The sequence below is a fragment of the Schistocerca serialis genome, chromosome 5 (genome assembly GCF_023864345.2).
Source record: "Schistocerca serialis cubense isolate TAMUIC-IGC-003099 chromosome 5, iqSchSeri2.2, whole genome shotgun sequence".
Lineage (NCBI taxonomy): Eukaryota > Metazoa > Arthropoda > Insecta > Orthoptera > Acrididae > Schistocerca > Schistocerca serialis.
In genome coordinates this window covers 78,961,404-79,105,582 of record NC_064642.1, presented here as the reverse complement: position 1 = coordinate 79,105,582, position 144,179 = coordinate 78,961,404, and the positions used below count along the sequence as shown (strand labels likewise).

General features: G+C 43.2%; 1 protein-coding gene across 1 annotated transcript; it reads left to right on the top strand.

The window, feature by feature from the left end:
* The first annotated feature begins 45,060 nt into the window (after positions 1 to 45,060).
* LOC126481755 (peptidoglycan recognition protein 1-like) lies at positions 45,061 to 142,328 on the top strand. The gene is made up of 3 exons (XM_050105709.1): positions 45,061 to 45,163; positions 118,879 to 119,058; positions 141,751 to 142,328. Exons 1-3 carry the CDS (start codon positions 45,061 to 45,063, stop codon positions 142,326 to 142,328), a joined length of 861 nt encoding a protein of 286 aa, XP_049961666.1.
* Positions 142,329 to 144,179: the final 1,851 nt, after the last annotated feature.

Below are 144,179 nucleotides of genomic sequence, written 5' to 3'. Positions count from 1 at the left end.
ATTAACCCAGACCAAGGGTCGACTTGTAAAAGGCACGTGTGCTTCGAGGCAAAGCAGTGCTTATGAGAAATGAGACACGTAGCGTGATGAACTTCGCTAGCTTTGGTAATGTTTGTTATGGACCGGTTGCGTAAATCCAGTAAACTGTCGGTAATTCCATTCATGCGAAAAATAGTAGACGCGCGTTACCCTATTTTTTTTTTAACAGTGAACGATTGCTGAGTACATGAAGCGAAGACGGAGACCTATTGTTATCCAGTCTGCCCTCAAATATAAAAAAAAATAAATTTGGCAAGCACAAAGGAAAGCACAAAAAAAAAAGATTCAGCGTTAAATGCATACTCGTTAAGTAGTAGATATGCTGCGTGGCAGTAGAAAATGATCTTGGGTGCACTAAAAAATAAACGCAACGAGTGTTGCGAAACCTGTAGTTTTCATAATGAGGAGATGAGCCCTTAAAAGAAAGTTTGAAAGAATATTTTTGGTTCACTAGTGAAATAAACCTTGAGATATAAAGAGTCCATTCATAAAGCAGTTGTTCACTGGACTTAACAAAAGGAGTGACCATTAATTGTAAATATTAGCTCGTAAGTGATCTTTTGTAAATAGTAGAATATAAGTCTTTCTGTACCAATGGAGGAAACCTGCAAAATTGGTTGTTTTGTAAATGAACTCTATCGGCGAAGGAACTAAGCACGAATGCTGTGTGAAGATGCACACTAAAGTGCGACGTGCATAATAAAAATAACTGTTCACTGTATATTAGTGGTAGTGTTGTACTGCAAGTGTAAAAAGAAGTCAAGGCTACGACAACAGGTGCAACGCAAAGTTCAGTGTTGTTCTAAGTGCAGCGACAGCTAAAACATTCGTCATCATTTACCTGTGAGCCTCATGGGAGACAGTTGACAGAGAAGTATGGAGGCAGCTTCAGTGTCCGGCTCCTCCGATAGAAAACGCGTGCGATGTGTTTGTATCGATGCACTCGTGTGATACGAAGTTTACAAAAGAAAAAAAAAAAAAGAAAAAAAAAAAAAAGGAGCAATCGACGACCAGCAGCTCTGTTACAGCCTGAGCGCGAACGGATACTGAGTATTGGAGCTCACGCAACACTGTGCAGCCGCTGTGAGTGGCTGACGTGTGGGTGACGAAACAATCCAAACTTTAAACTGCTAACCGCCATGACTTCCATCGTACATACTGGAGGAAAGACAGTTGTACACTTGTGCGACTACATCTTTATACGTAAATTAAGCAATTTTCTTGAGTTGAAGTTAAGATGAGTAAGAAGTAGATTGTTAGATTACTCAGACCTTAAAGCCATTAATACCGGCACTCCTGAACACTGCTAAAATTAATTATAATCCTGTCTCTTGATGGACAAAGAAAATGGACCCTAAACTCCAGACCAGTCCCGATCCTTAACAAATGTATCCAATAGGTTGTAAGTTATACTAATAATTTTCCACTTCTTCTGTTTCATATTGTAAATAAAAACCCGGAAAGCCACTTGAATTCCTGGCACCACAGTGGAAAGGACAGATGTACTGCATGATGAACGCCGTAGACAGCTAACACAGAAAGTGAAAGCATCACGAAGTATAGTGCTACGTTATTAAACTGTAATTGAACCACAATGAGTCAACGGATGCTCGAACATTGTCCACTCTAGTTTAGTGAAAATAAGCACTCACTGTACTCATGTATTAGTTGTTAAGCTCAACAGAAAGTAATTTCTGAATTCTATCCCCTGAAGAGCGAAATGAACGTTCACTTATTGTTATAAGCAAATATGAACCAAACTTAAAAATGCACATAAATGTTAATCTTGGTATTATGGAAGAAAGTGACTGATGAACAAAGAATGAAAAACTTCATTTTGAAAAATGAAAAATGTCTGATATATGTTTATAAATGTAATTTCAATTTATGTACACAGTACGCCAGTAACATCATGTAAATGTCACACCAAAAATCACGAATATCTCATGAGGACATGAGGATCGAGGTAATCCTTCGGCATTCCCTCTCTCCTCATGGGAGGCAATGTGATATTCACTATTTTTGACTTCATTAAAACAGCAAATACGAGTAGTTAATACTTTCAGCCAGAAGGCAAATAATTGTTTGTAAATAATGATTAATGTATAATGAGGAGTCGCATGGCGACTGTGGAATTTTCTAAGTAATGTAATTCGTCGTCTTTGAGCGGCAAACAGAAAAATACGGATAGATATGCAATCCTTCACTATTTTGTTCGCTGGAGAACAAATGAAGCCTTGAGCGCTAAAAAGACTTGTACTGTTTTTCACAAGTAAGACGGACGCAGATTTGTGGCAGTCTGATCTAATTTTTTTTTTCTAAATGTATAAAAACGTGTTATGTCTAAGTTTGAGTGAAGTGTAAAGAACTGTTATAACTTACCGTGACGACGCACGAGCGACTCAAAGAAGACAATGGCCATATAAAAGAGTGCTCAGTGGACATGATACGGACATAAAAATCTACCGTCATTGTAGTACTAAGCTTAAGGTACGATATATGTTTTAGTTTATAATAAATATTTGTTCTGGGAATACTGAATCATTTAGCAGTGCTCATTCCTATCATCTCCTCAGTATTATTTTCATGTTAATTATGCATTTTGCTAAGATTACAGACACGGAGATCAGCAGTCCAATGTGTGTGTTAGATTGATAAAAAGAAAACTGTTTTATCGTCTTCTTGCATCAGCTTTAATATTGAATTTCCCTTTTGTGTGATGTTACAGTTGTTTTTGCGCCCTTAAGAACTTTCTGGTCCCTTAGGAAATTGTTTTGTCATAACAATAACTTCACAACCGAGTATGATCGTATCTACGATCATGAAGTAATTAGAAAGACGATAATGCGATTTCTTAATCCATGGCACGCTAGTTGTGACTGCCTCAAGCCACGCGAAACTGCAAGTAAAAAACTAATCACATCTCATATTGCAATATTTTATGACAATGGTCAATTCATGATTCTTAGGCCAATTGTGATTGATAAAACAGTAAGCTAAATCTCAATTTCCAACTTTCCATTGAATAACAACATCACTTCTATTTTGTAACATCACAACATGTATGTAAACACTTCACACATGTTTTTGTACTTGGTGTGGTCAAAGATGCATTTATTCATAGTGCTAAAGATATAATTATTAAACAATTGACATATGCAGGAAATAACCTTAGAATAGGTCTTTAAAATTACTGAAATAGCTGTGGCTAGCGTAGATTCTGGATCTTTGATTTTGTGGAGGTATATCTCCGGTTGTTCTAACAGATTTTGGGTCTTTCCTTTGGCTTTATTATGTAGTACTACTAAACTGTTTTCTAGATTGTTGATGACATGTTTCGTTCCCAACATATGTTGTGCAATGACTGATTTTTCGAAGTGGTTGAGCCTGAAAGCATTAACGTGTTTTGAAGTTTCTGCTTGTTTTCCCTACATAGTAGGCAGGACAACTGGGGCATGATACTTTGTACACTCCAATGTTGTTGTATATTTGTGTATTTGATTTTTTGCTATGGACAAGTAAGTTTCCTAACTTATTATTAGTTGAGAATGAAACTGTTACATTTGTTTTTTTTGAAAAGGTTAGCCATTTATTCTGAAATGGGGTCCAGGTATGGGATACTGGCGAATATTTTCTCTTCTTTCTCTGTGTGGCCATTCGTTGTCTTCCTTTTGTGTATTTGTCTGTCTAAAATGTCAATTGTTTTGGCTGTGTAGCCATTGCTTATGGCTATGCTCTTTATTGTATCTACCTCATTCTTAAGGGTGTTTTCTTATAAATCAAGAGAGTGTGCTCTGTGTAGCATGGACCTAAATATAGCATGTTTCTGTGTGGTGGGATGGTATGTTGAGTTGTCCAATGTTATGTTTGTGTATGTGCGTTTTCTGTGTATGCTGGACTTATGTTTTTGTTGATGGTTGGTGATTTTAAAACATGAGTTACGAAATTCATAACCTAACATCAGACCTTTTCATGACAGGAATATGCATTTCGCCATAGTCAATAGAAAAAAAGAAAGAATGAATGAAAAAAAGGTATTTAGTAAGACAAATTACACCTCATGATGGACCCACAGGGTCCGGTATGCATCGTGTACTTAAAAAAACATGAAAAGTTGTGACTGGAGACTTTTTTTTAAATTCATACCTCCAATATTTGAAAAGGTGGACTGCAACTTCTGTGTGTGGTGGTGTTTGCGCCTGTGTTCTGCGGCAGACAAAATTTGTATAGCGGAGGCACAGAACACGGTGGATATAGTCTCATTTGTGGGATAAAGACGTCAAGGTTGGTAGCCCGCATCACAAATCTACGCGATAAAAACGCACACCTGCTATTTTATAACTGTTCGAAGGAAGGCAGTGCGAAAGGAAGTTAGGAAACTGCACCAATGGGGAATTACAGCATTGTTAACAGTACTCGTCATCTGCAGATGGGGCAGACTGTGGCACTAAAAGCATCTGTTTATTTGCACAACCAGTGCGTTGCTACGTGTTTATTACATTATGTTCTCATCGCATCCAGTATCAATGAGAGGGTCGTAGCTGCGTGAGTATGTTGGAATCATCAACTCAGCTGTTTCAACAACTGTTCCGTGCAATTTCGCTGAACTGATGGAAAAAATTGTATGATAAAGTACCACACCTATTTCAAATTTACATACTACGCGAATGACGAATTTACCAAATATATAGCTACCGAATTTTGCTAGAGCTAAGAACATTAGAAAGTATTATTTGAATTCTTCCCTCTTAAGCATACGACAGAGTATGGAGGATCTGAACCTGATACACTGCGGTTTATTGGTAAACCATCATCAGTGACGCTTCCGTAACGATTTACTACGGGTTGCTGATGACTTTGTAATTCTGTCAGATACAACAAAGAACTTGGAAGATTAGCTGAATGAAGTGGATAGCGTGTTGGAAAAGATTTTAGCCATCAAAGCTAAGACTAGAGCAATGTAGTGTAGCGGCATTAAAGCAGGTGCTGCTGAAAGAATTACGAGGACAATGCTGCTGAATATTTTATTCTGTTCACAGTATAAGTTGAGGTATTACTTGTCATGCATATTACTCAGTCGACTTTCCCACTTCGCTGTTGCAAGTCGGAACCCGCTGCCGCTAGAGAACTACGAATCGTAGCGTGTAACGTGGCGTTGTGTAAAGTGACTATGTCGCTGTGTGAGAGATCTTCAGGAAACTGAAAGCTCGAATTCGAAGAGTTCGTCCGCATATGCAGCACCCTCTCCTTCTCATGGCAATGGCAGACACAGTCCATCGATCGCTCCATCCTCGACTTTCATCTGTTTCCAAAAATTAAAGAACACCTACGACGACATCACTTCGAAGCGGTGCAAGTAGAGGTGAGAGTGTGTGGCTCAGTCAACAAGTCAAACATTGAACAGTGTCGGTGTCAGCAAACTCTTCTCTTGTTAGGAGAAATGTGTTCGTCGCCTGGGTGACTATGTAGAGAAATAAATATGTAGATATGGAGAATAATGATGGAACATGTTAATTAAGTTTTTTCTCTTTCAAAAACTTTCAGAGTTTTCACATAAAAGAATTCGGAGGCACTATCTTTCAGCACGCACTTGTGTATTAGGAAATCAGACACTAATAGGAGAGGACGTGTTTTATCATTTGGGCAGCAAAATAACAGACTGGCAGTAGAAAAAATGGTTAACTTGGAATATAAGTTTAAGTTCTAAGAAGTCTATTTATACAGAAATAAAATGTAGACGACAAACATCACAACAAGGAGAGAATAGAAGCTTTTGCAATGGACGCTAGAGAGGAAGCTGCTTATTAGGTGAGTAGAAAGGATGAGTAATATTCTGCATCTAACTGGGGAGAACAGAAATTTATGGCACAGTTTGATTAAAATAAGGGCTCGATTGATGTGATGCCTTGTGAGTAACGAAATAATAATTAAGCTGACGCATGAAACTTCCTGGCAGATTAAAACTGTGTGATCGAACTTGGGATCTTTGATTTTCGCGGACAAATGCTCTGCCGACTGAGCTACCCAAGCACGACTGATAACCTCTCAGCGCAGCTTGATTTCTGCCAGTACTGACGGAGTATTAAGACGGGCCCTGAGTCATGCTTGGGTAGCTCAGTCAGCAGAGTACTTGCCCGCGAAAAGCAAAGATCCCGAGTTCGAGTCTCGGTCCAGCACACAGTTTTAATCTGCCAGGAAGTTCCATATCAGCGCACAATCAGAGTGAGAATATCATTCTGGGAACTTGACGTATAATGAACATATTCAGCCACCAAATAATTGTTGAAATACATGGTGAAACCTTCAGCGGATTTTGACCATTATCAAGCTTAGCTGGCATAAACGACAGGAATGTTAAACCTTAATTTGAAGAAAAGTAATTTGCTCTTTTAAGCCCACCATAGTAGGTAGTAACACAACAGTCTACTGAGCAATTGGGAACTTGGAAAGGTTTTTAGGCTATAGATTACATCCATCAGCAGTCTTCTTGAGAAAGCAACGGAGTAAAACATCAGAATTCATCTAGCCTTTATAGATTATCGAACAGTTTTTGACTTCATGGAGATTTGGGCAATCATCAAATGGTTCAAATGGCTCTGAGCACTATGGGACTTAACTACTGTGGTCATCAGTCCCCTAGAACTTATAACTACTTAAACCTAACTAACCTAAGGGCATCACACACATCCATGCCCGAGGCAGGATTCGAACCTGCGACCGTAGCAGTCGCGCGGTTCCGGACTGCACGCCTAGAACCGCTAGACCACCGCGGCCGGCGGGGCAATCATCAACGCCCTTGAAAGTTACATGGTAAAATCAAGGTATATAAAGCTCCTGAATAATCTACGAAGAGGTAACACAGTTAGAATGGTTGAAAACTTTGTCACCAGTAAAATACTTATCTACAAACGAGTTCGCCAAGGTGACACCATCTCTCCAAAAGTGGTCACCCATGAATTGGAAGATGTATTTAGATCACTAGACTCGAATGACAGAAGTACAAAAGTCAATGACTCATATCTGAATCATTTGCGGTTTGCCGACGATTTGTGCTTGTGAAGGAACATGATCTAAAATCTAAGACTTTCTTCTGCAAATATTGTTTGGAAACGAACATCAATGTCACAAAAATACTAAGCCCAGACAACACACCAGAAACCAGTCTGTAAAAGCTGTTGATTAATACATCTACCTTCCCCCACAAAATTAAACTGAGGTAAAACAATGAAAATGCTGAAATTCCTTGCAGAATAGGAATGAGCTGGTCAGCATTCCAGAAACTAAGATTTATATTGACCAACAAGGATGTTCCAAATAACCTGAAGGCTAAGGTCTATAACACGTCAATATTACCAGTTACAACTAGGGCCTGAAAACGGTGGCTCTGACTAAGGTAATTGCTCGTAAACTAGAGTGACCACAACGACCCATGGAGCGACGTGTGCCTGTCGCGTCAAGCTCAGGGACAAGATTCGATCAGAGGACATTGGAAGGAAAACAAAAGTAACACACGTCCTAGAGAGAATAGCAAGCCTGAAATGTAGCAGACACGTAATTCGACAATATCACAGCAGGTGGACAGTTAGAACTGATCACTCGAGGTCATGGTACCACAAGAGAGACATTGAAAGATCCCAAAAGAGATGGCTTGATGAGGTGAAGCTGGTGGCTGGATCTCGATGGTATCAGGTGGCTCAAAATGGAAGACAATGGAAGCATAGGGACGAGTCCAAAACTTATCAGTGGACTGAGATAGGCTGAAGAAGAAGAAACTTTAAAAACACAGCATTTGTCTTTCCCGAAAAGCAACAATAATTTTGCATAAGTAGTGGTGTGGGAAACTGTGAAGAGGAAAGGAAGTGACAACATTCGAAGCTGTGCGCATTCAAGGAAGTAGCCAACGGAATGCAGTGTGATTCAGGAATAAGTAACATATCAACAGCTTTACCTTACAAAAGTACCAGAACTAAAGGAAAGGTTTTAATACCATAAAGTATAGTGATCAGTTTTGGCTACGCGTAGCATTCTTTAGTCGTGTAATTACAAAAGTTGTATATGGTACCCGAAAATTTTCAGCAGGTTAGATACTCCACCAAAGACGTGAATACTACCTTGGCGGACCATGCATTATGATAACAGCATGTCTGACGATGACTGCACCAACACGATACAGTGGAAGGTACGTTGTAATATTGTTACCTAACGGGTAAACACATTCTTAATTTGATCACTGTTGTCTCGAACCGACATTGCCAGTGTTCACCAATGAAGCAACTCAACACCGAAAGGGAAAAACAATACTGTGAACAGCAGTCCACCACAGCATGAATCACATTACACCAACAATGACCTGAATCGTTATGGCCTAGGGCAAAATGGTACAGTTCATCAGCTGAAGCACGCTCACAGTCAAAACTTGTTAGTTACAGCTAGTGTGTCAGCAAATGATCGTATTACTAGGTTAAAGCAGTGCGACCATTTATGTGACAAATCAACCGTTATTGTTGAGCACAGTGTGTCACAGGATTACGCTGAAATTTCAATAAAAGAAACTATTTATTTTCGCCTGACTTGTGAACCTTTTCTTCTTTCTCTTGTTGCTTTGTTAAAATTAGCTTCTTCTGCCAAAACACAATAGCATTTGTAGAAAACAAGATAACGCAGTTGTAACTGCTATGCATTCCTGAAACACTCTATTACTAAACAAACAACTGAGGACAAGTCAGGTAAATACTTTCTGAAAAGCTCATGCTTGCTAATTTCTTCACTTATGTTGTTGCAAACCCATACTAATTCTCATTTCATAAGCTATGGATTGCCGTTAAAATAATTACATTATTTCACTGCAGAAGTCTGTAGTTACTAACATATCATGCTAGGTAAGAAATATTCGCTTGTGTAATACCTGGCAACTACTCTCTACTTTACATACTGTCGTTTTCCAAAAAATCATTTCCATATCTCGAACTGATTATGAGATGTGAGGCGCGCTATAAGCATTTCCCGTTCATTATTTCATTTGCATGCACGAGAATGGAGACAGATATATATCTTGCGTCAGAAATTCAGTATATTAGCTACGTTCTGTACATAGCAATGTATCACCTAACATGGACTAAATGTAAACTCATAGTGACCTCAATTTTTCATTGCAAATTAATCGAATTTCGAACAATAGCTTAGTTAATGTCGAAATATCACAATAACAATGACCATTAACGAACAGATAAAGGGTATGCCATGAAACTGACGAATGAGGATACGAGATGCAAGAGAATCAAACATCTTTACTTAACAGATTTTTTGAAATTATTTCAGAAAGATCTCATAGAAACCAGTGTGCGTGTCCCTCTGATCCCACACTGCAGCGAGTCGACCAGTGGTCACACCAAAGCGGGCAGAGACTGTCTCTTTCATAATACACCAAGCACATAGCTTAACAGGCGACATACTTTTGAACAGAGAGGTAAACTTGACCAGTGCTAAGAGCCCAAGTTGCATAAGTTCTACTCTCAGTACAGCGTAGTGTGCAACACTAGCTATTAAGGCGTAATGAAAAAGGTGGCCATAACCCAATTACACCCTTCGCACGGAGTTTCGAGATTCACGACTGTCTGCAGTCCCTTCCACCCCCCCCCCCCTCCCCAAATGAGTACGAACCGAGCGGGTTGCATGCTTTGCAAATTCAAGGGATATCACAGAAGTCTGAGGTAGCAAGAGGTCCCACAGCCACATGCCTCAGCTCTGTTGGAATGCAGGCCGACAGACGCAGACCTGTTGGCCATGGTCAACAAACACTTATTGTTCACGCAAACTAAGCTGACACTTGGCACGGCAGATAATGCAAGTGACTGTAAAGGCGTTATCTCTTATCTCATATTTTGGTTTGCTCCTATCAACCACCGCGCTGAGTGTCGACTTAAAAAATGGTTCAAATGGCTCTGAGCACTATGGGACTTAACTTCTGAGGTCATCAGTCCCCTAGAACTTAGAACTACTTAAACGTAACTTACCTAAGGACATCACACACATCCATACCCGAGGCAGGATTCGAACCTGCGACCGTAGCGGTCACGCGGTTCCAGACTGAAGGGCCACAGTGTCGACTTAGTTTGCGCAAATAGTAGTTGCTTCCGAACATAAGTCAGTTCCCCGTTATCTGCATGCAACTAGCATACTTCCTGTCCAGTTTGTTTCTTTGTAGTATTATACGATAACAATAAAATGGTAATAATCCAAGCTGTCTGACACAAGAGTAAAGCGAGACATCTAAATTACTCTAATGGTACTTGGTGTCCAGAGCTACACCACAGAAGAAAAGGGCTACAAAGGGTAATAATGAAATACATAATGGATGTGGCCTCTTTTAAACAGTGATTATCACTAACTTCACTTCCACGAAATCCAAAAACTCTATGTCAGAACTAAAAGCTCAACACCATACTAAGCAAAACACACTCCAAATGCGATAAAATTCGTCGAATAGTTACACATTTCATCCTGACAACTGATTCCTTTCTTTCATACGTCTTCATCGCTCCCATAGATATTTGCTTTTAGATAAAATTATGTGATTTGGATTTTTATTCTCCCTTTGAATTTTTCTTTAATTTGGTTTCATGAGATATTTTGTGGCATTATTAATGGCTGCCTTCCTCGTTACTCTCCAGAATTTCTCCTTTTTCTTTCCTCTTTGTGTTCTTTGGATTCTTGTACGTTTCTGTATGGTTCCATTCTACAACAATCTTTTCGAAACAAAACACAAACAAAGAAGGAAAAACTGGCAACAAACTTAAGTTATGGCAGCTTAAGGTACACTACATAATTCTACTAGTGACCGCCAAAGAATACTCAAAATCTGGTGACGAGCTTAGTTATATGTAATGTTATTCTCCCATTCCTTCCTTGACTAATACCTTCCACCCTTCTGCCATTCCGTCTCTATTCCTGTATCATATAGTCCTACTGATTCATTTGCATACTCTTGGATAGCCTTGTACTGTTCTAGGACTGTACTTCGGTCCACATGTCACGGTTTTCTCCTCTACTGACATCTCTCTCCAGAATGGTGGTTCTCGTGATTATCTAATCCATAAAAACAAAAATTGAATATCCTCACTAATCTAGTTTAGGCTTCAGGCAACTTACATAATATGCTTTGCTCGCAGTGGCTGATCACCACACATTCTCATTTTGGTTGACTATTATCTTGCCTGTAATTCCTTCCAACTCAACGTAATGCAAAGTACTTCCTTAATAATTCCCGCACTTCACCCTCCTTTGAGCCTTCAATAAAAACAATAAAAAAGTCTTCATCTTCTACACAGGGTCCACACATACTCTCGACATCGTCCATTAAACCCTTTACATAGGTCCCAAACGTTCGCTTGGCGTGCACAACAAATACTTCATCACTCTCTCTAACATCACTCAACTTCTCTACTTCACTATTAACATCACAGCTAAAGTCCATTATGCAAATGAAGATTTGTCTCTTGTCCCTGATTGATGAACTTTGCCTTTTATTTAATTCATCTTTCCATTACACAGTCTTGTCGCCTCCTGCACTGAATATTCATCTGGCACGATTCTTCCATCACAACTCGTCTTTACCACATCCTCATTGTGACACCTACGACACCACCTGTAATCTGACAGCTGTCAACAGGAGCATCTAACTTCCTGACAACATTCTTATTCTCTGTTGGTGGACAACAGAAACCAAGACAATCCAATACACTTACAATCCTTAGCCAATATCCCATATGCCGTCCAAGGAACTTACATCTTTTCCTCTAATAAAACCGAGAAATCTTCCTTGAATAGCAAACTCTGGTTAGAACTATGTTTCTCAGATCTGCGATTTAATTTGACTACAGTGACCCCGTTTTTTTTCTGAAATGTCCTATTTTAGGCTTATTGCCTCCTTTTCCACGCTTTTATGCCACGGGCAATTTAACGTTGTAGATGTGATGCATTCTACAAGATTTACAAAGTGTATTCGACTCCACCAATACTTTATTTGCATGCACAATCCTTCGTATGCAAAGTGGACAACAATACAATGTGAAAAAAATTGTGGCACAACGCCTTTCGTTTGCTGAGCAATCTGGGCAACTTGATTGACACCTTTTGACCCACCTCATAACATCTTCCTCATTCAGTCTTAAGCTCCTCTAATTCAATAGATAGTTTCAAGCAGTCTGGTGATAGCTGTGCATGGACACCTGTTCCTCAAACCATATAGCTATCGGGATGTCTTTCTGTGAAATCTCCGCACTCTGAGTCCAGAACTGCCTGATTATCTTGTAAAAATCCGTTCCTGAGATCACTGAGATAACTAATTTAGCACAACTAAAAAATTCCACTCCATTTTATTTCCGTGGTATCTTAGCTCAAGTCGAACTTGCTAGTGCACCTCTGTGATCTTCCCTGCTGGAGCTCCTTCAACTTTCGTTTCTTGTAGGCTTAGTGTCAGTCAACTATTGTTTCCCATGAATGTTTTAAATGTAGAATCTGAAGTTACTGACAGCTGACTTTCGATACGTAAAATAGCCTCCAGTTCAACATCTCAATAATGACAAGGTGAAAATTTTGTGTGTTTGAATACTACTTTTCTTGTAGGAAGCTTCTCTTAAGTCTTCATACTCTCTAATGTTTATGTCACTTAAATCATGGGTCAGCTATGGGTTCCTCTGTTATTCTCCTCATACTAGCACCTTGTCATTGGCCTGATAATGGGCCAGCAACTGTGGACTGATATTAAACTATCCCCACATGCCGTTGAGGTTCCATAGGAGTATTCGCCCGCTGCCTCAACCTAGGATCGCCATTGATTTGGTAAGTGTTCAGGCCTCCTCTCTTCAGATGGTAGGGTCAGAAATGTTCATTACCAATCGTTTACAGCGCACATGATGAAGTCGCTGTGGTCCTGAAACATTAAACCCAGGTTCACACTCCGTGTTCCAGCTTTAGTCTCCCCTCTGTACAAGTTCCATTTAAGGTTTTCGATATTTCCGCCTCAATGCTCTGTAGTGAACATCACCTGCTATCTGGTTCCTGCAATTTCTTTGCTATCATGTTCTGCCTCCATATTTCCCAACCGATTATTTCCTTATCATGGTTTTTCTATTTTCATCTGACTCCTAGTGTTGCATTTGATAGGGGTTAACGACGAATGAACAAGAATTCCTTCGCAGCTTTCCTAGTTTAACACACATGTTAAATACCGTCATTCCCCAAATACAATACGTATTTTAAGAAACTCTTGAAACAACTGCAAACCAGAACAACGCCAATCAGAACACCTATGGACCAGACACACAATTATCAAACAATGTACGAAAGCTGAAAAGAAAAGCATATCACTTAAATTAAAATGAGCTAGTTACTTAAATTGTTTCTCTCCCCTTTACAGAGTTGTTTAGAGATATAATCAAAACTTTCCACATCGTTTTGAACAGTACATAACACAGGCCAAAGAAACCTTTTTTACTTTTATAGCTGATCTTCATAGATTTTTATGAGCTGAATCCAAATCTAGCCTTTTTTTTATCACCCATAGTTTTCGAGCAATATGTTTTTTACTATATAGTATAAAAGTCCTTTGCAATACAGTAAACGGGGAAATTAATGAAACACTTTGTTACAACATAATGATTTGTATTTACAAAAAGCTACTTAAAACAATGATATGTGTTAAGAGAGGTTTCACTTGCCAGCTGGAATTGGTTTGTATTTTCTTTATCTTTTTTCATTGACTCTTCTTGTGTAGTTTTTTCTACGACGAGTCGCTTTCTGAACTTCTCGATGAGGTGATCAATAGTAGTCCCCGTCATGTTGGTGTTCCAGCGGCCATGGTAGCGTTTTTTCATCACTTTAATGTCCTGGTGATAACGCTCTCCTTGCTCCTCACTAACACCTCCCATATTGTCCAGGAAGTAATCAAGGTGACTGTTCAAAAAATGAACTTTCAGGATCATTAAACATCCTGAAGTTTTAAACTTCTTTTAACATTGTAGCTATAATAGAAACATATTCTGGGTATTTTTCATGTCCTAAGAACGTTGTAACGACTTGATTGAATGATACCCATGCTTCTTTCTCATTTAAGGCGACTGTGAATTCAAAGTTAACATCAAACATCATTTTTCTAATGTCAGGTTCCAACAAAGACGCCTTCTTTTAGTTTAGCTTCTGAAAGGTGTGGAAACTTTTGGCAAAGACAGTTAAAACATCGTCCATCTTTAGGAAAAGCCTTTACAAACTGTTTCATTGGGCCTAACTTTATATGTAGAGGTGGTAGGAGTAATTTTTTTGATCTAAAACGTTTTTGCGTAGAATGTTCTTCTCACCAGATTTTAAAGACTCCCTTACAGGCCAGTTCTTTCTGCACCAATGTTGATACCCAGCCCTACTGTCCCATTTACACAACACAACTTGAAAATTTGGTAAAGCCACCTCGCTGACCAAGGAGCATGCATGTTTCTTTTAGATCGACACATATCATCCAACCTTGAGCAGAACAGCCTATTTTATTTAGAACTATTTCTAGATTTTCATAGCTTTCTTTCACATGTACAGAATGTCCAACAGGTATAGATGCATACATGTTACCATTGTGTAATAAAACAGCTATGATACTAGTTTTTGATGGATGAATTAACAGCCTCCAACGTTCCTTTTTGTATTCAATACCAAACTCATTCATCGGACTGGGAATGTCTGAGCAATACCCTAAATCACCTTCTTGTTGAAAAAACTTGGAAAATAGCTACTCTCTCTTTCTGTACATGTATATGCTGGTCCCAACATCCAATAAGTTCTTTTCTTCTAGCTCGCTCTGAGTAAACAATTTGGGCTCTAGACTTTCTGTATTGCAATGGAATTCATCATCATCTGGTTCATCTAAATCACATTGTACATCAGAAAATATTTCTGTTGGAATAGAATTTAAATCATCTGGTGGTTCAGGAATCGGCAAATCTACACCATGCCCTACTGGCTGGGTGGTTGAGGGAAGGTTGTGGTAGCTTATTACCTTCTTGTTTTACGAATTATGACCAGTAATATCAACACTGCAAAAGTAGCAATCATTGGAATGATTTCTTGGCTCCCTTCTTATCATATGAACTGAAAATCTAAAGTCTTTTTTCTCCTTTTTGGACCATTTTCTCAGATCTTCACCACAACACACATAACATACCTCATGCGGCGCCCAAGATTTATCTTGATCACCAAGTTTAGATCTAAAGTATGATAGATTAACCTTTTTCACAAAATCTGTAATGTTTCTTTGGTGTTTTTTAAACACAAATTCACCACAAATATAACAAAAACTGTCAGCAGAGTTTTACAACTACGATTAGACATTGCACTGAGCACATGTACAGGAAACGGGAAAGTGAGATTAGGTTGACAGTAAACAAAACAGCACCTCCTAATACAAAAATAGAATCAACTTTTTTTGCCAACAAATATTTTTCAGCACTGTTACCAACGTCATCTACATTCGTTACTCCTCATTTTTAAATTACTTTAACCATATAAACGCTGTTAAATTCTTTAAAAATTCGCTTAATTTAATAAATTTAACTGTAAAATGTGAAGAAATGGTGGGTGATACAAATTTTTAAGCATGCTATTTGGATTTCCCACCCTAAAAATATAAAAGGTATTTTGATCAAAAAAGTTTTTCATCGTTGACCTCTGTAATTAATCTTCCCTCTACTTTTCAGGATTCATTTTTTTAACAATTCTTTGGATACGAAGATTCTCATTACAACTCATGTGAATTGGTAATGGAATCCCTACAACCAAAATCTACCTTGAAGCAATCATCAGACACTGATCATGGAAAAGAAACAAAAAATCGAATGATAAGCGATTTGATATGCAAGCAGACCGCATATACAGGCAGTTGAGTCTATCAGGAATTATCATCCTGGCTCAGCCTCCACAACCAAAGAGCGGCGGAATGGAACTGTCCTCTACAGTAGAACAAGAAACCACTATTGGAAGAAATGGGAACTCTGCCTTTCAGTAATCTTCAGGTGAGGTCCTCAGCTGTCCACTTGCTGTTATACTCAGTGTGTGGTCTCCAGACCTGTTTCTTTAAGCAAAATAAATAGCCACTCGGGCGTCTGCAAATTTTCGAACTTTCCCTTTTCTATGGGAACATTGTGTGAAGCCCAAAAAAATTTCCAAAATTACAGAGAAACGGGTCACGTTTCCCATTTCCTTATGCATACTGGCGAATACATCTTTAACTTAACGATGCTAGCTAGGGAAAGGACTCCCAGGTCTTTGACTGAGAAGCACTTAGGCCTTAGGCGACGGGCTACAAAAATTGTGCGGATTGCCTTTCTGAGGTCCGAAGGAAGGCTACCAAAAGTTGGGAGGGAGAGTCGTTTTCTGATTCTAACTTCTACTTGGTGATGCTACTCTGGACTCCATACTCGTACATGTTTTTTCTTGACTTCAGTCCTCTGCAAAGTCTTTAAAGTTTCACTTTGAACTTAAGAACACCTGTGGCGAGCAATCAGGAGGATGATGAGATCCACAATTCGCAGTGACATCACATCGGCTCAGCCCAGTAACAGTAGCGGACGCAGTTCGGCTCACCCCGACTCGTCGGCAAACACCTCAATGGCAGTCACGGTAAGATCGTATTTGCAGTGCATACTCCCGGCTTCAGAAATCGCGATATATTGAAGGAAGAAGAGTTCATTTCTCATTTCTATTTCCTTTAGTCTGCCTAACTTGATTTATGTACTTCATGCACTGATACGCAAATTTTTCTGCACTCTGATTCTTGCTACTAAGTGGATTCTTTTCGTAACCACTAGTGTTTTGTTTCATAATCAAGTTAACTCACTGGAACTCACCCGACCAGTGACGTTTGCTTCTGATGCTTGCTTTATTCATTGATCTGTTATGTGTTTCTGTTCGAATTCATACCTTTTTTGTGTAATTACATGATTTTGCAACCACAGTTGTGAATCTAATTTGCACCCATCATGTATCTAGGCACCATAACTATCGTTAAGTGTCCAGCATCATGCTGACGGCGACCCTAACTACCATTCCTTTTCTTATCATTATTCTCTTTTAATTAGCGTGGAATGTCAGATCCCTTAATCGGGCAGGTAGGTTAGAAAATTAAAAAAGGGAAACGGATAGTTTAAAGTTAGATATAGTGGGAATTACTGAAGTTCGGTGGCAGGAGGAACAAGACTTTTGGTCAGGTGACTACAGGGTTATAAATACAAAATGAAATAGCGTTAATGCAGGAGTATGTTTAATAATGAATAAAAAAATAGCTACTACAAACAGCATAGTGAGCGCATTATTGTGGCCAATATAGACACGAAGCCCACGCCTACTACAGTAGTACAAGTTTATATGCCAACTAGCTCTGCAGATGATGAAGAAGTTAAAGAAATGTATGATGAGATAAAAGAAATTATTCAGGTAGTGAAGGGAGATGAAAATTTAATAGTCATGGGTGACTGGAATTCGACAGTAGGTAAAGAAACAGAAGGAAACGTAGTAGTTGAATATGGATTGGGGCTAAAAAATGAAAGAGGAAGCCGCCTGGTAGAATTTTGCGTAGAGCATAACTTAATCATAGCTAACACTTGGTTCAAGAATTATGAAAGAAGGCTATATACGTGGAAGAACCCTGGAGATACTAAAAGGTTTCAGATAGATTATATAATGGTAAGACAGAGATTTAGGAACCAGATTTTAAATTGTAAGACATTTCCAGGGGCAGATGTGGACTCTGACTACAATCTGTTGGTTATGAACTGTAGATTAAAACTAAAGAAACTGCAAAAAGGTGGGAATTTAAGGAGATGGGACCTTGATAAACTGACTAAACCAGAGGTTGTACAGAGTTTCAGGGACAACATAAGGAAACAATTGACAGGAATGGGGGAAAGAAATACAGTAGAAGAAGAATGGGTAGCTTTGAGGAATGAAATAGTGAAGGTAGCAGAGGATCAAGTAGGTAAAAAGACGAGGGCTAGTAGAAATCCTTGGGTAACAGAAGAAATATTGAGTTTAATTGATGAAAGGAGAAAATATAAAAATGCAGTAAGTGAAGCAGGCAAAAAGGAATACAAACGTCTCAAAAATGAGATCGACAGGAAGTGCAAAATGGCTAAGCAGGGATGGCTAGAGGACAAATGTAAGAATGTAGAGGCCTATCTCACTAGGGGCAAGATACATACTGCCTACAGGAAAATTAAAGAGACCTTTGGAGATAAGAGGACGACTTGTATGAATATCAAGAGCTCAGATGGAAACCCAGTTCTAAGCAAAGAAGGGAAAGCAGAAAGATGGAAGGAGTAAATAGAGAGTCTATACAGGGGCGATGTTCTTGAGGACAATATTATGGAAATGGAAGAGAAGGTAGATGAAGATGAAATGGGAGATGTGATACTGCATGAAGAGTTTGATAGAGCACTGAGAGACCTAAGTCGAAACAAGGCCCCAGGAGTAGACAACATTCCATTAGAACTACTGACAGCTTTCGGAGAGCCAGTCCTGACAAAACTCTACCATCTGGTGAGCAAGATGTATGAGACAGGCGAAAGTCTCTCAGACTTCAAGAAGAATATAATAACTCCAATCCCAAGGAAAACAGGTGTTGACAGATGTGACAATTACCGAACTATCAGTTTAATAAGTCACAGTTGCAAAATACTAACGCGAATTCTTTACACACGAATGGAAAAACTGGTAGAAGCTGACCTCGGGGAAGATCAGTTTGGATTCCGTAGAAATGTTGGAACACGTGAGGCAATACTGACCTTACGACATATCTTAGAAGAAAGACTAAGGAAAGGAAAACCTACGTTTCTAGCATTTGTAGACTTAGAGAAAGCTTTTGACAATGTCGACTGGAATACTCTCTTTCAAATTCTGAAGGTGGCAGGGGTTAAATACAGGGAGCGAAAGGTTATTTACAATTTGTACAGGAACCAGATGGCAGTTATAAGAGTCGAGGGACATGAAAGGGAAGCAGTGGTTGGGAAGGGAGTGAGACAGGGTTGTAGCCACTCCCCGATGCTATTCAATCTGTATATTGAGCAAGCAGCAAAGGAAACAAAAGGAAAGTTCGGAGTAGGTATTATGGCAGATCCCACTGGGAAGGGGTGACAAAAAGAGTCTGGTAATTAATCTGCATTTCATGAAAGTCAATAAAGCACTTGGCTCTGTATCGGACAAGATGACTGATTTGCTCTACTGTGGGGTGAAAGAAATCACATGCAGGAAGCCTAAGAGCCTGAATCACGTGTGAGCCATTGAGAATCAAGCTGAGTTTCTGTCCCATTACTCTCATCACACATTCACGTTGTCAGTGTAAAGTTACCGTAATTCTTCATCACGACCGGAGAATCCAACACCAAAGCCATAATCTCAGAGTGAAGGTAGCTTCCCATCTCCATGTCTCTTGTCTATAAGTACCCATGTGAAGAGACAAAGTAGAAGTTAGTGTCTCACAATGGCGTTGCTCCAATCTCCCCACGGAGAAGCCATTATTAGAGGGAAGTTATGAACTCTCCAGTCATTGGTGCTCCATTTGAATACGAGATGTTGCATTACTCGAAGAAGAGAAATGGATAGAAGATAAAAATATCTAACTGTAGCATGATCAAGGAGTGAGTAACAGTAATAAAAGGAATGAAATGATGGGCTGCCTCTAACCCGATGGGTTTCAAGCTGTGGTTGCTCCTTCGAATTTCCACTTCACAGTAGTCACTTCGGCAACAATCGACTTACACAGCTTTACAAGGGTCTGAATGTCCCTGACGGAATTGTTAGTCAGGTGACATCCAATGACTAGCCCACTTTTGAGGTCACTGACCTCTCCAACGTCAGTGCTTCTCTACTAATAACACAATACGGCCAAACGCTTTTATAAAGGCGGGCTCGCCTCTCCTGATATTTAGTGGTTAGTTACACGTTGCTTAAGGGTATCCGGATCGTTTTGATCAGATAATTTACACTCATGTTTAGAAAAAAAAAAAAAAAACAGAAAACCTTGAAAGACTAGAGATAGGACGTTCATATCCACAAGACACGTACATCAGTGTGTTGTGCAGAAATGATTAGCATTTCAGTCACCTCGGTTCAGCATGTGTCCTGTCACCTAGTAGCCACAAGTTCCACCATGGCCCGTGGTAACTTGTTCGATCCGTGATGGCATCTACACATATAAGGCGCGATTGGGATCATTTGGTATAGCCATCCATGCTGCGTTCACCTGGTTGCAACGTTCATCTATGGTGGTTGGCATTGGGTCACAGCACTGTATCCGTCGTTTCGCTATATCCCAAACATTTTCGATTGGCGACAGGTCTGGTGATCTGGCGGGCCAGAGAAAATGGGTGACGTACTTTGACACCAAGAAGGCACTTGTTTGTGCGGCAACATGCGATCATGGATTGTCGTCCTGAAAAATGACGTCTGGGGTGTTGTGCAGAAAGGGTACGGCTATCGCGACACAGGATGTCACTCACGTTGGTCACAATACCCTGGACACGCACCAACTGTGATTTATGGTTGTACCCAATAACGCCTCGCACCATAACCCCTCGACTTGGCAATATGCGTCTTGTGCGAATGCGGTCACTGTGATGCCGGTATCTGCCTGTGGCGAACCAAAGTGCGGCCATCATCTTCAAACAAACAGAACCTGGAGTCGCCCGAAAAAACTATCTGATGCCATTCCTGCCCCAATGATGTCGTTGGGTACACCAGTAGCATCTAGCACATTTATGCACATTCGCTAAAGGTAGGTGGAGGAGTGGAGAACGCACACGTAACCCACGCCTAATAAACGATGATGGACTGTCAACTCTAATAGTGCACGATGTGTTGTACTCTTCCAGTGTTGCGTCAGATCCGAGGAGGACGCAGATCTGTCCTGCAATGCTATTCGGATGAGGGGTTGATCTTCTCGGAAGATGATCTGGGTGGTGTGACCTGACTCATCTCGTCGTGTTCTACGGCTTTCCGTGAACAATTCTGCGCACTCCCGTTGCACTGCCGAAGCACACGAGCAGAAAATTCCTGGATTGATGCATCACATTCTCTCATGCCAATAGTGGTCCTTCTTTCAAACTCATCGATGTGACGGTACTGTTTGCGCATACGTCTGCGAGGTATCCTGCACGTCTACTCAAGTAACACTGTTCCATTACTTTCAGTTTCTAGCGACAACGAGAGCCGCGGGCACATTTTACCGGCAGGTGGTATTTCGCGGCGATATCAATAATGGCCTTGAACTCCGCGGGCCGACATGGCTCAAGTGCTAATCGTTTCTGCGAAACATACTAATATACAGGGTGATCAAAAAGTCAGTATAAATTTGAAAACTTCATAAACCACGGAATAATGTAGATAGAGAGGTAAAAATTGACACACATGCTTGGAATGACATGGGGTTTTATTAGAACAAAAAAAAACACATCATATTGCTAGATCTCTTGGGCGCGTCATTTGGTGATGATCGTGTGCTCAGCCGCCACTTTCGTCATGCTTCGCCTTCCAGGTCCCCAGACCTCAGACCGTGCGATTATTGGCTTTGGGGTTACCTGAAGTCGCAAGTGTATCGTGATCGACCGACATCTCTAGGGATGCTGAAAGACAACATCCGACGCCAGTGCCTCACCATAACTCCGGACATGCTTTACAGTGCTGTTCACAGCATTATTCCTCAACTACAGCTATTGTTGAAGAATGATGGTGGACATATTGAGCATTTCCTTTAAAGAACATCATCTTTGCTTTGTCTTACTTCGTTATGCTAATTGTTGCTATTCTGATCAGATGAAGCGCCATCTGTCGGACATTTTGTGAACGTTTTCATTTCTTTGGTTCTAATAAAACCCCATGTCATTCCAAGCATGTGTGTCAATTTGTACCTCTCTATCTACATTACTACGTGATTTATTCGGTTTTCAAATTTATACTGACTATTTGATCACCCAGTACTTGTCCTGTGAATATGAACGTCCTATCTCTAGTCGTTCAAGGTGTCCTGTTTTTTCTGAACATGATTGTATTTGGAATGTGCTCGTTTTACATATGAGTTACTTTCTTTTATTTTCGAAATACCTGTCGTCTATGAATCTCAGAAATGTAACAATAGTTCCGAAATTACTGTTTTGCGTGGAGAAGGGATCACAATTTTTCTAATCCTGTCATTAACCTTTCAGTAAGAAAAACAGTCTCGGTTGGAAATGACAACAGAAGTTTTATTTAAGCGTTTCACTTGTTTGAAGCATCTTCAGAATTCGTTTGGGCACTGCAGGTAAGGTATTAGTCATAAATAGCTAAAAGTTTGCTATGCGCCTTCGACGGAACCACGGAAAAGTCCTACTGAAGTCTCACACTGAGAAGCCTCTGCTGTCATTTGCAACTTAGCCTGCTTTCCTTTATTGAACAATCTATTACTAAGTTTACTCCACTATAGGTATGGAGTGGGGGGATTTATACTTTCATTTGCGTGACCGCTACGGTCGCAGGTTAGTATCCTGCCTCGGGCATGGATGTGTGTGATGTCCGTAGGTTAGTTAGGTTTAAGTAGTTCTAAGTTCTAGGGGACTGATGACCTCAGATGTTAAGTCCCATAGTGCTCAGAGCCAATTGATCCATTTTTTTATACTTTCATTATCTGTGCGTCGTTTGATTTTTTGTGCCTATAGATAATTCGCTCTGTATATTATACGGATATTTTCGTTCTGTCATTGCAACTACAAAAAACGCGTGTTGTTTTTCCCAGACGCATTTCGCTTTATTGAGGCAAAGCATCATCAGTGGTTTCTAATTTACATTTTGGTTTGCTTTAAGATTGAACCACTGATGATGCTTTACCTCAATAAAGCGAAACGCACCTGATGAAAAAAAACACACATTTTTTCTAGTTGCAACGACAGAACGAAAATACTCGCAAGAATTGTAAAGCAATTACGGACAATATGGAAACACAAATGAAGTATTATAAGGATACTTTGAATGCATTTATAGTTGTAAAGAAATTATTTCTTTTCGTTCACTACTGAAATAGTTCGTGTATTTTATGACTAAAGTTCTTCTCTTAGACGAAGCAGTTCCATGAAATCCATATTATGTGATCATTTTAGACAAGAATTAGTTTATGTTTTTTCAACTTAGTGACTTAGAACTACAGAGAAGTAACAATAGCTCCTCTAAATAACTGTTTGCGTGAAAAATGAAACCTAACTTTTCAATTTCTATCAGTTTCTGTCAGTACATATCAAAACGTCGCCATGCATATAAATCGTACTCCCGTAGCAATCTGAGAGAACGCATCTAAAATTGAAATTGAATGAGTTGGATCATAGGTTTAAATGCCCCAGCTATTGACGAAATGCAACTGAGGAACTTTCTTTTTTTGTCCTTAAAAATTATAAATAAATACCTTTGAATTACAGAGCATCCGCCTAGTTTAAATTGGCCGTATGATACCACCATCGAGGCAATTCTGACGCTGCAGTTGGTAATGGAAGCAAGACTGAGAAAAATCAAGACACGTTCATAGGATTTGTTGACCTGGAAAAAAAGTTCGACAATGCAAAACAGTGCAACATGGTCCAGGTCTTGAGAAGAATAGGGGTAACTAACAGGGAAAGGCTGATAATATACAATACGTGCAAGAACCAAGAGGGAGCAACAAGAGTGGATGACTAAAAATGGATGACATTGCTATCTTCAGTGAAAGTGCAGAAGAAATACCGGATCTGTTGAATGGAATGAGCAGCCCAATAAGCACGGAATATGGACTGAGAGTAAATAGAAGAAAGAAGAAAGTATTGAAAAGTAACAGAACTGAGAACAGCGAGAAACTTAACATCATAACTGGTGATCACGAAGTACATCATGTTAAGGAATTCTGCTACCTAGGCAGCTCAATAATCAATGACGGATGGAACAAAGAGGCTATAAAAGCAGTCTAGCACTGGGAAAAAAAGGATATTCCTGGCCAAGAGAAATCTATTTGTATCAAACATACGTCTTAATTTAAGAAATAAATTTCTGATAATGTACATTTGGAGCACAGCATTGTATGATAGTGAAACATGGACTGGGGGAAAGCTGGAAGAGAACAGAAGCATTTGAGATATGCTGCTACAAAAGAGTGTTGAAAATTGGGTGGACTGACAAGGTAAGTAATGAAGAAGTAGTCCAAAGAATTGAGGAAGAAAGGTATATATGGGAAACACTAAATATAAGAAGGGATGGGATGGCAGGACGTAAGTTAAGAGATCATGGAATAACTTCCATAGCACTAGAGGGAGGCATAGAGAGTAGAAACTGTAGAGGAAGACAGATATTGGGATACATTCAGCAAATAATTTAGAACATAGGTTGCAAGTGCTACTCTAGGATGAAAAGGCTGGCACAGGAACAGAAATCGTGATGAACCGCGTCAAACCAGTCATAATACTGATCATCATCATCATCATCATCATCATTTAAGACTGACTATGCCTTTCAGCGTTCAGTCTGGAGCATAGCCACCCTTATAAAATTCCTCCATGAACCCCTATTCAGTGCTATCATTGTTGCCTCTTCTGATGTTAAACGTATTACTTCAAAATCATTCTTAACCGAATCCAGGTACCTCATCCTTGGTCTGCCGCGACTCCTCCTACCCTCTACTGCTGAACCCATGAGTCTCTTGGGTAACCTTGCTTCTCCCATGCGTGTAACATGACCCCACCATCTAAGCCTGTTCGCCATGACTGCTACATCTATAGAGTTCATTCCCAGTTTTTCTTTGATTTCCTCATTGTGGACACCCTCCTGCCATTGTTCCCATCTACTAGTACCTGCAGTCATCCTAGCTACTTTCATATCCGTAACCTCAAACTTGTTGATAAGGTAACCTGAATCCACCCAGCTTTCGCTCCCATACAACAAAGTTGGTCGAAAGATTGAACAGTGCACAGATAGCTTAGTCTTGCTACTGACTTCCTTCTTGCAGAAGAGAGTAGATCGTAGCTGAGCGCTCACTGCATTAGCTTTGCTACACCTCGCTTCCAGTTCTTTCAGTATGTTGCCATCCTGTGAGAATATGCATCCTAAGTACTTGAAACCGTCCACGTGTTCTAACTTTGTTCCTCCTATTTGGCACTCAATCCGTTTATATTTCTTTCCCACTGACATTACTTTCGTTTTGGAGATGCTAATCTTCATACCATAGTCCTTACATTTACGATCTAGCTCTGAAATATTACTTTGCAAACTTTCAATCGAATCTGCCATCACAACTAAGTCATCCGCATATGCAAGACTGCTTATTTTGTGTTCACATATCTTGATCTCACCCAGCCAGTCTATTGTTTTCAACATATGATCCATAAATAATATGAACAACAGTGGAGACAGGTTGCAGCCTTGTCTTACCCCGGAAACTACTCTGAACCATGAACTCAATTTACCGTCAACTCTAACTGCTGCCTGACTACCCATGTAAAGACCTTTAATTGCTTGCAAAAGTTTGCCCCCTATTCCATAATCTCGTAGAACAGACAATAACGTCCGCCTAGGAACCCGGTCATATGCCTTTTCTAGATCTATAAAGCATAGATACAATTCCCTGTTCCACTCATAACACTTCTCCATTATTTGCCGTAAGCTAAAGGTCTGGTCCTGACAACCTCTAAGATGCCTTAACCCACACTGATTTTCATCCAATTGGTCCTCAACTAATACTCGCACTTTCCTTTCAACAATACCTGAGAAGATTTTACCCACAACACTGATTAAAGAGATACCTCTGTAGTTGTTACAATCTTTTCTGTTTCCATGTTTAAAGATTGGTGTGATTACTGCTTTTGTCCAGTCTGATGGAACCTGTCCCGACTCCCAGGCCATTTCAATTATCCTGTGTAGCCATTTAAGACCTGACATTCCACTGTATTTGATGAGTTCCGACTTAATTTCATCCACTCCAGCTGCTTTATTGCACTGCAATTTATTGACCATTTTCTCCACTTCCTCAAATGTGATCCTATTTCCATCATCATTCCTATCCCATTCTACCTCGAAATCTGAAACATTGCTGATCGTATTTTCACCTACATTGAGCAACTCTTCAAAATATTCCCTCCATCTGCCCAAGGCATCCACAGGATTCACCAGCAGTTTTCCTGACCTGTCCAAAATACTTGTCATTTCCTTCTTACCTCCCTTTCGAAGACTGCTAATTACACTCCAGAATGGTTTTCCAGCAGCTTGACCCATAGTCTCCAACCTGTTTCCAAAGTTTTCCCAAGATTTCTTCTTGGATGCTGCTATTATCTGTTTGGCTTTGTTTCTTTCTTCAACATAACTTTCTCTGTCTACCTGAGTTCTAGTATGTAGCCGTTTTTGATACGCCTTCTTTTTCCTTTTACAGGCTGCCTTGACTGTGTCATTCCACCAAGCTGTTTGCTTCCTCCTACTTTTACACACTACTGTTCCAAGACATTCTTTAGCCACTTCTAGTACTGTGTCCCTGTACCTTGTCCATTCCTTTTCCAATGACTGTAATTGACTACATTCAACTAACTGGTGCCTTTCTGAGATCGCTGTTATGTACTAGTGCCTGATTTCCTTATCCTGAAGTTTCTCCACTCTTATCCCCCTGACCTTCTCCACTTTCGGCCTCACAATCCCAATTTCACTGCATATTAAATAATGATCAGTGTCATCAAAGAATCCCCTGAATACACGTGTATCCCTCACAGCCTTCCTGAATTCCTGATCTGTTATTATATAGTCAATGACAGATCTGATTCCCCTGCCTTCCCAAGTATACAGGTGAATGTTTTTATGTTTAAAAAAGGAGTTTGTGATTACTAAGCCCATACTGACACATAAATCCAAGAGTTGTTTCCCGTTGCTGTTGGCCTCCATATCCACTCCAAATTTACCCATAACCTTCTGTTCGATTTCCAATCCTGGCATTAAAATCACCCATGAGCAGAACACTGTCCTTGTCCTTTACTCTAACAACTACATCACTGAGCGCCTCACAAAAACTATCCATCTTATCTTGATCTGTCCCTTCACAATGCGAATATACTGACACAATCCTAATTTTCTTGCTAGACACTGTCAAATCTATCCACATCAGTCGTTCGTTTACATACCTTACTGCAACTACGCTGGGTTCCATTTCTTTCCCGATGTAAAGCCCTACACCCCATTGTGCTATTCCTGCTTTGACTTTTAACAGGTAGACCTTGTATTCTCCCACTTCCTCTTCTTTCTCACCCCTTACCCGAATGTCACTAACAGCTAAAACGTCCAGCCCCATCTTACTTGCAGCCTCTGCCAGCTCTACCTTACTGATGATTCAAAAAAAAAAAAAAAAAAAAAAAAAAAAAAAAAAAAAAAAAAAAAAAAAAAAAAAGAAAAAAAAAATTGGCGCCATAGCGTGAAAAATTTGCAGTTATGATAAGAAGACAATCTCATTTTCATACACACCTGCTCAAAAGCTATGCAGCTATTATTTGTTTGGAGTTTCTCATTTTCAACTTACGTTTTTGGGCTGTTAGTTTTCTGACTGGTTTGATTTGGCCCGTCAAGACTTCGTCCCCTGTGCCAGCCTTATAATCTCGGAGAAGAAATTACACTCAACGTCCTCAGTTATTGCATGAACCAATCTCTGTCTTCTCCTGAAATTGTTAAAATCTTCTGTTCCCTCTAGTACCATGGAGGTTATTTCATGATACCTTCACAAATGTTCTACCATCCTGTCCCCTCTGTCAGTGCTGTCACATTATTCTTTCTTTGCCAATTGTACGGAAAACCTCTTCATTTCAAATCTTGTTACTATTATTATTATTATAATTTCCATCATCATTCTGCAGTTTATCTAGAGATTCTCTTCTATTCTGGTTTTACCACAGTCGATGTGCAATTTCCTAGATTAAGGCTAATGTTGATACTAGTAGACTTATTACAGCCAGGAACTTATTTGCCTGTGCTAGTCTGTTTTTTATGTCCCCCTTGCGTAGAATGCCATGTGTTGCAGCCACCGAAGCAGAATCCATTCACTTCATCTACTTCGTGTTGTATTTGAGGAGAGTTCAATTAGTAATGCTACACATTTCCTTTCTGAAAGCAGGTTGGTTCAAATGGCTCTGAGCACTATGCGACATAACTTATGAGGTCATCAGTCGCCTAGAACGTAGAACTAATTAAACCTAACGAACCTATGGATGTCACACACATCCATGCCCGAGGCAGGATTCGAACCTGCGACAGTAGCGGTCGCTCGGTTCCAGACTGTAGCGCCTAGAACCGCACGGCCACTCCGGCCGGCACGATTCCAATACACCATATTACTCCCTCCTCTTTTTGGTACAAAACCCTACTTTCCAACATAATCGTTCAATGTGACGGCCTCACGGCACCTTACTTGGGAGGGCGTGTGTGCCCCTATGGTACCACCCTCCTGGTCGACTTCGGAGTCAACGTCTTGGCTGCGCGGAGTTGCCGCGTGGGCTATGGGGCCATGTCACGGATTGCGCGGCCCCTCCCGCCGGAGGTTCGAGTCCCCCCTCGGGCATGGGTGTGTGTGTTGTTCTTAGCATTGGTTAGTTTAAGTAGTGTCTAAGCCTAGGGACTGATGACCTCAGCAGTTTGGTCCCTTAGGTATTCACACACATTTGAACATTTTCAACGTCCTCCTGCATCAATAACCTCCTCATCATCCGCGTATTGCTTTCCGCAGAGGGCATCATTTATTGAACCAAACAGATGGAATCAGGAAGGTGCGATATCCCGGCTGTAGGTTGGATGAAGAAGAGCAGTTCGATGAATTTTGTGAGCTCATTTCGCGTTGCATACACTTGTGTAAGGTCTTGCGTTGTCATGCAGAACAAGAAGTTCATTTGCACGATGAAGTCGTTTCTTCAGTTTTCTGATGCTTCGTGCTGGCGGCCGGGACGCGGGACATCAGACAGGTTTGCGCGATATTTTTCGCGACGATAACTGATCCCTCCCCCCCCCCCCCCTTCCCAACGACTCACCGTACTTTTGTTGACTGTCAGGCCTCTGTAGGCGTTCTGCAAGCGCCAACGAATATCTACGATGCTCTGGTTTTCCGCTACAACAACTCAGTGGTAGCTCTCTGCTTGGAACGCACCTCTGTTATAGACGCCATTGTGAAAGCTACGTTGAGGTCTGCCACCTATCGGAACTTGATGAAACTATGGGTGCTGAAGCGGAAATATTCCACTATGTTCACAACAAATTTAGCATTTTTCAACCAAAATTGGCCGAGAGAAAAAAATGATTTGTTGCATTAATTATTTTGAGCGCTCTTCGTACATTAAAATTTCTCACTATGTCAAAGATCAAATCATGCTTTATATCTCTATTAGTGTTTAGAAACTGCTGCTGTAATTTCGTTTTTCTTTTCTTTTTTTTTAAATTATCGAGACACTGAAAGTCTCCTCACTGTTGGTTTAGTCTTCCGCCCTTTTTCATGTGAGGACGCATTTCTTCTTTCCTTATAATTCTAGTATAAATAATGATGATATTTAAGTGGACTTACACTATTGTTTCGCAGGAATTTGGTTAAAATAGCCTTAGTAATAATGTATTTGGTTACTTTATCTTACATCTGCTTAACTACGTTGGGAAGCGATTGGTTTGGTCTCGTGCCGATTTCGTGGCATCAGCGCGCCATCATATGCATATTTACGTTTTCTACCAGTCGAACCTTGCAATCTAATATCATCATTACGAAGTCAGATTACTGTGTTTGTGTTATGCAAATCATTTCTGCGCATCATACCCCATACTATCACGGGCCGACGTCACCAAGCCTTTCTGTTCCCCAATAACGTCCCTGCTCTAAAAGAAACCGAAAAAATGTAGCTAAAGGAGCCGAGTTTGGCCAAGTAGTAGAAGTTATAGTACTATTTAGTGGTGTAGTTCTAATTGTTCATGTTCTTTAATGTTCTCCTGCTGTGGTCACTGTGATGTATTTCACTTTGTAGGGAAGCAGCCTACTCAAGCCTTATAAAATTCTCATCAGTCTTTCCATTGTGTGCCAGCCTAGTCCGCTGTAACTAGCTCTGACGTCATAAATGTAGCGCAATACTTTAAAAATCAAGTAAATAACCTGAAACGTTTCTAGCATGTCAGGAGTAATATTAAATCAATATGTGCTGAATGTCAGTTCAATAACTTTAACCATTTTCGAAATTTGGACGTTTTTCTGTAAAAATCATTGGCGCAACAGAAAAGAGCTAGAAGTTTAAAAATTTATATTTGGATTCCTTTTTCAAAATAATTTAGTAGAAACAACATTTTGGATCTCACAAATTAAAATTTTATTTGAAATTCATAACTTTCTGGTTTTTGTCTTAAAACTTAAGGAAGCAAGATAGATTAAGTAGGCGAATAAATAAGGATAGGATGTTTAAATTTAAGTGGAAGGGAGATCCGCTATAATCATAAAGATGTGAGAAGTTTCAACAGAACAACTATAAAACTATAGCGATAGCGTATCTCCAAAGGGCAAGTTCAGAGCTCGTCTACTGCGTGTAGTGTAATTAAATTAATTCTCTCGCCCAAAATATTTGACTTAGCCACGTCAGGCTTTTATTATGATTACTTACCTGTGTGCTCATTGCACATTTAAATTGTGAGCTTCATCGGCCATCAGCAAAGGAAGCGATGATTTATTCAATAACTTGAAGTGGTGCATTACTAACCTAGCGGCTAGTCGGGAGAACGGAATTGATCAGGCGTTCCCTTAGCCGTCCGCACCGCGGCTTTATATACACTCCTGGAAATTGAAATAAGAACACCGTGAATTCATTGTCCCAGGAAGGGGAAACTTTATTGACACATTCCTGGGGACAGATACATCACATGATTACACTGACAGAACCACAGGCACATAGACACAGGCAACAGAGCATGCACAATGTCGGCACTAGTACAGTGTATATCCACCTTTCGCAGCAATGCAGGCTGCTATTCTCCCATGGAGACGATCGTAGAGATGCTGGATGTAGTCCTGTGGAACGGCTTGCCATGCCATTTCCACTTGCGCCTCAGTTGGACCAGCGTTCGTGCTGGACGTGCAGACCGCGTGAGACGACGCTTCATCCAGTCCCAAACATGCTCAATGGGGGACAGATCCGGAGATCTTGCTGCCCAGGGTAGTTGACTTACACCTTCTAGAGCACGTTGGGTGGCACGGGATACATGCGGACGTGCATTGTCCTGTTGGAACAGCAAGTTCCCTTGCCGGTCTAGGAATGGTAGAACGATGGGTTCGATGACGGTTTGGATGTACCGTGCACTATTCAGTGTCCCCTCGACGATCACCAGTGGTGTACGGCCAGTGTAGGAGATCGCTCCCCACACCATGATGCCGGGTGTTGGCCCTGTGTGCCTCGGTCGTATGCAGTCCTGATTGTGGCGCTCACCTGCACGGCGCCAAACACGCATACGACCATCATTGGCACCAAGGCAGAAGCGACTCTCATCGCTGAAGACGACACGTCTCCATTCGTCCCTCCATTCACGCCTGTCGCGACACCACTGGAGGCGGGCTGCACGATGTTGGGGCGTGAGCGGAAGACGGCCTAACGGTGTGCGGGACCGTAGCCCAGCTTCATGGAGACGGTTGCGAATGGTCCTCGCCGATACCCCAGGAGCAACAGTGTCCCTAATTTGCTGGGAAGTGGCGGTGCGGTCCCCTACGGCACTGCGTAGGATCCTACGGTCTTGGCGTGCATCCGTGCGTCGCTGCGGTCCGGTCCCAGGTCGACGGGCACGTGCACCTTCTGCCGACCACTGGCGACAACATCGATGTACTGTGGAGACCTCACGCCCCACGAGTTGAGCAATTCGGCGGTACGTCCACCCGGCTTCCCGCATGCCCACTATACGCCCTCGCTCAAAGTCCGTCAACTGCACATACGGTTCACGTCCACGCTGTCGCGGCATGCTACCAGTGTTACAGACTGCGATGGAGCTCCGTATGTCACGGCAAACTGGCTGACAGTGACGGCGGCGGTGCACAAATGCTGCGCAGCTAGCGCCATTCGACGGCCAACACCGCGGTTCCTGGTGTGTCCGCTGTGCCGTGCGTGTGATCTTTGCTTGTACAGCCCTCTCGCAGTGTCCGGAGCAAGTATGGTGGGTCTGACACACCGGTGTCAATGTGTTCTTTTTTCCATTTCCAGGAGTGTATAAGAACGCTGCGCGAGGAATTAAGGCCCCAGTTCTTTCCAGACGCTGATGTGCGCACCATCTGTGCCGGGAGTCGCGTCGCGTCGGTATCATTGCTATAAACAGCCTCGGATGCCGTATTAAGTTACTCGGGATACGCGTAATCATGAAATCGTTTTCGAGTGAAGTGTTAATTCTGGGATGACTTTAATGATCTATCTTCAGTTTGCGTATGTCGTATTTTCACGCGGGACAGATATTCTACCATTATATAGCGTGGCGTTTGATGAACATTATCATCAAATTATAGCGAGCATTTACTTAAACACTTAATTTGGACAGTTATAGTTGCATCAGCGCATTAGACTCTGAACTGCTCTGGTAGTTGGATTGTGTGGATTCCTTTTTTTTTTATCTGTGACTTTCAGAATATAGCTAACGTTTATACAGGATCGTTTTCGATTATGAATCCCAGACAATCTCCTAATTCCTCAGAGCTATAAGCTGTAGCTATAAGTGCATTTCTCAGATTAAGAGGGCACTTTGAATTCTAATTACAGGCTTCACGTTTTGCTAATCACTTTCTTGTTGCCAATATTGTAGTTAGAGAGCCAGTGTTGAGAATGGCAAAACAACATTAAATAAATAATAGGAAAAACTTTTCATATAAACAATTTATTCCACCCACCGCCCCACATATGGTGCATCGGCCGGGAAATGCATCTTTTCTACATTCTACATTTATATAAACAAATTAATCCACCAGCCGCCCCACAACTTCCGAACAATTAGCTTTCAGAAGACTTAAGTTCAATCATTTTATTACACATTCACTTTCCTCATTGGATATTTTACAGAAATCACCAATTTTTATGTAATTTCTGAACTCCTCATTATTTTTGTCTTCCTTCGGTTTACCCTCAATCGATAGTCTGTACTCATTCCATTCAGGAGGTACTGTTGCCAGTCACCTGGCGGACCGGAAATTCTGATGGGGAACTAATTCGGAATTTTTTGTTGATAGAGGGATCACTATGGTACTCTTTTCATTACAGGCCATTAGTAGAGAGGCGGAAGCTCTTCACACCAGAGGTCTTCGAACGTCACTCACTACGGTTTTTATTCAAAATCTAGTATTTTGGTTACCACTGAAATACCACAGCGAGCATCAACACATAGCTCATAACTGGTGGTAGAGCGTTGCACAAGGTTACAATATGAGCAGCCAGGAATGCTGATGAGCCAGAGAGATTTCACTTCCTCCGACACTGCCGCCTAGTTGTTTTCTCGTCACGGTGCAACGTAAATAGGAATTTACGAGGAAATACCACTGCAGGAGATGTATGACGTCACTTAATACGTCACGGCTTCATTCCCATTCGTCTTGGCGAGCTTACGTTCGTGCTTGTTCCTTGGCCTCGGCACCTGTGTAATGAAAAGTTTGTAACTGAAAGTGGTCCAAGTTTTAATATTTTTGCAACATAAAATTTTCAGTTATCGCTCTTAACAAATCTTCATTGTATTTTATCATACTCTCTCCATTTAGAAGTAGTTTTGTTTGATTCAGCATATCCTATCATGATCCTGTTGTTGTTTGCTTGAAGCACTCATCTTCTCCTTAATGGCAGCCTCATTCCGTTCAACGCGCTCTTACATTTTCATCTTTCTACCTGCATCGTTTATTTCTATTTGCAATGTTTCGTTGAATAAGTGACCCTTACCTCAATGTCTAAGACACAGAACTTTATGTTTAATTTCATGTGGTATAACTCCCCATTCTCAAACAAATTCTCATACTTTGTATTTATGTCTCATTGTCGGTTGTGCCAACTTCCTTCCTTAATTTTTTCTCTGCATCTTACGGGTCTATGATCACTAGAAACGCGAAAAGGGCTCTAGTTCATTTGATACTTGCAAAGTCAACTTTATATTTCCTTTCTTCTGGATGTATGTGACAAGAACAAACATTTTTTCCTCGGCAAATTCTACTAACATATGACCACCGTCTAATATTACGTCCAAAAAGTTCTTTAATGATAGTTCTACAATTGCTTTATGTTTCTCCTTTATCATATGTCCTGGGATTCCTTCATACCTGTAACACTATTTTTAACTTCCTCTCTCTTCCGTTCCTTGTGAAAAAATTCTGATTAAATTGTATTTTGTCTTAAGTTTTACCGTTGCATTTCAGATAACCCTATTGTCCCCAATTGATCTTATTCAGTTCTACTAACCTGCCACGAAATTTTGCAGTTAAGTGATTTACTATTACAAATTAGTATTGCCAGGCTTCCGGACGCCAGCCTTAGTGCTGAAATTTACAATCAGTTCTTAGAATGACTTCAATCTGTAGCCTTGAGTGTGATCTTACTCTGTAATCATTTTCAGTAATTTTGTTCAAATGTTAATTTCTTATTATAACAAAACGTTATGTTTCTATTCTTGTTCTGAAAACTTTTAATTGTTACATCCTCAACATTCGGCTAGCACATTTTTAAGGGAACGCTGATTAGTGTCAACGTGTCAATTGGCGACGTTAATTTTTTGCCTTCGTTAGTTCATTGTCAGTTATCAGTTAACTTGCAATTGTTGGGACGCTTGGATTGTGCAAGAATATAGTCCGATGAAAATTAGTTGACAGTTGACGCTAAACGTGTTGAAACTGGTTTCCTCCAATCAGAGGGCTCAGCGTAATGCCCGAATCATTCGCCGTTGACAAAATGCTACTGCAATTGGTCAATTAATTCCGTCTCCGACTTTCTTACTACATGTGTTTGGATCCCGAATCCCTTGTCTGGCCCTTTTATTTCGTGTTTCATCACACACACACACACACACACACACACACACACACACACACACACACAAAACGACGCTAACAAAACACACACGATTCATGTACAGCACTGTCCAAACTGGGTCCTCCCGCACAAGGTGTTCATCGGAGTTGAGGGTATCATCCGGAGTGCCCCAGGGAAGTGTGGTAGGTCCGCTGTTGTCTTCTATCTACATAAATGATCTTTTGGATAGGGTGGATAGCAATGTGCGGCTGTTTGCTGATGATGCTGTTGTGTACGGGAAGGTGTCGTAATTGAGTGACTGTAGGAGGATACAAGATGACTCGGACAGGATTTGTGATTGGTGTAAAGAATGGCAGCTAACTCTAAATGTAGATAAATGTAAATTAATGCAGATGAATAGGAAAAAGAATCCTGTAATGTTTGAATACTCCATTAGTAGTGTAGCGCTTGACACAGTCACGTCGATTAAATATTTGGGCGTAACATTGCAGAGCTATATGAAGTGGGACAAGGATGTAATGACAGTTGTGGAGAAGGCGGATAATCGTCTTCGGTTCATTGGTAGAATTTTGGGAAGTTGTTGTTCATCTGTAAAGGAGACCGCTTATAAAACACTAATACAACCTATTGTTGAGTACTGCTCGAGCGTTTGGGGTCCCTGTCAGGTCGGATTGAGGGAGGACATAGAAGCAATTCAGGGGCGGGCTGCTGGACTTGTTACTGGTAGGTTTGATCATCACGCGAGTGTTACGGAAATGCTTCAGGAACTCGGGTGGGAGTCTCTAGAAGAAAGGAGGCGCTCTTTTCGTGAATCGCTACTGAGGAAATTTAGAGAACCAGCATTTGAGGCTGACTGCAGCACAACTTTACGGCCTACAACTAACATTTCGCGGAAAGACCACAAAGATAAGATAAGAGAGATAGGGCTCGTACGGAGGCGTATAGGCAGTCATTTTTCCCTCGTTCTGTTTGGGAGTGGAACAGGGAGAGAAGATGCTAGTTGTGGTACGAGGTACCCTCCGCCATGCACCGCATGGTGGATTGCGGAGTATGTATGTAGATGTAGATGTAGATGTAGCATAACATATACGATTGTTGTAGTTGCAGAGATCAGTTTACTTTAGATAAGGTTCGCACAACATTGCGTAAATCCGGATTTTTGAAGGCTGCTATTAACCTTTGCAATTGCTCAACAGTCATACATGTAACAACCTGTTGCAGTGTAGTAGCGTAGCGCCGTGGTTAGCGTATAAGCCTGTCACGTAAAGGTCGTATGTTCCGATCCCGTCAAATGCAACTAAATTTTGAAATTCTAAATTTAATCAACATATTTTGATCATTGTTTTTATTCGCTTAATTTTTTTTAATGTATTTATTTATTTCTAATACTTTATTGTGTCATTTTCATTATCGCATTGACTTTTTTGTTTGCTCTTTTTTTCTTATCATTCTTTTTGCGTTTGCAATCCGCATGCGTCCCCTTTAATCTGCAACTGAGTGCCAATCAAGGCTGCTCGTCCGTCGGTGAAGCGGCAACTCGTGTACACTTCCTGGTACGGGTTCCAACAAGGAAGGTATTTCACAGTGGCTAAAATCTAAAAATACCGCTTTTGAAGACAGTATGTTGAAGAAAGAACTACTAGAAATCGTTAAAGAAAACAGAATGGCACACAACGAATAATGACTAAAAACGCAGCGACAACTGTTCGTATTCCTCCGTACGACTGTCGATTAAACGCCATCGAGTTAGTTTGGACCAGAGTAAAAGGCTATGTTGTAGCAAAAAGCGGTACACAAAGTGTCGGATTTCAAGAACTATTAGAACAAGCAGTAAGAACAGTGACTGCAGCAGTGGAATAAAGGTGTCGAAAAAGTTGAAACACAAATGTGGGAATCAGACTGCATTATACAGCGGAGAGAAGAGCGTTTTGTTATAAAACTGAATGAAAATAGACTGAGTTCGACAGAATGAAATTAGTTTTATCGTTCTTTTAACATTGTTGTAACTGGTATTTTTATTAAAATCGCTTGAGTTTGAATCAGCTGTTCCGCGTAGCGGTTTTTTACGCTTTCTTCCATTACATTGTAGCCAAAGTTCACTATAATGGGATTCTCACGAAGGCGACGCCCGCTTCCCTCTGACGTCACCGCGGTGGCCAACTGCACAGCGCACACCTAGTATTTTCGACAACCCCGGTTTCGCTGGAACGGGTGGTGGTCAGTCAAGTGAAACTGTTTGTGTTTCGTCCCAGCTCACGGTGAATACATTATAGGTTTTACAATATTTTTAAACCTGTCCTCACCATCAAAAAATTCCAAGGAGCTAAAAATATTTCGCGAGATTGCTGAGCATTACCATAGAGGAATATTGTGATTTACTGTTGTGCGATAATTGTCTTTGCAGTGGAGCGTCTTCGACCTGAAATATCACTGTCTGGAGTAGAACTGTCTTCAGTGTTGAGTGCCGCCTCAAACTGATCTCCGATGATGAGCGAAGAAGTATCTTCAGACGCCCCAGTCAACGGTGGAATACCAACAACAACGAGTGATTGTCTGGGGTGCCATTTCTTTCCAGAGGAGGACCCCTTTGGTTGTCATACGTGGCATCCTTACAGCACAGCTGTACGTCGAAGATATTCTACACCCCTTTTTTGTTACCCTTCATGGCAAACCCTCCTGGGTTTACGTTTCGGCAAGATAACGCCCGCCCGCACACTGCGAAAGTTCCTACTGCTTGTCTTTGTACTTGCGAAACCCTACATTGGCCAGCAAGGTCGTCATATCTCTCCCCAGTTGAGAACGTTTGGAGCATTATGGGCAGGGGCCTCCAACCAGCTCGGGATTTCGATGCTCTAATGCTCCAGTTGGACAGAATTTGGAACGATATCCCTCAAGAGGGCATCCAACCACTGTATCAGTCCAAACCAATCCGCATAACTGAAACTTCCTGGCAGATTAAAAGTGTGTGCCGGACCGAGACTCGAACTCGGGACCTCATTCTGGAAACAAGCAGCATAATTTCTTCCATAAGGGTGAGAGGTGGACCAACCTATTATTGATTGCTCAAATTGTGCATTCCCTTGAATAAATCATCCAAGTTTTATGAAACTGTAATTATTTGTTGGTTATACAAGTAGATCACATCTACCTATTTCCGTTCCATTCTGATAATTCCTTCATGGTGCAACGTTTCGCCGGCCGCGGTGGCCGTGCGGTTCTAGGTGCTACAGTCCGGAACCGCTGGACTGCTACGGTCGCAGGTTCGAATCCTGCCTCGTGCATGGATCTGTGTGGTGTCCTTAGGTTAGTTAGGTTTAAATAGTTCTAAGTTCTAGGGGACTGATGACCTAAGATGTTAAGTCCCATAGTGATCAGAGCCATTTGAACCATTTTTGCAACGTTTCTTCCTGTCTTAGAATGTATACAATAAAGTTTTTTCAGAATTCATCTCTCTCATGTTACATGTACCGTAATTACAAAGTTTTTCTCGTAAAGAATTGAACTTACAAATTTATAATTGCATAATATATTTTTAAACACACACACAGATTACAACTTTCAAAACAGAGAATTTATCTTGGAATCATTTATCAATAGATCGATACTAATCTGCAGCCTGCGATAGCTAACGAGCAGAGGGTAATAGTTGGCCATATTAACCAGAGACGGCGTGTGCACTCACGCTTTCTCGTCCCGCAATCGTTTCCATCACTCCATGCGCAAATTGAGCATTACGGCACTTCACTCATATGTTTCAAGTCTAACATGACACATCCTAACAACGTAAAGATTTTACATTCGGTGACCACGGGCACAAAAGCCTGTAAAATAGGAATATCTGAGTGTAGTAATGTGTAACTGAAGAGCGGATGATGAATAAATATGAAGGAGTCAGTGAACTATGTGAAGAGATTTAATGGACCACAGAACAGAGTTCCAAAGAATTTGTGTGTCAGAAGTGAATATGAAGCAGTCAGGAGTAATATGTAGTGAACAACGCATCGCATTGCACGCCACAGCCCACGATTAAGATTTCTGCATCTCACATTTATTCTCGTTCGAACTGCTCGGCGCCTGTAGTTCCGTGTCAATACAGCCGCTTTCGACGCGGAGAGCAACTGCACGTGACTTTCTTGGCGCTTGTTCGATTATCTCAAGCTCAGTCTCCCAGCCGACTACTACAGTTACCCGAGCGAGCGCCACACACTCGCCTGCTGTTGGATCGTGGCGCGTCAACGTGAGATGAAAGAGAGTGCGAAAGCGAAATTGAATTCTAAATACACTCCTGGAAATTGAAATAAGAACACCGTTAACTCATTGTCCCAGGAAGGGGAAACTTTATTGACACATTCCTGGGTTCAGATACATCACATGATCACACTGACAGAACCACAGGCACATAGACACAGGCAACAGAGCATGCACAATGTCGGCACTAGTACAGTGTATATCCACCTTTCGCAGCAATGCAGGCTGCTATTCTCCCATGGAGACGATCATAGAGATGCTGGATGTAGTCCTGTGGAACGGCTTGCCATGCCATTTCCACCTGGCGCCTCAGTTGGACCAGCGTTCGTGCTGGACGTGCAGACCGCGTGAGACGACGCTTCATCCAGTCCCAAACATGCTCAATGGGGGACAGATCCGGAGATCTTGCTGCCCAGGGTAGTTGACTTACACCTTCTAGAGCACGTTGGGTGGCACGGGATACATGCGGACGTGCATTGTCCTGTTGGAACAGCAAGTTCCCTTGCCGGTCTAGGAATGGTAGAACGATGGGTTCGATGACGGTTTGGATGTACCGTGCACTATTCAGTGTCCGCTCGACGATCACCAGTGGCGTACGGCCAGTGTAGGAGATCGCTCCCCACACCATGATGCCGGGTGTTGGCCCTGTGTGCCTCGGTCGTATGCAGTCCTGATTGTGGCGCTCATCTGCACGGCGCCAAACACGCATACGACCATCATTGGCACCAAGGCAGAAGCGACTCTCATCGCTGAAGACGACACGTCTCCATTCGTCCCTCCATTCACGCCTGTCGCGACACCACTGGAGGCGGGCTGCACGATGTTGGGGCGTGAGCGGAAGACGGCCTAACGGTGTGCGGGACCGTAGCCCAGCTTCATGGAGACGGTTGCGAATGGTCCTCGCCGATACCCCAGGAGCAACAGTGTCCCTAATTTGCTGGGAAGTGGCGGTGCGGTCCCCTACGGCACTGCGTAGGATCCTACGGTCTTGGCGTGCATCCGTGCGTCGCTGCGGTCCGGTCCCAGGTCGACGGGCACGTGCACCTTCCGCCGACCACTGGCGACAACATCGATGTACTGTGGAGACCTCACGCCTCACGTGTTGAGCAATTCGGCGGTACGTCCACCCGGCCTCCCGCATGCCCACTATACGCCCTCGCTCAAAGTCCGTCAACTGCACATACGGTTCACGTCCACGCTGTCGCGGCATGCTACCAGTGTTAAAGACTGCGATGGAGCTCCGTATGCCACGGCAAACTGGCTGACACTGACGGCGGCGGTGCACAAATGCTGCGTAGCTAGCGCCATTCGACGACCAACACCGCGGTTCCTGGTGTGTCCGCTGTGCCGTGCGTGTGATCATTGCTTGTACAGCCCTCTCGCAGTGTCCGGAGCAAGTATGGTGGGTCTGACACACCGGTGTCAATGTGTTATTTTTTCCATTTCCAGGAGTGTAATATATCCTGTCTGAAAAAGACGGCTGTTGTATCAATGTTTGAGAGAGACTTTAGTTAGTGACTAATAATTGTGTTTGCTACACCTGAAGCCACATGTGTGCTGAACACGACGAAGTATAAGTTCTTAAGCACTAACTGTTTCGGTGGAAGCCATGGTAATTAATAATGTGCGTAGAGAAAGTAAATTGCAAGTGGGCTGGAAAAAGTATACGAAAGGACCATGTCGTTGTTTTAAGAGATGAAGTTTCTGATTGATCAGGAAACGCCAGGTGCATCATTGTCCACAATAGTAAAGAAAAATGAAGTTCGTGGTCTCCTGTTAGAAAGCAGAAACGTTTATTTTACTTGTAGCAGTTCTCGGAATTGACAAAGAAGATCGCATCAGTTATGCATTGACCGTGCATGATTAACTTTCTCACAACAGTTGTCATAGTACACACACAGAAGAGCAATCAAGCTCTCTACTTTTGCGTTTGCAGCAATAGTGACGAAATTAGCAAGCATGAGCTTTTCAGAAGGTATTGACCTGACTTGTCCTCAGTTGTTTGTTTAGTAATAGAGTGTTTCAGGAATGCATAGCAGTTACAACTGCGCTAACTTGTTTTCTACAAACGCAATTCTGTTTTGGCAAAAGGTTTGTATAATAATTTATTGTGTCACGATCGCTTAAAAATATATAATACTCTCACTGTTGTTTTCGGCACCAAGTTGAGATCTCCAGATGCGATTAATTCACTAAAAAGCATAGTGAAATTTTGTCTTCACGTTTCGTACCTGAGTGATACTTAGTGGAGTAAAGAATATCTCTAGAGTCTTCACTTGATACTGGTTGACAATTTGTAAATAGGCTTTCGTAGGAAAATTGACGTCCATCTTCAAGCCAGCACCTGTACAAGATGAATTAACTTGAAATTAATTGTAGTCGTGGTTTACGAATATATGCAGCCATGAAAGAGCCTCTGGCCTATTGAAATGTTCGCAGAAAGCTTTCTGGGCGTGTTTTGCTCGTCCTCCACAATTTCTGCTTGTGTTTTTCAAGGCGAGCAGCTAAGTCGGAATAGCCGGCCGTTGTGGGCGAGCGGTTGTAGGCGCTACAGTCTGGAACCGCGCGACCCTTACGGTCGCAGGTTCGAATCCTGCCTCGGGCATGGATGTGTGTGATGTCCTTAGGTTAATTAGGTTTAAGTAGTTCTAAGTTCTAGACTTTATGTCTAATTATAACTGGAAAGAAAACAAATTTTTCGTGCCATACACGTTTCATGTTAAACGAACTACATGATGAACAGATGAACAGTTGTAAGATCTGAAAAAGGACACACATAGAGCAGCATCTAGCAAATTTGCTACTGGTAATGTCGTCCAAATAACAAAGCCACATTGCCGCGCGGGATTAGCCGAGTGGTCTAGGGCGCTGCAGGCATGGACTGTGTGGCTGGTCCCGGCGGAGGTTCGAATCCTCCCTCGGGCATGGGTGTGTGTTTATCCTTAATATAATTTAGGTTAAGTAGTGTGTAAGCTTGGGGACTGTTGACCTTAGGAGTTAAGTCCCATAAGATTTCAAACACGTCTGAACATCTGAAAAAAGCCACAATACGTGTGGCACGAAAAATTCGTTTAAATCAGTTGTTATTCGACGGACGTAAACTGATAATCGTTAAGGTAATTGTCAGAAATTTCTTTGACTCAAGCGAGAGATTCATGGAAATGTTGAAACCCCTGAATTGGAAGTTCTAGGAGACTGATGGCCTCCCATGTTAGGTCCCACAGTGCTCAGAGCCATTTGAACCATTTTGAACTAAATCCGAATACATGCGAGTTCAACATCTATAAAGGCAGAGTTCTAACTTACGCGGCCTGGGCGAAGAATTTGGGCAATATCTAATATTGTCTTCTTGTCTTCCTACTTTTCGTGCAGTTCATTGACAAAGTATTATTGCAACAATTATACCGAACGTGTGAGGGCCGCTGATGTCGTAATTGTCGACGGATCTTATAGCACTAATGTCTCTTCCTTCCTTGCATCGACGTGGCGTCGGTGACGTGATAGCCGCCTGTTTGAGAGCAGTGACGTCACAAATGAGTCACGTTCTGTTCCGATTCAGGAGGAACATACAGGCGTCCGAGGCTGCCGGCCGAGCAGATGCACTCCAGCTTTCCTGCGGCCGCGACGCAGTCAGCCATGTGCAGAGCGGGTTGCGCCTCCTGCCCTGAAGCCGGTAAGTCCAGCCAGGGGTGGCTACCCAGCGAGCCACACAGGAGCCACGTGTTGCTAGCGGGCAAAGGTGAGTATGAATCCGCCAGAGAGGCAGTGCAGCTGGGATTACCTCATAGCAGAGAGACGGTCTGTGCGAGCAAGCGTGCTCCGGTACTGCTACAACTGCTCCACTGACACAGGTTACTGGGGTGGGGGGCAGATTATTATCCATGCAGCACGGCACGAACTTCGATGGCCCTGCTGGCCAATTTTTTGGGTAAAACAACCGCTTGCAGTGTTTGACCGAAAATTGTAATTCATACACGTGTGAGAGCTTTACTGAAAACCAATGTGACGTGCGTGGGAAAGGATACATACCACATATTAAGCTTTCTGACCATTCCTTGCGGAAAGAGTGCTTGGTCATCTCTGTGCGTAGAGAAATTAATCTTATTTTCACTGGACTGTTAAACTGTGTTTGACTGTATTTATTTATTTTCTCCTTTGCCTTATTGCTAGGTTAGATCTATACGACCACGAATCAGACATGTTTCTTGTGCCACAGTTGCAAGCACAATATCCTGTCGGCGACCTTAAACTACCGGTTCATTATGTTTGTCCACCATAGTTTTAGTATGACTTTTCTGACCATGATTATCTTGGCTAACATATTTCCAAGTGGAAATAAATGACCTAACAATAAGGTTTGTATATTAAATTATTGTGTCACGATCGCTTAAAAATATGTAATATTTTCACTATTGGTTTCGGCACTGAGTTGAGAACTCCAGATGTGGTTAATCCACTAAAAAAGCGTAGTGAAATTTTGTCTTCACGTTTCGTACCTGAGTGATACTTAGTGGAGTAAAGAATATCTCTCGAGTCTTCACTTAATACTGGTTGACATTTTGTAAATAGGCCTTCATACGAAAATTGACGTCCATCTTCAAGCCAGCACATGTGCACTATGAATTACACAGTCCATTTGTTTAACTTGTAATTAATTGTTGTCGTGGTTTACGAATATATGCAGCCATGAAAGACCTCCTGGCCCATTTAAATGTTCGCAGAAAGCTTTCCGGACGTGTTTTGCTCGTCCTCCATAATTTCTGCTTGTGTTTTTCAAGGCGAGCAACTAAATCGTAATAGCTGGCCGGTGTGGCCAGCAATTCTAGGCGCTACAGTCTGGAACCGCGCGACCGCTACGGTCGCAAGTTCGAATCCTGCCTCGGGCATGGATGTGTGTGATGTCCCTAGGTTAGTTAGGTTTAAGTAGTTCTAAGTTCTAGACTTTATGTCTAATTATAACTGGAAAGAAAACAAATTTTTCGTGCCATACACGTTTCATGTTAAACGAACTACATGAGTGTTCATTTCCTAGTGCATGGCAGTAAGCAGATGAACAGTTGTAAGATCTGGACAAGAGCATGCGTAGAGCAGCATCTAGCAAATTTTCTACTGGTAATGTCGCCCAAATAACAAAGCCACAACACGTGTGGCACAAAAAATTCGTCTAAATCAGTTGTAATTAGATGGACGTAATGATAATCGTTAAGGTAATTGTCAGAAATTTCTTTGACTCAAGCGAGAGATTCATGGAAATGTTGAAGCCCCTGAAATGGAAGTTCTAGGGGACTGATGACCTCCCATGTTAAGTCCCATAGTGCTCAGAGCCATTTGAACCATTTAGAACTAAATCCGAATACATGCGAGTTCGACATTTATAAAGGCAGAGTTCTAACTTACGCGTCCTGGGCGAAGAATTTGGGCAATATCTAATATTGTCTTCTTGTCTTCCTACTTTTCGTGCAGTTCATTGACAAAGTATTATTGCAACAATTATACCGAAAGTGTGAGGGCCGGTTATGTCGTAATTGTCGACGGATCTTATAGCACTAATGTCTCTTCCTTCCTTGCCACCGACGTGGCGTCGGTGACGTGATAGCCTCCTGTTTGAGAGCAGTGACGTCACAAATGAGTCACGTTCCGATGTCTACCGATCTGTGCCGATTCAGGAGGAACATACAGGCGTCCGAGGCTGCCGGCCGAGCAGATGCACTCCAGCTTTCCTGCGGCCGCGACGCAGTCAGCCATGTGCAGAGCGGGTTGCGCCTCCTGCCCTGAAGCCGGTAAGTCCAGCCAGGGGTGGCTACCCAGCGAGCAACACAGGAGCCACGTGTTGCTAGAGGGCAAAGGTGAGTATGAATCCGCCAGAGAGGCAGTGCAGCTGGGATTACGCCATAGCAGACAGACGGTCTGTGTGAGCAAGTGTGCTCCGGTACTGTTACAACTGCTCCACTGACACAGGTTACTGGGGTGAGGGGCGGATTATTATCCATGCAGCACGGCACGAACTTCGATGGCCCTGCTGCCCAATTTTTCGTGGAAAACGTAACCGCTTGCAGTGTTTGATCGAAAATTGTAATTCATACGCGTGTGAGAGCTGTACTGAAAACCAATGTGACGTGTGTGGGAAAGGATACATACCACATGTTAAGCTTTCTCACCATTGCTGGCGGAAAGAGTGCTTGGTTGTCTCTGTGGGTGGAGAAATTATTCTTATTTTCACTGGAACGTTAAACAGTGTATGACAGTATTTATTTATTTTTTGTTTTGCTTTATTGCTAGTGTGCTAGTGTAGATCAATGTTGTTGTTGTTGTTGTTGTGGTCTTCAGTCCTGAGACTGGTTTGATGCGGCTCTCCATGCTACCCTATCCTCTGCAAGCTTCTTCATCTCCCAGTACTTACTGCAACCCACATCCTTCTGAATCTGCTTAGTGTATTCATCTCTTGGTCTCCCTCTACGATTTTTACCCTCCACGCTGCCATCCAATGCTAAATTTGTGATCCCTTGATGCCTCAGAACATGTCCTACTAACCGGTCTCTTCTTTTTGTCAAGTTGTGCCACAAACTCCTCTTCTCCCCAATTCTATTCAATACGTCCTCAGTAGTTATGTGATCTACCCATCTAATCTTCAGCGTTCTTCTGTAGCATTTAGATCTATACGACCACGAATCAGGCATGTTTCTTGTGCCACAGTTGCAAGCACAATATACTGTCGGCAACCTTAAACTACTGGTTGATTATGTTTGTCCACCGTAGATTTAGTATGACTTTTCCGGCTACGATTATCTTAGCTAACATATTTCCGAATGGAAATAAATGACCTTGTCAAAGGTTTGTATAATAATTTACTGTGTCACGATCGCTTAAAAATATGTAATATTTTCACTATTGGTTTCGGCACCGAGTTGAGCTCTCCAGATGTGATTAATTCACTAAAAAAGCATAGTGAAATTTTATCTTCACGTTTCGTACCTGAGTGATACGTAGTGGAGTAAAGAATACCTCTAGAGTCTTCACTTATTACTGGTTGACATTTTGTAATCAGGCTTTCGTAGGAAAATTGACGTCCGTCTTCAAGCGTCTTCCAATTTAGGGTTTTCAACATTTCCGTGAAGCTCTCGCTTGAGCGAATCTCTGACAACTACCTTAACGATTATGAGTTTACGTCCGTCTTATTGCAACTGATTTAGACGAATTTTTCGTGCCACACGTATTTCGGCTTTTTATTAAGACGACATTACCAGTGCCAAATTTGCTAGATGCTGCTCTACGCGTGCTCTTGTTATCATCATCATAATCATGATCATCATTTAAGACTGATTATGCCTTTCAGCGTTCAGTTTGGAGCATAGCCCCCCTTATAAAATTCCTCCATACTTCAAAATCATTCTTAACCGAATCCAGGTACCTTCTCCTTGGTCTGCCCCGACTCCTCCTGCCCTCTACTGCTGAACCCATGTGTCTCTTGGGTAACCTTGCTTCTCCCATGCGTGTAACATGACCCCACCATCTAAGCCTGTTCGCCCTGACTGCTACATCTATAGAGTTCATTCCCAGTTTTTCTTTGATTTCCTCATTGTGGACACCCTCCTGCCATTGTTCCCATCTACTAGTACCTGCAATCATCCTAGCTACTTTCATATCCGTACCCTCAACCTTATTGATAAGGTAACCTGAATCCACCCAGCTTTCGCTCCCATACAACAAAGTTGGTCGAAAGATTGAACGGTGCACAGATAACTTAGTCTTGGTACTGACTTCCTTCTTGCAGAAGAGAGTAGATCGTAGCTGAGCGCTCACTGCATTTGCCTTGCTACACCTCGCTTCCAGTTCTTTCACTATGTTGCCATCCTGTGAGAATATGCATCCTAAGTACTTGAAACCGTCCACCTGTTCTAACTTTGTTCCTCCTATTTGGCACTCAATCCGTTTATATTTCTTTCCCACTGACATTACTTTCGTTTTGGAGATGCTAATCTTCATACCATAGTCCTTACATTTCTGATCTAGCTCTGAAATATTACTCTGCAAACTTTTAATCGAATCTGCCATCACAACTAAGTCATCCGCATATGCAAGACTGCTTATTTTGTGTTCACGTATCTTAATCTCACCCAGCCAGTCTATTGTTTTCAACATATGATCCATAAATAATATGAACAGTGGAGACAGGTTGCAGCCTTGTCTTACCCCTGAAACTACTCTGAACCATGAACTCAGTTTGCCGTCAACTCCAACTGCTGCCTGACTATCCATGTAAAGACCTTTAATTGCTTGCAAAAGTTTGCCTCCTATTCCATAATCTCGTAGAACAGACAATAACTTCCTCCTAGGAACCCGGTCATATGCCTTTTCTAGATCTATAAAGCATAGATACGATTCCCTGTTCCACTCATAACACTTCTCCATTATTTGTCGTAAGCTAAAGATCTGGTGCTGACAACCTCTAAGATGCCTTAACCCACACTGATTTTCATCCAATTGGTCCTCAACTAATACTCGCACTTTCCTTTCAACAATACCTGAGAAGATTTTACCCACAACGCTGATTAAAGAGATACCTCTGTAGTTGTTACAATCTTTTCTGTTTCCATGTTTAAAGATTGGTGTGATTACTGCTTTTGTCCAGTCTGATGGAACCTGTCCCGACTCCAAGGCCACTTCAATTATCCTGTGTAGCCATTTAAGACCTGACATTCCACTGTACTTGATGAGTTCCGACTTAATTTCATCCACTCCAGCTGCTTTATTGCACTGCAATCTATTGACCATTTTCTCCACTTCCTCAAACGTGATCCTATTTCCATCATCATTCCTATCCCATTCTACCTCGAAATCTGAAACATTACTGATCGTATTTTCACCTACATTGAGCAACTCTTCAAAATATTCCCTCCATCTGCCCAAGGCATCCACAGGATTCACCAACAGTTTTCCTGACCTGTCCAAAATACTTGCCATTTCCTTCTTACCTCCCTTTAGAAGACTGCTAATTACACTCCAAAATGGTTTTCCAGCAGCTTGACCCATAGTCTCCAACCTGTTTCCAAAGTCTTCCCAAGATTTCTTCTTGGATGCTGCAATTATCTGTTTGGCTTTGTTTCTTTCTTCAACATAACTTTCTCTGTCTACCTGAGTTCTAGTATGTAGCCATTTTTGATACGCCTTCTTTTTCCTTTTACAGGCTGCCTTGACTGTGTCATTCCACCAAGCTGTTTGCTTCCTCCTACTTTTACACACTACTGTTCCAAGACATTCTTTAGCCACTTCTAGTACTGTGTCCCTGTACCTTGTCCATTCCTTTTCCAATGACTGTAATTGACTACATTCAGCTAACTTTTACCTTTCTGAGATCGCTGTTATGTACTTGTGCCTGATTTCCTTATCCTGAAATTTCTCCACTCTTATCCTCCTACATATGGACCTGACCTCCTGCACTTTCGGCCTCGCAATCCCAATTTCACCGCAGATTAAATAATGATCAATGTCATCAAAGAATCCTCTGAATACACGTGTGTCCCTCACAGCCTTCCTGAATTCCTGATCTGTTATTATATAGTCAATGACAGATCTGGTTCCCCTGCTTTCCCAAGTATACCGGTGTATGTTCTTATGTTTAAAAAAGGAGTTTGTGATTACTAAGCCCATACTGGCACAGAAATCCAAGAGTTGCTGCCCATTCCTGTTGGCCTCCATATCCTCTCCAAATTTACCCATAACCTTTTCATACCCTTCTGTTCGATTTCCAATCCTGGCGTTAAAATCAACCATGAGCAGAACACTGTCCTTGTCCTTTACTCTGACACCTACATCACTGAGTGCCTCATAAAAATTATCCATCTTATCTTGATCAGTCCCTTCACAATGCGAATATACTGACACAATCCTAATTTTCTTGCTAGACACTGTCAAATCTATCCACATCAGTCGTTCGTTTACATACCTTATTGCAACTACGCTGGGTTCCATTTCTTTCCTGATGTAAAGTCCTACACCCCATTGTCCTATTGCTGCTTTGACTCCTGACAAGTAGACCTTGTACTCTCCCACTTCCCCTTCTTTCTCACCCCTTACCCGAATGTCACTAACAGCTAAAACGTCCAGCCCCATCTTACTTGCAGCCTCTGCCAGCTCTACCTTCTTCCAAGAGTAGCCCCGATTGATATTAATAGCTCCCCATCTCATTACCATTTGTTTGCCAAGTCGTATCTTAGGAGTCCCTGGTTTGTCAGTTAGAGGTGGGACTCCGTCACCTCCAAAGGTCCGAGGCATTTTGCTCTGATTGTTGCCAGCATCATATTTAAAGTACCAGGGAAGCAGGTTGCTAGCCTTACTTGCCCCGAGTCCCATTGGGTTTTACCCCTAACGGCTGAGGGACTAACCGGTGGATTTGGTAGTCTTTGCCGTATGAGCACAATGGTGACTACGACTCAGAATATGTACGAGATGCCCAGCCTTATTCCAAAGTAACTGGTATCCCGACTGTCGGGACCACTTACTTGGCCACTCATACGTTGCCCGTGGTTCATGAACTAGGACATGACTACAGGAACCCACACCATGAACCACCGTGTTCTTGTTCAGATCTTAAAATTGTTCAGCTTCTTACTGCCATGCACTATGTAGTGAACACTCATTTAGTTCATTTAACATAAATGTGTATGGCACGAAATATTTGTTTTCTTTCCAGTTATAATTAGACATAAAGTGATAATAATCAACGTAGTAATACAAGCAACTGAGGACAATAGGACAAAAAACTTACAAATGAAACATGTGACCATTCGTGCCGCCCTTCTTTATGTATGTTCGATATCCGTTGGTAGTGCTATTTGCTATGGGTCCGACACACTTAAGCAATAGCTCAGAATGGTACGCCTAAGTGATTTCTGAGTCGTCTCTTTTGTAGATACACTACATTTTCCCAGTGTCCCGCCAATAAACCGAAGTTTGCCTCCCGCTTTACAAGAATGAACCTGTGTGACCACTGCACATCATATCCCTGCAAATTACTACACCCAGTGAGTTCACTGATCCTAATAGTGACTCGTTGCGTAGTCGTAGATTTTTGTTCATTTGTTAGCCATTGTATTCTCAGTTGCGTTACATGACTAAAGGTATTTGAAATCCGACTGTGATACTACGTTTAATACGGTTTTCCGGTTCGTGAAATCCGTAATTTTACATTTATGTACATTTAAAGCAATTTGCCAATCTGTACACCTCTTTGAAATCTTATTGAGGTCTAAGACATAAAGGATTATAGATCTTGGCTCCGAGCGGGCACTGATTGAAACTGATGCAGAAAGTTGAAAACTTGTGCCGGACCAGGATTCCAACCCGGATCTCTTGCTTACTATGCAGATGCTCTTACCACTGCGCCATAGAGACACAGTCGTCATGGCAACTGCACTGACTACTCTAGCAAGCTCCCTGTCAAACCGAAATTCTCAACATAGCCAAGCACCACAAATGTATTGGTCTTGCCCTTTATCCTCATTACTCGCGGTATTTCGCCGATTCATGTAAGGGTTCGAGCCCGGTGCGCATCCGCACAGAAGAGGTCACTGGCCTTAAGAATGGACACCAAGTGTATGTAGGGAAATCCGGGGTAGAACGGGGTACAAAGTTGAAAACATTGATTAAAAGTACAAAAGTGTTAAATAACAGAGTTACCAATTTTTATATGAGCACATTGTGATGATTTAATCACAAATATACAAGAACATTGCCATAAAATAAAAGAGCAACATTTTTTTCACTCAGAACCAGAAAGATATATCTTTTGCCCCATTCCGCCCAGTGCACGGGGCAGATTGGGGTGGTAAGTACAAGTGATTATAAAAACGTATAAAATTATCGGAAATGCAAGAAATGTTGCCTTGCTCGGTATTTATTTAGTTTAAAGTGAATGTTAATGTCAAACTACACGAGGAGAGACTCATCATCTTCGATATCTATTCCTGCATAAGAATCGTGTGCCCATTTTTTGCACATGGAACAAGCGACCCAACCTTCAACTGATTTTGAATAAAACTCACCACAATATAAACATTCACAGTCAGAAATTTCCTCATAATCACTCTCGTTAGTATTGGATGCTCTCTCCTTCTTTTTTCCATTTGTCTTCAGGCCCTTTCCTTTCTTTTTTGAATTCTTAATTTTATTCTCTTCCGCAAATAGTTTTTTCTTTGCTCTTTCTTCTTTGGAAAAGTCCTTTTCGTCCTTTTCCTTAATAATGGCTTCTAACTCTTTTATGTACTTCAAGACTTTAAACATAAATGTACCTTCATCAGAAGCAAAATACACCTGAACAGGAAGGCACCTTCATTAGCAAAAACTTAGCATCGGAACTGAGAAAGAAAATACACTATAGCTTAATTAGCTTTTATGTACGCCGAATCAGTTAAAACAACGCTCTTCCCCCTCTTCCGTTTCGCTCTATTCGTGCTTTCGTTAACTTTTGGCAAGGGCATCAGAATTTCAGGTGAAATGTGAAATGAGGAGGCCGTGTTGTCGGTAGCCATCCAAGAGCACCCAGGACTAGAGCAATTAGCCTCAATAACTTTGTCATTCTTAGGCGGCAGTTCATTGTTACAATTCGCTGAAACCTCGCCAGCTTGATCATCCAACCCATTGGCATCGTCTTTTTTAGCTGGTGTGCTAGGTGAAAACAATTCCAATTGTTCAGCTGCAGATATCATAACTTCCTTATGTGACGGCCTATCAAGTCCGATGTCAGTTGTGTCTGCCGGGAGGAAATCTGCATCGGTGAATATGGATGGGTCAGTGGGCCATATTCCAGTAGTTTCGAAACCTTTAATAGCGTTTTTCATTGTTGCACTTTTGATGAAAGCTGAACCAAAAAGCTTCGAAATTTGAAAGAGAGTTACGACTTTCCCTGGGTTGCTTCGTAGCCATTTTCGGAGCTCATCACTATAATGAAGACTTAAAGGTTTCATAAAAGAAACATGAAGCGACTGAGGTCTGTGAGGGCAATGTGGTGGTAAACATAGCAACGAAACGCCACTCTCCCTCGCGTAGTCTATAACGTCAATGTTCTTGGTATGTGTTGAGTGGCCACCTAATATAAGGAGAATTGGGAAGTCTTTAGATGCCTTAGAAAATACCACAAATTTTCGAAACCATACAAAGAATGACTCTGTGTTCATCCATCCGGTGCTGTGGACCTGAGCCCAACCTCCTGGTGACAGTCCTAACTCAAATTCATTCTGCTTCTTCTTTCGTGGAAAAATAAGCATTGGAGGCATGTAAGCCCCGCTTGCTGACATACAAATGAGGCAGGTTACAGTTTTGCAGATGTTAACGATCCTTCGTCACGTTTCCCCTTGCAAGCTATGATCTTTGATTGGTTTTAAGGATTAACTGAAACGCCTGTTTCATCACGATTAAATATTTGAGAAGTCATTAGTTTGTGTTTGTCAATTACATTTGTTAGTAACGAAAAAAACCTATCGAAAGCTGCGTTCGGCCATCATGATTTAGATTTTCCGTGATTTCCTTAAATCGCCTCAGGCAAATGCTGGGCTGGTTCCTTTGAAAGTGCATGGCAACCTTCCTTCCCCACCCTTCCCTATCCGATGAGATCGATGACCTCGCTGTTTGGTCTCCTCCCCGCAAATGAACCCCAACCCCAACCTGAGCGTAGAGGTGCGCTCTACCAAAACTACGGTTCGGTAGTTATGGTACATTATTAAAGTACGTAGAAAATGATAGTATTACCGGAAGTATTGGTAGAATTGGTAGGGTAAAGGAACTTGGATAAACGAGTAACAGAAAAAAAATGTTTTTTGTTTGTTTGATCGTTTGTTTTACACATAATTAGAACTGCTCATCATTAAAGGTTAGTCTATTATGAATTTCATCTCCTTACAGAACATATATTGCACTTTATAATCAATAAAAATTAGATGATCGCTTGACTTCTGCGCTTTTATGTAGCCAGATCAATTACTTTTGATGCAAGTGCATTTTACATGCACAAATATAAAGAGTTATTTAATTATTCTTGTTGTTTCGTACTCAGTAGAACGTTCTCCACCATGATCAAAGGCAAGAGTGTTCTGTTATTATTGATAAATGTGAAAGTTGTTTATGAATAACAGAAACATGTTTTATAAAAGTTCGACGAAGTATTGATGCAGTGTTTGATATATTTTTGTTTTGTGTCTCTTTTTTTCCATTTTACCTTTTCGTGGAGGAAATTGCGTTTTCTAGCGCTATATGAGAAATATCTATTCTTTTCTTTATTTTTTACAACATCCCTCTGTTTCAGGTTACAAATCAAGAACTTTCGAATAAAACCTGAATTAAACATTGACTGTATTAATCGTGCTACAAATACTGTTTACTTTTAAGTAAGAGCGAGGAGGATAACTATGTGGAGTAAAAATGTTCTGTAGAGTATCAACCTCTTTACCTACCCTCACTCAAGTTATAAACAGTTCACCGCCTCCGGTTTTTAGGGGAATCTAGTAAGACACCGATCTTATATGTAAAGAGAGTGATCGTTATGAAGTAACGCCCGATAGATATGCAACACACCCATCATACAGTTAAGGAAAACTTCTGTAGTCTAGATTTACTTATTGTAGTCTAAGGTAGCCTACGACAGTTTTACAACACTACCTGAGTGTGAGGTATTATGCAGAGAATTTAGAGGTTTGTGAAATACTGTTTCGCCATGGATAACACCTTTTGCTCGTGGTGTTCAAGTGCACGTTTTCCAAACTGTAGCTTGTGTCAGAGATTTCTTTACTTTGAAAATTTTTATGTGTGATTAACAAATGCAGTGTAAATGAAGGAAACGAATGAATGTTTCATTGAAGAATTAGCCGACTGCTGTTTCAATATTAACAATACTGTTATGCCTTATTTTTTGTTGGATTTTAAAGCTGACAATGTTAAAGGGAAGTATAGTTGCAGGTGATGCTCTGTTCTTCAACGAGAACGGAATGATTAAATTGCAAATCGAAAATCATTAACTACATTTCATAATAATTCTTCAGTTGCTTAGTTAGTTTACTCATTTCGATTTTGTGGCGAACATGTTGTTGTGAAATATCGATACGAGAATATTGTTAAGTAATGTTGAACATACATGTGGGTGAGGTTGAAGTATTATGTGCTCACTTTACTTACCTATTTTTAGCGTAATAGCATATAAAGAGTCCAGGGAAAAAAGTGGAGGGTCCAGTAAACAAAGTTTTGAGAAAACAGCGGTTTTAATTTTGAAACGAAATGACAAAATCCTAAACATAAACAATAATTATTATGATGTTACAATTATAAATAACATATCTGGTACATTTTTATTATATGGATAGACTTTTTGCATTAATGTAACATATAAAAATAACATTATAATTGATTTATGTCATAAAAATGTAGGCAAAAGGATGAGTGTCCATTCATTTGTATTGAAATCTATGACTATATTGTTTGTGTGGTAGCTTTTGAAACACCTAAAATGTCACTTGTTATAAATTGGCCTACATCATTACCTGAAACTAACACTAGGCTTCTTAAATACACAGTACGCTTCACAAATAACGGAGTGATGCATAAAATTTTTGGGCTTTGACAGAACAAAATTTCTTTAGATGCTGAAGGTCATCAAACTTTGCTTTTGGAACAGGTATAGGCCCATCATATTCTAATTCAGGAAGATGAAAGCAGCCGTCAGGTAGAGATAAGATTTTCCTCTTCGGTTTAGTGACAACACTTTCATCATCCATGCCATTTTAGGTTTGCCGATTTAATATCATTCTAGGATGGTGACGGACGATCTTCAGTTTCCTCACTGGACGTGTTTTAAAGGGACATTCTTTTACATACAATGGGGAAAGAAAGGTGGTCCACGGTCTGAATATTTCTTGATTGTCGCAAAAAATGACTAAGTGGTCTTGGTTTGTTTCTGGAGTTCTGGAGAACTTCGTTCCACTCAGACGGAAGTTCAACCACAGACTTCTGGTTAACTAAACCCATGCTGTTATCGCATTCTAAATACGAATGTCTTCTTATTGGAAAAACCATTTCTATTGTATCTAGTCGTTTGGTGTTATGTACAATGTAGTGTAGCATTCTAAACACAGAGTAGTTCTTGTTTTGACCACTACATGAGGCACAAATAATTGAAAGCTCCTTTACTTCAGAGTGAAGATGATGAAAAATGAAATCCCACAGCATGGAACAAACCTCATCTCCTCCTTTTTTGCCCGAAGTTTGAGGATACGTGTGGAAACTAGCGTCATGATCTGATAATTGGTGTATGTTAAACATGTAGAATGATAGCTGCTGTAGATAGTAAACATCGTTTGGTCTGATATTTGGAAGAGGTAGGTTTTTCTAAAAGTCCATGGCGATTGCTTCTTTGGCCTAGTCTTTTTGTGCTGCAAGCCTAGCATTTTTCTTTAGTTTGTGAAAAGAATCAGCTCGCTTTAAGTGTAATTCTTTTTTTGTAGTAGGTTCATTAATTCATAGTAGAGTTTTAAAACTTCATTCTGCGAAGTAGTGGATTGGGCTTAGTTTCGAATGAACAGATTCTATTTTCACAGTAAATCCGTCACAGGTGATACAGGTGTTACTCCTTGGATAGCAAAAGGTCAAATTAAATTTGGTGCTAAATATTTCTCTGCACTTTTTCAGTGATATTTTACTGTCTGGGAAAGCCTTTTTGTAGAGACAAAACATTTTACTCACGTTAAGTTCCTCTGGTAAGTAGTGTTTTTGAGACTGAGCTAAACCATAGTGAGACCTTCTGCTTTTAATGGACTGAATGTGTTCAATTACAGAATTTACAATATCATCAGGAAGCTTCTTATGCCTGGAGCTGGGTTTTCCTCGCATATCCAACGGTGGTAAACCTGTTGTTTTAAGACACTGTTGTAGATTTTGCAGGCTTTCAGCTGTAATGACATGAAGTGATAAAAATGATATGTAACATACATGAATTTCACAAACTTGTTCAATACTTAGTACTCTCACTTTATAAGAATATGAATATGAGTGAAAGTCAGTCACAGATTCCTGTTTCCTAGGCCGATGACGAGTGACAGGAGAGCACTGTATTAATCCACAAAGATGCATCGACTGTGCAGAGCACTCTGCAGTCAGCACAGCCAACTAAGTGGATCCTCATTTTTGTCGCTGACGTACAATGGCACCCTCATCTTTCTTGCCTAAACACATATTTTTGTTGGTTGTGTATCCACAGACATTCATCTTTTTAGCCTTCTGGGAGTAGTTCAACATATTGTGTTGGGGTTGAAGTATACAAACTCACTGGAAGCTCATTTTTCATAAAATGTGGACCCCTCATCATTTGTTGCCTGGACTCTTCACATGTCCTCGAACAAAATTTCAAAATACATTGGGCACATGTATCCACGTCCCCCTCCTCTTCAACATCCCTCGAATAGGAGCACTCTTGTTGATTACCTGCAGTACAGTACCTCGCTCTGGGACATTGGGCGGGTGCGATGGGGTGGAGGAAGTGACCAACAACCGGTGCACGGGAAATGTTGAAAGCTGTACATTCAGAAGGTCACAGCTGCATACTGTCAGAGTTATGGATCAAATTTTCGCGCCGGATCGACTGCTGGTGTTGATATATTGCAAGTGTGCATTTTGACCCTTAAAATACTGTATGAGGTCGAGTGAGTGACAGTTCATTGTTAGATAACGTGCTTCGTCCCGCCTATCAAGAAGTTCTCATTCACAATTCTGTTGGCGATTATGTTCACATGACCAAGGGCGTCCATACAATAGTTAGTGGTGTGACAGACATAGAGGTATGGAATATTTTTAATATTTTGGAAGACTAATTGCAAGTTGTAAGTAGCCATAAGAAAGTTCCAGTCTGACTCTCAGAAACCTAAGTAATACCCTTTTCCCTTGGAAAGAAAGAAAAGGAAAACACCTGACTATTCTATGCTTTTTTACTTTCTTTGAAAGCTAGAGGGCTGCGGGGGTGGAGTTGAGGTGACTGACCCGCCTTATCCCTGGATATGGGCGCCCTTCCACATGACTGTATGATATACTTACATAATTGTAAATAATACATCATACAATTGTGTTAATTTTGGAGAGTTTAGAAAAAGCATTCATGGTAATTCTTTTGCCTTTTGAAACAAAATTTTACACGTTACAAATGGGTAGAAGAGTTCAATTTATATTTTCTGCTTCACTTTGGTGGCTTGTGTATTATTACAAATTTGCACCACATCATTGACAACGCATACTGTTTGCTTGGCATTGTTAATAGAGCTTGTCTGAATACTGAAAACAGGTACAAGGAGTTAGCTGTAGTCTCTTTTCTGCTTGCCTGCATTCCAGCTTTCCTTAGCTGAAAAATCTCTTACTTAATAATGCAAGGTAATGACTAAGTTGCTATTGAAATTAGACACTCAAAGTTCCAAGAAGAAATTCACATATCCATAGTTCCTCTTGTTTGCACACACAAGACAGTAAAATCTCTTAGAAATTATACCCTTTCCTCAGCACTTGGCATTGTTAAAATTCGAAATTTCATGAAAGTTCCATTGTTAGCAGTTACTGATAGTAAGCGATGGTTTAAATCATCTTGAAATTGTAAAACCCAAAGCTTCACTCGCCAAGCGAATTTTCGTCACAGGTGAAAAAAAAAGAAAGAAATTTGAAAAAAGAACCTAGCGACCGAAGGAGGTGAGGTAATAACACCGTTAATGCTTTCAGCTTTTCCTAACATTCACACAAGTGCTGAAGGGAGCACATCGACCGATTCCGACGGACGCGTTTAACGGTGTTGCTTTTATTCCCTTGATGCGGATGGCAAAAGGGAGTCTCGGTTAGGGACTTATAGCGCACTCAACTCTGTACTGAAAGAGCACACTCTCTGAGTACTAAATAGCAAACATCTCCCACATTTCGGATTCTATTCCCATCCCAATTTTTCCTACAACAGCTCATCGTTTATATAACAGACTAGTTTAAAATTTGACTACCTATGACTGTCCCCGATGTTATTCAATCTGTATATTGAGCAAGCACTAAAGGAAACAAAAGAAAAATTCGGAGTAGGTATTAAAAATTCACGGAGAAGAAATAAAAACTTTGCGACTGCAAGACCTCTAGTTGAGGACTTAAAGTAGAAAAGGAGTTTTGCTATTTGGGGAGCAAAATAACTGATGACGGTCGAAGTAGAGAGGATATAAAATGTAGACTGGCAATGGCAAGGAAAGCTTTTCTGAAGAAGAGAAATTTGTTAACATAAGGTATATATTTAAGTGTCAGGAAGTCGTTGCATGGAATGTAGCCTTGTATGGAAGTGAAACATGGTCAATAACTAGGTTGGACAAGAAGAGAATAGAATCTTTCGAAATGTGGTGCTACAGAAGAATGCTGAAGATTAGATGGGTAGATCACATAACTAATGAGGAGCTATTGAATAGAATTGGGAAGAAGAGGAGTTTGTGGCACAACTTTACTAGAAGAAGGGATCGGTTGGTAGGACATGTTCTGAGATATCAAGGGATCACAAATTTAGTATTGGATGGCAGCGTGGAGGCTAAAAATCGTAGAGGGAGACCAAGAGATGAATACATTAAAGAGATTCAGAAGGATGTAGGTTGCAGTAGGTACTGGCAGATGAAGAAGCTTGCACAGGATAGAGTAACATGGAGAGCTGCATCAAACCAGTCTCAGGACTGAAGACCACAACAAGATCAACATACAAATAAGCAAGGCTTGTTCAACTTTTCAAATGGAACTGTGTGTCGTGATTATTCTCTTTGTCTTCTTCGTACCACTGAATGTCACAATTATTCTCTTAAAAACTGAAACATATCAATTAATTCACAAAACGTATATTGTGCTGAAATTTCTATATTCAAACTTACGTCAACGAATAGGTAATCTACGATATTTTAGTTCATTCTAGGACAAATTTCACTTTTTACATCTATGTTTACCTAAATTCTCCGCATGCGACCATACGGTGAATGGTGGAGTGTTTCATGTATCACGATTAGTCATATTCCCTGTTCGTCTCAGAAATGGTGCAAGGGAAAAACAACGGTCAATACGTCTGCGCACGAGCCCTAATTTCTCTTAACTTGTATTTGTGGTCCTTACGGAAAATGTACGTTGGCATCAGTACTGTCATTCTGCAGTCAGCTGCAAACGCTGAAGGTCAAAATTTTCTCAATAGCATTTCTCGAAAAGAACACCCTCTTCCCTCCAGAGATTTCCATTTGAGTTCACAAAGCATCTACGTAATACTCACGCTTTGGTCAAACCCACCGGTAACAAATCTAGCACCACACTTCTGAATTGTTTCCATGTCTTTCTGGTGAGAATAGCCAACGCCACAGCAGTACTCACGAATGGGTCACACTAATGAGTGATGTCCTTTATATACTCGTAAGATCTCCAGCGATACCGTAGGTGCAACCACAACGGAGGGGTATCCGTTGAGAGGCCAGACAAACGTGTGGTTCCTGAAGAGGGGCAGCAGCCTTTTCAGTAGTTGCAAGGGCAACAGTCTGGATAATTGACTGACCTGGCCTTGTAACAATAACCAAAACGGGCTTGCTGTGCTGGTACTGCGAACGGCTGAAAGCAAGGGGAAACTACAGCCGTAATTTTTCCCGAGGGCATGCAGCTTTACTGTATGATTAAATGATGATGGCGTCCTCTTGGGTAAAATATTCCGGAGGTAAAATAGTCCCCCATTCGGATCTCCGGGCGGGGACTACTCAAGAGGGTGTCGTTATCAGGAGAAAGAAAACTGGCGTTCTACGGATCGGAGCGTGGAATGTCAGATCCCTTAATCGGGCAGGTAGGTTAGAAAATTTAAAAAGGGAAATGGATAGGTTGAAGTTAGATATAGTGGGAATTAGTGAAGTTCGGTGGCAGGGGGAACAAGACTTCTGGTCAGGTGACTACAGGGTTATAAACACAAAATCAAATAGGGATAATGCAGGAGTTGGTTTAATAATGAATAGGAAAATAGGAATGCGGGTAAGCTACTACAAACAGCATAGTGAACGCATTATTGTGGCCAAGATAGATACGAAGCCCACACCCACTACAGTAGTACAAGTTTACATGCCAACTGGCTCTGCAGATGATGAAGAAATTGAAGAAATGTATGATGAAATAAAAGAAATTATTCAGATTGTGAAGGGAGACGAAAATTTAATAGTCATGGGTGACTGGAATTCGAGTGTAGGAAAAAGGAGAGAAGGAAACATAGTAGGTGAACATCGATTGGGGCTAAGAAATGAAAGAGGAAGCCGCCTGGTAGAATTTTGCACAGAGCACAACATAATCATAACTAACACTTGGTTTAAGAATCATGAAAGAAGGTTGTATACATGGAAGAACCCTGGAGATACTAAAAGGTATTAGATAGATTATATAATGGTAAGACAGAGATTTAGGAACCAGGTTTTAAATTGTAAGACATTTCCAGGGGCAGATGTGGACTCTGACCACAATCTATTGGTTATGACCTGTAGATAAAAACTGAAGAAACTCCAAAAAGGTGGGAATTTAAGGAGATGGGACCTGGATAAACTGAAAGAACCAGAGGTTGTACAGAGTTTCAGGGAGAGCATAAGGAAACAATTGACAGGAATGGGGGAAAGAAATACAGTAGAAGAAGAATGGGTAGCTTTGACGGATGAAGTAGCGAAGGCAGCAGAGGATCAAGTAGGTAAAAAGACGAGGGCTAGTACAAATCCTTGGGTAACAGAAGAAATATTGAGTTTAATTGATGAAAGGAGAAAATATAAAAATGCAGTAAATGAAGCAGGCAAAAAGGAATACAAACGTCTCAAAAATGAGATCGACAGGAAGTGCAAAATGGCTAAGCAGGGATGGCTAGAGGACAAATGTAAGGATGTAGAGGCCTATCTCACTAGGGGCAAGATAGATACTGTCTACAGGAAAATTAAAGAGACCTTTGGAGATAAGAGAACGACTTGTATGAATATCAAGAGCTCAGATGGAAACCCAGTTCTAAGCAAAGAAGGGAAAGCAGAAAGGTGGAAGGAGTATATAGAGGGTCTATACAAGGGCGATGTACTTGAGGACAATATTATGGAAATGGAAGAGGATGTAGATGAAGATGAAATGGGAGATATGATACTGCGTGAAGAGTTTGACAGAGCACTGAAAGACCTGAGTCGAAACAAGGCCCCCGGAGTAGACAACATTCCATGGGAACTACTGATGGCCTTGGGAGAGCCAGTCCTGACAAAACTCTACCATCTGGTGAGCAAGACGAATGGAAAAACTAGAAGAAGCCAGCCTCGGGGAAGATCAGTTTGGATTCCGTAGAAACACTGGAACACGTGAGGCAATACTGACCTTACAACTTATCTTAGAAGAAAGATTAAGGAAAGGCAAACCTACGTTTCTAGCATTTATAGACTTAGAGAAAGCTTTTTACAATGGTGACTGGAATACTCTCTTTCAAATTCTAAAGGTGGCAGGGGTAAAATACAGGGAGCGAAAGGCTATTTACAATTTGTACAGAAACCAGATGGCAGTTATAAGAGTCGAGGGACATGAAAGGGAAGCAGTGGTTGCGAAGGGAGTAAGACAGGGTTGTAGCCTCTCCCCGATGTTGTTCAATCTGTATATTGAGCAAGCAGTAAAGGAAACAAAAGAAAAATTCGGAGTAGGTATTAAAATTCATGGAGAAGAAATAAAAACTTTGAGGTTCGCCGATGACATTGTAATTCTGTCAGAGACAGCAAAGGACTTGGAAGAACAGTTGAATGGAATGGACAGTGTCTTGAAAGGAGGATATAAGATGAACATCAACAAAAGCAAAAAAAGGATAATGGAATGTAGTCTAATTAAGTCGGGTGATGCTGAGGGAATTAGATTAGGAAATGAGGCACTTAAAGTAGTAAAGGAGTTTTGCTATTTGGGGAGCAAAATAACTGATGATGGTCGAAGTAGAGAGGATGTAAAATGTAGGCTGGCAATGGAAAGGAAAGCGTTTCTGAAGAAGAGAAATTTGTTAACATCCAGTATTGATTTAAGTGTCAGGAAGTCATTTCTGAAAGTATTCGTATGGAGTGTAGCCATGTATGGAAGTGAAACATGGACGATAAATAGTTTGGACAAGAAGAGAATAGAAGCTTTCAAAATGTGGTGCTACAGAAGAATGCTGAAGATTAGATGGGTAGATCACATAACTAATGAGGAAGTATTGAATAGGATTGGGGAGAAGAGAAGTTTGTTGCACAACTTGACCAGAAGAAGGGATCGGTTGGTAGGACATGTTATGAGGCATCAAGGGATCACCAATTTAGTATTGGAGGGCAGCGTGAAGGGTAAAAATCGTAGAGAGAGACCAAGAGATGAATACACTAAGCAGATTCAGAAGGATGTAGGTTGCAGTAGGTACTGCACAGGATAGAGTAGCATGGAGAGCTGCATCAAACCAGTCTCAGGACTGAAGACCACAACAACAACAAGGTCTCCACTTCCCTAGAATTCTCTCAATAAACTAAAGTAGAGCATTCTTCTTCCCTCTTACCGACCTCACGTGCTTGCAAAGTTACGTCTATGTATTTCATGGACCCTAGGTTGTCAATCAGTACAACATGAATACTGTATTCGAACATTACGGGATTGTGGTCCCTACTGATCCAAAATAACTTAAAATTGTCTTCATTTCGAGCAAGCTGCCATTCATCACAACAAATATAAATACTGTCTAAGTCATCCTGTATGCTCCTACAGTTATTCAACGACAAAGCCGTCACGCACACTACAGCATCAAATCGCTCTGAGCACTATGGGACTCAACTGCTGTGGTCATAAGGCACCTAGAACTTAGAACCACTTAAACCTAACTAACCTAAGGACATCTCACACATCCATGCCTGAGGCAGGATTCGAACCTGCGACCGTAGCGGTCGTGCGGTTCCAGACTGTAGCGCCTTTAACCGCTCGACCACTCTGGCTGGCACTACAGCATCATCAGCAAACAGTCACAGATTGCTGCTCATCATATCTCTCGTATCGTTAATCCACATAGAGAACACTGACCAGAAAAAAACTCGATAAATACTAAAAGTAGTGTAACAGTGTTTCAGTATGATTTTTTATGTTCAGATTCTTTTACCATTAAAATTTTTAATCTTGTAACATTAAAATTAGGTGCTTCTAAAATTTTACGCAAAACATAAATTTTTATGGAAACTATTATTCTGACTAAGGTCAAGTTCAAGATCATATATTTTTACATATATCTGACCAATTTCAGGTACTGTTTGCATATTTTAAACCCTTAACCAGCAACATTGCTTTCTCAGACCCATCCTTCATTTTAAGGATCAAGTGTGGTAGCTCTATAATATATGACGATCTCCCTCTCTCAGTATCTTCGTCTTAAGACCTGGCACATGTAAAGCAACTATGAACAACCTGTTTGGCTTTGTCAGTGTAGTGGTAAAGTATATTATGTAGAGCTGAGGGTGAAACTGGGTACCTGGAATACCGCATGTTTCGCATTACGTGTGATAATTAAGTATATCCAGTAGATAACATGTCTCTATCACATATTTTGCAATCAATTGCTTCTCCGGATTTTCTTATTTGATAAAATTTTATTAAAAAATGGTTCAAATGGCTCTGAGCACTATGGGACTCAACTGCTGTAGTCATAAGTCCCCTAGAACTTAGAACTACTTAAACCTAACTAACCTAAGGACATCACACACATCCATGCCCGAGGCAGGATTCGAACCTGCGACCGTAGCGGTCGTGCGGTTCCAGACTGTAGCGCCTTTAACCGCTCGGCCACTCCGGCCGGCTAAAATTTTATTAAATGTGTAAATTCATGTTACCTTCCAGCTATACCATGGAGCGACTTTCTAAGAGGAATAAGACGTCTGCAGCAGGTGCAAATCTTGGAGATTGGGTCCAAGAGCAGTTACTTTATTGGAAGAAAAGCCTGGTGTGATCTATGTCACAGATAATTCCTCACAGTAAACACAGTACATATATGACAAAAATAGTTTCAAAGAGGAACGGATTGAGCCTGTCAGAATACGAAAAACTCCTCAGCATAACATTATAAGAGATGGAATATTTGGACTAAAGGCCAACAATAGAAATTTTGGGGCAAAAGCCTACCTAATCTCAATTATGGGAGGATTTATTTGATCACACCGTACTAGAGGAATATCAAGGGATAAAATGGAAAAGAGAAAGACGTATATGAAATGTCCTGGGTTCACGAAAAGGAAACAGGCATACAAGTGCACCAAATGTGGTCAACAAATTTCCCTATAATATGTGTGCTTTGACTATGCAAAACTGTTGCAGTCTAATATTTTCAGTTTATCTAATTATTGCCTTCATTTATACAGGGTGTTACAAAAAGGTACGGCCAAACTTTCAGGAAACATTCCTCACACACAAATAAAGAAAAGATGCTATGTGGACATGTGTCCGGAAACGCTTAATTTCCATGTTAGAGCTCATCTTAGTTTCGTCAGTATGTACTGTACTTCCTCCATTCACCGCCAGTTGGCCCAATTGAAGGAAGGTAATTTTGACTTCGGTGCTTGTGTTGACATGCAACTCATTGCTCTGCAGTACTAGCATCAAGCACATCAGTACGTAGCATCAACAGGTTAGTGTTCATCACGAACGTGATTTTGCAGTCAGTGCAATGTTTAAAAATGCGGAGTTGGCAGATGCCCATTTGATGTATGGATTAGAACGGGGCAATAGCCGTGGCGCGGTACGTTTGTATCGAGACAGATTTCCAGAACGAAGGTGTTCCGACAGGAAGACGTTCGAAGCAATTGATCGGCGTCTTAGGGGGCATAGAACATTCCAGCCTATGACTCGCGACTGGGGAAGACCTAGAACGACGAGGACACCTACAAATTACGAGCCAATTCTTCGTGCAGTTGACGATAACCCTAATGTCAGCGTCAGAGAAGTTGCTGCTGTACAAGGTAACGTTGACCACGTCACTGTATGGAGAGTGCTACGGGAGAACCAGTTGTTTTCGTACCATGTACAGCGTGTGGAGGCACTATCAGCAGATGATTGGCCTCCACGGGTACACTTCTGCGAGTGGTTCATCCAACAATGTGTCAATCCTCATTTCAGTGCAAATGTTCTCTTTACGGATGAGGCTTCATTCCACCGTGATCAAATTGTAAATTTTCACAATCAGCATGTGTGGGCTGACGAGAATCCGCACGCAATTGTGCAACCACGTCATCAACACAGATTTTCTGTGAACGTTTTGGCAGGCATTGTTGGTGGTGTCTTGATTGGGCCTCATGTTCTTCGACCTACGCTCAATGGAGCACGTTATCGTGATTTCGTACGGGATACTCCACGTGTGCTGCTAGAACATGTGCCTTTACAAGTAGGACACAACATGTGGTTCATGCACGATGGAGCTCCTGCACATTTCAGTCGAAGTGTTCGTACGCTTCTCAACAACAGATTCGGTGACCGATGGATTGGTAGAGGGGGACCAATTCCATGGCCTCCACGCTCTCCTGTCCTCAACCCTCTTGACTTTCATTTATGAGGGCATTTGAAAGCTCTGGTCTACGCAATCCCGGTACCAAATGTAGAGACTCTTCGTGCTCGTATTGTGGACGGCTGTGATACAATACGCCATTCTCCAGGGCTGCATCAGCGCATCAGGGATTCCATGCGACGGAGGGTGGATGCATGTATCCTCGCTAACGGAGGACATTTTGAACATTTCCTTTAACAAAGTGTTTAAAGTCACGCTGGTACTTTCTGTTGCTGTGTGTTTCCATTCCATGATTAATGTGATTTGATGAGAAGTAATAAAATGAGCTCTAAGATGGAAAGTACGCGTTTCCGGACACATGTCCACATAACATATTTTCTTTCTTTGTGTGTGAGGAATGTTTCCTGAAAGTTTGGCCGTACCTTTTTGTAACACCCTGTATTTTCTGCAATCTTTCATTTATATTACGAATACCGTGACTTTCAGGGTATTTCGCGTTCGTTTTACATGATGTAAACAAGAAGGTCTTTGTATGTGCTGAATAGCATAAAATTTACTTATGAGTTAGCTGACAGTTTTCTTAATTTTTGTCGATTACGCTGGAGTCGTCATAAAAAGCTTTACGAGGTCTAAATGACCACATGTTTCTAGTCACGCACATTTGAGAGATTTTTCGAGTTAAGGATTAAGTATCACAGACTTTAACATGCTGTTGCGCAGTCCCGCGCCGCAAGTTCGGACAGGCAGTTCGCGCGGTGGCACGTCAGAGGGGCTGAAGGGAGAGGTTGGAGGGGGGAGAGAGGCCCACTGGACCCACTGTGTCCGGCTCTCGGTGCTGTCCCGCACCTGTGCCGAGCGGCCAAGCTCACTTGCTACTGACTCATAGTGTTGTTACCAGGGCCACGCGAGGCATTTGTTTGAGCATGCTGAGCACGTCACGCTGTCTGACCGTCCAGGTACCCTGAGGGCCAGACCGTCTGGATCACGAGTCAGAAGTGAGCAGCTGATGGTGAGCACGACCATGCCCCTCCGCCTCCTGACAGACTGCACCTACGAGGTCACTTGCGGGGCCGGCCTACCGCTTCTGCTGCGTCAACGTCCACCTCCATCTTCAAATCGTGCTATTCCTCCTTCTTCATTATAATTTCGATTAAATTCGTAGGGACAGGTGGGCAGCGATTTCAACGAATGTTTGAGCTCCCACGCTTCACTATAGCGCCAATTATAATAGTTATCAGAAGACTGCATATGACAACATCAGTAACATTTAACAGTATGTTTATTGTTGAGGCTTCCTTTCTTTTAAAAAGCACTTGAAGATCACGAGGCTATGCTGCAAAGGAATGTCTCCGACTTTTTTTGGTCAAAACTCTTAAAGCATAAGAAGTTTTAGAATTAAAACAAACAATGAACATTACATGAGAATATAATGGTTCTCTAAACTCAAACAAGGTTTACGATTTTAGAACAACAATTCGACAGTACAAAAATTTAATTTAAAGGAACTTCAAAATGTGTTTGAATGGCTTTATGGGGGGCAGGACGTGAAACGGGCCGACTTGGTGCAGGAGAGGCACGGCAGCACATTTTAATTTAAACTGTCTATACTTTTAAAAATAAATTCATAAAACTTCGTTAGCATGACCAGGAAGGATTCAGGATACACACTCATAGCAGAGGAAGTTCAAAAACGTAACAAAAATTTTTTTTTTACATTTCTATTTCACCTTTTGTTCACTTACCCCTGGCTGCATTTGTTGCTCTAGGCACACTTTTCTTCATAAGTAAAAGAGATTCTTCAATGAATTTTGCACAGCATACAAACCATACTTCCATGTGTATGAAACTCTAGAATTTCCCAAATCTGTTAAAAACTGTGGTAAAAATTGAGATTATTAACTATAAAATTCGAGATTTCTCTAAAAACTAAGTTTAAAACGTAACAGCCCATTCATTTTTCCATAGATTAAATAAGTTATAGAGTTTCATACACCTGTAAGTACGGTTTGTAAGCTGTGCAAAATTCATCGAAGAATCTCTCTTACTTATGAAGAAAGGTGTACCTATAGCAACAAATGCAGCCAACAGTAAGTGAAAAAAATCATGAAATTTCACATTTAAAAAATATTATTTTTTCGTATTTTTGAACTTCCACTGTTATGAGTGTGAATCCTGAATGCTTCCTGGTCATGCTGACAAAGTTTTATAGATTTATTTGTAAAAGTATAGACAGTGCAAATTAAAATGTCCTGTGGTACCTCTCCTTCTCAAAGTCGGCTCGTTTGATGTCCTACCCCCCTTAACAACAACCTGTTAGCGGGAAAGAGATCAGTAAGTAACACTTCGTTTCACATGAACCAAACAATAGCAATTTTAGCAATTAACAAAGGATCAGACCAATTATGACAACGCAGCTGGGAAGACCATCCGATTCATCACGACAGCCAGGAAAGACTGGCTCATTTTATCAAATGTGTGATCAAAGTCCACGGAGACCAGGGCACCGTGCAACCTACAGGCCGGCACAAGGGCGATCACATCTGAATACTCGCTAAGAACTGTCCGCATATTACTGTTCCCCCCTGAAGATATTTGTTCATATGAGATAACTTGGTGTAATACTCGCTTAAGACGCATCGCCAGAATTCTTGTGAAGATCTTGAAATCACAGTTGAGGATGGTGATTGGGTGGTAATCTTCAGTCTGTGTGCCACCAGCTGCTTTGGACCTTCCATGAAAGCCGGTGAAATGGGGACCGCTAATGACAGCAATTTTTGGTATGTCTTCTTCCACCATGGGGCCATCAGGTACTTGAAAGTCCAGTAGAATTCCGGTGGAAAGCCATCTCGTCCTGGTGATTTATTAACTGTGCCCTTGGCAAGGGTGTCTAAAACATCACCTCTTCCAAAAGGGATGCTGACGCTGTATCTTATAGAGTGCCATCGAGAGTGTGAGTTACAGCATCATGCTGCACCCCCTGTATAATCGCCGACGCGGGATTAGCCGAGCGGTCTTAGGCGCTGCAGCCATGGACTGTGCGGCTGGTCCCGGCGGAGGTTCGAGTCCTCCCTCAGGCATGAGTGTGTTTGTCCTTAGAATAATTTAGGTTAAGTAGAGTGTAAGCTTCGGGACCGATGACCTTAGCAGTTAAGTCCCATAGGATTTCAACAAAAAAGAAAAAACCCCGTATAATCGGTGATAGTGGTCGACGAATGCACGGGTGATGTCCGCCTGGGTCGTCACCCTGCTACCATCCGAGAGATTCAGAGCGTGTACCAGTTTTTGACATCTTTGTCGTCGTTCGGAGATAATGTGGTGCAGGGACAGAGGTTCTTCGCCGATCCTGTTTTGGCATCTCGTTCAATGCTATGGCGGGTAAGGGTGAGAATCTTCACTTTGACGCGGCAGATCTTTGTCTGGCGATCAGGAAATGGTGGGTGTGCTGTAAGTTCTCAGAGAAGTGTGTAATAGAGAAGTGTATGGTTTGTTGGTGCAAGAGCGATCATTTTGTACCATAACCAACCAGTGTACGTCGTAAAGCCAGTTTGACAGATTCTAGCCACCACTGAATCCATGATGGATACCGCTTTCACCTGAGGGCTACTTACTCGCTATGATCGCTATGAGTTGCTTGCATTTTTGGTCGTGTTGGAACACCACATACAGTTTCCATAACCTCCGACTTCTCCAAAACGTCTGCCGCCGGAGGTTCACCGTGTCGATGTACGCAATGTGGTCTGAGGAAGTCCTGGGTCAGCACTCTGCTGCTAGAACCGCCATCGCAAAGAAGAGACTTAGATGCTATCGAGTCTTCTGGCTGAGTTACTGGTCACATAAATAAAGCCAGGACGACCACCATGCAATACCTCCCAAGTATCAGCAAGACGTAGTTGTTGTACCAAGAGACGCAGTTTGGGGCAGGGAGTGCAGTTCGGTTTTTGGTCTTTCTCAGACAGCACACTATTAAAATGATGTGGATGTGGCCGCCTAAGAAGAGAGGCGTAAGTTCTTCCGCATAAAACCGTCACGTCTCGCCTTTTATCAGTCCCGAAAGGGAGGAGACTTTAACAACTCGAGTCCCCTGCATATGGAACACCAGTCCCCATGCCGATGGCAAATATATCACATTGGATACTGAGCCGTGGTAAAAATTGCTGTTTTGAAGAGGGCGTCGCAGAGCGTTGTGTGAAGCAGTCGCCCTCCGTTTCTGGGGGTGGCGCCACTGTGGCAATCACAGCTTTGGTGTCTCCCTCTGGTGGGAAAGGGGAAAGGTAGCCTGTTCACGTGCATTTAAGGAGCGCGATGAGCTCGCTAGGGAGCGAGTCTAGTCAGTTGGTCAGTGGGAGTGAGTCTGGGTCAGTCATGCGTCACCAGTTGCTGGTCTGTCTCTCGTTCGCATTTGTGCGGCAGTTAGTGTCTGTCTGTCGTCTGGAGTGCCAGTACGTCTGTCGTTCGGATTGACCTTTAAGGCCGGTTGCATCATTCAGTTGGTCGGTCGCGCACTGAGACACAAGATGACTTGTCCGCCTTGAGCGTCGGCGCATATGAGGTCACCACGTGGGTCCAGTGCTCCGCGCCGTATAGCGAGGGGTAGTGGCTTCGCGGCCGACACGAGAGCAACAGGAGTCAACCCACGACATCGGTCTGGCCGGAGCGAACTGCGACGCCATGAGACGGGAGATCGGAGCGCCATCCTGCGTCCGTTGAAGCAGCTGGCAGCGGACGGTTCTGGAGAGCGCTTTGGGGGTGCTGTGCTGGGTGTACGCCAGAAATCGAAGTTAAGTTCAGATGGTTCAATGGCTCTGAGCACTATGGGACTTAACTTCTAAGGTCATCAATCCCCTAGAACTTAGATCTACTTAAACCTAACTAACCTAAGGACAGCACACACATCCATGCCTGAGGCAGGATTCGAACCTGCGACCATAGCGGTCGCGCGGTTCCAGACTGTAGCGCCTAGAACCGCTCGGCCACTCCGGCCAGCTAGAAGTTAAGTGATTGGTGATATGTTGTTTCATGTACTTGTTAAATTCTACTTGTTTCCTTGGTCAATCTCTCGTCCCCAGCTTGCTCGTCTGTCTCTCGTCCACATTTGTTAGGCAGTTAGTGTCTGCCTGTCTGTCTGTCTGTCGGTCTGCCATACGTCGGTCTGCCTGTGTCATGTTCGTCAGATTCGGTGTTAACGAATTTATTGCTTGAGGTGTAACGGCCGAATTCCTTAAATATGTTTTTATCTTGCCTATCACCTTGAGAGGCGGTAATGTTAGTGTTTTGTGCCATTTCCATCTCTCCTACGGGGTGCATAGCTAATGTGCGTGTGTGAGTTGTTAAAATTTTTTAGTTTAAAGTAATCTGGTGTGTTGCAGATTTGTACCAATGTAGTCTTTCGGAGGATGTTGTGAACGGACGTGACTACGGCCGTATCAAATGGGAGTGGCAAGCGTCTCAGCCCGAAAGCTCATACAGTCAAAAATTTGTTATTTCTGCCTTTTTTTTTTTTTTTTTAAAAAAAAGAGGCTTTTAGGAATAAATTTTCCATTTGTTGAAAGAAATTTGATTTGTTTTCACCAGTTACCCACTGGCAACGACTTCCACGCTCACATAGGGTGATTAAATGTGTTAATGTTCTTGATGAATCGCTAGTAAATAAAATAAATTCTTAAGAAAAGGTTTTGAAAGTAAATTCACAGTTCAGGTACCTTCATTCCTTCTCGCACAACAGCAGCCGTTCCACTGCCTCACATAGCAGCGGGAGTGACGAAAGCGGTAAACCCCTGGGAATGTCTCCAGTCGAACTTCCCGCAATAGACCAACATCCATGTCCGCCGCCCTCAGCATATCGCGCAGCAGTTGAAGTTTGATACGTGTGCCGATCATGTTGAGACTGATGGAGGCTACCTGGTAAGCTTGCATATGGTCTGAAGGCAATGGGACTTTCCTAAGAGGGGGAGGAGGTGTAGCCACAGAGACAAATCAACTACGCAGTGCTTCCCTTCACCCCACAACACGTTCTAATGTTACTGTGCCGCCGGGACAACAGTCGCCTATGTATTCTCGGCCAAACATTCGAGAACAATATCATTGGTCAATGATATCAGGTGAGTGGTGCGGTTTTCATAGTCCTCCTCAAAGAAACGTGGTGGCTGCTGGGACACTTCACATGGCACAGGGCGTCGTTCGTCGCGTTGGTCGGCAATCAGCGGCTGCACGTTTGACAAGATCGGATCGACGGCCAACCCAGTGGGAGGACACTGCTGTGGAGGACCATCGGAAGTTCATCTCGCGACTGTGTCGTGGACGCACTTGTGAAGGTCATGTTACGCTTCTTATGACTCCTTGGGGGGCGGCTGTTTCCCAGATTGCGTCTCTGTGTTTGATGGCGGGATTGAGTCTCGACGTCCAGGTACAACGGCGGCCGTCAGTACAACCATCGCATCAACTTCCAAAACACCGTGGGTTTCCTCATCCTTTTAGACGCGGTTAGGCGTGATGGGGGACCATGTTAGACTTCATCTGCCCCTCATCGTTCCGTCTGGACATCGTCGGTTGCGGAAGATCGTGCAGGTGGTCGGGTCCATGCATCTGACTGGGACCCATCCGGAGCGCCGCTATTTACATGAGAGATAAAGATGTTGGGGTGTGGGAAGACTTCAGACCTCTTGGTTGGAGCTGGACAATCCGTGGCCCTTCTGGTACCGCGCGCCGTGGAATCTGAATCCCCTCCAAACGTCATGGACGTCGAAGGCCACTAGAGATCTCTGCATCATCGCGCTGTAAGCTGTGGCGGCGCGCATGTACTGACCTGCGTGTAGTGTGAGGGCGCCACAGTGGGGCACGTTGTTTCAGCAGCCAATAGCGGTGCCCCCAATAGAGTATTTAAGAGTCGGCCTCTTGATCTGCCAGCCTGCCATGTCTTCACTGTTGTGTCCCCCCTACCCTCCATCTCTACACCCTTCATCTCCTTTCCCAAGGTAGCTTCCATCAACTCCCCCTCCCGGATGATGCCCTCTCTCCCTCCATTTATCCCTCCTATCAACTCTGATCCTCACCCCCCCCCCCCCCACCTTTACTCCATTCTTTCCCTGGGCTCACTCTTCCCCCCTTCCATCCTCTGTTTCTCCCTGCCTAACCTCTCCCTACCTCCCTTCTCCCCCCCCCCCCCCCTGAGCCCCTCTGTATTCCCGTCCTCTGCCTTCCCCATTCCCTGTCACGTCTGTCCAGCACCCCTCACCCCTCTTATGGGTCCTCATCCTCCATTGGCTTCTTTCCCCCCCTCCCCCTTCGCTTTTCCTCACCTTGCCCCCCTTTTTATCTGCCCCTCATCTGCCCAGTTTCCCCCCACATGCTCTCGGCTGTGGAATGTCATATTTTAGCACAGTGTTCCAGTGAATGTTCAGTGTTGTTTCATCTTTTCCCGTGTTTCGAACAGAAACCATGCTGTCGCTGTGTGTGAATTTTATGTCCTTTGCGAACAGAAACCAGACTGCTGCCACGTTTTTTTTTTTTAACTGTCTGTTTATTATTTTACCTGTCTGCTATCCGGCCGAAGTGGCCGTGCAGTTCTAGGCGCTGCAGTCTGGAACCGCGAGACTGCTACGGTCGCAGGTTCGAATCCTGCCTCTGGCATGGATGTGTGTGATGTCCTTAGGTTAGTTAGGTTTAAGTAGTTTTAAGTTCTAGGGGACTAATGACCTCAGTAGTTGAGTCCCATAGCGCTCAGAGCCATTTGAACCATTTGAAACTGTCTGCTTCGTATGTATTTTTATTAGCATCATCATCCCTTTGTTCTATGTTTTAAGTTCCACGATTTTTTTTTCGCCATATTACCCTTTAAGTCTTCGATTTTATCGCCTGTTTTTTTATTATATATTATCTTCACCTTTTTAAAACAAAGTCTGTAGACTGAAGAGCGGCGTACTATGCTGCTGCCAGCACGCCCCCTTCGGAGGGGGAATCGAAATTCAATAAAGAAAAAAAAAAAGGAACTCTGCCAGCGAGTCTAATCGTTGCGTGAGTCTCGACACATCGCCTCGACAAGACAGCGTATTTATCGTACTTTGATCTCGCTAATCGTGGGCGTCTTGGATTCGTTTGGTTGTCTCTGTCACTCCGATGCGTCTTGCGTGCTGTCGCCGTAAGGTCTCTCTCCATCGTCCGTCATTGTTTCGTGTCCGTCCTTTCCGTTCGTCTGTTTGTGCGCGGGCCGCTCTCCGTTTGGTCCCGCCGCGCTTTGTCGCCCACTCCGCGACCGTTCCGGTCGCGGTCACAACAGGTTACAACAGCCCTCTTTACCACAGACCGCCATATATTACGACGATCGCTCAGCATCCCCCGACGTAGAGGTAGAACAGAACATGCTTTCTGAGTTCAATGTGTACCTGTCGTACTGCATTCAGTACAGGGTAGGTGGTAAATTGTGCCCACTTTTCCGCAACGTGGCCGTAAATCGTCCCATAGGGCCTAAGCGCGACCACGGCTACACCGTCCACCAGCACTTCGAACAGGAATTCGAATACGAGGAGCGTCCTGAGGCTGAGATCCGCATGACCCACAGTCACTGGGTCAATGTTGCTGTCCGAATTTCGAAGCTTGAGTCCGTCTCTCGTTTTCTCTAAAATCGTCAGAGGGAGCATCAGCTACTAATTTCACATAAACCAAAATGCCCACAGTTGAGAGAGGGATACCAACAAGATTGGTACAAGGAATATTCATATCGTTTCGAAGATATCTTTCTATTTCAAGGCCTTTGGGACGTGCATATTCGTTCGAGAAACTGAATTTCAGTGTCGATTTCCGATATGAATTGGCCATTTACTTCCACAGACACTCGCGCGAAAGCCGCTGTAGCACGTAAACACCTCGAAAGCGCGCACCGCGGCGAGAACGTAAACAGGCCGACGAAGGCAGACTACTGCTTGGCCACGACAAACAATACGCAGCGTATGCTCTATTTCTGCCTAGTTTAATGGAGAGGACAACAAGGTGACTTCGTTGCAGAATGCCGTGGACGTAAGTCGTAAATGCATGAAATTTTTGAAGGTTTCTACTGTCAGGCCTCACAAAATTCCTTTTTATTATTACTTAAAAGTTGTAAAAGCGTCAAAATAATTAATAACTAAACCATCTGCAAGAAAAAAGTGCGCAAATGCACTACTAATTTCAGCTAACATTCATTCACTATATGTAAACAGAGCTGATGTCTTGAAATTTAATGATGTTTAAACTATTAATTGCATAAACATAACAGATGTTTCGCGAGGCTATGGACCAAATTTTCTTTTTTTTTCATGTTACAATCATTCACAGGAGCCGACCGGAGTGGCCGTGCGGTTCTAGGCTCTACAGTCTGGAACCAGGCGACCGCTACGGTCGCAGGTTCGAATCCTCCCTCAGGCATGGATGTGTGTGATATCATTAGGTTAGTTAGGTTTAATTAGTTCTAAGTTCTACGCGACTGATGACCTTAGAAGTTAAGTCGCATAGTGCTCAGAGGCAGTTTCATTCACAGTAACAACAATACAAACTATATTTCTAACAAAGGAAAACAGTCTATTATAAACTCACTTTCCTCTTGGATGCATCCTGGTGATTTCAGTAAAACATCATTACTAAATTCGAAACTAGTATTTCTAAAATGACAAATTCTAGCTGTAAACAAATCACACCAAACCGAGCTAGTGGCCATACTGAAGCCTGACCACCTCTCGGTACAGCTGTCGAAATGTCGGTGGGCAGACCAATCGGTAACAGGCCTCAGAAGATGACAGGGTAGCAACTTTGGCTAACGAACCGAAAATGACGTCACTACCGAGGTCAACCTGTATGAACAGAATAAGGCTCGAGCGCGCCACCTCGCACTCGTGTCGCTACTGATGACCAAAGATCAGAACAGAGTGCAAGGGTCGATATCCAGAGAGGCTCCACAGTTCATTATTAACATTCTACATCTTTATTCTTCATGTATACATATTTCATATTTATTTTTCAACACAGCTACCCTGGCGACGAACACATTTGTCCCAACGAGAGACCAAATTGTTAATATCGTCGCTGTAGAATGTTCCCCTTTGTTGACGGACCCACAATCTCGCTTCGTCATGAATTGCTACAGCACTATCATAGAGAAGTCCACGTTGATGTTCTTTAAGTTTTGGAAACAAATGAAAATTGGATGGGACCAAATTGGGGCTGTATGGCAACAAACTGGATTGTTGCACATGTTCCAACACACGTGTGTGGTCTGTCATTGTTGTGCTGAAGGAGTGGGTGCTCCATGTGTTGACGTTTTCTGTTGTGGGTAATTCGATTACACCACACTGTTTCTCATGCACCGACCTAGGTACATTACACCTCACCATGTTACACATTACTATCCAGAGTCCTCTAGCGACAGAGGGTTGATACTTGCATCATCAAAGTGGGGAAGTCGACCGAGTAATATACATGACTTGTACCTGGGGCCGGCCGGAGTGGCCGAGCGGTTCTAGGCGCTTCAGTCTGGAACCGCCTCAGGCATGGATGTGTGTGATGTCCTTAGGTTAGTTAGGTTTAAGTGGTTCTAAGCTCTAGGGGACTGATGACCACAGAAGTTAAGTCCCATAGTGCTCAGAGCCATTTGAACTATTTGTACCTGGGGCTTTCAGAAATGAGTGGCACAGCAATTTCTTTCGTGTTCACAGGAGCTATTTGCTGAACAAAAGAATACATAAGTGGCAGGTACTCCCCATCAATATCCATACACTTTTGCCATCGTTCTGGCATCTTCCGTTTATGTGTAGCAAACCATTCCTTGGGGGTATCCTGACGCCACTAGTGGACAACTGCAGGAAGTTCGTCATTGATGGTGAACTTCTTACTCCACATGACTCCTTTTACTACTTCGAAAAGGGCATAGACACTAGGAGCCAGATCTGGCGAACAGGGCGGAACTGTGACTCGTCCACCCTGACCAGATGCTCAAGGAACTCAGCTGGATGTGCAGTATATAGCATATCTCCACACGCTTCTGTTGCTGCACAGTGGTGAGGGAATTGGGCAATTACTGTGCACACACCTTCTTCATCTTCAGATCAACGCAGATGATGATATGGAGGGTTTCCGTGATAGATTTGTTGCCATCTCTGGTTCATCAAACGTGATTCACCTAGGCTCCATATCAGGTAACTGACACGCTGGGCGATGTTTGATTTGCATGCGGCTGGTGGACATCCAGTGCCTTTGCATTTGAAGCACAGCCCCTGCAGTCTCTGAATTCTGATACCCAACGAAACATTGACCTGCGTCTTGGTAATGTTTCCCTACCCTACTATCCTGTTATGGATGTCTGAGGCAGTCACATCTTCCCTACAGTGGAACCACACTGTCCACCGTTGCGCATGAATGTCTGTTTCCTTGTTGTCTTATCGATGTCCACCAGTGCACTCACAAACCGGCACAATAGCTGCTACAATGCGCTGCCCATGGGAAGCAGCAAAACCATCTGGTGGTAGTAGACAGTACGATAGCCCATAATCACGTGTACATCGACAAACATTTAAAACTACTACTTAGCAGGAGTTATAGGGGTAGTGCTAGTCAACAGTGAACGACTAAATAATACCACACCCGATATTGAGATACAAGAAAAGATTCAGAGGCATTAATTTTCAAGAATGTCCCCTTATATTCTCCAAAGAAAATTACAATCACTGGGCCTCATAGCCTGAAACTCCCTAAGAGTATTTAAAGAGAAATTAGTCTAATCGCAACAGCTGCGGCTCAAATATACAATATTTCGTTCTGTCCATAATGAATATAAAGCACTGACTGACTACAATGAGGTACCCCACCCCATTAAATGCTGTATTACAACGTTAAGAAGCTGTCTTCTTTCGTTATACACTTCTCAGCATACAGTCTTGATTGTATGTATCGGAGTGGGACGAAATCTCACTCGAAGTTTTTATCCTTGCTCGGGGAAAAATTTAATTGGCAGTTTTACGCCAGACTGAGTAGATTAAACTTCGCAGGATCGGTTCCCTGACCTTGAGAGAAAGGGAGGCTGTAGTGTCGAATTAGCGCAATTCTGGCTTTTAGTGATATTGTTTAACAGCTGTGTAGCGTAACGATTAGCTCCCAACGTTTATCATAAATATTTAGTCACTCTAACTTCATTAAACCGCTGTTTATACCTTTAATTAGTTTTGAAAGTCCCTTCTGACTTGCTGCAGTAGTTAAAATCTCGTAAAAGGAATGACAAAATTCTTGTACGTAGCCTATAAGAGGTTGCTAATTAGTCACTACAGAGATCAAAATTGACCCAAGCACTTTTTGATAATTAAGCTTTTCAATTATTTATCTCAAAGTATTTTTAAGAATTCTGATGTATCAGCTTTTGCCTTTGGAAATTTTTGAAATCTCTGTTATTAAAGCACTTTCCCTCATAACTGCCCCACAAATATATTCATACAAAATACAAGGATATACTCTATCCAGAAAATATTTAAGTAACTTTTAAGTTTATGATACATATTGAAAAATTTCTCTTTTTCAGAAATGCTTTGCTTATTATTGCCACTTTACATTTGATATCCTGTCTGCTTTGACCGACGTCAGTTACTTTACTGATCACACAGCAAGACTCATTCAGTGCTTGTAGGTCTAATTTCCTAATATACACTCCTGGAAATTGAAATAAGAACACCGTGAATTCATTGTCCCAGGAAGGGGAAACTTTATTGACACATTCCTGGGGTCAGATACATCACATGATCACACTGACAGAACCACAGGCACATAGACACAGGCAACAGAGCATGCACAATGTCGGCACTAGTACAGTGTATATCCACCTTTCGCAGCAATGCAGGCTGCTATTCTCCCATGGAGACGATCGTAGAGATGCTGGATGTAGTCCTGTGGAACGGCTTGCCATGCCATTTCCACCTGGCGCCTCAGTTGGACCAGCGTTCGTGCTGGACGTGCAGACCGCGTGAGACGACGCTTCATCCAGTCCCAAACGTGCTCAATGGGGGACAGATCCGGAGATCTTTCTGGCCAGGGTAGTTGACTCACACCTTCTAGAGCGCGTTGGGTGGCACGGGATACATGCGGACGTGCATTGTCCTGTTGGAACAGCAAGTTATCTTGCCGGTCTAGGAATGGTAGAACGATGGGTTCGATGACGGTTTGGATGCACCGTGCACTATTCAGTGTCCCCTCGACGATCACCAGTGGTGTACGGCCAGTGTAGAAGATCGCTCCCCACACCATGATGCCGGGTGTTGGCCCTGTGTGCCTCGGTCGTATGCAGTCCCGATTGTGGCGCTCACCTGCACGGCGCCAAACACGCATACGACCATCATTGGCACCAAGGCAGAAGCGACTCTCATCGCTGAAGACGACACGTCTCCATTCGTCCCTCCATTCATGCCTGTCGCGACACCACTGGAGGCGGGCTGCACGATGTTGGGGCGTGAGCGGAAGACGGCCTAACGGTGTGCGGGACCGTAGCCCAGCTTCATGGAGACGGTTGCGAATGGTCCTCGCCGATACCCCAGGAGCAACAGTGTCCCTAATTTGCTGGGAAGTGGCGGTGCGGTCCCCTACGGCACTGCGTAGGATCCTACGGTCTTGGCGTGCATCCGTGCGTCGCTGCGGTCCGGTCCCAGGTCGACGGGCACGTGCACCTTCCGCCGACCACTGGCGACAACATCGATGTACTGTGGAGACCTCACGCCCCACGTGTTGAGCAATTCGGCGGTACGTCCACCCGGCCTCCCGCATGCCCACTATACGCCCTCGCTCAAAGTCCGTCAACTGCACATACGGTTCACGTCCACGCTGTCGCGGCATGCTACCAGTGTTAAAGACTGCGATGGAGCTCCGTATGCCACGGCAAACTGGCTGACACTGACGGCGGCGGTGCACAAATGCTGCGCAGCTAGCGCCATTCTACGGCCAACACCGCGGTTCCTGGTGTGTCCGCTGTGCCGTGCGTGTGATCATTGCTTGTACAGCCCTCTCGCAGTGTCCGGAGCAAGTATGGTGGGTCTGACACACCGGTGTCAATGTGTTCTTTTTTCCATTTCCAGGAGTGTAATTTTATCTGCATCACTTGATTTAATTCGAGTGCATTCCATTACTTTGTTTTGGTTTTGTTGATTTCATCACAGAACAATACGAATCAACCTTTATTTTTCGCTGCTGCTCACGAAGTTTTGGTGACGGGAACGACAAATGATTTTCTGCAGAGATAACGTGATATTTATCACATGTGATCGAGGAACTGAGTTCTGCTGATTCATTGGTCATTTAGAAAAGTTAACTTTCCAACTGGGTATGTTCCACAAGATATTACGCTATTCCAACGTTCGTCATCTATAAAAGCGTATGTAGTCCATTATTAGCTCTTAGTTTTGTACCATAATGTACCAGCATCCATCTAACATCACAAATAACATCCTTTTGTTCACCAGCATTCATCTAACATCCTCCCTGCCGCCGTTGGATAAGCAGCTGAGCAGCAAGTCGTATACTCCTAGCTCACTCATTTGTTACATAGTTTAATTCTTAATTTCTTTGCGTGTTTTTGGTACTTGCATTGTGTAATTCATAAATTTCGGGCGTATTATAGTATTTGAGAGTTGTAGCATCGCGTTTTAGTACCTGAATAGTGTAAATTCGCGTAGTCGTTTGTCTACAGTTTTGTTTTGAACGGCCAGTGTCGGTTGGTCGCAGTCAGTGTGCTCCCTGCCGCCGTTGGATAAGCAGCTGCAGCAGCAAGTCGTATACTCCTAGCTCACTCATTTGTTACATAGTTTAATTCTTAATTTCTTTGCGTGTTTTTGGTACTTGCATTGTTTAATTCATAAATTTCGAGCGTATTATAGTATTTGAGAGTTGTAGCATCGCGTTTTAGTACCTGAATAGTGTAAATTCGCGTAGTCGTTTGTCTACTGTTTTGTTTTGAACGGCCAGTGTCGGTTGGTCGCAGTCAGTGTGCTCCCTGCCGCCGTTGGATAAGCAGCTGAGCAGCAAGTCGTTTACTCCTAGCTCACTCATTTGTTACATAGTTTAATTCTTAATTTCTTTGCGTGTTTTTGGTTCTTGCATTGTTTAATTCATAAATTTCGGGCGTATTATAGTATTTGAGAGTGTAGCATCGTGTTTTAGTACCTGAATAGTGTAATTTCGCTTAGTCTCCTTCCGCCGCCGAGCAGTGTCAGCAGTGCGCAAGTAGCAGCATTACTGCATTTACTAGGCAATCTTGTATTTTAATAACCGTTTAAATTTTGTCGATTTGTTTGCGCTCTCTGTAGATTAGTTCAGACGTTCTTAGCAAAACAGTTTTTAGCATGGATAGGGACTGCAACTGCTGTGTTCGGATGCAGGCTGAGTTGGCATCCCTTCGCTCCCAGCTTCAGGCAGTGTTGGCTTCGGTCACACAGCTTGAGGCTGTTGCCAATGGGCATCACTGTGGGGGTCGGGATGGGGGTTTGTCGGGGACGGCCAGCTCGTCCCACGCATCCCCTGATCGGACTACGACTGTGGTTGCCCGGGATACTGCCCGCATTGAGGCTGATCCCTCACCTGTGGTAGAGTGGGAGGTCGTTTCAAGGTGTGGCAGGGGGCGAAAGACATTCCGGAGGGCTGAACGGAAAGCCTCTCCAGTTTGTCTGACGAACCGGTTTCAGGCTCTGTCTCAGGCTGATACTGATCTTCGGCCTGACATGGCTGCTTGTCCTGTTCCAGAGGTTGCCCCTCAGTCTGCAAGATCCGGGCAGTCGCAGAGGGTGGGCTTACTGGTAGTTGGGAGCTCCAACGTCAGGCGCGTAATGGGGCCCCTTAGGGAAATGGCAGCAAGAGAGGGGAAGAAAACCAATGTGCACTCCGTGTGCATACCGGGGGGAGTCATTCCAGATGTGGAAAGGGTCCTTCCGGATGCCATGAAGGGTACAGGGTGCACCCATCTGCAGGTGGTCGCTCATGTCGGCACCAATGATGTGTGTCGCTATGGATCGGAGGAAATCCTCTCTGGCTTCCGGCGGCTATCTGATTTGGTGAAGACTGCCAGTCTCGCTAGCGGGATGAAAGCAGAGCTCACCATCTGCAGCATCGTCGACAGGACTGACTGCGGACCTTTGGTACAGAGCCGAGTGGAGGGTCTGAATCAGAGGCTGAGACGGTTCTGCGACCGTGTGGGCTGCAGATTCCTCGACTTGCGCCATAGGGTGGTGGGGTTTCGGGTTCCGCTGGATAGGTCAGGAGTCCACTACACGCAACAAGCGGCTACACGGGTAGCAGGGGTTGTGTGGCGTGGGCTGGCCGGTTTTTTAGGTTAGATGGCCTTGGGCAAGTACAGAAAGGGCAACAGCCTCAACGGGTGCGGGGCAAAGTCAGGACATGCGGGGAACAAGCAGCAATCGGTATTCTAATTGTCAACTGTCGAAGCTGCGTTGGTAAAGTACCGGAACTTCAAGCGCTGATAGAAAGCACCGAAGCTGAAATCGTTATAGGTACAGAAAGCTGGCTTAAGCCAGAGATAAATTCTGCCAAAATTTTTACAAAGGTACAGACGGTGTTTAGAAAGGATAGATTGCATGCAACCGGTGGTGGAGTGTTCATCGCTGTTAGTAGTAGTTTATCCTGTAGTGAAGTAGAAGTGGATAGTTCCTGTGAATTATTATGGGTGGAGGTTACACTAAACAACCGAACTAGGTTAATAATTGGCTCCTTTTACCGACCTCCCGACTCAGCAGCATTAGTGGCAGAACAACTGAGAGAAAATTTGGAATACATTTCACATAAATTTTCTCAGCATGTTATAGTCTTAGGTGGAGATTTCAATTTACCAGATATAGACTGGGACACTCAGATGTTTAGGACGGGTGGTAGGGACAGAGCATCGAGTGACATTATACTGAGTGCACTATCCGAAAATTACCTCGAGCAATTAAACAGAGAACCGACTCGTGGAGATAAGATATTGGACCTACTGATAACAAACAGACCCGAACTTTTCGAATCTGTATGTACAGAACAGGGAATCAGTGATCATAAGGCCGTTGCAGCATCCCTGAATATGGAAGTTAATAGGAATATAAAAAAAGGGAGGAAGGTTTATCTGTTTAGCAAGAGTAATAGAAGGCAGATTTCAGACTACCTAACAGATCAAAACGAAAATTTCTGTTCCGACACTGACAATGTTGAGTGTTTATGGAAAAAGTTCAAGGCAATCGTAAAATGCGTTTTAGACAGGTACGTGCCGAGTAAAACTGTGAGGGACGGGAAAAACCCACCGTGGTACAACAACAAAGTTAGGAAACTACTGCGAAAGCAAAGAGAGCTCCACTCCAAGTTTAAACGCAGCCAAAACCTCTCAGACAAACAGAAGCTAAACGATGTCAAAGTTAGCGTAAGGAGGGCTATGCGTGAAGCGTTCATTGAATTCGAAAGTAAAATTCTATGTACCGACTTGACAGAAAATCCTAGGAAGTTCTGGTCTTACGTTAAATCAGTAAGTGGCTCGAAACAGCATATCCAGACACTACGGGATGATGATGGCATTGAAACAGAGGATGACTCGCGTAAAGCTGAAATACTAAACACCTTTTTCCAAAGCTGTTTCACAGAGGAAGACCGCACTGCAGTTCCTTCTCTAAATCCTCGCACAAACGAAAAAATGGCTGACATCGAAATAAGTGTCCAAGGAATAGAAAAGCAACTGGAATCACTCAATAGAGGAAAGTCCACTGGACCTGACGGGATACCAATTCGATTCTACACAGAGTACGCGAAAGAACTTGCCCCCCTTCTAACAGCCGTGTACCGCAAGTCTCTAGAGGAACGGAGGGTTCCAAATGATTGGAAAAGAGCACAGATAGTCCCAGTCTTCAAGAAGGGTCGTCGAGCAGATGCGCAAAACTATAGACCTATATCTCTTACGTCATCTCTTGTAGAATTTTAGAACATGTTTTTTGCTCGCGTATCATGTCATTTCTGGAAACCCAGAATCTACTATGTAGGAATCAACATGGATTCCGGAAACAGCGATCGTGTGAGACCCAACTCGCCTTATTTGTTCATGAGACCCAGAAAATATTAGATACAGGCTCCCAGGTAGATGCTATTTTTCTTGACTTCCGGAAGGCGTTCGATACAGTTCCGCACTGTCGCCTGATAAACAAAGTAAGAGCCTACGGAATATCAGACCAGTTGTGGCTGGATTGAAGAGTTTTTAGCAAACAGAACACAGCATGTTGTTATCAATGGAGAGACGTCTACAGACGTTAAAGTAACCTCTGGCGTGCCACAGGGGAGTGTTATGGGACCATTGCTTTTCACAATATATATAAATGACTTAGTAGATAGTGTCGGAAGTTCCATGCGGCTTTTCGCGGATGATGCTGTAGTACACAGAGAAGTTGCTGCATTAGAAAATTGTAGCGAAATACAGGAAGATCTGCAGCGGATAGGCACTTGGTGCAGGGAGTGGCAACTGACCCTTAACATAGACAAATGTAATGTATTGCGAATACATAGAAAGAAGGATCCTTTATTGTATGATTATATGATAGCGGAACAAACACTGGTAGCAGTTACTTCTGTAAAATATCTGGGAGTATGCGTACGGAACGATTTGAAGTGGAATGATCATATAAAACTAATTGTTGGTAAGGCGGGTACCAGGTTGAGATTCATTGGGAGAGTGCTTAGAAAATGTAGTCCATCAACAAAGGAGGTGGCTTACAAAACACTCGTTCGACCTATACTTGAGTATTGCTCATCAGTGTGGGATCCGTACCAGGTCGGGTTGACGGAGGAGATAGAGAAGATCCAAAGAAGAGCGGCGCGTTTCGTCACTGGGTTATTTGGTAACCGTGATAGCGTTACGGAGATGTTTGATAAACTCAAGTGGCAGACTCTGCAAGAGAGGCGCTCTGCATCGCGGTGTAGCTTGCTCGCCAGGTTTCGAGAGGGTGCGTTTCTGGATGAGGTATCGAATATATTGCTTCCCCCTACTTATACTTCCCGAGGAGATCACGAATGTAAAATTAGAGAGATTAGAGCGCGCACGAAGGCTTTCAGACAGTCGTTCTTCCCGCGAACCATACGCGACTGGAACAGGAAAGGGAGGTAATGACAGTGGCACGTAAAGTGCCCTCCGCCACACATCGTTGGGTGGCTTGCGGAGTATCAATGTAGATGTAGATGTAGATGTAGACAAATAACATCCTTTTTTATACCAAAAGGAAAACTTTATGGGCCTACCTACTGCGCATGCAGAAAGATTGTAAGGCTTGATGCAAGTTCTTCCGTATTTAATTCATCTGCAAAAGAAGATCAAGTAAGTTTCCCTATAAAAAAAGTATGTGCTGAGTTTGCAGTAAAAGACATTACCGCTGTTGATGTCTAATAAAATTATATTCTGTCACTTCTTTGGCACTGATTCAGAGTGTAACCTGTGCATTCATATTTCATCTAAAAGGAAAAACAAAAGTTTCCATGGAGATCCTGTTGCATTATACAATCGTGTATTCTCCCATTTGTATATCATCTGTTGTCTTGTCTGAGACCTATTAAAACAACATTGCATGGCCAAATTAATGTCGTCATCGCCTCAAACATATCAGTACGACTTACGAGGTTCTCATGGAGTCACAGCTTCCCTGTACCGATCACGGTACAGCTGTCTCAAAGTTCGTTTATGGAAATCATGCACATAACAGTTGAATGAAATATGCCTCTTTGCATTTTTCCTCTAAAGAAAATTACGTCAACTTCCCCTAACCACTATTGTGTATCCCACCATCGTTATCATATATGCTTGCATACATGAAGCAACTACTTTAATAGTAGGAAAGCAACAGCCGTTCCTCAACTGCGGCAGGCAGAGCCGAGAATTAGGCTGCTGCAACGAGAGTGTGTAAGGTGTCAAACAAGTAACACACCTTACACTGAATTCCTGAAACAATTCCGGTGAACTCGTTGTGTCACATGACATAGTTACGTGAAAATGTACGTATAATTGACAAACAAAGCGAATAAACAAGCTGGCATTTCTTGAATATAAACCACTAACACTCACACTAGTAACTGGAGGGAAGTAATTTCTCAGACCTTAAGTACGAGACGCAGTTATGAGGAAATGAGAATTAACTACGGCAACGTCCGTCCCATGTAGGCTGAACCTTTCACAGAAGGGCATCTAGCGGACACAATAAAACGCTGGAGCAGCTGCGCACAACACTGGCGGCAAAAGCAGCCCTTGTCGCTCCTTTTAATGACGACCCTTCGGAAAGCCTTTGTACAGGTTGGGCTGGTTCAAATGGCTCTGAGCACTATGCGACTTAACTTCTGAGGTCATCAGTCGCCTAGAACTTAGAACTAATTAAACCTAACTAACCTAAGGACAGCACACACATCCATGCCCGAGGCAGGATTCGAACCTGCGACCGTAGCAGTCCCGCGGTTCCGGACTGAGCGCCTAGAACCGCTAGACCACCGCGGCCGGCTTTGTACAGGAACAAGGCCGGAAATGGCTTACAAAGGCCTGGAGAAACCCAACTAAAAACATGTGTGACTCACTGTAGCCACCTGTGTTAAAACCCGCATGAAAGAAAAAGCTGTTTATCTCAGTATTACGTAGCAGAAGGTAAACTCTGCCCTACGAAAGAAACGACGTTGTTGATAGGCTACAAAAAGCCTCTTCAGTAATTGCAGGGGCAACAGTCTGGAAGATCTGGCCTTGTAACACTAACCAAAACGGCCTTGCTGTGCTGGTACTGCGAATGGCTGAAAGCAAGGGGAAACTACAAATGGTTCAAATGGCTCTGAGCAGATCACACACATCCATGCCCGAGGCAGGATTCGAACCTGCGACCGTAGCAGTCGCGCGGTTCCGGACTGAGCGCCGTAACTGCGAGACCACCGCGGCCGGCCTGGGGAAACTACAGCTGTAATTTTTCCCAAGGGCATGCAGCCTTACTGGGTGGTTAAATGATGATGGCATCCTCTTGGGTACAATATTCCAGAGGTAAAATAGTCCCCCATTCTGATCTTCAGGCGGGGACTACTCAAGAGGACGTCGTTATCAGGAGAAAGAAAACTGGCATTCTACGAATCGGAGAATGGAATGTCAGATCCCTTAATCAGGCAGATAGGTTAGAAAATTTAAAAAGGGAAATGGATAGGTTACAGTTAGATATAGTAGGAATTAGTGAAGTTCGGTGGCAGGAGGAACAGGGTTATAAATACAAAATCAAATAGGGGTAATGTGGGAGTAGGTTTAATAATGAATAAAAAAATCGGAGTGCAGCTAAGCTACTACAAACAGCATAGTGAACGCATTATGGTGGCCAAGATAGACATGAAGCCCACACCTACTACAGTAGTACAAGTTTATATGCCAACTAGCTCTGCAGATGATGAAGAAATTGGTGAAATGTATGATGAGATAAAAGAAATTATTGAGATAGTGAAGGGAGACGGAACATTAATAGTCATTGGTCACTGGAATTCGATAGTAGGGAAAGGGAGAGAAGGAAACGTAGTAGGTGAATATGGATTGAGGGTAAGAAATGAAAGAGAAAGCCACCTGGTAGAATTTTGCACAGAGCATAAGTTAATCATAGATAACACTTGGTTCAAGAATCATTAAAGAAGGCTGTATACATGGAAGAAGCCTGGAGATACTAGAAGGTATCAGATAAATTATATAACGGTACGACAGAGATTTAGGGACCAGATTTTAAAATGTAAGACATTTCCAGGGGCAGATGTGGACTCTGACCACAATCTGTAGGTTATGAACTGTAGATTAAAACCGAAGAAACTGCAAAAAGGTGGGTATTTAAGGAGATGGGACCTGGATAAATTGACTAAACCAGAGGTTATATAGAGTTTCAGCAGGAGGGATGACTTTGAAGTGGAAGAAATGGGAATTCGTTAAACAAGAAATAAAGATTTTAGGACATATCATAACTACGTCTCGGATTGGAAAGGACCAAGGAAAATTGAAAACTATAGAAAAATGTCCATCACATAAGAACCGAAAACAATTGAAAGCATTTTTAGGTCTTTGCAGTTTTTACCACAAATTTGCGAAGGGGCAAACGTTAAATAGCCCACATTTAAATGGTTTACTTAATGAATGTAGTACATATATCTGGACAAATGAATGTCAAAGGATTTTGAAGAATTAAAAATTGCATCAGTTAGAAGGAATATATTACTTCACCCAGTTTTGAGTGAACCCTTCCATATGAAAACAGACAGTAGTACATATGGAATCCAAGTTGAAATTTTCCAGGAAAATAGTGAATTAACTAATCAAGAGCACAAGATGATAACTTCCGCAAGCAGGACTCTACCTAAGTAAGAAAAGTATTTGTTGACCCTGTACTGCTATCTGTCCAGACAATATTTCTAACAAACCTGTCATATTTGGTGACTTTTCGCTTTTCGACTCTGCTGCACCTTCATATTCAAATGCTACTTCTTGTGGCTCAGTTACTTCCCTTTTGATCTTTGGTGAATCAAACATATCTGTTGACTCGTTTGCATATCCACTATCTTCAACTGTATGGCTCATTTTTCATGCTCCCATCCCACTCGCCTTTTTCTATTCCCCGTTTTCCATCCATCTTAGTTATTGTTATATTTTTGTATCCTTAACTTTCAAACTTAGGTAACTTTCTGTTATTTATTTCTTCTTTTGTGTTACAGTTTCGTGCCACTGAACGTTTTGTTCTTGTTTTACTTTTGTTTTTCATGTAATATTTACGATTATTACAGTCTCTAACAGTAAAATTAAATGATGTCCTGTCCCGTGGCGCCAAATATAACACTTACTGCCCAACAGATAGTACTGTAGCGGGAAAAGCCAAGTACAACACTACACTACACTGCGCTGTTTGTTATACCGGTATAATGCGTATTATCGCTGCCTAATGGGTTTGGATTATCGAACCTGAATTTAATATAACAGTAGAAATCAGAAACCTAAAGATTAAAATTCGGAAAATATCATAAGTAACCAAGTTTACTTAAATGAAATAAAATACAGTCGCCAGCCTAATTAGGCATAGTAATATGAACATTACTTTTAAAAATTCTGTATTGGATTTTGGTAAAGGAAAGCTACCATTATTTGTATCACCATAGAAGTGCGATGAAACTCTGCTATAATCAGATAAGTGATAAAATGGATACCTGCAGTTATAAATAGTATGTGGAAGCTCCCACAGGAACAATTGACACTTTATCTCTTTTTCAGCAGTAATACTTTGCACATATAAGTCATCTCATCATCAAATGTTGTGAAAGACACTACTAAACCAAAGTTGGACATGGACATAGTCTTGTTTCAATAGTTACTTTTCATATAGCACAAAGATAATTATAAGTCACTTGCAATAGGATTTTTACACTCGTTATGAAGCAATCTTACTTCTTTTTTTTTTTAAATAAAAGCAATTACAGTTACTTTATCTTTCATAGGCTAAGACTTAGGTGGGGACCCTCAAACTCTATTTCCAATTTTTATTACACAAGGCACACAAAACTCTAGAATTACTTCATAATGAAATTAGTAAATTCATTGTTCAAGAATATTTCTTCATATTAAGCAACACTAAAGTGGGGATTCTCAACTGACCTTTACACTAAAGCAAATTAAACACACTTTTCTGAGACGATTTGTAAGATGCAAATTTTGGGATTACACTTCCACAAACTTCACTCACCTTGTAGGACTTTTTAAACAGCTTATGTCGGTGATCTTTTATACAGGTTCTTAAGTATGACTTTAAATGCATTTTACTGTAACTAACCTTAAAATAATGTGCTTTGGATTTGTCATTACCACAACTAGTAATTTTTACTGACAGAATTAAATGCAGTTAATCTTTGAAGCACAAATACTTTTAACTGAAACAAATCAAACATTATGGAGTTTTTCATAAATGCAATACTAACTACTTCCCTTGATTTCAATGAATCCAACAGTGTTTCTATATATCTTGTTGTATTCAGAATTAAGCAACACCAGCAATCACTTATTTTTTCATATACAGGATACTCGGATGTTAGTAATTATGTGGAATGGATCCTAAGAGGTATGATGAGACGAACAAATTCTAGGGTTTTACGCACAGTTTAACGTAATTTGCCTTATTATTGCAAATTAAACAACACTTAAATGTACTGGTTCATGCTTTGACATAAAGCTGACCTCTTAGATTATGTTGAAGTGATGCCGCAATATTGGTGGCGATTACATGGTGGCTACCTGGTCTTTCCTCTGGATATAATTTGCTCTATTACTTTCTTCTTAGCGACGAAATTACCAACTTTAGAGCGTTTTCCAATAATAAAGCACCATTTTAGAGTCGTACACACATCCTTTTCCATATTAATCCAGGTACTGGGTGCCTCACTCGGCACTTGCACTGTTCACTCACTTGCTGCTCAGACCAGACCAGACTGTCCAGTAGCTAGCTGCCGACTGACTGTACTCTCTCACTTGGGGCCCAGACTGAGCGCCACGTCCACTTCTTCCTAGCGCGCCAACTCACTTCCGTTGCAGAATGGAAGTACTCTTGCTTTTCATTTTATACAATGCAAGTCCCTAGGTATGAACCAGTTTGTACATAGTTGTAAAGAAACATCTTTTAAAAAATCTTAATATTTAAATACATTAACATGTCAACATAAAAGCCACATACTTATCTAACATTTTCCTCCAATTAATACAAAGAATTTAAATAGTAAAGAGAAAAGATTTTACACTACTTTACACTTCATTACAATAGGTCAAAGACATTACATAGTGAAAATTACATACTTGGCAACGAGCAGAATTAATCAGTACAAAATATTTACAATATTAATTATTGTGTTACATGCTCCCCAAATACAAAAACTCATTTACTGCTTTAAGCCCCTGATTTCCTAATCAAATTCCCTCAGCCTTTCCTGATTTAATTTCACTACATTTCATTATCCTCGTTTTGCTTTTGTTGATGTTCATCTTATATCCCCATTTCAAGACACCGTCCATTCCGTTCAACTGCTCTTCAGGATCCTTTGATGTCTCTGACAGAATTACAATGTCATTAGCAATCCTCAAAGTTTTTATTTCTTGTCTGTGGATTTTAATTCCTACTCTATGTTTTGCTTTTGTTTCCTTTACTGCTTGCTCAATATACAGATTGAATAACGTTGGGGATAGGCTACAACCCTGTCTCACTCCCTTTCCAACCACTGCTTCCCTTTCATGCCCCTCAACTTTAATAACTCCTATCTGGTTTCTGTAGAAATTGTAAATAGCCTTTCGCTCTCTGTATTTTACCCCTGACACCTTCAGAATTTTAAAGAGAATATTCTAGTCAACATTGACAAAATTTTTCGCTAAGTCTACAAATGCTAAAATGCCTTACCTTAATCTATTTTATATGGTAAGTCGTAGGGTCAGTATCGCCTCATGTGTCCCAAAATTTCTCCAGAATCCAAACTGATCTTCGCCGAGGTAGGCTTCTATCAGTTTTTTCATTCGTCTGTAAGGAATTCGTTTTAGAATTTTGCAGCCGTGACTTATTAAAGTGATAGTTTGGTAATTTTCACTGGTGTACAAATATCAAACAATTCAGGTCGTAAATTGTAAGTGCTACTCCAAGGTGAAGAGGTTGACTCAGGGGAAGAGTTCGTGGTGGGCTGCATCAGTCAGAAGACTGATGACACACACACAAAAAAGTTTCCTCTTGGTTTCTGCCCTTCACAGCAACAGTGCAGCAAGAAAGTGTTACCTGATGCTACGAAGTGTTATCATCCAGATTGCTGTACGTGCAACCACTACAAAGGCTGATGCTCCTCTTCAGTAATCACATTTTAATCTACCCTTTGCACAAATACTTCTCCGTTATGGATACAACGATCCTTATCGTTGAAACTACCCCACCTCGGCGTGGTCCGTGGTTCATTGGGGGGGGGGGGGGAGGGGGAGGGGGATGGAGACGGAAGAGGGGGTCGGTCACTGCAGGAAGTTATCGTAGCCGCTACCACACCTGTCATCGCCGCAGCCACCTCAGGTTGTTGCTCACACCGCTACCGTCGAGGAGACCCTCACTGTTGCCTTAGACCAGCGGTGCTCAACCCGTCGATCGTGATCGACCGGTCATCAGTTACCATGGCTTACTGAGTCGATCTTTCAAAAACTTTGTCCGAAACCTGTTTAAATGAGCTGTTCTTGTAAAATACCAGTTCCTTGACGATCAGAATTTTGTAGGCGGTAAGATTGACAAGACTGTGTCCGCTTCTTTCGTCTCCATCTGCTTTTCACCGTTCTTAACGCTGGAGCCGAGCAACAGTCTCTCCTGCGTGGTGAGGTTACTGCTAGCGAACTGTAAATTGCCACATTGTGAACGGTTGTTGACGTGAGCGCGGAGAGTTCAGGATTTTCGAGGGGACTTGCTTGACCCTTGCAGAGTACAGCTATAGAAATTAAATGTGTAACGCTTTTCTCTAATACTTTCGGAGCTGTCAGTTAAGCAAACATCATTGGATCAAGAAGCTGCAAAGAAAACAGAGTTTGAAAACTGATTTTCAGATTTCAAGGCAATTGAACCTGTTGTAGCTTTCACAGCTCAGCTTTTCCAACTAAGGAATGTGGTAGATATTTGAAGTAAAATTAGTGCTCTTTTCTCTCGTACTGAGACTAAGCGTGAAAAGAATGTAATTAAATTTCAAAATGCCATTTCATTAAAGTCAAAATTGATTGAAGAAACTAGTGAGTGTAAAAACTAACATTGTAAAAATGGCATCGTATGTGATATGTCACTAAACTTTTTTCACCATTCATGGTGGTGTAAATGTTAATTTTTTCACGTGTGTAATATCTTGAAAATGAAGTTGTAGGATTACAGCTGTTGATAGAGACAAAATTACCTTTTCTGATTTTTGTGTAATTAAAGTAGCTAGTTTTGCTTGCAGTGTTGTTTTGCGCTTAAACCTTCACTAATTTTTAACTCGGTAGACCTCTAAATGGACTGAATTGCATGTAGTGGATCTCAAGCGTAAAAATGTTGAGTTCCTATGCCTCTGACCAAGAATCGCTGTGCTGCAGATTCTCGAGAATGTAATCGTCGGCTCTCCATCGCGCACGCGCACACACACACACACACACACACACACACACACACACACACACAGGTGAAATTTCAACAACCTCCCTTCCCTCTTCGTCTTTACAACAGTGTTTCAATTTTCAGCTCTGCCACCACCAGTAGAATCGGCTCCTCCGACGCCATCGCCTACGGCGTCACCTGCACCTACAGCTCCACCGCCATTAGCCTCATATGGCACCAGGGGTGCGAGAATCCTGCCATTCTACTTTCTAGGTAAGATCCCAAATCACTGCTGGACCGCTGCTTAATAAACCTTACCTCATAAAATGAGAAATCAGATAAAGTCACCAACAAAGTACTGAAGAAAACTAAAAAAGATGATGCTGATTATATGGGCGCAACATCCGGGCATTAACACGAACCCTCACGAACTCTGACTGTCTCCAACTATATGTAACACAATGTATGGGCGGGTTCAACTGTTAAATCACATAGAAGAATATAAGTTTTTTCTACACTCCAATATCACTTATAAACTGTCGTATACTGGAGCGTTGGTCAAAGTGTTCGAACACGTGCAACTATTCGGCAGTAACAAATAAAAGTCTACATACATGACTTCGAGCAACATGAAGTACTATCTGAAACTCTTTTAAAGTTCACGACTCCCAGAAAATCATTGAACACCCCACATGCCCGATCCAACCGCGAAGCCCATTCCATACATTTAACTTAATGGCTGCAGTGTCACAAACCCCATACATTTACCTACCTACGACTCTGGCAGAACCTCTCTCAGAACGTTGTAATGGTACTGGAATTACGTAACCATTACGGCAGCTCACCTGAACCTCTCGATACCAGCAATATTCTACTGTGTTTCTGTAAAGAAGTTAACATGTTTCAGAGACAACATTCAGATTTGATTTCATTATTGTAGAGGTACTTTGAGCCGGCCGCGGTGGTCTAGCGGTTCTAGGCGCTCAGTCCGGAACCGCGCGACAGCCACGGTCGCAGGTTCGAATCCTCCCTCGAGCATGGATGTGTGTGATGTCCTTAGGTTAGTTAGGTTTAAGTAGTTCTAAGTTCTAGGAGACTGATGATCTTAGACGTTAAGTCCCATAGTGCTCAGAGCCATTTAGAGGTACTTTGATACATCGATATGTTTATGTTGCCATGATATTATTCTTATGTGTATTCTTTGTTTTGTCACTATGATCTTCGACGTACTTGTAACTCTGATTTTTGGGCTCGTAAGCGATTATTAGAGACTTAGTTAGTTAGAGAGTCCGACCTTAAAAAAGTCAAGTCTTGGAATTCATGTTGGAAAGACGCATATTGTAGTTAGCTTATAAAATGTGAGGAAGATGTTTTCATGTATGTTTTGTATTGTAAAGTGACGTTTTGTGTGTTACGTGATACTGCAACAAAAGTAATAAAAAAGAAGTGTAACTTAAATTCGGAGTGCTGATTATTTTTTTACGTCACCATTGCCCTCCAAAAGTGTAATCTTCAAGAATGGTTTGTGAAACACATCTATAAAACTTTTGAATATAGCAGAATAAAACCTAGGCCTCTTTGCATCCGAGCTTGGAATCATCACTACCTAGATTTTCGACGATTGAGCCATGAATTTACAACGAGACCAGCGTGGGATACACGAAAAGATGGGTGCCTAGTTTATTCATTATTACATTAAATGACTTTATTAACTGTGCTCTAATGACACCTGCCACATAATAAGTTTGTTGTTGCCCGAAAATGCAGTATTTAGCAGCGTGAGCAACACCACAATCATTATTAAATTTTGACCTTTGTTGTGGTAGGGTTGTTAGAACGTCTACACCTCCAGACGCGACGCCAGTTTCATAAATCCGCAGACGTTTCCCAGAGCAATTCGCAAATACAAGCCCGACCTCCCGATTTATCAAATAATCCCCAGGAAAGGTAGCGGCCTTTGATGAACCTCTGATCCTGACCCCTACAAGAACCTACACCACCAACTCCACCTATACCGCATCTGATTATCGCTTTACCCACCGTACGATTTCCTGTTTCTGAGGTAGACGAATTCCTTCACTGCATCTACTACGTAATCCCTAATTATGAAATTTATCGTTAATCTTGCTTCTAATACTCCTCATTCCTTTTGTTTTTCTTTAGGTTACTCTCAGTCCATATTCTGCGCTTATCACACTTTTCGTTCCATTCACCAGGTCATTACCTTCACTGAGGATAGCAATGTCATCAGCAAATCTTTTAATTTATAGCCTTTCACTCAATTTTAATCTCACTCTTAAACTTTTCCGTGACTGCTCAGTACGATGTACAGTTTGAAGGATGGAGCAGACAGACTGCATCCTTGATTTACGTCCTGTAGGAGCGCAGAAAAGGCGAATACGTTCCTCTTTAAAACACTGACAGAAAAGTGGGGAACCTGGTGCCTCAATTCTCATTTTGTCTTCCTCAACAATCTTTCGTCTTTCCTTTGTGTTGTGCACGTGATATGGTAATTGCTCATTTGACTACAGACAAACACACAACGACAGTTGGCAGCACTATACACTGTAAAGACACACACGTTCAACACGCAATGAGAAGAGAAAGTGAAGTGTTTTAATAACTGTGCGTGGAAAAACGCCATAATTCGGTCGTCTGGACGATGGGGACATAGTAAACGTATCTCCAGGACCATACACATGGACTAGCAACAATGGAAATCGTACGTAACACCAAACGGTAATTTAACCTCACAAAATTTGGCTGCGAAAGGTGTTTCTAGTGTGAAAAACAAAAGAAGAACACCTGGAAACGAAACATAGTACGAGGGTAATCCCAAAAGTAAGGTCTCCTATTTTTTTATAAGTACGTAGACCTGTCATTTCTACAATGGCTTACATCAGTTTACAGCGTGAACATTTAGCTATTTTTCGACATAATCACCATTTCTGTCGATGCATTTTTGTAGACTCTGTGCCAGTTTTTGTATTCCCATGTCATACCAGGTCGCCGCCATACTGTCCAGAAAGTTATGAACCTCTTCTTTCACCTCGTCGTCGGAGCTGAATCGCTTTCCGGTGTTGAGTGGTGTGCCCAGGTTTCGTCACCCGTGACAACTGAGTCCAGAAAGTTGTCCTGTTCGGCTGCAAGGCGGTGAAGAAATGCACACCTTCCGGTAGTTCAGTGTTTCCGTTAAAATACTGTGAGCAGTGCTTCGGAAAACGTCAGGAACCAACGTGCAGAGATCACCCAGGGTTTACACACAGCGCGTGAAGTACTCTGCATAACAGTGTGGTGACCAACTGCCACACAAACAGAGTTCTGTACTTATAAAAAAATAGGAGACCTTACTTTTGGGATTACCCTCGTAATATGCTTGAAAATACTACACTGGCCGTTAAAATTGCTACTCCACGAAGATGACGTGCTACAGACGCGAAATTTAACCGACAGGAAGAAGATGCTGTGATATGCTAATGATTAGCTTTCCAGAGCATTCACATCAGGTTGGCGCCGGTGGCGACACCTACAACGTGCTGACATGAGGAAAGTTTCCAACCGATTTCTCATACACAAACAGCAGTTGACCGGCGTTGCCTGCTGAAACGTTGTGATGCCTCGTGTAAGGAGGAGAAATGCGTACCATCACGTTTCCGACTTTGATAAAGGTCGGATTGTAGCCTATCGCGATTGCGGTTTATCGTATCAAGACATTGCTGCTCGCATTGGTCAAGTTCCAGTGACTGTTAGCAGAATATGGAATTGGTGAGTTCAGGAGGGTAATACGGAACGCCGTGATCGATCCCAACGGCCTCGCATCACTAGCAGTCGACATGACAGGAATCTTATCCGCACGGCTGTAACGGATCGTGCAGCCATTTCTCGATCCCTGAGTCAACAGATGAAGAAGTTTGCAAGACAACAACCATCTGCACAAACAGTTCGATGACGTCTGCAGCAGCATGGGCTATCAGCTCAGAGACCATGGCTGCGGTTACCCTTGACGCTGCATCAAAGACAGGAGCGCCTGCGATGGTGTACTCAACGACGAACCTGTGTGCACAAAAGGCAAATCGTCATTTTTTCGGATGAATACGGGTATGTTTACAGCATCATGATGGTCGCATCCGTGTTTGGCGACATCGCGGTGAGCGCACATTGGAGGCGTGTATTCGTCATCGCCATACTGGCGTATCACCCGGTGCCATTGGTTACACGTCTCGGTCACCTCTTGTTCGCATTGACGGCACTTTGAACAGTGGACGTTACATTTCAAGTGTGTTACGACACGTGGCTCTACCCTTCATTCGATCCCTGCGAAATCCTATATTTCAGGAGGATAATGCACGACCGCATGTTGCAAGTCCTGTACGGGCCTTTCTGGACACAGAAAATGTTTGACTGCTGCCCTGGCCAGCACATTCTCCAGATGTCTCACCAATTGAAAACGTCTGGTCAATCGTGGCAGAGCAACTGGCTCGTTACAAAACGCCAGTCACTACTCTTGATGAACTGTGGTATCGTGTTGATGCTGCATGGGCAACTGTACCTGTACACGCCATCCAAGCCCAGGCGTATCGAGGCCGTTATTACGGCCTGAGGTGGTTGTTCTGGGTATTGATTTCTCAGGATCTATGCACCAAAATTGCGTGAAAATGTAATCACGTGTCAGTTCTAGTATAATATACTTGTCCACTGAATACCCGTTTATCATATGCATTTCTTCTTGGTGTAGCAATTTTAATGGCCAGTAGTGTACATAACGTACTTATTATGAATGTAAAACCAAACATATATTCAGTCCACTGAAGGCACTGTTTAAATAAAGTAAGTGAAACGCTTATTGAAGGAAACAAACTGCATTTCATTTTGTTGCACAGGCGGGATATACGATGTGTGATCGAAAGTATCCGGACACCCCCAAAAATATACGATTTTCATATCAGGTGCATTGTGCTACCACCTACTCCGAGGAACTCCATATCAGCGACATCAGAAGCCATTGGACGTCGTGAGAGAGCAGTGTGGGGCGTTCTGCGGAACTCACGGACCTCGAACGTGATCAGGTGATTGGTGTCACATGTGTCATACGTTTGTACGCGAGATTTTCACACTACTAAACACCCCCAGGTCCACTGTTTCCGATGTGATAATGAAGTGGACACGTGAGCGGACACGTACAGCACAAAAGCGTGCAGTCAGACCTCGTCTGTTGACAGGCTGCGACCGCTGACAACTGCGGACGGCGGTAATCGGTAATAGGAAGACGTCTATCCAGACCATCACACAGGAATTCCATACTGCATCAGGATCCACTGCAAGTACTATGACAGTTATGCGGGAGGTGATAAAACTTGGATTTCATGGTCGAGCGACTGCTTGTAAGCCACACATTACGTCGGTAAATGTCAAACGACACCTCGCTTGGTGTAAGGAGCGCAAACAATGGACGATTGAAGAGTGGAAAAACGTTGTGTGAAGTGACTAATCACGGTACACAATGTGGCGATCTGATGGCAGGATGTGGGAATGGCGAATGCCCGGTAAACGTCATCTGCCAGCATGTGTAGTGCCAACAGTAAAATTCGAAGGCGGTGGTGTTATGGCGTGGTCGTCATTTTCATGGAGAAAGCTTGCACCCCTTGTTTTGTGTGGAATTATCATAGCACAGGCCTACATTGATGTTTTAAGCTCCTTCTTGCGCTCCACTGTTGAAGAGCAATTCGGGGATAGAGATTGTACCTTTCAACACGATCGAGCACCTGTTCATAACCACGTCCTGTGGCGGAGTGGTTACACGACAATAACATCGAGTTCGAACAATGGACTAGCCTGTGCATAGTCCTGACCTGAATCTCATAAAACACCTTTGGGATGTTTTGGAACGCCGAGTTCGTGCCAGACCTCACCGACCGACATCGACACCTCTCCTCAGTGCAGCACTGCGTGAAGAATTGGCTGCCATTCCCCAAGTAACCTTCCAGCATCGGACTGAACGTACGCCTGCGAGAGTGGAGGCTATCATCAAGGCTAAGGGTGGACCAACACCATATTGAATTCCAACATTACGCGATGGAGGGGGCCAGGAACTTGTAAGTCATTTCTAGCGAGGTGTCCGTATACTTTTGATCACATAGTGTTCCTCCATGAATTTTGAAGCAGCTAAGGAATGATGAGGAGTGAAATAAGTGACACTTACAAAATAATGGAATATCCATGATGGAATAAAGACAATATTATGAAAAGGATTGCTACTCACCATGCAGCGGAGATATTGAGTTGCAGATAGTCAGAACAAAAAGAATGTCAAACAGGTAAGCTTTCGGCCAAAAAGGCCTGCGTCGGAATTAGCCGACATACACTATGTGATCAAAAGTATCCGAACACCAGGCTGAAAATGACTTACAAGTTCGTGGCGCCCTCCATCAGTAATGCTGGAATTCAGTATGGTGTTGGTCCACCTTTAGCCTTGATGACAACTACCTCTCTCGCATATACGTTCAATCAGATGCTCGAAGGTTTCTTGGGGAATGGCAGCTTATTCTTCACGGAGTGCTGAGCTGAGGAGAGGTGTCGATGTCGGTCGGTAAGGCCTGGCACGAAGACGGCGTTCCAAAGCATCCCAAAGGTTTTCTGTAAGATTCAGGTCAGGACTCTGTGCAGGCCAGTCTATTACAGGGATGTTATTGTCGTGGAAACACTCCGCCACAGGCCGTGGGTTATGAAAAGGTGCTCAATTGTGTTGAAAGGAGCAATCACTACTCCAGAACTGCTCTTCAACAGAGGCAAGCAAGAAGGTGCATAAAACATCAGTGTAGGCCTGTGCTGTGATAGTGCACGCAAAACAACAAGGAGTGCAACCCCCTCCATGAAAAACGCGACCACACCATAACACCACCGCCTCCGAATTTTACTGTTGGCACTGGACAGTCTGCCAGATGACGTTTACAGGGCATTCGCCATACCCACACCATGTCATCGGATCGTCACATTGTGTACCGTGCTTCATCACTGCACACAACGTTTTACCACTGTTCAATCGTCCAATGTTTACGCTCCTTACACGAAGCGAGGCGTCGTTTGGCATTTATCGGCGTGATGTGTGGCTTATGAGCAGTCGCTCGACCGTGAAATCCAGGTTTTCTCACCTCCCACCTAACTGTCATAGTACATGCAGTGGATCCTGATGCAGTATGGAATTCCTGTGTGATGGTCTGGATAGACGTCTGCCTATTACACATTACAATCCTCTTTAACTGTCGGCGGTCTCTGTCAGTCAACAGACGAGGTCGACCTGTACGCTTTCGTGCCATACATGTCCCTCCACGTTTACATTTCAGTATCACATCGGAAACAGTGGTCCTCAGGATGTTTAGGAGTGTGGAAATCTCGCGTTCATACGTATGACACAAGTGACACCAATCACCTGACCACGTTCGAAGTCCGTGAGATACGCGGAGCGCCCCATCCTGCTCTCCCACGACGTCTAATGATTACTGAGGTTGGTGATATGGACTACCTGGCAGTAGGTGGCAGCACAATGCACCTAATATGAGAAACGTATGTTTTGGGGGGTGTCTGGACACTTTGATGTCATAGTGTATACACACACACACAACCACACACACACACACACAATCGCAACTCACATACACATGACCACAGCCTCTGGGTGCCAAGGTGTGTGTGTGTGTGTGTGTGTGTGTGTGTGTGTGTGTGTGTGTGTGTGTGTGTTGGCTAATTCCGATGCACACCTTTTTGGCCGGAAGCTTACTCGGTTGACATTCTTTTTGTTACGACTATCTGCAACTCAACATCTCCGCTATATGGCGAGTAGCAATTTGTTCTTTTCACAATAATAACAATAATAAAATACATTGATAAGTATGCAGAGCAAGAGACTGAGCTGTGACACAGTGAGGAAACTGTTCCTCTTATAACTTTTCAAATTTAGAGACTTAGACAAACGTGATTGGGAACTACATCTTAAGGGTGGCAGGGACAATAATATATCAAACAGAACTCAAAAAGGCGATAATCACACACAGGACCGTTCATCTAGGTAACAGTGATTCCCTTATGGCCGACACACTGCCACAGCACAAGAGCACAATCACAATTTAAGCAATCCAAGACACTCTCATCTAGCATAGTCCTTTGTCAGGAGGATGCCGAGGGTAAATTGAAGAGCGAGCGAACGAGTCCCCACTCTGTCAACCCAGCTACGTTACAAGGCGCTTCTACAGGCTGTTTCACAACGTAGTACCGGCTCTGCCACGGCGCCTGCTTTAAATCTGTGGCGACGCCGTGTACAGATACGTCTCGGCTGGGTTTATTTTTAGACAAATACACTCCTGGAAATGGAAAAAAGAACACATTGACACCGGTGTGTCAGACCCACCATACTTGCTCCGGACACTGCGAGAGGGCTGTACAAGCAATGATCACACGCACGGCACAGCGGACACACCAGGAACCGCGGTGTTGGCCGTCGAATGGCGCTAGCTGCGCAGCATTTGTGCACCGCCGCCGTCAGTGTCAGCCAGTTTGCCGTGGCATACGGAGCTCCATCGCAGTCTTTAACACTGGTAGCATGCCGCGACAGCGTGGACGTGAACCGTATGTGCAGTTGACGGACTTTGAGCGAGGGCGTATAGTGGGCATGCGGGAGGCCGGGTGGACGTACCGCCGAATTGCTCAACACGTGGGGCGTGAGGTCTCCACAGTACATCGATGTTGTCGCCAGTGGTCGGCGGAAGGTGCACGTGCCCGTCGACCTGGGACCGGACCGCAGCGACGCACGGATGCACGCCAAGACCGTAGGATCCTACGCAGTGCCATAGGGGACCGCACCGCCACTTCCCAGCAAATCAGGGACACTGTTGCTCCTGGGGTATCGGCGAGGACCATTCGCAACCGTCTCCATGAAGCTGGGCTACGGTCCCGCACACCGTTAGGCCGTCTTCCGCTCACGCCCCAACATCGTGCAGCCCGCCTCCAGTGGTGTCGCGACAGGCGTGAATGGAGGGACGAATGGAGACGTGTCGTCTTCAGCGATGAGAGTCGCTTCTGCCTTGGTGCCAATGATGGTCGTATGCGTGTTTGGCGCCGTGCAGGTGAGCGCCACAATCAGGACTGCATACGACCGAGGCACACAGGGCCAACACCCGGCATCATGGTGTGGGGAGCGATCTCCTACACTGGCCGTACACCACTGGTGATCGTCGAGGGGACACTGAATAGTGCACGGTACATCCAAACTGTCATCGAACCCATCGTTCTACCATTCCTAGACCGGCAAGGGAACCTGCTGTTCCAACAGGACAATGCACGTCCGCATGTATCCCGTGCCACCCAACGTGCTCTAGAAGGTGTAAGTCAACTACCCTGGTCAGCAAGATCTCCGGATCTGTCCCCCATTGAGCATGTTTGGGACTGGATGAAGCGTCGTCTCACGCGATGTGCACGTCCAGCACGAACGCTGGTCCAACTGAGGCGCCAGGTGGAAATGGCATGGCAAGCCGTTCCACAGGACTACATCCAGCATCTCTACGATCGTCTCCATGGGAGAATAGCAGCCTGCATTGCTGCGAAAGGTGGATATACACTGTACCAGTGCCGACATTGTGCATGCTCTGTTGCCTGTGTCTATGTGCCTGTGGTTCTGTCAGTGTGATCATGTGATGTATCTGACCCCAGGAATGTGTCAATAAAGTTTCCCCTTCCTGGGACAATGAATTCACGGTGTTCTTATTTCAATTTCCAGGAGTGTACATTAAGACCACAAGGAATACAAAAAACGAAAGCTTCTTCCGAAACACGACATTATAGAGAAAATAATATTAACATAAGAACGGAAGTCAGGATTCTGCTACAAACATAGAACCGAATGCCTGTTCATGTGAATGTATGTTCCGTTATTCCTATTCGTAAAGCGAACCTCATATAATGCTATCAATCTGTAGAATTTAAGGCTTGTTCTTACTTTATGTTTCTACTAAAAGGTAGAAGTTTTCCTTGAAAGACTGCATTGAAACTTTACAATTCTTGCAACACGAAAAGTGTTGAAAAAGGAAACAGAAATTTCTAATTTTGTGTGTTATGTTAGTTCCATTTGCACTACTTTTTTCGTCACTGTCTTCGTGAACTTGTCCCAAAAGTATGTGTACAATGTTATGCGTATTAGGTATTTACCCTATTGTCAGCTGTCAAACAGGTTACATGAGTTTTGGTAGCATCAACGATTATTTGTTTTCTATAAAAATAGATAAGAGAGAATCTGTATTAAATTTTGTTATAAGAATGGAATAAAGTGTACGAAAGTTTTAGAAATGTTAAATATTGCTTTTGGTGAGCCCGTTATGAGTGAACCAAGAGCATACAAGTGGTATAAACATTTCAAAGCAGGTCTTAAAGGACAGAGGTTTTACAAGCATTGATGAGATTAAAAATGCATAGTTAAGAGACATATAAACTATCCTGTTGAAACAGTTCCTAAAGTGTTTCATGAATTTGAAAAAGCACTGGCGTACGTGTTTAGTATGTAATGGGAAATATTTTGAAGAGAATAACATTGCTGTTGATTAACAAATAAACTTCTTACTAAAAAATAAAAATTAATATGTAAACGCACCTCGTATGTCAAGCCTTTTGCTTAGAAGTCCAGAATCGGTCTACATGTTTCGAAGGAAATTTCAGCAGTGTTTAGAATAGCTATTGCGCACATGTTTTAAGCAATATGTCTTAAAATCAGGTGAATATTGATCGAGATAGAGATTTAGTGTTCCACAAGCATCAAAGGTTTTGTGTGATTTTGAAATTGTCTATAACGGTGGGCTTCCTCCCAAAATTATTAATTTTCCTTCGTGGCGATTCGAGTAACCCATGCGGCTTATTTTCGCGTTCCTTCCTTATGAGTCCTATTGTGGCGAGGCTGACGTTTGCATAAATTGCAGCCCTTTGATTGGGCCCTTTGATAGGGGTCGACAAGAGGTTTGTGAAGTACACCACTTATTGCCCGAACCGCTCGTTTCTGAGCCAAAAGTATCATTTTAGAATGTTACCCCAAAATATAGTGCCACACGATATAAACGAATGAAAATAAGCAAAGTAGACTAATTTTCGTGTCGAACGATCACTCACTATAGATACCGTTAGAATAGTAAAAATGGCAGTATTAAGTCTTTTGAACAAGATCCTGAACGGGGGCTTTCCACAATAGCTTACTGTATATCTGAACACCTAGAAATCTGAACTGTTCAGTTTTACTAATCATAAGCCCATTCTGTAAAATTAATACGTCGAGGACCCCACACTGATCCCTGGGGCACCCCTCATTTGACTGTACCCCACTCAGACCCCACATCACAGCCATTTTCAATACTGTGAATAATGGCCTTTTGCTGTCTGTTGCTAAAGTTAGAGGTGAACCAATTGTGAGTTTCTCCCTGTATTCCGTAATGGTCCAATTCTGGAGCAGTGTTTTGTGATCAACACAATCAAAAGCCTTAGTTAAATGAACAAATATGCCTACTTTGTAATGTCAGATAGCGACACTAAGATTGACGTTCAGCAGGGTATAAAAACAGTCCCTAGCCCAAGGCCTATCAAAGACACTTTACACTACCGTTTTATCTTGGCTCCACTTCTCTTCAGCATCTGTACCAACGACCAGCCATTGACCCCACGCACAAGGAGATTCTTATATGCTGATGACGTAGCCCTTGCTACGCAGAGCTCATGCTTTGAAAGAGTGGAAAGAAACCTAACAACAGCGCTTAGAACACTGTCAAGCTACTACAATCGGAACCAACTCAGACCAAACCCTTCGAAGACACAAGTGTGTGCCTTTCATTTAAGAAACAGGGAAGCTAATCGTGAGCTACATATTGCATGGTCTGGCATCCAATTCCAGCATCATCACGCACCTAAATACTTGGGAGTCACTCTCGATATAACTCTGACATTCAAAACTCACTGCAAGAACACCAAAATGAAAATCTCCACTCGGAACAACCTAATTCGCAAACTAGCGGGGACACAGTGGGGATCACATCCACGAACTGTTCGCTGTTCTGCAATGGCACTGTGCTTTTCTACTGCTGAATATGTTTCTCCAGTCTGTGGGGCGGCGGGTGGAAATTACTTGTTTTTTATCCTGTTATTTAAATGTAAAGTGTAATGTAAAAAAGATGCATTTCCCGACCGATTAATCATATGTGGGGCGGCGGGTGGAATTAATTGTTATAAAAATGTACCTATTATTTACGCTGTCTCTTGCCGTTCTCAACACTGGCTCTCTAACTACAATATTGGCAACCAGAAAGTTATTAGCAAAACGTGAAGCCTGTAATCAGAATTCCTAGTGCCCACTTCATCTGAGAAATACACATATAGCTACAGCTTATAGCTCTGAGGAATTAGGAGATTGTCTGGGATTCATAATCAAAAACAATTCTCTAAAAATGTTCACTATATTCTGAAAGTCACAGACCAAAAAGAATCCACACAATCCAACTAACAGAGCAGTTCAAAGTCTAATGCGCTGATACAACTATAACTATTCAAATTAAGTGTTTGAGTGAATGCTCGCCATAATTTGATGATAATGTTCATCAAACACCACGCTAAATAATGGTAGAATGTCCGTCCTGCGGCGGCACGTGAAAATACGACATACGCAAACTGAAGATAGATCATTAAAGTCATCCCAGAATTAACACTGCACTCGAAAAACGATTTCATGGTTACGCGTATCCCGAGTAACTTATTACGGCGTCCAAGGCTGTTTATAGCAATGATACCGACGCGACGGGACTCCCGATACAGGTGGGGTGCTATTCAGCGTCTGGAGATAACTGGGGCCTTCTTTTTTTCTCGTGCAGCGTTCTTATATATAAAGCCGTGGTGCGGACGGCTAAGGGAACGCCTGATCAAAATTGTTCTCCCGACTAGCCGCTGGGCTAGTAATGCACCACTTTAAGTTATTGAAGAAATCATCGCTTCCTTTGCTGATGTCCGATGAAGCTCTCAATTTAAATGTGCATTCAGCACACAGGTAAGTAATCATAATAAAAGTCTGACGTGGCTAAATCAAATATTTTTGGCGAGAGAATTAATTTAATTACACTACACGCAGTAGACGAGCTCTGAACTTGCCCTTTGGAGATACGCTATTGCTATAGTTTTATAGTTATTCAATTGAAACTTCTCACATCTTTATGATTATAGCGGATCTCCCTTCTACTTAAATTTAAACGTCCTAGCCTTATTTATTCGCCTACTTAATCTATCTTGCTTCCTTAATTTCTAAGACAAAAACCAGAAAATCATGAATTTCAACTAAAATTTTAATTTGTGAGATCCAGAGTACTGTTTCTACTGAATTATTATGCAAAAGGAATCCAAATATAAATTTTTAAGTTTCTAGCTCTATTCTATTGCGCCAATGATTTTTACAGAAAAACGTCCAAATTTCAAAAATGGTTAAAGTTATTGAACTGATATTCAACACATATTGATTTAGCATTACTCCTGACATTCTAGAAACGTTTCAGGTTATTTACTTGATTTTTAAAGTATTGCGCAACATTTATGACGTCAGAGCTAGTTACAGCGGACTAGGCTGGCACACAATGGAAAGACTGATGTGAATTTTATACGGCGTGAGTAGGCTGCCTCCCTACAAGTCTGGTACAGGTCATCTCATGCCAGACAAGTAGACATTGCTCTCAACGAAACCTGCAGGTTGATCACAGGTTGCTTAAGACCTATCCCAACTGATAAGCTCTACTGCCTGGCTGGAATAGCGCCACCATGGATACGCAGAACAGTGGCTGCCAACAAGGAGAGACTGAAAGTGGAACAGGACAGTGCCCATCCACTGCACGGACATAATCCACCACAGCAACGGCTGAGATCGCGAAAGAGCTTCCTGAGAACATCCGAGGAGCTCACCATTTCACCAGAGAAGGCAAGGCTGGAGTTATGGAAGAAGTCGGCGCCTCACCTGCAAACGCCAGAAGCTGAAGAACTACCATCTGGACACAACGAGAGCTGGCTGGTGTGGAAATCTTTAAACAGATTACGATCAGGAGTTGGACGATCCAGAGACAACCTGAAGAGATGGGGCTTCATAACAGAAGATACATCCTGTGATTGTGGACAAGAACAAACCACAAGCCACATGCTCCAATGTCTTTTGTGTCCTACATGCGGAAAGTTTAAACAGAAAGCAAAAGGGGTTGGCAATGTTGGTAAAATACACAGGAATCAAACAAGTATCATAGTAGACACACAATTAAAAAACGTGGCGACAGTCTGGTTTCTGTTCGCAAGAGATAAAAAATCACACCCAGCGACAGTATGATGGCTGTTCGCTACACTTCCCAAAAGACACAACATGGAACACTCACCGTAAAAACACTCACTGTAAAACACTGCACGAAAATGGCGGCACAAATATGACACTCCCGAGCCAAAGGCAGATGGGGGGTGGGGGACCTGGAGGAGGAGGAAAAACAAGGAGGGAGGAGAGAAAAAAACGAAAAGGGGGGGGGACCAACGAGGGAGAGGACACGTAAGGGGGGGGGGGGAGGGGCAGGGCAGACGCGAGAGGGAATGAGAAGAGGCAGAGAAGGGAAACGCAAAAGGGCTTGGGGGAGAGAAGGGGGCAGAGAGAGGGGAGGTGGGGAAAAAAGAGGATGGAAGGGGGGGAGAGGGAGCCCGGGAAAAGGACAGAGGAAAGGAGGGGGAGTGAGGATCAGAGTTGATAGGAGGGATAAATGGAAGGAGAGAGGGCATCGTCTGGGAGGGGGAGTTGATGGAAGCTACCTTGGGAAAGGAGATGAAGGGTGTGGAGATGGAGGGTAGGGGGGACACAACAGTGAAGAAGTGGCAGGGGGTGGGGATGGGAGAGGAGAGGAGCAACCAGGGGCTGAGGGGGATCAAGGCGGCGGGAGGTGTAGAGGATGCGGATATGTTCGAGGAATAGGAGCAGATGGGGGAAACCTCTCCAGCCTCCTGCACCAGCCTAAATACTGCTCGGCTCATGGATATGGCTGGCTCTATTTGCAGTCACGTGTCAAGCGGAAGGAAAGAGGTCCGCGGCCGTAGCGACCTCTTGCGGCGCCGTGGACGCTTCCTGGTGGTCTCTGGGAAGCGTCTGTGTTTGTGTTTCCGGGACGACCGGGCAGGCTGACCCGTACTCGGTCCTGGGCCCGCTGTACCGGTCTGCTTCGCGGGAAGCGAGAGTTACAGGCGCTTAATCTGGACACAGTAAAAGATGCGAATACGTTCCAGTGTATTTACGAGAATAAAAGTGGGGTACCAGCTGCCTCATTCTACCTTTCTCAGCACCTTCAAAATTTTTCCCGAAAATCTTGGCGAGAGAGTATATTTGCGCTGTTTATGCTGAGAGAAAAGTGTTGTACAGGGTGTTACAAAAAGGTACGGCCAAACTTTCAGGAAACATTCCTCACACACAAATAAAGAAAAGATGTTATGTGGACATGTGTCCGGAAACGCTTAATTTCCATGTTAGAGCTCATCTTAGTTTCCTCAGTATGTACTGTACTTCCTCCATTCACCGCCAGTTGACACAATTGAAGGAAGGTAATGTTGACTTCGGTGCTTGTTTTGACATGCGACTCATTGCTCTACAGTACTAGCATCAAGCACATCAGTACGAACGTGGTTTTGCAGTCAGTGCAATGTTTACAAATGCGGAGTTGGCAGATGCCCATTTGATGTATGGATTAGCATGGGGCAATAGCCATGGCGCGGTACGTTTATATCGAGACAGATTTCCAGAACGAAACAATTGATCGGCGTCTTAGGGAGCACGAAACATTCCAGCCTATGACTCGCGACTGGGAAAGACCTAGAACGGCGAGGACACCTGCAATGGACGAGGCAATTCTTCGTGCAGTTGACGATAACCCTAATGTCAGCGTCAGAGAAGTTCCTGCTGTACAAGGTAGCGGTGGCCACGTCACTGTATTGAGAGTGCTACGGGAGAACCAGTTGTTTCCGTACCATGTACAGCGTGTGCAGGCACTATCAGCAGCTGATTGGCCTCCACGGGTACACTTCTGCGAATGGTTCATCCAACAATGTGTCAATCCTCATTTCAGTGCAAATGTTCTCTTTATGGATGAGGCTTCATTCCAACGTGATCAAATTGTAAATTTTCACAATCAACATGTGTGGACTGACAAGAATCCGCACGCAATTGTGCAATCACGTCATCAACACAGATTTACAGTGAACGTTTGGGCAGGCATTGTTGGTGGTGTCTTGATTGGCCCCCATGTTCTTCCACCTACGCTCAGTGGAGCACGTTATCATGATTTCATACGGGATACTCTAACTGTGCTGCTAGAACATGTGCCTTTACAAGTACGACACAACATGTGGTACATGCACAATGGAGCTCCTGCACATTTCAGTCGAAGTGTTCGTACGATTCTCAACAACAGATTCGGTGACCGATGGATTGGTAGAGGCGGACAAATTCCATGGCCTCCACGCTCTCCTGAGCTCAACCCTCCTGACTTTCATTTATGGGGGCATTTGAAAGCTCTCGTCTACGCAACCCCGGTACCAAATGTAGAGACTCTTCGTGCTCGTATTGTGGACGGCTGTGATACAATACTCCATTCTCCAGGGTTGCATCAGCGCATCAGGGATTCCATGCGACGGAGGGTGGATGCATGTATCCTCACTAACGGAGGACATTTTGGACATTTCCTGTAACAAAATGTTTGAAGTCACGCTGGTACGTTCTGTTGCTGTGTGTTTCCATTCCATGATTAATGTGATTTTTAAGAGAAGTAATAAAATGAGCTCTAAGATGGAAAGTAAGCGTTTCTGGACACATGTCCACATAACATATTTTATTTCTTTGTGTGTGAGGAATGTTTCCTGAAAGTTTGGCTGTACCTTTTTGTAACACCCTGTAGAAAGAGCTAAGAAGGAGACAATTGCAGCGTGAGAGAAAGAGAGGTTCACAGTGGGAGAGGAACATAGCTGGAAGTGACAGAACAGCGCTAGGAAAAGAGTGTATGGGAGTGTGTCAGTGGGGAAGGAATAAAGAGAATGAGAAAGTAGAAGGGACTGTGAGGCGGTGATAAAGAGAGACAGAGTGTATGAAAATGGCAACGAGAAAGAGTGCGGTAGCGACAGTGAGAAGAGACAACAGCAGTAGGAAAGAAGGAACGAGATAGTAGCACTAAGAGAGAGCAAGAGGGAAACAGTGACACTGAGAGGAGAGAACGATGGGGACTGAGACTGTGACACAGGAGACAATGACAGGGAGACACAAAGAGATAACGAGAACGAGTTGGGCTGATGAGTGAGTGAGAGAGGTTAAGTGGGTGTGGATGGGTATGCAAGCGACGTACAGCGATTGACTATAGTTCAATTCTTTTATCTTGGCGGCTCGCGCATGCTCGCCCAGACGCGGGAGATTGCTGCGTTGCCAGTTGCACACGACGCACGCGCCAATAGAAACAGCGCCATAGTATAGTATAGTTCGCAAGCTTACGTTTAGGGAGGAGCGCGCAGTTTATGAAGTAAAGCCACCACGGCCGCATTAACCCTATCGCTGCTACAGAGACGTGCTCCCCGCATTCCGCGCTGTGCGCGATTTTGTCACTGCACTGCTCGCCTGTGCTGACACATGGTGTTTCCGACTGCTTTGACACACTTATCATTCGATTCCACAAAAACTATTTGGCCCAAAAATTAGATTTTTACACATCTCCTTGACTGATACCTTCCCCCCACTTCCTTTGACTGACTGAAGTGCTTTAAAATAAAGCCAAACGCGCCCGGTGTAAATGAAACTTTTATTACAGTCGCGAAAGACGGAATATTTCTCAATATTACATACGACACCTATGTGGTACTTAAATTAAATGAGATATTGTTATACAGTAAATTTTATATGATATTTAGGTACCTTGTCCACATTTCATTCTCAACATTGTGGCAACTAAAATCGACCATACGGAAAGTATACGCTATGGACTTTTACCTCTGCAAACTCAACAAAATTTCGTGCAATGGTTTACTACATTTAATGCTGCACAATAACTGGGTTAAACATCGAAATAAAATTAAGTCATTTATGGGGGGAAGGTATCAGTCAAGATGTGTAAAAATCTAGTTTTTGGGCCAAATAGTTTTTGCGAAATCGAATGATAAGTGTGTCAAAGCAGTGGGAACACCATGTGTCTGCACAGGCGAGCAGTGCAGTGATGACAAAATCGCGCACAGCGCGGAATGCGGGGAGCACATGACTGCAGCAGCGAAAGGGTTAATGAAGAGACAAAGCACTAGAAATTTCAAAAAATTGTATTCAAACGAATAAAATTCATGAAGTAAGACACTTCGATATTGTTTTAAAATAAAAAAAATATTTAACATCGCACAAGGTTTGAACTCTATACCTATCGCTTACCAACCCAACGCCTTAACCGTTACGCTAGCGCAGCTCGTCTTGCGAAGTCTCTTCATAAGGACTGTAACAAGTCACGCAACATTCTGACAAACACTGTTGGTATGCCTATGAATTACTCGCACTTCGTCGAAGTACAATAGGAAATAAACAATTACCGCTGTTCTTTATTGCGAAAAAGCGGTTCGTGAAATTGATACAAACACCTTTCCTTGCTATCGCCTGAATTAAGAGTCTTATTGCTTGTTTGGTTTAATTAATTAATAAAAAATGAAGCAATTGGTATAAAGAATGGTTTTTCCAAACTTTCAAAAAACAAAGTCTGCTATCAAGACATTGCTTTTGTTCTATTACTTTGTTTATGACTGAACGTTTCTAAAACTGAAGACACTCGTCCGTGCTCTGCTCTACAGTCGAGTTCTGGCAACGTCGTTCTCTGTTCATTGGCTGACTGTATTTTTTGACGTCAGATGCGCAGAACGAACCTAAACTCGGCCGCCAACATAAATGACGCGCACTTTAGTGGGTGTGAGAGAGGTACTGTTAGGGGAGGTTGTGGGAGTGTGAGGTGAGTTGTATGTTATAGATAGTGCGACCGTTTCGCATGCTAAAGGTGTCGAGGAAGGTTGAATGAGGCTCCTGGGACTTAACATTTCAGTCGGTCTTTTAAATAAACAGGAACATACTAGCTTTTTTTTGTTCTCCTATTGGAGCACTTGTCCGCTGGTTTTATAATCTATTATCATTAAAACATTTCCAAACTTCCTTAATATTTGTTTTAGAATCACGGATGAAGTCCTTTTTTCCTGGCATACTGGTTTTGCTGTATCATGTTTACAGGGTCTACAGCGTAGCTTTGTTGAAAATATTTAATATTCGTCTCTCATTTAGCCCGCCTCCTATATACCATTGAGTCGTCTCCAACCTTCAGTCAAACACGCACGCTCGGATCTCGGAAAAAGCTACGCAATTCATGTAAAGTCACTAGCTTATCTACATTCCTTGCCTGTTCGCTTACTCGCAAGTGAGCTGTTCAAGCAGTCGTCACTGCTTCTTGCTTCGCGAGATTGCTGCTCGTAATGTTAACCAACCGTCTCTGCTGTGTTTAACGATGGAATTCTCTGAAAGTTGACGCCATTGTTCTTAATTTCAGCAGGAGTACTTTTGATTTTCCTAGATTCTGTAGCAGCCCATTTCGCTTTTCCAGATCATTCCATTTTTCCTGCAAATACGAGTATTTCACTTTAGCTTCCCTGCACTTCCTATTGATTTCATTCATAAGTATCTTACACTGCCATATGCCATCATTTTCTTAAATATATTTCTATTTCATCTATCGTCAATCATTTTAAGTATTTTTTCTTTCATGCTAGGCTTGTTTGTGGTTACCTTCCTTCCATCCATATTCTTCTGTCCAACTTATGTGATTGGCTCTGTTAGGGATGTTCGTTCATCTTCAACTGAACTGCCTACTGTGTTATTTACCATCGCAATATCTACAGTTTGAGATAACTTCAAAGACACATTGTGGCGTACGAAAACACATCACCTATAACAAATCGTGACACGGTTCCACCGTAACAGATACAGTGGTCAAAGTAAATGTTGGCTATTGCTTTGTTGTCAATACTCGACATAAATAAGAAACAAAACTTTTTTCTCTTATTATAGTCACAAGAAAACGAAAATAAAGGAGATATATCTTACAAAAGATTCCACTGCAAACACTGCCGTTTCTTCTCAGTCTCATCTTGCATAACACATAGTTTATGAACCAACTGCCACTTCTTGTAACTGGATATACTTTTGAATGCGGTTAGGCATACTACTTACCAAACTGTCCAGATAATCCTGTGGGGTATTATCCCATTCCTCCACAGTGGCCTCTATGATGCCCTGTATAATCGGTGGTGGAACAGGACTATTGCAAACAGCTCGTTTTATCATCGCCCACGCTTTTTCAACAGAGCTGAGATCTGGAGAATATGGAGCCCATTCCATCCGATAGGCTCTATACTCCACTAGGAAGGTGTACACATGATTGGACGATGGGGGCTTCACTGTCGCCTATCACCGTGAATACGGTTAGTTCATGAGCCCACGCGAATAGTAAACAGTTGTGAAAACACACTTGACTTCTTAGAAACAAATAATCCTGAGTTAATAACGAGGATCAAAACGGATAGAAGGATTGAAAAATTGGTTCAAATGGCTCTAAGCACTATGGGACTTAACATCTGAGGTCATCAGTCACCGAGACGTAGAACTACTTAAACCTAACTAATCTAAGGACATCACACACATCCATGCCGGAGGCAAGATTCGAACCCGCGACCGCAGGAGCAGCGCGGTTTCGGACTGAAGTGCCTAGAACCGCTCGGCCACAGCGCCCTGCGATACAGAGATTAGTGAACACAAGGTTGTCGTAGCGAGACTGAATATTGTAACACCCAAATCCTCCAAAAATAAACGAAAAATTTACCAATTGAAGAAAGCAGATAAAAATTCACTTGACGCCTTCCTGAGAGACAATCTCCACTCTTTCCAAATTAATAATATTAGTGATAACCAGATGTGGCTTGAATTCAGAGAAATAGTATCAGCAGCAATTTAGAGATTTGTACCAAATAAATTAACAAACGACGGAGCTTGTAATCCCTGACACAGTACTCGTTAAAGCCTGTGCTATGGTAAGTGAGCGGGATTCACCTTATGAGAAAGGATTTTCGTATAGTTATCGACAGTGTACCTGAATGGTGGCAAATCAGACTTACATCCACTCTGTAATAACAGTGATCCGTCAAGTAAGTTCGAAATGGAATTGCACGTCAGGATGGATCAAAAGCAACCCAGAAGATGCTACCAATTAGATAATAATACGGTCGCCAGCCTAATTAGGCATTAGCTGTGTTTCTTCCCTATACAAGTTGGTATATATTCATGCAAAACAACAAGTTGTAATACTGCATAACATAGTCGAATTTTAGAACCAGAAAATCTATTGAACTGATAGTTTCACGTTCTGTACTGATATGGAAAATCATGAATACATAACACTACACTATAATGTTTACTACAAAACTTTATACTGTATTAATGTGATTAAAATCGGGCATAGGTTACCCTAGAAATTGTATTTTCATGCCACACACAAAATGTCAATTTTGATAAAGATAAAACACTGATAAATTTTGACTTTTATATTGACTTTAACTTTTGTTGGTCAAACCTATTTTGAGCACTTCAGAATTCAATCGAATGAGGGAGGACCCCGAAACTGTTATGGTAGCTGTATTTAAAAAATTGATTACTGAGTTTATTATGCGTTCAAGATTTCCAGTATATAAGTTACTACTCTTTTCATCTTATTTACTGCTCATTTAAATGCCTTTAAATCTGTCTCGAAATAATAAACTTCATTACTATATCAACACTAAAGTTATCTTTCAACTTCGTGAGACCCTCATTATTCATTTACTGGTTCATTAACAAAACATTTCTTTAAACACCATTCTAACATAACTAGTTCTGCAAATAATTATTATTAACATAAATTTTAATTATCATTTCGGGACACTCGGATTGCACAACATTTGAAAAGGACCCTGTCTAGGTTAGTTGTGAGGATAAATAAATGATGGGAAAGTTCTGGTAAAATTTAGGTTATTATTGCACCAAACAAACACAGTTCACTCTCGTGTGGACGAATACAGTACTAAAAGTTTCAACCTGCTAGTATCGATGCGGCGGTTGGCGGGTGGCGAGATGGCGAGGCACAGAGCACACATACAACCACAGCTATGGCTCTTGATGTATTGGCACTTTAATTCTTCTTAGCGTCGCAATACTTTTCCATTTACTGCCTATGGAATTTTGTCGTGCTGTGTGGGCGTTGGAACGGCATACCCGAGGCTCAGTGAAGCTATGTCTTCCAGGAGAGCCTCCTCGCTCCAGAAGGTGTTGCGCAGACCAATGCCCAACTCCAACTACTACTGCTCAGCACGTTGTGACGTGCAGTGCCCGTGCGCATTTTCCCGCGCTCGCCTGCCATCCACCTTTTACGGCTCCCTTACAGAGAGGGTATTCACCCGAGGTTTCCCATTCTACATATCCTAACACATTGCCTAAGTATGGACCAGACGCACAGTTACCATTTTAAACATCTTACAACAGTCTCAACATTTGTTACATTTCCATTCTATTACAATATTACTTGACATTTGACATCAACATTAATATTCACATTGAAACTTATTTATAGTTTTCTTAACACAATGGCACGAAACAAAAAAAATTGAAATCAGAACATCAATTACACAAGTTTATCGGAAAATCGGATGGAAAAAACTACTTATATGTACAATAGCACAACGTCATTGTTGTTACAAGCTCATCCTCCTTGGTACACAAAACGGGTCAGAACACTGTTGAAGAAACAATAAAACAAACATGTCAAATTTAAAACAGACGCAAAATAACCAAGATTGGCGATCTTTTATAGAAGCTCAAAATTTAGCGTGGACTTCAATGCGAGGTGCTTATAACAGTTTCCACAACGAAACTTTGTCCCGAAACCTGGCAGAAAATACAGAGATTCTGGTCGTATGTGAAGTATGTTAGCGGCAAGAAACAATCAATGCCTTATCTGCGCGATAGTAATGGAGATACTATCGAAGACAGTGGTGCCAAAGCAGAGTTACTAAACACAGCCTTCCGAAATGCCTTCACAAAAGAAGACGAAGTAAATATTCGAGAATTCGAATCAAGAGCAGCTGCCAACATGAGTAACGTAGAAGTAAATTTCCTCGGAATAGTGAAGCAAGTTAAATCACTTAGAAAGCACGTCTTCTGGTCCAGACTGTATACCAGTTAGGTTCCTTTCAGAGTATGCTGATGCATTAGCTCCATACGTAACAATCATATACAGCCGTTCGCTCGACGAAGATCCGTGCCCGAAGACTTGGAAGTTGAACAAGTCACACCACTATTCAAGAACGGTAGTAGGAGTAATCCATTTAATTACATGTCCATATCATTAACGTCGATATGTAGCAGAATTATGGGACATATATTGTGCTCGAACATTTTGAATTCAAATGTTCAAATGTGTGTGAGTTCTTAAGGGGCAAAACTGCAGAGGTCATCGGTCCCTAGGCTTACACACTACTTAAACTAACCTATGCTAAGTACAACACACACACCCACGCCCGAGGGAGGACTCGAACCTCCGGCGGGAGGAGCCGTGCAGTCAGTGACATAGTGCCTCTAACAGCGTGGCCACTCCCCGCGGCCATTATGAATTACCTCGAAGAAAACGGTCTATTGACATACAGTCAACATGGGTTTAGAAAACATCGTTCTTGTGACACACAACTAGCTCTTTATTTGCATGAAGTGTTGAGTGCTATTGACAAGGGATTTCAGATCGATTCCGTATTTCTGGATTTCTCGAATTTGCGTGCTTATGGAATATCGTCTCAGTTATGTGACTGGAACTGTGATTTACTTTCAGAGAGGTCACAGTTCGTAGTAACTGATGGAAAGTCTCCGAGTAAAACAGAAGTGATTTCTGGCGTTCCGCAAGGTAGTGTTATAGGCCCTTTGCTTTTCCTTATCTGTATAAACGATTTGGGAGACAATCTGAGCAGGTTCTTTGCAGATGACGCTGTCGTTTATCGACTACTAAAGTTATCAGAAGATCAAAACAAACTGAAAAACGATTTAGAAAAGATATCTGAATGTTGCGAAAATTGGCAGTTGATCCTAAATAAAGAAAAGTGTACTAAAAGGAATTCGTTAAACTTCAGTTAGACGATAAATCTGTCAAATATAAAGGCCGTACATTCAACGAAATACCTAGGAATTACAATTACGAACAACTTAAACTAGAAGGAAGACATAGAAAATGTTGTGGGGAAGGCTAACCAAAGACTGCGTTTTATTGGCAGGACACTTAGGAAATGTAACAGACCTACTAAGGAGACTGCCTACACTAGGCTTGTCCGTCCTCTTTTAGAATACTGCTGCGCGGTCTGGGTTCCTTACCAGAAAGGACTGACGAAGTACATCGAAAAAGTTCAAAGAAGGGCAGCACGTCTTGTATTAATGTGAAATATGGGAGAGAGGGTTACTGAAATGATACAGGATTTGGGCTGGACACCATTAAAAGAAAGGCGTTGTTCTTTGCGACCGAATCTTCTCATGAAATTCAAATCACCAACTTTCACCTCATAAATCGAAAATATTTTGCTGACACCGACCTACATAGGAAGAAACGATCACCACAACAAAATAAGGGAAATCAGAGCTAGTACGGAAAGATATAGGTGTTCTTTCTTTCTGCACGCTATACGAGATTCGAATAATAGAGAACCGTGAAGGTGGTTCGATGAACCCTCTGCCAGGCACTTAAATGTGATTTGCAGAGTATCCATGTAGATGTATATGTAGATGCTCCAATATGTTCACCAAACGGAACAGACAAGCCTCCGTGAAGAATTGTCGATGTCGAACCATTTTGCACCTAGTTGCAGTTTCACTGTCCTTCTACCTCTTTCTGTAGATGCTCACGACAGTAGCACGTGAACATTCGACCAGCTTCACCGTTTTCGAGATACTAATCCACATGCTCTGCGTAATAATAACCTGCCCTTTGTCAAAGTCGCTCGTCTCAGTGGATGTTCTCATTTGCAAACCATATCTTCGGTAAAGTGATCCCCCTTCCGTTTCTTCTCCGCTTTACTTTTGTTACCGCGTCACGTTCCCGCAACGACATCAGGCGACATCCAACTTCGCGATGGGCAGCAGTCGTAATGTTTTGGCTTATCAATGTATACACACTCACATCAGTGTATTCGACAAACACACTTAGAACACACCTGCCATTGATCACATGCAAAAGGGTCTTGATGCGCAGAGGAAGAAAACGTTAATTATGTTCCAGAACAACCTCACACGATCTCCCACCAAATATTGCCCTACACTAATTTCTTAGTTTCTGTAAATAATGCGTGTTAGCGTTTTTCAATGATGTCGTAATAAAGTGATGGTTCGGAGAGGCAACTGTTAGTAACTGCATTCTTTGGTATTGCTTTTACTGCTGTATTCATGAAACCTGACAGTATTTCCCAAGTCTCGTATATCCTGCATACCAAATTTTGTCATGTTTGATTATCCCAAGGATATTAATAATGTTGGATGATACATCCATCAGTATCACTGGAAGTTGTCACTATAACAGGTATAGTATCTTTTATCAGTGGATCATTTTTGAGGTTCATTCTTTTTTCGTCATCAACTCAAGATCCATAGAAATCATGGGTTTTCAAAAACTGTATTTTGAGATAAATTTAACGAAATATCGGCAACATCATGTTTTCATTAGGTCATCTCTCGCGATTTTCTATGAAAAGTCTTTAAAACTGGAATGAAATGTGACGAATGTGTCGACCAATGCCATAGGTGGCCCACCAGGAGGTAACCAGGGCGGCTGCCTCAGCGACAGCTTCTACGAGACGGTCAGGAAGTCCACCGCCCTGCTTGCGGCTGCAGTGTTAGCCGTCCTAATGACTTCTGCACTATTAGCTATCTCCAGCAGGAAGAACACAAACGTCAGCCAGGACGCACCTAAGACCTCTGTAGGTAAGTCATCTACTTCATTGGCCTCTAGCGCAGAACCACACATGCAACTTAAGTTTGTGTTGTGGACTAAGGCGCTATCCCGGATACAACTCGTAGTGTTCTGTTATCCTGTCCGTTCTCCTTGTCTATGTATTCCACATGTTTCTCTCCTCACCTATTCTTTGAAGAACCTCTTCTTTTATTATTTTATCAATCCACCTAATTTTCAATATCCTTGTGTAGCATATCTCAAACGCTTCGATTTTCTGTGTTTCCGTACAATTCTTTTTTTTTTTTTTTTTTTTTTTTTTTGTGGTTTCAGGGCGCACAACTACAATGGTAATTAGCGCCCAGACTAAATTAGGAATGCACTGTGAGGCACAAGGTTAAAACAGCAACGAAACAGTCAATACTATAAAAGACACACAGGCATAGGATTAAAAAAACGGCATGATCAAACGTCCTTAGACAGATTTGTCAAGTTGATAAAACGAAGAACGCGAGCAGCTGCTCCGGGGTCATCCGCTAAAATGGCATCCAGAGTGCGTGGCAGGCCAAGATCAACGCGCAGTTTAGTAAAAGTCGGACAGGACGTTAAAATGTGGCGTACCGTCAGCAAATGCCCACATGGGCAAAACGGCGCCGGTGCAGCCGTCAGCAGATGGTGATGGCTGAACCGGCAGTGTCCAATTCGTTACCGGTCCAAAACGACCTCCTCCCGTCGAGAAGGACGTGAAGAGATCGTCCAAGCCGGGGGAAGAGGTTTCAAGGCCCGAAGCTTGTTTTCAGTAAGTGTAGACCAATCGGCATGCCACGGCGATAAAATGCGCTGACAAATGACCCTGCTAAAATCAGATGAAGGCACACAACAAGAAGCTGTCCGAGGCTGGAGGACCGCAGCCTTGGCCGCGGCATATGCAGCTTCGTTCCCAGGGATACCGACATGGCCAGGAACCCACATAAAGGTAACCGGAGAACGGTCGTCCGCCAGCTGCTGAAGAGAGCGTTGGATCCGGAGCACGAAAGGGTGAACCGGATACGGATCACTGAGGCTCTGGATGGCGCTCAGTGAATCAGAGCAGATGACATAAACAGAATGTCGGTGGCGGCGGATGTAAAGAACAGCCTGGTAGAGGGCAAATAGCTCAGCTGTGAAGACCGAACAATGGCCATGGAGCCGGTATTTGAAACTGTGTGCGGACAATAAAAGAACACCCGACACCGTCATCGGTCTTAGAGCCATCTGTATAAATGAAGGTCATATTAATGAACTTCGAACGAAGTTCGACAAAAGGGGAGCGGTATACCAAACCGGGGGTAACCTCCTTTTGGAGCGAGCTGAGGTCAAGGTGAAAGCGAACCTGAGCCTGGAGCCAAGGTGGCGTTTGGCTCTCGCCCACTCGAAAGGTTGCAGGGAGTGAAAACTCAAGGTGCTGAAGGAGGCGACGAAAGCGGACTCCAGGGGGTAGCAGGGCAGAGACATACAACCCGTATTGACGGTCGAGAGAGTCGTCAAAAAAGGAACGATAAGACGGGTGGTCGGGCATTGACAACAGCCGACAGGCATACCGACAAAGCAGTGTATCGCGCCGGTAGTTTAGTGGCAATTCACCGGCTTCGGCATGAAGACTCTAGATGGGACTAGTATAAAACGCTCCGATTGCAAGACCTAAATCCCAATGTTGAATGGAGTTGAGGTGGCGTAAGATGGACGGACGTGCAGAGGAGTATACGAAGCTCCCATAATCCAGCTTGGAGCGGACGATCGATCGATATAGGCGAAGTAGGACGGTTCGATCCGCTCCCCACGACGTACCACTGAGAACACGGAGGACATTTAGAGAACGGGTACAACGGGCAGCCAACTATGAGACATGTGGAGACCAGCTAAGTTTCCTGTCAAATGTAAGACCTAAAAATTTTGTTGTCTCCACGAATGGGAGAGCAACGGGACCGAGTCGTAAGGACGGTGGGAGAAACTCTTTGTAGCGTCAGAAGTTAATACAGAACGTGTTCTCGGCAGAAAAACGGAAGCCACTGGCGACACTCCCGGAGTAAAGACGGTCAAGACAACGCTGAAGACAGCGCTCCAGGAAACATGTACGCTGCGCGCTGCAATAGATGGTAAAATCGTCTACGAACGGGGAGCCTGATACATCAGCTGGGAGGCAATCCATTATTGGATTGATCGCTATGGCGAAGAGAGCGACGCTCAGAACTGAGCCCTGTGGCACCCCATTCTCCTGGCGAAAGGCGTCGGACAGGACAGAACCCACACGTACCCTGAACTGTCGATCCATTAAAAAGCCACGAATAAAAAGAGGGAGGCGACCGCGAAAGCCCCATGTATGCATGGTGCGGAGAATGCCCACCCTCCAACAGGTGTCGTAAGCCTTCTCCAAGTCAAAGAACACAGCCGCGGTCGGGCGCTTCTGCAAGAAGTTATTCATAATGAAGGTCGGCAAGGTAACGAGATGGTCAACAGCAGAGCGGCGCCTACGAAATCCACATTGTACATTGGTAAGTAGGCGTCGAGATTCGAGCAGCCAAACCAAACGAGAGTTAACCATTCGCTCCATCACCTTACAGACACAGCTGGTAAGCGAGATGGGTCGATAACTGGAAGGCAAGTGCTTGTCCTTCCCCGGCTTAGGAATCGGGACAACAATAGACTGGCGCCAGCATGCGGGAACATGACCCTCAATCCAGATGCGATAGTAAGTACGAAGAATAAAACCTTTACCCGCAGGAGAAAGGTTCTTCAGCATCTGAATATGAATAGAATCAGGCCCTGGAGCGGAGGACCGTGACCGGGCAAGTGCATTTTCGAGTACCCGTATGGGGCATTATAACTTTCACGATTCGAGGAGCGTAAGTTAGGTGGCCTAGCCTCCTCTGCCTGTTTTCAGGGGAGGAAGGCAGGGTCGTAATGAGCGGAGCTCGAAACCTCTGTGAAAAAGCGGCCGAAGGCATTGGAGACATCCTCAGGGGCCACAAGGACGTCATTCGCGACCCGCAAGCCAGAAACTGGTGAGTGGACCTTAGTGCCAGATAGCCGGCGCAGGCTACCCCAGACAACAGAAGAAGGAGTAAAACTGTTGAAGGTGCTTGTGAAAGCAGCCCAGCTGGCTTTCTTGCTTTCTTTAATAACACGACGATACTGCGCACGTAATCGTTTATAATCGATACACTTCGCCACTGTAGGGTGGAGTTTAAAGGTGCGTAAAGCACGTCGACGAGCACGTAAAGCGTCTCTACATGCTGCGGTCCACCAGGGGACCGGTACGCGACGTGGAGAAGAAGTAGTGTGAGGGATGGAATATTCAGCAGCAGTGAGAATGACTTCCGAGAAGTGTGCGACCTGACTATCGCAGCTTGCGAAGGTTTCATCCTGAAAGGTCGCCCTGGAAGAGAAGAGCCTCCAGTCTGCTTTGGAGATGTTCCAACTAGTTGAGCAGGGAGAGGGGGTATGATGCAGGAGATGGATAACACACGGGAAGTGGTCGCTCGAATGCGTATCAGAAAGTGCATACCACTCAAACCGGCGTGCAAGTTGGGTAGTACATATAGAGAGGTCTAAATAGGAATAGGTGTGAGATGTGTCCGAAAGAAAAGTAGGGGCGCCAGTATTGAGGCAAACAAGATTGAGGTGGTTGAAAAGGTCTGCTAACAGGGAGCCCCTCGGGCAGGATGCTGGAGAGCCCCAAAGGGGATGGTGGGCATTGAAGTCTCCAGTTAACAAAAATGGTGCAGGTAGCTGAGCAATAATTTGCATCATGTCTGCCCCGGTAGCAGAAGACGACGATGGAGTGTAAACGGTACAAATGGGAAATGTAAAAGTGGGGAGAGTAATTCGGACGGCAACTGCCTGCAGGCCGGTGTGCAATGTGATGGGATTGTAGTAAATATAATCCCGGACCAGCAACATAACCCCTCCATGAGCCGGAATACCTGCCACAGGGGGTAGGTCAAAACGCACAGAGGCATAGTGTGCCAAGTCAATTTGATCGCATGGGCGTAGTTTTGTTTCCTGGAGGGCTACGACGAGCGGACAGTGCAAGCGTAGCAGCAACTTTAAGCCCTCTCGGTTGGAGCGAATGCCGCGAATATTCCAATGAAGAAGTGCCATCGTGAGAAGAAAAAGAAAAAGGAGAAGCAAGAAGGGGTCACCTCGAAGGCCGCTGAGGGCCTGGCTTCGAGCGAGCACTGCCGCCGCTATCAATAGTCGGAGAGTCATCGTCCATTGGTTCAATAGGTTCATCGGCCATCTTGTTAAGATGGCCAGGAGGGGGAGCGTTCTCCGCCGGTGAACGGCCAGATCTTCGGCTACCAGCGGTGCGGCCAGGCGAAACGGATGACGGCCTAGGGCGGCAACCGCTTGGTGGCGCAGGAGAAGAAACGCGCCGTGGCGGAGAAGGAGAACTTTGCTTCCTATGAGCCTTCTTGGAAGGTCGTTTAGTGGAAGTACTAGTCGATGGCTGGGAGTTCGAGGTACGTAGGAAGTCTGCACGGGACGGTTCCTTCTTGAAGGCCCGTGCATCTGACTTCTGGGTCTTTGTTTTGGCAGAAGCTGATGAAGGTGTTTGTGTCTGAGGGGTGACGGGAGGAAGAGGAGACGTCGACCGGGCGATCTTAGCGCTGGCCGAACGGACGACCGTAGTGCTGAAGGTCAGATCGCATGTCTGCGTCGCCTGGTAGTCCGAGGAGAGGCGAGGACAGTACTGTATTTCCCCGCTGGGAGCAGCGTGGGCTTCCTGCTAGCAAATAGCTTGCGAGCAGCCGAGATGGACACTTTCTCTTTGACCCGAATCTCCTGTATACAGCGCTCATCCTTGTAGATGGGACAGTCGCGGGAGGACGCTGCATGGTCACCCTGACAGTTCATGCAACGGGGAGACGGAGGTGGACAGTCACCCTCATGGGCATCCCTGCCACAAGTGGCACATTGAGCCGCATTGGAACAAGACTGACGAGTGTGATTAAAACGCTGACACTGGTAGCAGCGCGTAGGTGTCGGGACATAGGGGCGAACAGAAATAACCTCGCAGCCCGGTTTGATGAGCGACGGCAGCTGAACACTATCAAAGGTCAAGAAAAGTGTCCGGGTCGGTACAAGGTCATTGTTGCCCTTTTTTCATGACCCTATGGACAGCCGTCACGCCCTGCTCAGCGAGGAAAGACTGAATCTCCTCGTCAGTCAATCCGTCGAGTGTTCTAGTATATACCACCCCACGCGACGAATTCAAAGTGCGGTGAGCCTCCACCCGGACAGGGAACGTGTACAGGAGTGTGGCCCGAAGCAGTTTTTGTGCCTGAAAGGCGCTCTCAGTTTCTAGTAACAAGGTACCGTTACGGATCCTGGTACAAGACTTGACAGATCCGGCTATGGCATCTACGCCCTTCTGGATAACGAAAGGGTTGACAGATGAAAAATCCTTTCCATCCTCAGATCGAGAAACTACGAGGAACTTTGGGGCAGGCGGTAGTACTTTTGTCACTGGTGGCTGGTCAAGTTTCCGTTTTTGGGCAGAAGTCGAGAGAGAAGAAGAAGAGAAATCCATTGCGGAGGAATCCCCCATGATTGCCAGCGTCTCCGATGGCGCGCTCCTTCCTTGTGGGGACCCTCTCAGAGGGCACTCCCGCCTTAGGTGAATGTTTACACCTCAGGTCACACCTCCCGAGAAACGGACGGAAGGACCAATCGGCGTGGTTGGAAGGTGTCAGCTCAGGCAATCACCCCTCCCCGGGCCTGGCCTTTACCACGGGGTACGTGCGTGCCTTACTTGTCTACCCAGGGCGGGGAATTACGCGTTACCCCGTCACCGGCTACGCGTGCGAACGCGTGAGTCGGCCTTCAGGCACGCACAGGGAGGAAAGAAGAAGAGGAAAAAAGAAGGGAGATAGGGAGAGAAAGGACAGACTGTCTCAAACGCTGAGGCGGAGAACAGAGGGGGGACAAGAAGGCAAGGAGAAGAAGGCAAGGAGAAGAAGGTAAGGAGAAGAAGGCAAGGGAAAAAGTAAGGAAGACAGTGAGAGGGAGAAGGACAAAGAAAGGAACCAAACAAAGGAAGGAAGAAACAAGAATAAGTGAATAACCAAAAGGACCACAAAGAGAAGTCGTGGAACCGTCCGTCTCCGGACGCAGGTGCAAACTACCCCCTTAAGGGGGAGGGACTCCTTTTAGTCGCCTCTTACGACAGGCAGGAATACCTTGGGCCTATTATAACCCCCAGACCCGCAGGAGGACGTACAATTCTGTGCTCCAGACGTACTTTGTCAGAAATTTCTCTCACATACTAAGCGCAATGCCTGATGGTAATAGATTTGTTTTGGCCAGGAGTGCTGTCTTTGCCCATACTAGTCTCGTTTGTATCTCGCCCTTGCTTTATCCACAATCTGTTATTTTGCTTCCAAGGCAGAATAATTCCTTCCGTTTTCCTACTTCATGATCCAGCATGTTGATGAAAAGTTTACCGATGATCTCTTTCCTGCTACTCCTCTTTACTTCGGTTTCCTCTCAATTCATATTGTGTGCTCATTAGACTGTCGACTCCATTCAATAAGCCCTGCGATTCCACTTATTTTCAGTGAGTTTCCCAATATCAACGAGTCTCATCATTTATATCATTTCAACCTGAGTTTTACGCCTTCTCTTGAACTTTCCTTTATCTGCGTCAGTGGTTCTTCGATCACTGCTTCTACGATATGTAAACTAAAGAGTCAGGGTGAAAGATTGCATCCCTTTGCTCTTCCATTCTTCTTTTTCCCTCTTCGTTCTTGTACATAATGAATGTTACCCATCTCTTTCTACAAATTACTCCTCTTTCCGAATGTTGAACATCGTGGACCATTTTACATTATCGAAGGATGTTCATAGATTGACAAGTCCTACGAACATTCCTAGACTTTTCTTAAGTCTTGCTACAATCATTAAGCGCCACGTCAGAGCTGCATTTCTGGTGTGTTTACCTTTCCTAATACCGAACCGATCCTCATCTAATAGATCCTCAACTTTTTTCCCATGCTTCAGTATATTACAGCCTATTTCCGACGTTATTGAATCTGTACATAGAGAAAATAGTGAAAGAAAGTAAAGAGATAGGTGGAAGAGTCAATTTATAAGAGTGAAGTTGGAAGATTGAGGTTGTAAGAGTAAAGTTGAGGGAGAAGAAACAGAAACTTCAAGGTATGCTGATGGTCCTGTAATTCTGTCAGATACGGCACTAGACATGGAAGATCAATTGCACGGAAAGAATAGTGGCTTGGGAAGAGTTTATAAGATGAACCCAACTGAAGTATGACAGGGGAACGTGTTACAGTCGAATCAAATCAGGAGATGCTGAAAGGGATTTATTAGGATATAAACACTAAAACAAGTAGAAGGCAGCATAATAACTGACGATGGTCGATCTAAAGAAGTTATAAAATGTAGCCTGGCATTAGCAAGAAAAGTGTTTCTGAAAAAAAGAGTAATTTTTTTAACATTAAGTATAACTTTTATTCTAAGGAAAATTTTTCCGAAAGTGTTTGTCTGGAGATCAGCCTTGTGTGGAAGTGAAACGTGGACGATTAATAGTGTAGACAAAAAGAGTACAACATTTGGAATGTGGTGTAGCAGAGGAATGGTGAAGATTGAATGGGGAGGTCGAGTGAATTATGAATTAGTACTGAATCGAATTCGGAAAAAAGAGTTTTGTGGTACAACTTGGCTGATAGGAGGGGTAGCCTCTGGGATCCTCATGCTGAGGAATGAAGAAATAGTTAATCTGATAATGAAGAGAGGTGTGGGGGGTAAAAATTCTGGATGGTGGAGAAGATAATGCAAGGGTAGAGAGTGAGGAGCCAGGAGTGGAAACAACCAGGAAAAATCTATTTATCCAGATGTTTAACTCGAGGTCAGTGGTGCTATTTATCAAATCATTGAAATTTAGAGACGTTTATTGTCATCACTAGGAAAGAATTGGTATCACGTGATCGACAGGCACCAAAAGAATTTATAAGACGTTTGTTAATGTTCGCCTATTTACAATAGCGAAGTAGCTTCTGTCACCGATAGAAATTTTAGACTTTTTCGAGACTATTAAACGGTCCATACGTAGTAAATACAACAACTGAAAAAATCTCATAAAACATGGAAACACAAAGATCATACACAATAAAAAATATTTCAAAACAGACAGCAAGGAAAGCTTTCAGAATTCTGAATAAAAATTTATAAATCCATAAAGCTGATAAAATTAAATGAAGGAACTATTGACGTTATTTAGTAACGTTTCTTAAACCCAGTGACGATAAACAATGACAGAACCCCAGAATACAATAACGTGCGCGTAATACCCATGAAACCAGTCATAATTTCTCACGTAAAGTCTTTTAACGTTCTGCCAGGGGATGTGTAACCATCGCAGTGGGAAAGACAACCAAGCCATAGAACACTGCAATGACCTTGAACGAGCAAAAGACGCTCCCCAAGATAAATAAAAAGTTTAACTGAGGATAGTCTTGAAACAATAACGCACGGAAACACGCATGTCACACTTCCTTGGTAGGTAGGAAATCTGAAAGTGTTTCGTTTTAAAATGTTTCTCACCAGACTAAATTTCCTTTGGTGTCCCACTGGCGGTGTCGTGAACGAAGGTGGCAATTGTTACTGTTGTACCCACTGCTGCCGCAAGTTGTGCCCTTGCTCGACCTTGCAGACTACAGAATATTTACGGTGAGGTCCTCCTCATGTATCATACCGAGTGCTGAAATGTGGAAGCATCGAACCTGTGACAGAAGACAGAGTAGGATGTCAGGCTTCATATCCAACAGAAATAAAACATCCGTATGTTTTCGGCGCGGCACTTGAAGCGCGGCAGCTAGTTGGACTTAAAGTCATTAAGCGGGGAAACTACGCTGAGGACAAGTCTAAGAACACAGAGAGGCATGCTGCGCACGTCACACGGTCGCTGTAGCCCTCGTTGCTAGGTTACGAAGTGCTAATGTGTAGAGGGAAGACCTCTGTCGATAGCAGTTTCATGAGCCGATAAATGTATCACAAGCCTTGACAATAGTAAGCATCCAGAATGAAATTTTCACTCTGCAGCGGAGTGTGCGCTAGTATAAAACTTACTGGCAGATTAAAACTGTGTGCCGGAAGGAGACACGAACTCAGGTCCTTTGCCTTTACTCGCGGGCAAGTACTCTACCGAATGAGCTACCCACGCATGACTCACGACCCGTCCACACAGCTTCAGTTCCGCCAGTACCTCGTGTCTTACCTTCCAAACTTCACAGAAGCTCTCCTGCGAACCTTGCAGAACTAGCAGTCCTTTGCCACAGCCTGAGTGATGCTTCTATGAAGTTTTGAAGGAACGAGACGAGGTACTGGGGGAATTGAAGCTGTGGTGAGGGGTCGTGAGTCGCGCTGGGGTAGCTCAGTCGCTAGAGCACTTGCCCGCAAAAGGTAAAGATCCCGAGTTCGAGTCTTGGTCAGGCACATAGTTTTAATCTTCCAGGAAGTTTCAACAGTAAGCATGTTCAAATGGATGTAGGTTTCTTTTTTATGCAGAGATGAACAGACTAGCATATGACAGTCAGCTGCAATAAACCAGTATTCGAACTGAAGAGCGCAACACTAACGACATTAGAGGCTCAGCGAACAATACTCTTATTTCAAAAAATTAAGCATAAATCGATGCCACCAGTGTTACGAATTGTCATTATAAAACACAATTAAAATATCTGACTTCAAAAAACACGTCATTAATAGAAAACATGTCACTGGATTCGTCAAAAGTAAAATTCTTTCTACAGATCTCAAATTATTGTAGCAAAAAAGTAGTATGTATAATAATAGTAAAATTCTGTACTACAAATCTTACATAATTCTCCGATAGTGGAAGTTATGCGTGAGTAAACAGTATTCACACTTTCAATTCGTATTTTGCATTAAGATTTGATTCCTTGATTCTTCGCATATACGGCAATTTATTAAGTTATTCTTTCCAGCAGCACTATGGAAACAAAATGAGGTATGGGTTATCCAACCCCCTCAAATGGATTAAAACAGTCTTCTACTTGACATATGTGGTCATCACTAAAATAATATAACAAGTGATTCATAATCGCAGTTGCGCTGATCATATGTCACTTGCATTTTGTAGACATGTTTTCGCTAGTAGCCACGACGTATGTCGCATACGGAAAATATGTGAAAAATGTATAAGGCCGCACTACTTTTACGACGAAACGCTCTATGTAACCTTAAAAATGTTGCTCTTACGGTTTCTGCAGTGTCCTATTTCTCTTGCGATGGATGAATTGCACACTACCAAAATTTGCTCATCATATCTACATAGGTTAGCACCAGAACTGGTGATACGCTGATTTCCGCTACTGAGTTAACTATTTGCTATGCCTTTGCATTATGAGTAATATCGGTACCTCAATTTATCCTTATGAAATTAGAGAGTTCTTGTTACTGTTTCATCTAGATACTCGTCTCTCATTTCCATCGAATATTTCCTGATTACACTACTCCAAACAGGGTAATGTGCAGCTGTCAGCTCTCTAATGGGACTTTACTGTCTGAACAGTTTCTGCGTATTTAATAGCTTGTATAAAAGCAACCGTCTCAAACGAAACCTAACACTTCTGTAGGTCGTTTGTTGCGGCTCAGTAGTTGGTGTAAAGGGGTAATAGAACGCATGCACTGTAAAACTTTCGAAACGGTTTGTGGAGCCATCATTTATACGATGAAGTATCCTCCAGGTGTATATGTTACCTCCCCCTCACTTATCGACCCTAATGACAGTGAAAAATTAAACCGCGTGTACCTAATGGAAATTTGGGAAAAGCAAATCGTCACCGAAGTTAATCTATCGGTAAAGAGAGAGAAAAGGGTTACATCTAAATGAAAAGAAAAATGCAAATGAAACTGGTGGAAATTAATTTTCTAAAGTGGTAAAGTTAACAAAGATAGTAAATGTGCGGCCGTTACGTCAACAATTAACTAGCGGTAATTAGATATTTGAGATTTGGGGGAAATTACGGTTTCCAGTCCTAAGGACAATTACTATAGTAACTGAAAAAGAAAGGTTATTACACGTATAATTAGCACTGGAAGCGTGGCAACTGAAGGTTGACACGTGTAGTGTGAAAACTGAAAGTTTGTCAGAAGTAATAAATTTCGCTACACTCTGACTTAATTTAGCAAAAGAATTAATAAAACCGTAAAATTGAAAGTTAATTTAGTGACTGAGATTAATAGTGAACTTCGGTTCTGAAGCATATCGAAATTCAGTAAAATACAGTTAGTCTTGGGCTACCTCAACAAACATTTCAAAAGCTACTTGAATCTACGCCATTTAGAAATAAGAGATATAACTTTGAACTTGAATTAAACGATTCTGAACAATTAACAATAGTAAAATTTAGTACGTACCAAGCTGAGCTGCAGTCACAGGTAAGCTGAAATACGGTAACAAAACTCGCACTCTTGATTTGTGCTTGTGTAATCTAAATATTGTAGCCAGCTATGAATACTTTAACTGAACTTTGAAATTAAAGCAGTGAAATCGAATTATATTGTTTTAATGCTGGCGTTTGAATTTCAACGACACTCGGGTTCATTTCGGAAAAGGAAGGGACCCTGCTTGGCAATGCAATTGGGACAATGAGCAACAAAGGTTCATGCAAAGTTGCTGTAATTTTGTGATGCAACAATTTTAAAAGCTGAGGTGTGCCATAAAGTTCTGAAACTCTACGTGCATTTAGTCTTCCTTGTTGGTTGATTGAAGGTTTGAAGTCGTCGATCGAGGAGGTGGCGACAGTCACTCATTGTCGGCCGTCGCTGTTGCAGAAGCTGGGTGTTGGCGCGCCTTCTTCTCGACACGGTCTCCAGCCGAAACGGGCTCTTGATGTGTGCCAGCTAACGCTTCCCGTCCGCGACACCATGTCAGAGTCTAACATAGCAAGTCGAGCGCAATTACATGCTGCCAAACCCCGAAAGCGCGGCAACTCGCGGGAGCGTCACACAACACACCTGCTCCACTGCACTACTCCAGCCAGACTCTCCTTCTGCTCTGCCCGCGCTCCACGCGGCAGAGTTAACACTACCAAAGATCCTAAACACTTTCGTTCTCCACACGACCTATCGATGGAATCGTTCGATAGCACAGTTTTCCCTAGGCAAGACCCAGCTTAAAAACACAAATAATATTTACAAAACAACCAATTATGCATCGACATAAATGCATAAATATATATAAACAAATAGTAAAACAATTACAATATATAAAGACACAGAAATGTCATATCTTGAGGTAGCAAAACAAGGAAAAAAATTATAGTACAATAGATGGAAATAGGAGGATATGCATTTCCGGCGTTACATATACAAGGGTTGGAACATTAATAGTGGCAACTATTTACTTACAGCTCATGCAAAATAGATGCGTGTTTCAAAGTTTTACTGACCTTCAAAGTAGTCACCAGCATTGTGTATAACCCGTTGCCAGCGATGTGGAAGTCGTAGGATACTCTTAGCAGTGCCAGTTGTGTTGACAGTTCCAGAGGCGCGGTCTATTGCCCGACGGATTTGTAGCAGTTCTGAAGCGAATGCCGTGAAGTGTTTCCTTCACTTTAGCAATCGAGTTGAACTCACGAGGGCTTAAGTCAGGGGAGTGCAGCAGGTGGTACAGCACTTAGCAGCTCCATCAGTCAAACACATCAGTAAGAGCTTGCACTGCACATGCTTGAGCATTGTCCTGGAAATGATGGTCAGGTCCTGCAGGAAGTGTCATCACTTCTGTCTGTAAGCTAGTCGTAGGTTGTGTTCCAAAAATGAGCAGCACAGAGACAGAAGTGGTGACACTTTCTGCAGGACCTGACCATCATTTTGCAGGATAATGCTCAAGCACGTACAGTGCAAGCTGTTACTGATGTGTTTGACTGATGGAGCTGCTAAGTGCTGTACCACCTGCTGCACTCCCCTGACTTAAGCCCTCGTGAGTTCAACTCGATTGCTAAAGTGAAGGAAACACTTCACGGCATTCGCTTCAGAACTGCTACAAATCCGTTGGGCAATAGACCGCGCCTCTCGAACTGTCAACACAATTGGCACTGCTAAGAGTATCCTACGACTTCCACATCGCTGGCAACGGGTTATACACAATGCTGGTGACTACTTTGAAGGTCAGTAAAACTTTGAAACACTTATCTGTTTCGTACGAGCTGTAAATAAATAGTTGCCACTATTAAAGTTCCAACCCTCATATAAGTAAGTACAGGGTTATTACAAATGATTGAAGCGATTTCACAGCTCTACAATAACTTTATTGTTTGAGATATTTTCACAATGCTTTGCACACACATACAAAAACTCAAAAAGTTTTTTTAGGCATTCACAAATGTTCGATATGTGCCCCTTTAGTGATTCGGCAGACATCAAACCGATAATCAAGTTCCTCCCACACTCGGCGCACCATGTCCCCATCAATGAGTTCGAAAGCATCGTTGATGCGAGCTCGCAGTTCTGGGACGTTTCTTGGTAGAGGAGGTTTAAACACTGAATCTTTCACATAACCCCACAGAAAGAAATCGCATGGGGTTAAGTCGGGAGAGCGTGGAGGCCATGACATGAATTGTTGATCATTATCTCCACCACGACCAATCCATCAGTTTTCCAATCTCCTGTTTTAAGAAATGCTTCTGCTTTAGCCTTTTCCGTAAGATTTTCCAAACCGTCTGCTGTGGTACGTTTAGCTCCCTGCTTGCTTTATTCGTCGACTTCCGCGGCTACGCATGAAACTTGCCCGCACGCGTTGAATCGTTTCTTCGCTCACTGCAGGCCGAGCCGTTGATTTGCCCTTACAGAGGCATCCAGAAGCTTTAAACTGCGCATACCATTGCCGAATGGAGTTAGCAGTTGGTGGATCTTTTTTGAACTTCGTCCTGAAGTGTCGTTGCACTGTTATGACTGACTGATGTGAGTGCATTTCAAGCACGACATACGCTTTCTCGGCTCCTGTCGCCATTTTGTCTCACTGCGCTCTCGAGCGCTCTGGCGCCAGAAACCTGAAGTGCAGCTTCAGCCAAACAAAACTTTATGAGTTTTTCTACGTATCTGTAGTGTGTCGTGACCATATGTCAATGAATGGAGCTACAGTGAATTTATGAAATCGCTTCAATCATTTGTAATAGCCCTGTATGTGTTAATATTTGTTATCGCCGTGACCGCCGTAAGTTCTTTCCGGTGCAGATGGCCAGAACAATTATTGCTACACGCATTCACTAAGACTGTGTAGTGTGGTGATCATATTTTGTGATTTTTCATGTGCAGTGAGATCCAGACCTTTCCGTCGGACGTGTAATTTTATTGGGGGTCTTTCCTTTGATTATTTTTGTTTCTCCCGTAGATATGTAAATTATATTCTGTATACGTCGAATGTTTTATAGGTTTAACTTCATAATATCCATCCAGGATGACTATGTGTTTCAGTTCTTTGTAAACCTCATAATGGCTGCAGAATTATTTCGTTAGGAAATTTGGACATGGAAAGTTGTCTCAGACCACGACAGTTTACAGCGCATTAGGTTTTGTAATTTGTCTCCATGTCACATTTCCCTATAACAAATTGATGCCATTACTCTTCAGTGCCATCCTTGAATGTCTATATCCTGGTCAAATGCACCGAATAATGGTAGGTAACAATTTTGTAACTCTTCAGGCTTTCCCGGCGATCTAATGACATCTTGGGTTGTCAGGTGTTCTGCCGGATATCAGCGTCATACTTGCACGATATTTCGGTCACGTAGCTCGTAACCTTCATCAGGTGCGACCTGAGACTGCTCCTCGAGTGGACCTGGTCCAGTATATATGCCTATGGCCTTCCCCCTCCACCAACGGCTGCAGGCGCTTCCTCTGTGGTCCGCGCCCATTCCCTGCGACCTGCTGGAGCGTTGCTGCTCCGTTTTCCGTCCGCTGCGGTTGTAGGTGTTCCCTCTGCGGTCCGCGCCCACCAACCCCGCTCCTGGGGGTTTCATCTATGGTCTGGGGTACCAAGCGTTCCCCCTGCGGTCCGCGCCCGCTCACCACGACCTGTTGGAGCGTTGCCGCTCTGTTTTTCGTCCACTGCGGCTCTGGATGTTCCCACTGCGGTCCGCGCCCACCAGTCCCACTTCTGGGTGTTCCATCTTCGGTCTGGTGCTCCTGGCAGTCCGTCACGGGCTCGTTTTCCATCTCCATGTCTCTGGTTCTTCTGTTTGTGCAGTGTTGCAGCTGGCCCCGTTGCTCCTTTAACAATTCCAGAGCCGGATCCCAGGCTCTGCTTAGCTGGTACCCTGTGTCACGGTTCATAAGATTGTCAGCCATTTTAATTTCTATCGATTCTCTTATAACACTGTCCCAAAATCCGGATGTTTGTGCTAGAATCCTGGTATCCTCATACTTCATGGCATGATCTACTTCTAGACGGTGTTCAGCAATGGCTGACTTAGTCACCTGTCTTAATCTAGTGTGCCTCTGATGTTCTTTGCACCTGATCTCCACAGTTCTTGTCGTCTGGCCAATGTAGGACCTGCCACATTGACAAGGTATGTTGTAAATCCCTGGTTTTCGTAATCCCAGGTCGTCTTTGACACTCCCCAGCAGTCCCCCAATCTTGTTGGATGGACAGGAAACACACTTGATATTGTGTTTACGGAGGATCCTACTGATTCTGGCAGAAATAGAGCCAGCATAGGGCAGATATGCCACCTTCATTGTTTCATCTTGGTCTTCTTCAGGAACCTGTGGTATGGTGGCTGGTTGGAGTGCCCTCTCAATTTGTCTGTCCGTGTATCCATTCTTGGAGAAAACTGTTTTGAGACGTTCTATCTCTATAGGTAGATTCTCTTGGTCTGACAGGGCATGTGCTCTGTGGACCAAAGTCTTCAGAACCCCATTCTTCTGTGCAGGGTGGTGACAGCTGCTGGCCTGCAGAAATAAACAGTGTGTGTTGGTTTTCGGTACACACTGTGGCCAATTGATCCATCTGCTTTCCTCTGGACTAGTACATCCAGAAATGGCAGCTGGCCATTCTTCTCCAGTTCCATGGTGAACTTGATATTAGGGTGGCATGAGTTAAGATGTTCAAGAAACTCATTGAGCCTGTCCATCCCATGTGGCCAGATCACGAAGGTGTCATCCACATACCTAAAGAAGCATGTGGGTTTAAATGTGGCTGTCTCCAATGCCCTCTCCTCAAAACTCTCCATAAACATGTTGGCAACCACAGGGGACAGTGGGCTGCCCATAGCTACACCTCCAGTTTGCTCGTAATATTGGTTTCTGTACAGGAAATACATGGATGTCAGTGTATGACTGAACAGGTCCAACAGAGCACCGTCAAATTTCTCTGCAATCAGTTCTAGTGAGTCCTTCAGTGGGACCCTGGTGAACAGCGATACCACATCAAAACTGACCATGATGTCCGAATCTGTGATGTGCAGTTGCTTGAGGCGTTGCAGGAAGTCTTCTGAGTTGTGGATCTGGTGAATACATTTACCCACATACGGAGACAGGAGACCTTTCAAGTACTTGGCTGTTGTGTACGTAGGTGCCCCAATATTACTGACAATTGGACGTAGGGGCACGCCCTCCTTGTGTATTTTAGGCAGACCATACAGTCTAGGTGGCACTGGCGCTTTTTCCCGTAGTTGTCTGATGATCTTATCAGGCATCCCTGTTTCCTTCAAGAGAGCACTAGTCTTCTTGGCCACCTTGTCCGTGGGGTCACACTTCAGAATTCTGTATGCAGGGTCCTCCAGAAGTTGGGGTACTTTCTCATCATAATTCACCCGCTGCAACATGACAGTGGAGTTCCCTTTGTCTGCTGGCAGTACCACAATGCTGTTGTCTTCCCGGAGTTTCTTGAGTGCAAGCCTCTCCTCGGTTGTGATGTTCGATTTCGGCGGCCTGGCCTTGGTGAGGGCCCTGCAGGTCTCTCGGCGGACTTCCTCTGCCACATTAGCTGGGAGTGTGGCTGCAACTTGCTCTACTGCACTGACGAAACCTGAAATGGGTACATTTCTAGGGGTCGTAGCAAAGTTGAGACCCATGCTGAGTACCTTTAAAGTTGTATCATCAAACTGTATGCCACTCAGATTCGTCACAGTGCGTGTCTCTTCCATCTGCTGTGCTTTCTTACTCATACGGTCAAACTTTGCAGATTGGCAAGATGAGGCATTCCCTCTAGCACACTCAGCTAATGACCAGGAGGCACGGTCTACCCAATCCCAATCTTCTCTTGTTAAGGAGGCTGCCATGTACAGATGAATGTGTAACAGCTCCCTGGCCACAACATCTAACCTGTGGCGCATATCTCGAATCCTCTCTCTCACCAGTGCCACGCTGGCTCTGCGTTTTATCTTGTTCGCCGCTCTGGAGTTGATGTGATGTTTAATTCTCCACTCGAGGAGCAGTCTCAGGTCGCACCTGATGAAGGTTACGAGCTACGTGACCGAAATATCGTGCAAGTACGACACTGATATCCGGCAGAACACCCAACAACCCAAGATGTCATTAGATCGCCGGGAAAGCCTGAAGAGTTACATCAAAAGTCTCTATGGGGAGGAGATGTATCAGAATATCAAGAAGCTGGACAAGCTTCGGCAGAAGAAAGGGAAGATGCTGACTTCTCTCAGTTTTTTGCTGAGGTGTCGAGATGGAGAAGTGGTAGCAGTACTTGCCAGAATTAAACATCACATCAACTCTAGAGCGGCGAACAAGATAAAACGCAGATCCAGCATGGCACTGGTGAGAGAGAGGATTCGAGATATGCGCCACAGGTTAGATGTTGTGGCCAGGGAGCTGTTACACATTCATCTGTACATGGCAGCCTCCTTAACAAGACAAGATTGGGATTGGGTAGACCGTGCCTCCTGGTCATTAGCTGAGTGTGCTAGAGGGAATGCCTCATCTTGCCAATCTGCAAAGTTTGACCGCATGAGTAAGAAAGCACAGCAGATGGAAGAGACACGCACTGTGACGAATCTGAGTGGCATACAGTTTGATGATACAACTTTAAAGGTACTCAGCAAGGGTCTCAACTTTGCTACGACCCCTAGAAATGTACCCATTTCAGGTTTCGTCAGTGCAGTAGAGCAAGTTGCAGCCACACTCCCAACTAATGTGGCAGAGGAAGTCCGCCGAGAGACCTGCAGGGCCCTCACCAAGGCCAGGCCGCCGAAATCGAACATCACAACCGAGGAGAGGCTTGCACTCAAGAAACTCCGGGAAGACAACAGCTTTGTGGTACTGCCAGCAGACAAAGGGAACTCCACTGTCATCTTGCAGTGGGTGGATTATGATGAGAAAGTACGCCAACTTCTGGAGGACCCTGCATACAGAATTCTGGAGTGTGACCCCACGGGCAAGGTGGCCAAGAAGACTAGTGCTCTCTTGAAGGAAACAGGGATGCCTGATAAGATCATCAGACAACTACGGGAAAAAGCGCCAGTGCCACCTAGACTGTATGGTCTGCCTAAAATACACAAGGAGGGCGTGCCCCTACGTCCAATTGTCAGTAATATTGGGGCACCTACGTACACAACAGCCAAGTACTTGAAAGGTCTCCTGTCTCCGTATGTGGGCAAATGTATTCACCACATCCGCAACTCAGAAGATTTCCTGCAACGCCTCAAGCAACTGCACATCACAGATTTGGACATCATGGTCAGTTTTGATGTGGTATCGCTGTTCACCAGGGTCCCACTGAAGGGCTCACTAGAACTGATTGCAGAGAAATTTGACGTTGCTCTGTTGGACCTGCTCAGTCATACACTGACATCCACGTATTTCCTGTACAGAAACCAATATTACGAGCAAACTGAAGGTGTAGCTATGGGCAGCCCACTGTCCCCTGTGGTTGCCAACATGTTTATGGAGAGTTTTGAGGAGAGGGCATTGGAGACAGCCACATTTAAACCCACATGCTTCTTTAGGTATGTGGATGACACCTTCGTGATCTGGCCACATGGGATGGACAGGCTCAATGAGTTTCTTGAACATCTTAACTCATGCCACTCTAATATCAAGTTCACCATGGAACTGGAGAAGAATGGCCAGCTGCCATTTCTGGATGTAGTAGTCCAGAGGAAAGCAGATGGATCAATTGGCCACAGTGTGTACCGAAAACCAACACACACTGATTTATATCTGCAGGCCAGCAGCTGTCACCACCCTGCACAGAAGAATGGGGTTCTGAAGACTTTGGTCCACAGAGCACATGCCCTGTCAGACCAAGAGAATCTACCTATAGAGATAGAACGTCTCAAAACAGTTTTCTCCAAGAATGGATACACGGACAGACAAATTGAGAGGGCACTCCAACCAGCCACCATACCACAGGTTCCTGAAGAAGACCAAGATGAAACAATGAAGGTGGCATATCTGCCCTATGCTGGCTCTATTTCTGCCAGAATCAGTAGGATCCTCCGTAAACACAATATCAAGTGTGTTTCCTGTCCATCCAACAAGATTGGGGGACTGCTGGGGAGTGTCAAAGACGACCTGGGGTTACGAAAACCAGGGATTTACAACATACCTTGTCAATGTGGCAGGTCCTACATTGGCCAGACGACAAGAACTGTGGAGATCAGGTGCAAAGAACATCAGAGGCACACTAGATTAAGACAGGTGACTAAGTCAGCCATAGCTGAACACTGTCTAGAACTAGATCATGCCATGAAGTGTGAGGATACCAGGATTCTAGCACAAACATCCGGATTTTGGGACAGTGTTATAAGAGAATCGATAGAAATTAAAATGGCTGACGATCTTATGAACCGTGACACAGGGTACCAGCTAAGCAGAGCCTGGGATCCGGCTCTGGAATTGTTAAAGGAGCAACGGGGCCAGCTGCAACACTGCACAAACAGAAGAACCAGAGACATGGAGACCGCGGACCGCAGTGGGAACATTCAGAACCGCAGTGGACGAAAAACGGAGCGGCAACGCTCCAGCAGGTCGTGGTGAGCGGGCGTGGACCGCAGGGGGAACGCTTGGTACCCCAGACCGTAGATGAAAACCCCCAGGAGCGGGGTTGGTGGGCGCGGACCGCAGAGGGAACACCTACAACCGCAGCGGACGGAAAACGGAGCAGCAACGCTCCAGCAAGTGGCAGGAAATGGGCGCGGACCACAGAGGAAGCGCCTGCAGCCATTGGTGGAGGGGGAAGGCCATAGGCATAAATACTGGACCAGGTCCACTCGAGGAGCAGTCTCAGGTCGCACCTGATGAAGGTTACGAGCTACGTGACCGAAATATCGTGCAAGTACGACGCTGATATCCGGCAGAACACCCGACAACCCAAGATGTCAACGTACATTTTTGTTATTAAACTTTCCATAAACACTAATGTATCAGTACTTCAGCTGCGTGTAAAACCAGTTTCCCAGAACATTCGGGTCGAGGTTGTAGCTCACTATTGTGTCCGTATCTGCTTACAAATAAATTTTATTTGATCCGTTTCCGTCTTGCGTCAATGCAATTCTCTTCCTTCCATATGTGTGTCGCTGAAGTTACCGCATCATGAACTGCATTTTTATTTTCTTTCTATTAGGTAACAAGAAAACTGCTCTTTACTGCCTGTACATACAGAAATTCCTGCTTTTATAGGAACTGTTCACAAACTTGAAATACATCTTGTTTCCACCAGCTTCTGTTATTTTGATTTTCCGTATTTTGCGTTATAGTTGTTATTCTTCCATAGCTTGCCAATCGCAACCATAGAGCACTTATTTTAAAATGGTATTTACATCGAAATTTGTGACGGGATTGTTGCGGTTAACATTATTTTATACTGTGTGGAAGATTGTGTGTGTGTGTGTGTGTGTGTGTGTGTGTGTGTGTCCACTTACTTGTTTTGCTTTCACGTTATTTTCACAATGAAAACTGCACTTACTAAAAACTTGCGCTTTGTCACTGTTTACAAAATTCAAAACGATATGTTGTCAGTTGAATGTATTCTGAGCGGAGTTAGTGCACTGTTAGGAATAACATTTCCAGTCATAAATTTTCGATGCAAATAACCTTCTTCATTAAGTTCTCTATGGTTGCAGATGATAAACAGTAAAGAAAAATACTTATAAAGCAAAATACAGGAAATCACAATAACAACAGGAGGTGAAATACAGAGCGAGATCGGATTAGGTAACAGCTACAGTAACAATATACAGGGTGTTTATAAATGAATATCAGGGTGTCAACGCTTTATAATATTTATTATATTAAACTTACAGTTATAAGTGATATATCAAATGAAAGAGTAACTCAAACAGTTTTACCAAGAACGTTATAAACATTCAATGTGAGCACCATTTGTCACACGGCACACATCAAGTCTATAGCCGAGTTCTTCCCAAACGTTGATAAGTGATTGTAGCAACAGTTGTTTCAATCCGGTTTCTTGACTCAGGGAGGTCTGTTGGTAGTGGAGGCATGTACACACGATCCTTGATGAAGCCCCAAAGGAAAAAATCACATGGCGCTAGGGTCGGGTGAACGTGGAGGCCATGAAAAAGAAAGCCCTGTCATTGGGCCCCTTGCGGCCTATCCAGCGCTTGGGTACAGTGAAGTTCAACCAATCGCGTACTTCGCTATGACAGTAAGGTGCTTACATTGAACATTTAGAAGGTTCTTGGAAAACTGTTTGAGTTGTCTTTCATTTGACATATCATTTATAACTGTAAGTTTAGTGTAATAAACATTGTAAAGCGTTAAAACCCCGATATTCATTTATAAACACCCTGTATATGGGACTAAAGATTATGCACAGTTTCCATTGAGTTGTTGACGAACGTTTTACAGTATTTGGTACACTGATAAACAAAGTGAACGACGACTACCATCATGTGTAGAATGCCCAGTTCGATTACTCTTGATGGCGAGTGCAGGTGAGTCCTGCGTTGAGGTTCTGTCTAACTGGCAAACAAAGAGCTGACCGGCTAACTGTGTCTACTAATACTGGCGCCCTGTGCCACGTATCAAACAGTAAGGGATGTATCTTAAAGGCAATCAAAGTTGCTACGGAGGTGTAAAGATACACTGTTTTCCTGAATTCGAGATAGGAGATTTCCAAATCCTGTAGCAAACTACATTTGTTTCGGGATAGGGCGAATATCTTTCTTAAAAAATGATATTTCTGTATCTACAGATAGTAAAGAATTTTCCTGCTACCTGAGGGAAAGAAAATTAAAGACCCACTGACGATGCTGTAACTTTAGTGAAATATTTCTGGATAAAAAGAAGAAAAAAATTGTGCTGGTACAAGTAGGATTCTATGTCGAAACAAATGTAGTTCGCCAGAGGATTTGGAAACCTCCTGTTTGGAGTTCAGCAAAAAAGTGTACCTTTGCACCACCGTACCACCTTTTTTTTTAACATATGTTCAAAATGGTTCAAATGGCTCTGAGCACTATGGGGCTTCACGTCTGAGATCACCAGTCCCCTAGAACTTAGAACTACTTAAACATAACTAACCTAAGGACATCAGACACATCGATGCCCGAGGCAGGATTCGAACCTGCGACCGTAGAGGTCACGCGGTTCCAGGCTGAAGCGCCTAGAACCGCTCGGCTACACCGGCCGGCTTAATATATGTCCCATACAGTTTGGTACATGGAAGTTGTATTTGCACACGAGGAAGTGTGGTATTTATGATCACAACAGTCTATATCTGATTGCAGGTACAACACTAGATCGGCAGTTGGTGACGGAACTCGGACGAGAGATCAAACTGTGGCCCAAGCGGAGTTCACTGCCAGCCGACTCTACGAGTCTTCTGCTTCACCCCATTCCTGCCGTGGTCGTCGGAGACACGCCTGGCGCGTACTGCGAGACGGAAGCCGCGTGCGTGCCACTGCTGCGTAAATACAGCGACGAGCGCCAGGTCCGGTGGAACTTCCTCGTAGATGTGGCGGGCAACGTCTACGTGGACCGGGGCTGGGACGCTGCCAGCAGCGTGTCGTCCTGGCTGCAGGGCTGCAACATAGCAGTGGCACTCGTGGGCAACTTCCAGGACCAAAATGCTACCGGCAGTATGATGAACTCGCTGCGGCAACTGCTGGAATTCGGCGTGAGCTCGGGTAAGCTGAGACCCGACTACCGACTCGTATCGTACGGCCAGGTGGACTCCGTGATCCCCGTTAAGAGTCCGGGGGACGGCGTGCTGAGAGTGATAAACGGATGGCCACATCGATGCGTGGCAGACTGTGACCTTGGCCTAGAATGTCTTCACTCAACACGTGTAGTTAAGAACCGTTAGACAAAACGACCATTTTGTTCTAGATTAAGATAAATTGCGTGAAACCGTAGGCAATAGTTTTGTACTTATTCTAGTGCTGCTAATTTTCTTTGAAGATACCTACACAGTTACTAACATTTATTTCAGTGACTCCGTATTCTCGTACAGTTTCGGCCATGGGCCATTTATAAATGCCTACGTACAATTACTGACAGCAGAAAAATGAAATAATCTGTTTTGGCATACACTGCCATACTGGTCACTTGTACTTACAGTACGAGGTGTATTCAGATAGTTTTGAATCTCATTTCAAGAAAATAAAGTTACTTAACTAATTCATGATACTGCTATTAGCACTAAAGTGGACTAAACTCCGTCTGAACAGGCCTTGGTAGGCCCAACGGTACCGACCGGCCGCCATGCCATCCTCAGATCACAGGCGTCACTGGATGCCGTATGTCAGTTTACGAGACCGGAGCCGCTACTTCTCAATCAAGTAGCTCCTCAGTTTGCATCGCAAGGGCCGAGTGCACCCCGCTTGCCAACAGCGCTCGGCCGACCGGAGGGTCGCCCATCCAAGAGCTAGCGCTTAACTTCGGTGATCTGACGGGAACCGGTGTCACCACTGCGACAAGGCTATTGGCGTACTGTTATTAGAAGTTAGTTTAAAACAGTGCTATATTTCCTGTGTAGCTGTTGTTGTAAATGGACATAATAATAAAACCATATGATAGTACTAGTACCGTTTTTCTACCTTTCTACGTGACAGCATTATTTCTTTGACTCCATCGTGGAAGATACCCTGTGGTGTACCTTAGTAGCTTTCAGAGAGTAAGAGATCTTAATCAGGCAAAAAGACACATAAATTCATATGAACAACATTACGATAGTAATTACACACAAAGACATGATGGTTTCGACCACAAGCATTCCCTTTCAGTGAGAAAGTTTAAAACATTTAAAAACGACAGGAAGCAAATACATCCACTGGACAGTTCAACATAAGCTAGAATTTATTATTAGTTTCCTTGAAGGGGAACCAGCGAGAAGAATGCGACCAATTGCTAGACAGTGTTTTTCAGTATAAGCATTCCAGGAAGCTTTTCTAGCAGCATATTGGTCAGATACCACACAGAGTAGCATTAAAGATCTAATTAGTCTGCCAAATTTCGAGAATTCTAGTTTCCCAAAAATCACACAATTTTTCGAGTATATGGTTGAACAAAACCAATACCTCAATGAGCCGTACAGTCAATCTGCATTAATACAGCTCAGTATTTCAAAACTCCGCACAGCATTAAAAGTGTCATTATTAACAGGCCAGAAAAAGGACAGCGGTACGCATTTAGAGACATCCTACAATTGCTAGAGGTACAGCAGGCAGATTATGCGTTTGTTAATAAGAACTTTTCATGACATAACGCAAACCAGACAAACACTGCTAATTTTGAGCAAACACGATTTGGCAATAACAATCGTAATAAACTCTTTTGCAGCGAAAATGAAAATTTTAATCGAAAATACGCTCAGGGATTTAATGAACAGCAGTATAATAATAATGTACATTACAATTCAAGACAGCAACAAAGCCATCCACGACAAATATACGACAGGAAATGCCGAACCGGTCAAACTTTCACATGACTCATCTCCCAAAAAATGCGTCAGGTGCAAGCCATTACACGGGTCAGCCGCAAAAATACACAAAACGAACAAAGAGGGCCTTTTCAGAGAAACACGTGTGCGTCGCTGTATAACCACAGCTATAACGACAGAAGGAGAGAAAACGAACACTGACCGCAAAGGATATTCTACAATGATAATTTTAATAGAAATTCAAATAGTGCACAACAACCAAGTCATCGTATGAAG

Bases quoted from the DNA above. Each gene is read 5' to 3' on its own strand.
- LOC126481755 (XM_050105709.1), top strand. From the start codon at position 45,061: ATGTGCAGAGCGGGTTGCGCCTCCTGCCCTGAAGCCGGTAAGTCCAGC. The intron at 45,164-118,878 runs GTGAGTATGAAT...CCAATGCCATAG, and splicing joins CGTGTTGCTAGAGGGCAAAG to GTGGCCCACCAGGAGGTAAC. The intron at 119,059-141,750 runs GTAAGTCATCTA...ATCTGATTGCAG, and splicing joins CGCACCTAAGACCTCTGTAG to GTACAACACTAGATCGGCAG.